The 144,179-nt window shown below is 40.1% G+C and overlaps 1 protein-coding gene across 1 annotated transcript; it reads right to left on the reverse strand.

Annotated features, from left to right (window-relative positions):
- Positions 1-1,247: 1,247 nt before the first annotated feature.
- ofcc1 (orofacial cleft 1 candidate 1) lies at positions 1,248-92,850 on the reverse strand. The gene is made up of 23 exons (XM_088283566.1): positions 92,796-92,850; positions 92,674-92,724; positions 86,858-87,001; positions 86,745-86,803; positions 78,488-78,554; positions 78,017-78,115; positions 75,375-75,479; positions 72,404-72,619; positions 71,912-72,009; positions 69,696-69,782; positions 63,237-63,479; positions 58,365-58,513; positions 57,752-57,866; positions 57,119-57,395; positions 51,981-52,072; positions 50,171-50,301; positions 36,400-36,657; positions 33,947-34,199; positions 31,639-31,802; positions 27,474-27,633; positions 10,806-11,006; positions 3,761-3,899; positions 1,248-3,559 (listed from the first exon to the last, which is right to left on the reverse strand). The coding sequence occupies exons 1-23, from the start codon at positions 92,848-92,850 to the stop codon at positions 3,510-3,512; spliced, it is 3,213 nt and encodes a 1,070-aa protein (XP_088139692.1). The 3' UTR covers positions 1,248-3,509.
- Between the last annotated feature and the right edge of the window lie 51,329 nt (positions 92,851-144,179).

The raw sequence follows: 144,179 nt of genomic DNA on the forward strand, positions 1-144,179 counted from the left end.
CTTGACTTCCACTTGAATCATGCTCACTTTTCAGGGTATTCAAGATTTTGTTGTGGAAGGTCAAGTAAGCATATTTCAATTCGCACACTTGTTAGAGTGATGTCCCAACTTCCTATAAAAAATAAATAAAGTTTCAGAGTACAAAAGTGCAGCAATGGGTCACATATTTTCAATCATGGAAGTCCTGAAATTACAAAAACAAAAACACACACACAAAGCAGCCGAAGTGTGAATTTGAATTTCTTTCATTTATTTTGGTGGGTTTAATTCAAATCGGGCTTTGCCCAAAGTGTTGCCAATCTCAACGAGAAGCATAATGAGCTCGACAGCACTTTTGAATGCAAACTACCTCAAGCTCAGGGCTACATACAAAGTTTTTTTTTTTTTATTTTTTTTATTTTTTCACCCCCCATGTCCTTCCCATGTCACTCGGGCAACATCCCCAGGTTGACTCGGTTCGGAGCAGAGCAGATGCAGACACACATGCATGCGCACACACAAATCACAACTTCTTCAACTTCAAAAAGTCAAAGTTCCCTCATAAAAGCGCTGCAAAAAGGTTTTTTGCTTTTAACATAAATCAGCAGATGTGTGGTGCTGAGACCTAGCGGCATGTCTTTCTTCCCCCCAGTAATGTTTTTTTCTCCCAGGGACCAATTTGAAATTTAGATGGTGTGGAAATAATGTTTGTCCTCAGCAATCAAATATTTGAAACAGTGCAATACCTTCAGCCACTCTGCTGCTACGCCCTTCAGCATCACTTGCAAAAGGCTTTGTTGGTCGGATGAAAAAGGCGAGGATACACTAAAAGAAGCCTTTTATCAAAATGATCAATAGAAAGGAACACATAGAGACAGATAAGCAGCAAAGTTTATGTTCTTTATTGATAATTAAAAAAAAAAAAAAAAGAAAAAATCTACCAGTGAACTATTTTCAAACTCACACTGCATTCTGGATAAAATCAATAACATCAAAAGCTCATGAAATTTGCTCAAACATTGCTCATGAAAGCTATTGCCAATGCTTCACTCACAATAATGAGAATATTTTGCTTATATTATAATGTGAATTTCACCACTTAATATAAATGTATATATATATATATATATATATATATATATATATATATATATATATATATATATATATATACATATATATATATATATATATACATATATATATATATATATATATATATATATATATATATATATATATATATATATATATATTTCACTTTGAATTCAGCACGGGAGAGTCGGATGCTATACATGGCAGAAGACTCGCTGGAGTGCATTTAAAGAAACTGCAAGAAAATCTTCTCTCTTGGATGATAATTGGACATTGGCTTCGACCCCGATCGTGAGTCTGAATGTGACAACCCGCCCCGGCAAAACAAGACTCGCCCCAGCGGGATATATGCACCAGTGTTTGCCGAGCGCACATGCACCTTTCTATGGAAATTGGACCATAATCCTACTATGAACTGTTGTCTGGAAACCCTACTTTCGAGAACTAACCATACTTTGAAGCCATATTTAGAAAGCCTAACCCTTCTTTAAAAACCTAACCTCATTTGTAAATCCTGCTTTTAAACCTTACTTTGGAAACCCTAGCGCGATTTTGAAACCCTAACCCTACTTGGAAACCCCACTTTAAAATGCTAACCCTACTTTGAAACGCTACTTTGATAAAACCCTCTTTCTGAAACCCAACCCTATGAAATTAAATACATGTAATGTGTTAAACAAAATTAAACTTTCTCCCTTCTTGTTTTGACAAACAACTCCTGTCTTGTATAATTGAATAATGCCATGCTAGGGCATTTCTTTAATCATAAAAATACATCAAAGATAGCTGGATAGAGGGTGAGATGGATATTTGTAAAAGGGCGCAGAATACAGTCACAAAAGGTAAGTGAGGAAATGTCGGCGGTGTTAATAAAAAAAAAACAAACATAGCAAATAGTTGGGTGAAATGATATTTGAGGAGTGAGGAAGGTAAAGGCCACAAGGAGACAGGCAAGAGCATCTTGTTATCTATTCTGTACAAGGCAGCATCCCTGCTTAGGGTTGGGTATGGGACAGATTGAATTGGGGGAGAGGGTGTAACATCAGCCTTTTAATTTATTTACTCTAGGTTGTGACAACACAGATAGACTTATCACTAATATAACGATGTTACTCCAGTTTGTCCATTGCTCAAAATATATACATTGAATAAATTCCAACTTTATGCATTTACTCAAACTGATTTTCTATACATTTTGTTTTCCTGCAAAGAAAAGGAAACTGTGAGCTCACCCGCCCCCAAATCAATTTCACATGGAGCCACTTTTGGGCACCATTTAAGCCAGCAGAAGAAGTTTGACATTGTTGAGTGTAATATTAGTGTAATATTAATCTTTGACTATCAGCATTCACACAACACAACAAGGTACAACCTGAATCCTGAAAAATGTTGTTTGTGGAATGAAATTCCGAGTAAAGTTAAGAATTGAGGCTTATAACATAATAATAAGTACATAATAAGTTTAAAACATCACAGCAAATTAAAGCAACCCCACCATACAATCAATATGATTTTGATGATTCTGCTGTTGAAACAGTTTGTGTTCATGTGACATGCATCATTTTTAAGGCAGAAGAAGTGTGTTCACACAAACATAACCATAACGGCCCTGATGTGTCGTGGCTCTGCATAAGGGAAAATCTTCATTAATAGAACTGTCAGGTTATTATACCCTGATTTTAGTTTAGCACGACAGATTAGCTTTCTATAAAATCTTTAAAGTCTGTCCCTCTATGACATCTGCATCATCGCTTTACTCCGCGGCTGGGACACATGCTAATAACCTCACAACCTTTAATTAAGCAATATGTGTAAGTAGGCGGCCATTATGGCCTGATTTGTGAACCAATTCATTACACTAAGCGCCGACTAGCAGACATATTCAATGCACATCAAGATGGCTGGGAAGCCAATGTTGATATTTTATCGCTGAATTAAAGATTAGAAACTTTTACTTCAGCAACCTCAGAGTTGAATTATTTACATATCAATTTTACACCCTTAAATTCTAATCGCCCTCACCTCCCCCCTAAGATTAAATTACCTAATTGTAGTACTTGATTGAAATGTTCCCATGTAAAACACATCATTCTTGTTAATGAGAAAGTCCCCAAACTTTCCTAAAACATAAAAGGCTCATTGAAGACTGTAAATAGTGGGTGTGAATATTTTTTTTTTTTTTTTTTAAAGTATGCCCATAGATAGCTACGATAGGCTTCAGGTCACCCACAATCCCATTCATGAAAAGTGCTACAGAAAATGAATTTAAATCTTTAAGATTTAAATCATCTTTAAGTCTGATATGCTAAATGGGTAAAGACTGACGAAGTTCAGACGCTGAGTCAAAATGACAGTTGTTAAAATGACATGACAACAGTTTGGCGTCCAAACCCTTTCTCCCCATTGCTTCGCTCTCATTGGTTGAAGTCTTGTTCTCAACCCGAGTCACACCTGCTTCCTCCTACTGGCTCAACGCGAGAACACCCTGAGGGAAAAGAGCCGCCAAAAAAAACCGAGTAAATTTAGTTAAACAAAGAGCGGGAAGAAAATGTTTACGCAGGTAACAGGCTTGTATGTTTGACATGAGTCAGTGGCATCTCCTCGAATGTGTACTTGTCATTATGTGATCATTTTGTGAAAAAAAAAAAAAAAGAACACCCAGACCAAATTCTGTTACAGCACTTACGTCCAAAAAGCTTATTTCTTTTCCTTAGCTGGCGGGTGACGCCTGAGACTTCCTGATCCATCGTCCAAGGCTCTGATCGCTGGCCTGCAAAGGGAGCCATTCTGGTTGCATTGTCTGAACCCTCGAGGTCACCAATCACCTTTAGGAAACCGCACATGTGCAATAAGCGAGCCTTTTTCAGGCAACAAATGTGCAGTTCAGCAAAGCCTACAGTCATAACAGTGACAAATTTCAAAGCTTTTAATAATATTTCAATCAATTTCTCACTGTTGAAAAATGTGATAGCAAGAGAAACAAAATAATAAAAGATGAACATCATTGTTGGTTTGTTGTTGTGTCTGTAATTACGGTACGACACAGATAATGATACATCACCACGGAATATCGGATTTGTGATGGAAATGGTAAATGGCACATAGTGCTTTATCTACATCAGGCGTGTCCAAACTTGGTCCTCACGGGCAACTCATCTTTCTGTTTTCCATTTTTCCCGGCTGCAACATACCTGATTCAAATGATCAGGATTGTTATCATTCGTCTTCAGAGCTTGGTGGGGAGCTGATCATTTGAATTAGGTATGTTGTAGCAGGTAGAGATGGGAAACAAACAGGTCATGTGACACATTGAGGATCAGAACTGGACATGTCTGATGTACATCATACGGTGTCCCAAGGATACAAATGCTCATATTCTCTGGAGTAAAAACCTATCGGAGTGAATAACAGCGTAAAAACCCATGGAAAGATTTTTCTTTGTTATATTAAAATGCTGTACCGTTCAACTATTTTTTTTTTTTTTTTAATTATTTCACTTCTGGATCGCAATCCGTATTGTGTGGTAATCTCTTCGTCCTAGTTAGTGCTGAGATAGCAGGTGAGTTTGTCTCTCAGGTCCACAGAATCTGAGGGATACCGTATGACCGTAATACCACCCAACCCTAATTGAGATTTGAGAGTCGCGATTCAATTATTTCTCTATGACAATATGCCATGATGTGTTCTGATTTTAATCAGAATGCCTTTTATTGTCATTGTACTCAGTGCGCAACAAGATTGGAGAGGTCCCCACTTCAGTGCAATTCAACAATAATTTAATTGAATACATAAATTAGATGAATTAAAATTTAAAGAATTAAATGGAAAATAAATACAAAATTGGATAAATAAAACACATTATGTTGCAGTTCAACAAGGTAAGGGTCGTTGTGAGCTTGTCTGAGGCAGCCAAAAATCCTCTGCACTCTTTTGACTGTTCTCTGGAGCCTCACTCCGTCTGCCTCAGTGCAGCTGTCGTACCAGGTAGAGACGCAGTAAGTCAGAAGGCTCTCGATGGACGAGTGGTAGAAGGCCAGCAGCAGCTTCCTGTCCAGGTTGAATTTCCTGAGGACTCTCAGGAAGTGCAGACGCTGGTGGACCTTCTTTATCACTGCTGTGGTGTTGTGTGTCCAGGAGAGGTCATCATATATATAGGTAATAATCTGTCATTTTTGGACAACATATCATTCACTTACGTTCCATGTGGAAAAATGTCACAAGGCATTTTTTTTTACAGTTGCAAATTGCAGAGATAGAGCAGCCAAGTTGAAAAAGGTACCGCAGAGTGTCTTTATCTAAAACTTGTACTAACTTGCCAGATAATTGCATGCGGTGTACTTCGTACTTCCTCTTGCTAAGCAGATATGACTGCCAGGGAGGCATTAATCTCCTCATGCTACATACAGTACATAGCCAAGGACATTCTCCTCTGTCTTGTAGCCTGACACACACACAAGCCCCCACACAACATGCAGAGCAGACTTGCTTTATGAATCAGATTCATACTTTATTTCTGAGAGCTGACGATGACCTCATAGCAAATGAAGCGAGGGTCCTCCAGCACCAAAGCGGCAATCAAATGTGGGATGGAGTAATTACAAAAGAAAAGCAAGGTGTGGGGAGAATTGATGTGCTTTGTCAATTATTGTTGCTGCAAGGTATTTTGCAAAAGGTTAACCTCTTCATATTCTCTGCATGTTAAATTAGGTCAATATTGATATAGCGAAGACCCAATTGTATCGCCACTAGAAAGTGGTGAAAAATGAAAGATTGTTCATGGCATATTTCCTGGGTTGTCAGTTATTGATTAGTCCTTGCGCTTCTTACTCATTATCAATTTTATGTGATGTTTGTGTCATAATATTGTTTGGATATGTCTCTGCTTCATAATTTGTGAGAACAGTTAGAGCAGGCATCATCACTTCTGAGATCTATACCGAAAGATCAAACAACAGCTCCATTAACAAATAGAGAAGATCTGCACACCAAAAGATATCCAGGACTGTAACTACAAAAAAAATCGGGGGGGGGGTCAGGTCAGACTGTGAAAATCTCCATAGAATATCGCTCCCGTCAACCGTTGAAAAAATGTTGGCCTCCCTCACAAACAGAAATCTGAAGCAACTTGCTGAAGGTGACTTATCCGAGACACCATGGATAATGGGGCTATTTTGGGGGACAACAGACATGACCTTCATCCTTCGACAAGTGCCTTTAGAAATAGTAAAAACACCATCTTTCGCTCCTCCTTGCCTTCATCGAACTCACCAAAGAATGTGACAATGCGTGCCATGCACTGCTGTGAAATATTCTGAAAACGACCGACTAGATCAAGAGGTTTGTCAACATTGTCCTATTTTTTTCACAATTCAACTGTCTTAGTTCTCATAAATGCCGACAAAACAGAAGCGTTTAAAGTTGAGTCTGGCCGATAACAGTGTGGCCTGTTGTGGCCATATCACAAATCCTGTTCCGGCCAATACAACCTGGAGTTGAACACGCTCAAGACTATAAAGACGATGTCAGACTTCAGGAAACATCCCTCACCACATGTGCCCCTCATGCTGTCCAACAGCACACGGTCAATACTGGAGACCTTCAAGTTCCTTGCAACTACAGTCTCTCAAGACCAACATCAACACCATCCTGAAAAAGTCCCAGCAAGGATTTACTTTCTGCAGCTTCTGAGTGAACACAGCCTGCCACAGGAGTTCTTGGAGCAGCATGGCTCTCAATTGGTGGAGTGGTCATCTCCCAACCCCAAGGTTGTGGATTCGATCCTCAGCACTTGGGACAATGTCAAGGTGTCCTTGAGGTGTCCTGATGCTGCGTCATCAGTAGGTGAATTAAGAAACAGCGTTGAAGTGATTTGAGTAGTACCTTGAAGGCAGAAAAGCCCATTCTCTGCAGTATTCATTGAATCAGTCCTTTGTTCAGCCATCAAAGTCTGGTTAGGTGCTGCTACAAGAGACTTTATCATCAGTACCACAGTCCCACTCTTTTGGAATTGCATGCTCAAAGAACTAAGTCACAGGCGGGAAAAATTCTCATGGACACTCCATCTTCCAGCTCCTTCCCTCAGATAGATTATCAAACTATCCATCACGTCAAGTTTCCCTCTTGCCGTTAACTAAACAGTTGACACACAATCCCATAGAGGCATTTGTCAATTTTGCACATCCCAGTTGTAATTCTGCATTCATTATTGTAGCTTCGGCCCCTTCCGTATTTATTTAAATGTTATTGCCTGCCAGTTCTGGGCATGCACCACCAGGACGCCCCTGGGAAAGCTGTGGCCCAGAGAGGCGAGACCATGTCTTTTGGCTGGACTGGGGTTGCCTCAAGGTACCCCCAGAAGAGCTGGAGCAGCCCCTGCGACCCGTCCCCAGAAAAGTGGAAGAAGATGGATGGATGGTGGATGGTAAGCACCAAGTGTCCCAGTGGACTTGAATGCATCATTTATTGGGCAAGTGTACCGATATTTTTGTCGATTGTCTTTTTTTGAAAAACCTACAAATTCAGACTGAAGCACAATGCATAATGCAACAAAGCAATTTCAGTATAAAACAGGTGTACAGTGTGTATAAACTGCATTGCCTCTCCAAAAGTGTTCACCCAGATAAAAAAAATAAAAAACAGTAAAAGCGCTGCTGAAATTGTAAGTGAAAAGTGTTTTTTTTATTTATCTTCGTCAGTGGAGATACTCCTCTTCAGCATTTTTTTTTTTTTCTTTTTGGCGCCATAAATAATTTGCAGGGAGAGGTAATAGTCAAGCTGGCGGAGCCTTAGTTGTGCATCTTTAATGGAAGTTTTACAGAAGCAGAGCCAGTTTTTGCATATGCTGCTGCCTTCCATATGGAGCGAGGAGACAAAAACGAGAGCACAGTTGTCCGTCGACACTTAAGTGCTAGCCCGCGAGGAAAAGAGCGACGCGGGGGGACATAAACACACTGTGGTTTTAGGAGGGAAGATAATGACTTTGCCTGCATTAATTTCTTCATCAGCCATCTTGTTTCTGCAGACAGAGCGCTTATGAGGCCTTCACTGACGGTCCTCCGTTATATGGAAGCAGTTCCCTGCGTCATTTCGGCCCTAACTGTTGTTGTCAGCAGTGCTTTTTGCGAGATGGCATCTGTGGAACATCTGTTTTATAGGTAATGACTGTTTGCAAAGCGACACCTCACTTTACCTTCAATGTCTTTTCTTTTTGTTTATTTATTTATTTTGCATGTAAGCACATGGACGGCAATGTTTTGTATTGTTGTGATTCCACTCCACACTTCCACCAACATGGTCAATATCACAGACACGCGCCCAGGGCCATATGCAGAGTGAGACCATATGAGGGATCATTAATATTAACTTTCTTTGAGTAGAAGTCAATAAAGACCTCATTATTGTGACATTTTACTGCACGTTTGCACCATTTCATTCACACTAAATATGAATCTTTCAACACAGGGAGAGAACACTTCAAACAACATATAGTAGCAGGTTGAATAATAGCTGTTTAAACAATAGAAACATTTAATTTTGCGCGTCTGCTTCTCATTTTCTCACATTTCAGCAAACAGGACACACCTGACTGTTGGGTGCCTTCCAAACAGTGTCGAACAATGTCTATAGCTCAGGGCCATTCTTCCGGGACTTTAATTGTGAAGGCGTTCGTTTAGACAAATTTAGGCTGTAAATGTGTGAGTAATATGCAAAGCCGCTGGCCCCCGGAGCTGTGGTCATGTTAGTCTAAGGGAGGAGCGACTCCTCCGGGGCATTGGCGTCCAGGACACTGCCTATGAAAACAGAGCACTTTAAAGGAAATGAGCCATCCGTCAATATTGCCTCAGTAAATGGAAGCAGCCTTCTTAAGGAGCACAATTACCCTTGGTAACTAACTGGGAAGAGAGTGCAGTTACCGTATTACATATTTAAATCAGGTTAAATATTTGTATCACTGTCGATCTCGGAGGGCAGGTTTGACCAAAGATTTTTTACAACTGAAAAAAATAAATGTTGGACTAAAAAAAAAGTGTTTTAACATGGAGCTAAAGTACGGTAATTTAAAATCATATGCACCATTTAAATTTAGGAAGCCGTAGCTGTAATTACATTTATTATTCATGATCAAACCTTAATAAAGTTTTCCATTGGGCCATTGAAAATTTTTACTTGGTAACCGATTACGTCATCAGTCATAAAGGAGATTACCACGACATTTTGTAGAAAATTTGGCTGTTGTCTTCTCTATGATACATTTTTACATACATTTGTGTTGCTCTCGAGACGTAACCAACTCTCAATTTTGCTTTTGGAACCATTGCTATATTCCCATAATGAAGCCGTTTTCTCTTTTGTTTTCCATTGTCTTATATATTTTAGTTTTATTGCAATTTATCTGGAGGCAAATTTGTACACACCGCCCTGTTACATGCATCTTAATGCCAGAATATAAACCGCCAATAAAAATCAGCGCAAGTGTGCTTCTGAGTGATCGGAATGCCCTTTGGTGATTTCTGGATGCTCGCATATACATAAAACCAGTCCATATAGTCTGGGGAGGATTATTTTGAAATATGCAGAAGAGGTCGGAGCTGCAAGGCACAGTGGGGATGGAGTCGCACTCTCGAGCCGACGCCATTCTTTTGATGCTGTGGGTCCCTTCTACCAGCGGGTGAAATGCCATCAGCGTCTCTTGTGGTGAGGTTGTAAAGAACAGACACAAGCACCCAAGGGACGCATACATCCTTCACTTAACGTGGCCTTCAGGAAACTCTTCTCCATCACAAGAACACAAGTTATTAGGTGATGTATTTGTGACAAAGTGCTTTGCGTGAGTATTTCGCCAGGACGTCTGATCGATGTCTGCGGGCATACATAACACACACAAACAAGAGAGAGAACCATGTTGCATGTTTACACTGCCTATCATTCAAATAATGACAGAGGACTATTACATGAGAGACCCTCAGAGCTAATTGTTAGCGTCTTTTTATATACGCCGCCTCCTTCTTTCTCCCCTCACTTCTCCGACAGTAAAACTTGCAAATATTAATCTAGTGAAGATGATGCAGGTTGCACTCAGGGGGACTGACAGGAATGATTGAAGAAAGGAATAAATGCAGCACTTGTCACGCAGCACTAATGAAGCAATGTTTCACACCGCAACGACTTGTCAAAAGTCGGATGAAAGAGTTGGCAATGTAAATAAATTCCCCAACTGCTTCTTTCTGTTGATTCAGCAAGACCGACATTGTTGTCAAGCCATCGTCTCAATGCAGTGCTATTAGACAATCGCTATTTGGTAAGCAGTGACTACAACAGAACTTGAATGAAGTTATGATTTGTTTCTGGGGGCAAATCCTTTCGCTTCTATTTGAGAAGGAAACATCATTTTACATTTGTTTTTGCCCAAGGAAAACCTTTGGATTCTTGTTCTTCAGGTTAGCGGTGTTGCTATTCGCCCTCTTGCACCACACAGCTGTACTGTTGTCTGTGGATTTGACTCGATATTGAAGCCGCGAGTAATCGTGCTCCCTCCGCACAGAGAGAGAGGATAGAGCGAGGATGAAAAGGAGTGGCAGTGAATCTGCATCCCACCCAGTTTTCCACTCTCTTGTACCTTTCTCTTGCATTAACAAACAGCACTCAGGCACATTATAAGCAAAGCATTTGTATTGTTATTTTTGACACACGCTGTATCCACTGAATCAAAGTGTGACCCCTAAATGCCGTACCTCAATGATGGCCCCATCTGGTTGTCGGAGGAAATGTCTGTATCTTTGCTTGAGCCCGCTTACGTAGAGCGTATAGATGGCCACGTGGGTGCTGGTCTCTCCATGTGGTAGGGGAGAGGGTTCCTTATGTGGGTCATCTATGGGGGTTGCAGAACCAGCCAACGGGTTTTCTGCCGTCCACATATAGTCGTAGACTGCCACCTAGTCACACATACAATGACGTTTATCGCAAATATTCTCCGATTACCATCTGTTATGACACAATATAACACAGATACAAATGAGATATTTGGTTCAACAAACAAATGCAAACATGGTGAGAAAATATGCAAAAATATGAAAGGAGCGAGACGACAACAAAATTATCCATGCAATATTGTTATCCATCTCAGTATGTTCGATACAACCACAGTAAAATAATAAGAAAAGTTGTACACATTGATAGTGTCAATGCAAAGAATTATGACAGGTTCGAAGTTTGGATTCAACGCATTTAAACATAAAATTATTACAATTTTATTATATAATAACAATAACAAAATAAATCACTGCTGGAGCTCACTAGATGATGCTAATTGTTACTAGTAGATAAATCCTATGGGGCCCAATCAGTGGCAGGTAGCCGAAGTGATCATGCATACATATGCTTTACACTGATGGCAGACCTGCAGACTGTGTGTGCGTGTGCGTGTGTGTGTATATATGTATATATTTCGGGCTTACACACCTGTAATGCTCTGCCCTTCTCTATTAGGGTGAGACATAGGCAGGAAGCAGAGCGTGTAACATGTTATATAGGTCATGTAACTCGAAGTCATTCATGTGTGAAGATCATGGAAGCTCTCTCTGAAAGTGCGCGCTGGTAAAGGCTCCAATGTGTCCTGAGTGCACAATTTTGGTGGATTTTACACACGGTGTCAGCTGCTAAGAGAACGTAAACAACACACACGCACACACACAAACAGGTATTTCTTTTGTATCACCTCTCTGATGAATCCAAAGCATTCAAATCAACTTGCTCATTAGAATGCGAAGTAAACCGGTTGAAATTGCCAAAGGACACACAAAAACAAGTGAAGTCACATTGAGAAAGTTTTTCAATTGTAAAATTCAAGGTGACCCCATAATTGGTGGCGTAATTACAACTGGTCTGAAAACACCGAAACTGTCGGAGGAAAAATAACTGCTCGTTCCACTGGCCGTGAGTGTCAGGGTCAAACTGAAGGAGAGGTTTAATTTAGTGGCGTATCGATGTCAGCCGGCACCTCTAAACACTTAAGCAAATACAACTCAAGGCACTTTACAGAGAAAACAGTGAGGCCTATTACCTCACTTGTAATTAGAGCCACTGCATATAAGCTGCAAAGCAGGCAGTCTCGCTATTAGAAAGGATGTCATTGTCAAAATGTGTGTCTGCGTGTCTGTGCTCTTGTCTTTCTATCATTGTACGGCTTGACCCCTGATTCCGAAATGTAACGAATGCATATTTCTTTTTGCATAGGAATTGTGGCGAGTTCCTACAAGTGAAATGCCAGGATGAGCTCATTTGACTCTGTGTGCAGGTGCGCGTGCATGTGCATACACCCAAGTTGTGTGTGCCTATTTTTCCTCAGTCTATTTTGTTAATATTTATCCTAATTTGGTGTTATTCCCCTCTCCAAATAGGTTATGTTTTCAATGGCATGTGTCTTTTTGTTTAACTTGTATTCAATTGTATGCAGCTACATTGTATTTTGGATAGACCCCAGTCCCATGAATTTAAATATTTGTGTCTTCATAGCAATAATTTAGGGAGGTTTTCACAACTATTCTCTGGTTCAAATTAATGAATAGATTCCAACCCTTTTTTAGGTTCCTTTAAATAAAAAAGTCTATTGAACCATGTGATATTGCTCGCTTGTCTTATTGGCCTCAAGTAAATCGACAGGAAGAACGTTTGATATGCAGATGAATGAGTGAAACAGTGCCCAAGAAGAAGCAAAATTGGCTTTTGTTGATAATGTTGCCTGAGAGCACTTCAATGATTGGGTCCACATCAAACAAAACAGAACAAAACTGAGTGGAAAACAACCTGCACGTCATTCTTAACATTTTAGATTAAACTATCAAAATTAAAAAGTGCCTTTTTATACATGTATATATATATATATATGTCTATTTATATATATATATATATATATGTCATTATCCACCTCGCTCATCCTGTACAGGGTTGCGGGAGGGTGCTGGAGCCTATCCTAGCTGACTACGGGCGAAAGGCGCACTACACCCAGAACTGGTCACTAGCCAGTCACAGGGCAGACATAGACACCGTCACTGAGTGGGAACTGAACCCACGCGGCCCTGCACATAACTCAGGCGAGTGTGCCACTACACCATCAGTGAAGCCTATATACATATATATATATATATATATATATTCAGTTGTCTTTCAACCATTGTGTTATGATACACTAGGAACTCATCAGTCACCGTTTTTCAATTTCCTATTTTCTGCTGAGAGTCAAGTTGCTAGTCAAGAACTGCAAAACCTAATGGAAGTAGAATATTTGTGGTTGCGGGGAGCTGGCATTGCTTTGGTTAAACACACCTGTTAGGATGTTTCCTTGTGCTATTCATAAGTGAGATGTACTCTAGACATGTTTTTTTTTCCTGTTCGCCATGCTACGGTCTTATGTGAATTAGCATGTGAAATCCAGTTGACAAGGCTTAACAAAAGCTTTAAAAGGTGTTTGTGTGTCGGGTTTGGGTGACGCCATTTCATGCAATGCACCGTGGCTCTCACGGTTGCGACAAAACAACTGGAAAGAGCATTAGAAGCTCCGTGCTACTTCTGTTCTGGTTTTGTTCCACCATGGTGCTAGCCTGGCTTCTTGCTTCCTAACAAGAGTTTGAGTGCTCTTTCCACTCTGCCATTGTTCCATTTGATAGCACTAAGTGACTGATTTAGGTTCAATGCCTGCATGGAGCAGACAGGCCAGCTGTGGTTTAAGCAGATAGCATTCAAGTGAGCTAACCCAATTCAAAGCCAATCAAGCCGGGATTTATTGTCAGGGTCTGTATTTAGAAATCTGATAGAGTCTGCATCAGTCCCTTGACTGGCATCATGAGAGACAGACCTTCTGTATTTTGGCTGAGGATTATAAATGGCAAACCATGTTTTCCAGCAGGGACATAAATTTCTGAATTTGTAGACATTATAGCAAATGGAGGACGGGCAAAGGGGGACAGGGGCACAGGAAGTGTGGATGGCACAGCTGCAGACGTGGATCACAAAGACAGTCAGCCTGTCTTTCTTGGGGTAAATGTGATTATCTGCTCAACAAATGATAGCAGAGCTCATCTGAATACATACAAAAATCACTTTTCCTCCCCAGTCAATTGTCTTTATTTGTGTCTTGTAACATAAAGCTTAAAAAGAGGAGGAGGGGGTGAGCTGTAAAAACTGTAGCCCCAACTGAAATCTACTTGTTATACAGTCTGAATTAAGTCAATCTGCAGCTAAAAGACAGTACGTAAATCCTTTGGGTGACAAACTAGTCCTTGGGATTGGGCCAAGTCCCTAGATACACTGGACCACATTTACTAACGGTTTACGTGTGCATAAATGGGTGCAAGATGAGCTGGTAGAACCAATTGGCATGCACTCACAATGCCACAATGCTCCATGGTGAAAACAATCATTTAAATACGCCCGGTCTGTATCATTTACACCTGTCGGCAGCAGTCTGTGCAATCTGTTAGAGTGAGTGAACATCCAATTTAGCTTTCGTCATTTGGGATTTTAGTAAAATCGCAATCCGAGTAGATTTTGCGCAACATGAACACCACAATCGCATGTCAGAAACGATGAACGATTTAGTGTGGGGTCTTCGTCAAGCAGGCCCATTGTATTTGAAATATTAGTAACAGCACAGTTCTAGAGTATGGCAACATGCAACCACAATAGTTACATTAAAAACTCTCTAGAAATGTCATTTAAAATTTAAAACTATTTTTTTATGTTGTCATGACAGAGAATGTTGCGATGAATTAGAATGAGCACAAACTGTTTTGACTGTCACAACGATCACTCTGTGACATTTTCCTAATGCGTGGAAATACAGTTTCTAGACTCACTTATTTGAAAAGGAAAAAAATAATAAAATAATACAAAATCACCTCATCACGTTTGTGACCTTGGTGGAAATTGTCCACTGATAAAAACAGCTTCACAATCAGACCTCATCGTTGTTGTTGAACCACTGTAAAAGAACCGTACAAGAAGTATAATGCAAATTTATTCAAACAATTCACATAGGAATGAAAAGTCAAATTACAACTTTGTCACGGAAGGCAGCACATTTTAGTACATTGTCGTGAAAGAAAATATCACAATTATGATAAAAACAAAAGCTGGAACTCACACGGCCTTTTTCATGGTGTCTGTCAAGGATACCTGCTTCATATTTGTGCTCATTTTGGAGCGTAATCTGGTCGGTGTTCATCAAATTACGAGCCTAAAACAGCTGTTTCAAATCAAAATGGACAACCTTCTGTTCAACTTTGAGGATGGTTTTTTTGAGACTTGTTAAACGATAAACGTTTCCACGGTTCAGTAAAACTGATTATTTTATTTTTTTTACTTAGTTTTGAAGGGTCATGCTCAGGACCCAAAAAATACATACAGTACATTTTCATACGCACACTAGGCAAAATTGGCTTTGCCCTAAATAATAATAAAAGCTAAAATAGTTTCTTGAAGTTCTCCAACATGACTTAGAAGCCGCCACACTTCATTCTGACTGTCTCAGACGTTTTTTTGGGGGGGCTTTTTCCCAACATTTCTACTTGGAAGGGAGACCTGCTCCTGCATCCAGACCGTGATACCCTTTGGTTTGTACTTCTGCCCCGCTTGGCTTTAATTTAAAGTGAGAGAAATAATTAGAATCTCACTTTTGCGACGAGTGGAGTAAAAATGTAAACAATGCCTCCCTGCGGGCGGGTGCTTCATCACTTTGACAGGTGCATTTGAATTTGCCTGGGTGGTGGACAGACTTGGTTATTTATGTATCACTTGCGCATGGAAGGCAAGGCTGAGGATGGAACTATAGTGTTGTGATGGAAGCCAATGTGAAGATTGGAGCTCTGTTGAAGTGGAGGTATTGGTGTGGAAAAAAACTGGCAAAATGTAAATCTCGTTGAATCGTTGAACAAGTAGCACCCAACTGTGTCATCTATTTGATCACGTACACTACACGCCACCCTCAAACGCGCCAGTATCACATCATCTGAAATGTTTGCAATCGGTGAAAAGCATATACTTGTTTGAATCCGAAAAATAAGATGAGTTCCGACTTCACACAGGAGACTTTATACTTCCGCTATGTTGAAACTCTAGTGCACGACAAGCATACCAGATCAAAATGGAATGAGAGGATTTGCTTTGATTGACTGTGATTGAAGTTGGATGTGACCACTACCATGGCAGCGCAGCCCTCCATCTCCGATCCGCCAGACTGCAGTCATCTGCAAAATTTCTAACGCCCAGTCTAACACACCTCTGTGCACTTATGCTGCACGTCATGCAGGAGTTATGAAGTACATCTCTTGTGTCACAAGTCCTGAAAGTTTTTTCATGACAAACCTAGTTTAGATACATTACATATGTGTGAGATTTTTTAATTTGGCTACAGCTGACCGCTTGTTAACGAGATCCTGATCGTTTGCTGAAGACAATGTTCTTTGTTTTCAGCCATCAGGAAGTATTAAGTGATGCTTTGATGCCTTGATGAAAGTAAGCTTCACAGCTAACTCAGTTTAGCTTATCTTGCTATCGCTAAGCAGGGATTGCGTCTAGGTATAAAGTGACATGATTATTGTGTAAAATGTGTACTAAAAATAAGGAGCATGCAAGAATGACAGTCATGGCTGTATTTATTTTTTATTTTTTTATCAAGATCTTGCTTTTATAAAAGTGTTAAAACTATCACAACAACTGTGCTGAAAAGTCGAAAGAACTCCAGCTTGATAAATCACATGATGCTCACATCGATCACTGATCTGATTAATGATGAGCGGTATGCAAACTGCAGATCGGACTAGATTACGTCACGTGTAAAGAATTAACCAGATATTTTAACTGGCAAAGATTTCAATCAGAATGACAAAAAAAGCCTCCACGTAAATCCGGCTAGTGTCACGTATTGGTGAAGAGATGGACATGGTTGTTTCATTTGTACACAGACACATACACGCACACGCACCCCCCACGCACACATGCACCCCCCCACACATCCACACACACACACACGCACACACATATACTCGCTCATGAACAAAGCCTCATACGGTGAGCATGCGCATGTCTCCAGTGCCTGCAGGCCATGGGGGCCAGGCAGCATGGATGAGGGGGAGGAAGAGCTTGTGGAGAAATGGGGAGAAGGGTAAGGAAGGGTTAGAGGAGTATGCACCACACAGAGGCTATCTAAGCTATAAAGGGTCAACACCCTCCTCTCCTGCCATCCCCCAATACTGCTGCTGCCTTGGAACAGACCTCGGGTTCAAAGCCTGCATGCTGCAGCACTGCCTGTACACACTGACTGTGTGGAAGTACACGAGGGCACATGCCAACACAGATGAATTGGGCTCATTCACAATTTTGACATAGCAAGTGCACACTGTGGATTGTAACGCATATAAACAAGACTCATATGTCAAGGTTCATACTGCACAAATGCCCATCCACAAATAAACTAATGAATGCACATACACACAGAAACACAAGCACAGACTAGAGTGCGTCCTGAAATACACACATGCAAGACCACAAAGTGCTCCAACACACAATAAGTGGCTGGGAACATGTGTAAGCGCACAGCATAAAAGCACAATCGACATACATGCATGGATAAGCCAAGCAATGTCAGCCATTAGAATGGAAATAGATATGCTATTATTCTAAATCTGGCCAATATGTGGATGGTTGGCAGATATAATTGGAGCATCTTGAAAACGGCATGGATGCACACTGTACGATTTGGCCGAAGCAAAGGTCTATGTCTTGTTAAACGCACCACTGGACAAGACAGGCCACCCATTCACATTTGCATGCAGGAAGCACACAAACACACACACAATGACAAAACTGCAAACCCACAACAGTGGTTTCCATGGGCTCTAGCTAGCGCTCATTACTGTGCCTATTCAGCAAAACGACTGCCTATAAACATCTGAAGTGGAATAATCACAGCTAAAGCAGTGCGACAAAGCGGCATCCAAAACTAGCACAAATTGGACTTTGAGAAAAGAAAAACAAGCCACAGTGGCTATTAAGATCCAGAATAAACTGACTTTTGAAAGATTATCCAAAGAGATAATATAGTTGAGTGTCTGCGATAAACCAGAAAATAAGATATGCATAATTTACTGTTACTAATCTCCTTTGCGGGGAATAATGCCTCTTTCTCCAGCCTATAGTAAACAGCTCACATCACAGACCATCTCTTACTTTGACACCATCTCTGACTCATTCTCTACCCTAAGGACACCACTTTCCCATTTATGTACTACTGTACTTAAGTTTACCTGGCACTAGCAGATGATAAGGGCAAATCCTCATCGTATCTGAACCCTAAAATGCACAATAAATTCACTTCTAACACACAAAACTGGTGCATCTCAATAACTAGTATCAATTGTAAATCAATTCAAGAGGTAAAATGTTTCTTATATTAATTCATTAACTACATGAAAAATAATTTAATGACCGCTGTTGAATATGTCAAGTTCCACTTTCGAATAAGTTTCACAAACATGAAAAACAGCAACATTTTGGCACATGAAAGATTTGTCCCATGATTAAGTGTTTTCAACAAATATATAATGATACTAATCAATATATTATATATTACTTATTAAAAGTTGTTATATTTGGCCTTTGGGAAAATGATGAACCTGAAATGCACTAAAATACTCAACAGGTGCTAAAATTCACAAAAGCACGAGCTAAATTCCATGTTCACACACTCAAACAAATTAGGATTGTTGTTGGCAACAGGTGTAAAAGTGGTTGAAACAGTCACAAAACCTTAATTAATAATAATTCATTAAAAAATGTTTTTATAATTTAATAATTAATAATTCATTTTAGTTAATTCATAATAATTAATCATTCATCAAACATGACTCACCACACTACTGTTTTTCAAACTTCTGTTTTTCTGTACCAGCTGGCATATGCCACATTGTGCTAGTGGCAGTACTGTCGTCTTTCTTAATTTATCATTTTTATGTAACCGGAGTAGAAGAACAGTAAAAGCGTTAGCCACTTATTCCCTCTTCGGTGAGGCACAGGACTGACGGGCTCACATCATGCTTTTGTTTAATCTTTGGTTTCATGCATTCAGCTCTGGTATGATGCGGATTAGGTTCAGAACATACATATAACTTCTAAAAAGCCAATGGTAGCTCTGATGTTGATGAGTGTAAAAAAAATAAAAAAATAAACAATATTTAAAAATCAATTGTTGGCTAACTTTCTATTCACATCCACTTACCATAATTTTCAGTTTACAAAACATACCTGATTAAAAGCCACAATTTAGTCAGAAAAATGAATTTGTACATTAATTATCCGCTTTATTAAATGGGGTATTCTCTATGTTCTAAACACCGGTAGATGCTTTTTTCCTCCAAACGATGCCGAATGCAGCAATCGTTACACAGATTACTTTTCTCATTCTCTTGTTGTCACATGAGGCAAATTAACAGATGACCTCGAATCGGGGTAGCACTTGAGAGATGGAAGTATTTATTGCACTTCATCTCCTTGCTCAAATAAAACGCAATTTAAGATACTTATTGTGACTCTCAATTGCTTCTTCACTTCATACCAGCGTGCGTACCGCTTTTGTGTTTTTGCCAACTTTGAGTCTCGCGCTCTCTTAATCTCTCTCTCTCTCTCTCTCGCTTGCTTTCTCTCTCTCAGTTGAACTCTCAGTTAAAGGGCCAGGGGCCAATACAGGCAACAGAATCACAAGATTTCAGTCTGCTCCGGGTGTAAATATTTAAATTCTATAGTCACTGTACTTGAGTACAGGGACGATTAACTGGACAGACGGAAAAACTCACGTCCATCCTTGCTTACTTCGTCCTTTTTAAAAACTTCCGTCACCACAATGGATGGACAGTATGCCCATCTCTGTTCAAAGCTTTGCCACAAATTCTGAACTAATACCATGTGAGTATATTGTCAATGTGCCTGGTTGGAGAACATTTCAACAGTTCAAGGGGTCACCTGTGCATTAAGATGCAGCAAAGAGCAGCCAAAATAGGGTATTGCCTTTGATATTAAAAAACAAAACAAAAAAAAAAACAATTTGAGAGCTGGGGATAAGGGATGAAATGTATTCACAGTCTACACGCACTGAAAGTATATGTACCACTGCCTCTGTAAGGTTCCGAGCCAAACGCTTATGGGAAAAACAAACAGTCAATCTCTCCTTGAGATGTTATGTGGTGCTGTAAAGACACGACACCTGTCACCATCACCAAACCTTCCTCATCCCCTCAGGGATGACGGAAGCCGCCAAGGTCAAAGTCTTTAAAGGAAATGGAATAGGGAGTGAAGACACCAAGTGACTAACGATAAAGCGTCACATACAATCACATCTGTATAACCTGAGAAGTTTGTCTGTCCATCTTTGATGCTGTATTTGTTCCTTAAAATATACTGCAGACACTCTCAACAGACACTGTATCAGGTACACATTACATTTATTCATATACGTTACAAATATTACATAAACAACAGTCTGCTTAATGTTCCTCGTTTTGCCATGTTTAATATATGTCGCATTCTTTAATTTCATAACCTTTCTCTGCTTCAGTGTCATCCTTGTTTAGACACTCCCACAAAATCTTGGTCAGGCCCAGGCTTTGGCAGATAATGACATTCTCATCCCGGATTAATTGTGAGGGACACATTAAGCAATGGCGCTGACACTCCCTGTAATTAAATGGTTCACACCGACAAGTTCATACTAGAAAACTTTCTTCTTGCTTTGTCTGCCGAGTGAGGAAACCGTTGGCCTGTCTGGAAACAGAATGAAACATTGTACCAGAGCGGTGCTTTTGAAAGAACGGTATAAAATGGAAAAAAAAGAACTTGGTACTTTTTCAGGTTACACGTATACATTTATTTCGCTATACTTCCTCATGATTATTAAAACAAAAAAAAAATCCTCTGATTTATTGAAAGACCATACAAATGTGACCTAATTTAGGCTGCATTTAAGAACAATGGGTTATAGAAAATAATGCACTTCAATTGACTGTTTCCAGGTGAAACTTTAACAAACAAAACCACAAAAAAAAAACATGGCTGATAACATCAATTTACATGCCATTTTGCAATCGGGGCACATTTCTGTCATTATGCTAAAATTTAGTCAGTATACCAAAATATTATTTTGTGACATTGATATATACAGTGAAACCCCGGTTATCGCAGTTAATGGGGACCGAGACCACCCGCGAAAACTGAAAATCCGCGAAGTAGCGGCGCCCCTTCAAAAATATTTAAAAAAACCTATACAGGTATACAGTATACCCCCTTGTATACAGTACACCATATAGAATACGGGTAGAGAGAGAGAGAGTGAGTGAAATTCATGTTATAACAAAAAAAAAAAAAATATTATTAAAACTTATTATTTTTTTATTCCCCAGCCATTATTTTTGTATTTATTCAATTACTTCTTTTTGTATTTATTCAATTACTTCTTTTTGTATTGATTTAATTACTTCGACTTTTACCTGCTGGTACGCCGTCCGGTGTGCCCTGTGAAATGAAAGGTGGCATTCTTCATTTATTTATTTATTCATTGATAACTGACAGCCTCGCGCTCCGCTCGTGCCCGGGCGGAAGAGGTGCTCCTCTTCGGCTTAATTGTCACGCACGCCGGACCTGCTCCCCCGAAGCGTGTCTCCGTTCGGTTGAACTCGGTTTCATTTCGCCCCGCTTGTGCCCGGGGCGGAAGGTGCTCCTCTTCGGCGTAATTGCCACGCACGCCGGTCGGCCTCCTCCGGAGCTCTCGTACGGTCCCGAACGGAGCGTAATGTCGCCCCGCTCGTGCCCGGGCGGAAGGTGCTCCTCTTCGGCTTAACTGCCACGCACGCCGGCCGGAGCTCTGGTACGGTCCGAACCGCGCGAAACGTCGCCCCCGATCGTGCCCGGGGGAACGTGCTCTTCTTCGTCCACTCTCCTCTTCGCCCACGCTCTTCTTCGGCGCACGCCGGCCGTCTAACCGCTATAGCGCCCCGTCGTGCCGCTCGGCGAAACTACAATGCCCCCGCGGAGCGGAGCGAATGGAGAGCCCCGATCGTGCCCGGGCAAAAAAGTTTTTAATTTTTGAATATTTTTTAGACCCGCGAAGCACTGAACCGAAAGGTGAACCGCGAAGTAGCGGGGTTTCACTGTATATATATATATATATATATATATATATATATATATATATATTTTTTTTTACAGTTTACCAGTTAACATCATACAAGGAGCATATACAGTTGTAACAAATGAAATGGATGCGCCAAATAAAGATTGCTAGTTTACATAATAAATACATATGAATGCATGTGGTGTAATTTATTTATTTAATTATTTATTTTACATTCAGAGTGGGCGTCGCTATTATGTGAGGTCAGAAGTCTGGAATAAAATAATGAATATTTGTCTTGGAAGTGCCTTTAAAACTATTATTATCAACAACACTATAATGAGTGTGAAACTAGCAAATGCCAGTCCATAAAGATTGCTTCGCGCCAACTTCACAAGGAGTAACACAGGATTATGACATGATCAGAGGTTGCAAATCCCTCCGTCTTCTGGAAATCAGAAATATAATAAATCATTCCCATTTTGGATATACAGTATTTTAATAAAGTTGGACTTAACCAAAAATTCACTTTTAATTCTTTTGGTTTGCTCTCATAATAATTATGTAGCGCTTTTCCCATTACCTCCTTTATAGACGACACATTTTTAACAATTCTATCATTTGCTTAAATGGTTAGAAATTAGCCCTTTTGTGCTTTGCACTTTGTCCATAAAATATTATGTGGGACTTGTAGAAGAATGTGTGTGCATGTATACACGTGTGTTTCATCTTTATCTTTGCGCTTTACTTTGAGTTGACCACTGTTTTTACACATTAGTGCTCATCAAAATCTGTGACCTTTTCAGGAACGTGGCCATGTAGCATTTGCAGTCATTTCTCATATTGAGCTCTCTCATACACAGACTGTGTGGATGCTGTGCTTCCTGCCCTTGCCTGCCTGCTATTGCCTCAAGCCATCGGGGCCCAAAGCGTTGTCCACTCTTAAAAAAAATATATATAAAAAACAGAAAACAGCCATCCTCTGCATTAGAAGAAGCCACTTTAATGTGACATGCACATGCATGCGTGCAAAACGTGTATGACTGTACTTTGACAAATACTATATGATTCAGATGAACCCTGAATTGGATTTCTACTCATGCAGTCAAGCATATGAACAATCACATTGACCAATGAGAGCTGTTGCAATCACACCAACGCCCACTCATTGCTCACGATGACCAAAAGGTCCCCTCCGGTTTGACCTACACCATCTTAGCACTCAGCATGTTCTCGGCGGCCCAGTCCTCCTTTGCTTCTGTTATGGGTTCCTGTTTCAGGAGCTATGGGTTCTATTGTTAAGTGACAGCGTTTCCTGTGTATTCCGTCACGGCCAGCCGCACTATCTGTCCGCCTGACTTCCTCCTTTGTTACTTTTGCATCTCAGGTGGCTTGGAATTCTATTCAGTGTACGATGACCTCGGCCAAGGCTAATATAATGTCTCATTTTAATAGCGTATTAAAATCATCTTTATCTTGCATGAAAGTCTTGTCTCTCAGTTATTCAGGTGAGCCTGCTTAAGTATCCGCTCTCGGTAGAGATTTGTCAAAAGTAGTTTGTTGGATAAACAGAATGAAGCTTCATGAATGACATAACCCATTCAAGATACCATAACAGGAACATTTGACTCTCAGCAGGTTTTTTTCCTACCAACCACGGCACTGCTGCAAAGCACCTTGGGTGTTCCCAAAATTGCCTGCCAGTAATCTGTTACCTCGACACACGAAGACAAACGGCATGAAGGAGCGAGAGCGTTGATGCAATCAGGTTGCGAAAACATCTCCGGGGCCACCCCACAACCCGCCTCTCAGCCTTTTCTGCTTTCTATTTAATCTGTCCTCTCCTTCAATTATCCCAATGTCACCACCACTGGGAAACTTTGCTTTTGGATGAATTAGCAGCAAACGAGGTTTGCAGCGGATAAGCCGCTGCCGCACTCTGTCACTGCCATCGCAATGGCTAAGACAAAACAGTTTTTATACCTGTTTAAGTATTTTGGAGTTGAACACCTTCCTTCTATGAACAATGATCTGGAGGGGGTGACAGGCGACAATTAATAATGTTGATGTGGATCACTCCCTGTACATAATTAATGGGGCTCATTACTGAAACAGAAGTCGTTCGCTAGAACCCTCTATAACTCAGAACATGATGGTATTAGTAACCGGGATGATTTGGATTCAAGGGTATGGAACTCGGGCGGCACGGTGGTCGACTGGTTGGCATGATGGCCTCATAGTGCAGAGGTCGTGGGTTTGATTCCGGCTCGGGCCTTCCTGTGTGGCGTTTGCATGTTCTCCCCGTGCCTGGGTGGGTTTCCTCTGGGTACTCCGGTTTCCTCCCACATTCCTACAACATGCATGGCAGGTTGATTGGACACTCTAAATTGCCCCTAGGTATGAGTGTGAGCGCACATGGTTGTTCGTCTTTGTATGCCCTGCGATTGGCTGGCAACCAGTTCAGGGTGTCCCCCGCCTACTGCCCGAAGATAGCTGGGATAGGCTCCAGCACCACCCCGGGACCCTTTGAGGAGAAGCAGTATGGAAAATGGATGGATGGATAGAAGGTTTGGAACTCATTTCCAATTGACAAAAACATTTTCTCTTAGCTCATGTCCACCAGAACAGCTTCCCTTTTCTTACCAACCTCATGTTGTGTTGTTGAATGCACCTGGATTGGCATGTCAAATCAACTACCAACAACCCAGATGTCTTTCACAATATATTTGCTGTAGTTGATGTCATTTAAATGGTGTTCACCCAGTCCATGTGGAGCCGGCGTCTTCATTAACCTGGACGCCACACTGAGCAGAAGCAACCCAAGCGTGGCAATTTTGCACCAGGTCACAGGTCAGACATTTCATTTTCCAGCGAAGGAGGCCGACAACTTCTGGGTGAATAATATATTCTAAGTTACTCATGAGCATGGTTGCCCATGTCTGATCATCCCTGTGTGACAGAATGCAGGAGGTGGTGAGGCGGTCATATGACGATCAATTGGCTTAAGTTTACCAGATAAATCCCCAATGGTCCATCTTTCACCTCTGCTGAATCCTCCACCAGGGCAACTGCACAATGGCTTGAGTTGTCAACACTGCGCTGCTCGAGGTGGCAAGTTGTTTCTTTAAAAGGAACCTTGATATCCCGGTGACCTGGCAGTCTGACTTCTGACAGGCATCTTATGTCCTCCCCTTGCAATGGAGGGCTTTCATGGTGAAAGCCTGGGAACTAACGTGTCTTGGGGTGCCGATTTGCTAACACGCAAGCACAACGCTCAGCGAAGATACCGTAGCTAGGGGCGAGTTTTTTATTGTGTGAAAAGATGATTTGCGGGTATATGATAACAGGAGGGTCTCCAGTCCTTCTCTGACTCTGTTGAGTTCACCCGCAGCTTGGGTCACTGATTACTCTGGTGAACCAACTGATATTAATGTACATTATGATACATATCATTGGACTTTTTCAAGACGATAAAAGTTGAGCAACTATAACAACTTGACTAAGCATCCAAACGGATTGCTCTTATGCATCATTCTGATGCCGGTATCCATTTATATGGTATCTCATGATTGCAATGACAAACTGCCTACTGGACATATGGATTTATATGAAAGAAAATGTTCGTTATCATGCAGAATTTACTTTGGTACAGCTAATAGTAAATTGCCTCAAACTAAATGCTCAGCAGAAATATTGTAACAATTCTGAAATTTCCGAAGCTTGGCGAGGCAAATGTGTGAACCTAAATCGGCAGATTTGATTTGTCAATAATATATCATTTTTAGGATACATTGTTACATGCATTTCTTAATTTGGCCTGGTATATTAAAAAAAAAAAAGTACACATTGACTCCCTTGTTTTCCCTTTCCCTCATCCCTCCTTTCTCCGAGCCAGCTAAAGAAGGCCTTGTGGCCTACTCTTATTAAAATTTTGCCGTTGCCTCTGATATTAATTGGGTTCGTAATAAGAAATGCGCCAGATTCATTATTTAATTGCAGGGGCACATTTGGAATACAGTTTCTGAAATGTATTTTTAATGAAAAACACTACATCCTGACCTAATCATATCAACCTTATTCTATCTAATTAGGGATGCAAAAAATCATTAGAGTTGCAAAATATTAGTTTCAGCTCTTGTCGGGCTGCTCCCTTGCTTGCCTTCATGAATTTTCCCGTTTATATTTTTTCCTTTATGTGATAAATAGTTAATGAGGGAAAATGACACGAGAAATTGCACATGGGCAAATTAGTCTTGAGTTAGGAAAGTGACCCTCTATAGAGACTTGCTATCACTAATTATAAAATAATGACACACCAGCATGTCTTATTTTGATGAAAAATAACACTAGAGTGCAAAGTGTAATGACCATTAATTAAATGGTATGTGCCCTACCTGTTAAAGCAAACTAGTAGTTGAAGGTTTTTCTTTGTTTGTTTGGGTTTTTTTTGTATTATTGTACATGACTAGTGGATAATGAAAATAGTGACATTGTTAAGGTTAGGCAATATAGATAAACTATAATGCATTTAAATAAAAACATGGAGCTAATAATTACATTTTTTCCCGCACAAGTCAAAAATATGCAAAAGAAGAAAAAGAAATCCCTTCACTGTATTAATATTTTGCTAGGCATATAAGTTTAGCAAGCAAAGAGCAAAGCGAGTTAATGAAAACGGCAAACACGGAGCGATGTATGCCACTACAAATCCAACACACTAAATTAAAGAGAGACCTGCAGTTTGATGGCCATGTTCTATTTCCTTATCTCAACAAGTCACATTTTCAATCACTATGCAAAAGATTTGACATCTGGTGTCGGCTTGGTGCTAATAGACTTCTTGCTGCCGTGGCGTTGCCATGGACCTACGCCGCGCTGTCAAACATGCGGCAGCTTCACTCTGCCGATGCTAATTTCATGGGGAGCGACATTTATGTAAAGTGGAATCCTGCACTCGTGACATCGACTTGTCCACTGCACCTTAAGATAATACCAAATGTAGCAAATGTACACGCATAACAAATACATGTTGATTTAGCAGTCTATTTCAGGAAAATGTTTTTGTAATATTCTATTCAGGCAGCTTCCTAGCTGGATTTCTGTTTTGGTAATTATCCTGTTCTAATTAGAATGAAGCTAAATACCTCAGAGATCGGTGCTCAGCTTTCTGAAATGTAACTAAAAACTCAGTTCTATACATTGTTCAAGACTTCCGTTTATTTTTTTGCTCTTGCCTGGATGTACATACCTTGCGCCTCTCGCCATTAAAGCCCCTCCATTGCTCTGCCTTCTTGACGATGTAGCTAAGCTCCTGATTGGACAGCTCCAAGTCCTGAGGTAGGAAGTAAGTCCCCTCCTTGGCTGTGAGCCTCTGGAAAATGTCCAGCATGCGGCCATTGTTGTGAAATCTAGAGGGTGTGGAGTCAGAAAACAGTTAAAAATGTGGGAGTGGAAGCAGGAGCAATGCCAGTCTGAATCATTGTCTTCTCTCTTTTAAGATCATGTGGGGTCAAATACCTATGCAAGACAGAATCAGCAAAGCTGTGAGTACACTACAATCAAGCCCAAGGTTTGTCTGTCACAATGGCTCTCTCTTTTTTTTTTAAATCAATGCAAAAAAAGAAAAATGTATGAAGACAAATATGGATCACAAGATGGCTCAAAATAAAAAGTGCAAATGGAATCAAATATGTTGCCCTTGGAGTTGGAAGCACTTTTGTTCTCCCACTGACTCCAGCAATGTCAATGTCTATCTGTGCGTGTTTGTTTGTGTGTATGATGCGGTTGGTAATGTGTGGGAGTCCAATCCTGACGTGTAGATGAGTTTGGAGAGCCCAGCCTGAGTCACAAGCAAAGACAGATAGCATATTGATCCATAGATGCTTATCACAAACGTGTTAAGATTTCTTTGAGCCATATATGGATGCAGGCATCCAGCCTTGAAAAGGAATCACCATGTGTGTCAAAGAAAAACATTGCATTGGCTGACCATCAAAACAAGCCGACCTTGCGCCCTTCCATAGAGATTGTAGTCTGTCAGAGGGTAATCAGCTCTCAAATAAAACCAACATGAAGGAGGCAAGGATTTATGCATGGAAGTGTTACAAAGCTTTGAACCCAGCATCATCCCCTGTTCCTCTTGGGATTCAGATGTTTGTAGTATCCTGACCTCACACAACAACAATAGCGTGCATCTATTTTCATTCCACACTTGAATTGTGCTTTTCATTCATTTATGCAATCTCGCGCAAAGAAGTGGTCCATATCTTTTCATCATCTCTTCAAACCACATTGACTTCTTTGGTGTTGGAAAGATTCTGACTTTGTGCGCGTGTTATTTGGATGGGAGATAATATGTGATCTAGAATGAGAAAGCATCTACCAAATCCTCTTCAGCATTAATGGTGGACATGAACACATGTGTTTATGTTTGGAATATCCAGATTACAGAACATAATCCTCGTCCGTCCAATAGAATGGTGCTGTACAGAATATATTCCAAATACAATAAATTGTATTCCGTGAAAATCTATGATTCATCCATCCAAATATAAAACCATGAAGGCATAAGAACATAGAATGAGGAAATGGGAAACCAACTCATCACCCGTGTAATGACCTGGTTGTAACATCACTGTCAATGTCACATGACCCGGCCTCTGTGCTGTTTGTTTGCTGTTCAAAAGGGATTGAGATGGACAACCTTCAGAGAAATGCATTTCTGCAGCCAGTGAATAAAGGTTGCCTAAAATGTAATTAAAAGTGGCTAAACGAGCAATTCAGTCTATCTATACATACAGCCCGAGGCCTTCCTTTTCCGAAATGGGTCACGCACCGTGTCAGAGCCCTTTCAGCCAATACGAAAGTGTAACCCATAAAATTATCAGCCTTGCTTCAGCCTTGTGGCCTACATTCAATACAAATCCGCATGCCGCTTGAGTGGCAGAAGTCATTATTCCTGGCTGCAGTTTTAATATTGTCCGTTTAGCAAGAGTCCGATAACCTGCTCGCTTACTGAAATTAGATGGCGCCCTCTCCTTGGCTGCTAATCTCCAACCCATTCATTCAATGAGGGTTTTCTTACATTTGGGAAATTAATTGGATCTGGTCTGATACAAGGTTGCGAGAACACACCTTGAATGAACAATGGATTACGTTACTCAGTTATGTTTAAGCCACCTGCTCTACTTGTATGGTCTGATATACGATATTTCCTTTTTTTTTCATTTTTAAGTGAATTTTTTTATGGGATTTTAGAGTCGACACACAAGTCTGAATATACAGTTGCCCGCCTGCGTACCGTGTTGTACCGCAACATGCTAGGTAATAAGGATTCCCAATCACATTTTATGCACCCAAGTCTGAGTTACCTGATTCTGAGGGTCTGCTGATACTGAGTCCCGATCCGATAACACGCCATGTATTAAGGAGGAAAAAAATTTATAAAAAAGGCTGTTGTTTTTTTGGCAATATCTTCATACCTCTGGGTTATTTTTTTTGCATTGCAGCCCTTAAAAAAAGAAAAATGATGTTATTGGGCCCATATTCTGATCACATGATTGAGATCCGGACGTCCCTACTCCACTGACGTCAGCTGGAAGAGATGGAGTGCAATTAATAGCAAGAAGAAGGGGCAGAGAAGGTCCCCAACTAGTCTCCAACAGTAGAAGTGATTGTTCCCACAGAGCAGAGAGAAAACATGCTTGTGAGAACTTTTGTATGCCCTGTTTGTGTATCTGTGCCATGTGTATTAAAATACAGTAGCAGGAATATTCTTAATTACTGTAACATGTGCATTTCCAAAACCACGTGGCTTGTTTGAACAATATGACATGTTAAATCTTCTTTAATTGTATGTTATGTTTGTATGTGTTGTTGCTCTGTGTGAGTTAAATTAGTGGTTGTTTGAAGGTATTTATATATTATTGCAACATCATTAGCAACAACATTAGCCCATCTACAGTGTGAAGCATTCGAAATACGTATAAATCGAGAGTGACTGGATACCTAGTACCCTGTGATTTGTATCAGAAAACTCATACGTAATTACCAAACTTTGACGAAAAAAAATTGAAAATTAATTCTGAATCTTTAATATGAGCAAATGTGATATTAAATGAGTACATGTCATACTTATACGTACCACTATCAACATCCCTTCTTACATCTACAGTCATCTCATGTCTTAAAAACCTAAAAATGGTCATCCCAGTAAACCAAGTTAATCTTTTGATTTCTCAAAGCAGAGAAATTCCCCTTTCATTTTATGAAATGGAAGAAAGAAAATAACATAAGATGCTGTATTTTGTTCTATTAAACTTGTTTTAATCCCTTAAAGTATGATGCAAGAGTTTTTTTTCTTTTTTATCAAAGACGATTGTGACAAACACAATGATTCAGCACGGGTGACCTCAATCTCTAAGACGTGACTGGAACACACAGATGCTGTCAGATGAGTCGTCGTCATATACATTATACCGTACATCAGGTCCATTTCAATATGCATGAAGGCTTGAGTGATACCAGCCGTGCAAAGCATTCAGCCTAATAGGATCATGGAAGAGGGTTATATGTTCACGCTATATCAAAACACATTTGAACTTTTGGATTAGAAATGCTTTCAATGTTCCTACCGATACCACGGTATGGCGGGTATGAAAAGGCAGCTGTGTAGTGCATGTGTGTATCTGCCGTTATGTTGATATAAACTCAAAGTGCTGATGTGTGAGGTCCACGCAAACCTGCATAAGTAATTTCATTCGACTGTGAAATCAAAATGCATCAGATCAACATTTGTTCCATTTTGTGTTTTGTTTTTTTTTTCAAGGGTTGATGGTTTAGCAGTTAGGAGCAGCGCACATGGCTGCGGAGGTGGAAGAGAGAGTTATTTCTGAATGGATGTTTAAGTATAGTCCTCTGGTGAGAGCAAGGCCAGAGTGTAGCAAGGAAGGTATTCATCTTCATTGTCAGATTGTCCCTACAGGTTGCTTCAGTTTAGAAATAGCCGTGACTTTCATTGCTCTCACAACTTGAGCTGTCATGCTTCAAAGGCCACTGGGGAGGTATAAAATGGAGCTCAAAGATGGAATTTTACAGATAGCATTTTAAAGAAGAATTGGAATGCATGCCAATTGCATTTTTTTTCCATCTAGTAGCTTCAGTATAAAGCCTTTTAATAAAACGATTCACAGTATGTTGCATAAAGGGCAACTTTTGTGGCAATTAACAGCAATAGCAACTGTATGGCAAGAGTACAAATCCCTGTTGACACATAAATATTCACCACTTACAAACAACTTGAAAGTAGGAAAGTCGTGGTCTGAAGAAAGGAAATATGAAATGTGTCATTTTTGCCATTTCGATCCTACATATAGTCAAGCATAGGGATATTAATTCAGACCTGTGAGCCTCACCTGAGCAGATAAACGCAAAAGATGGTGACGGACAGAAGCAAGATAACTGCATAAAGGAAGACAGTGATGGCCACCCCGGCTGCGCCCGATTGGTCGACTCTGTGGAAGTGCCAGAAAAGCTTGGCGGCATCCCCCACTGGTCTGTCTGGGTTGTAGGATAGACGCTGTGACGATAAAAATCGAGTTAGGGGTGTCAGCGTTAGATTTAACTAGCGCACCATCGAAGAGTTTACCACAGAGACTACTTCAACAAGAAATGTGTATGATCAGCCTGGATGTGACCAACGTAGCCATATTTGCCAACAGGTGATGAGTTGAAGCAGTTTTCAATCTGCATATAAACACATTTATAGTTGGGCCTGACTTCACTTCCAATGACAACATATTCCATTTGAGTGTAGTAGTATAACAGCTAAATGCCGCTTCACCATGTTTGCTTGGGCTCTACTAATTGACCTAAGTTCTGCCTTATCAAATGTGGTGAATAATCTTTTGTAACAAGTGACAATCACTGTAGAACAAAGGTGTCAAACACAAGGCCCGGGGCCCAGATCCAGCCTGCCACATAATTGTACATGGCCCGCAAAGGCAAATCATGCACGACTTCATGTTTCTTGCTAAAATACCAAAATTGCAAACTGTCGTCAATTTTAAAAACGTTAAAGTTAAGTATTTTTTTCTTTTTACCAATCACACTTTTTAATTGAATTGAATGGCAGTTAAACAACATTTTCCTGGATTTTGATTTTATAAACTAGTTATCCATCAATTAGTTGTGTAAATAATAATAATTAATATGGGTTCACCGTCATAATAGCCCACCGAGCGAAACCAAAACGATGACGTGGCCCGCGAGAAAAATGTGTTTGACACCCCAGCTGTACAAGATATTTGAAGGCAATGGTTTCAACCCAATACTTTTTCAAATCTACTTTGTCATTATTGAAAAGGTGCCAAAATTCCCAGAGAATTGAAAAATTGTCATTAAGGTTCACTGAGTGGATAATTTTCAGCAGTGAGCACCAATAAATCGGCTGAAGCGATCTTCTTCTCTGCATAATGTTGGCAGAGGTCTAAACACCTGACAATTGAGAGACTGCTCTCGCACACTCCAAAAAGAACAACAAACACATCTCAGCCTGCTTCTTCAAAACATGCAACACTGCTGTATGCATAATTATCGGCTTGGCACTTTGGTGATCACGAGCGATGTTTTCTAATTTATTTTAGAGATATCAGACACCATTATTTTGCTAAAACACCAAACCTTGGTGCTCTACCTGCAACAAAAGCGTTTCACAGCCGAAATAACCTTGTCGCCTTGTTTGGGGTTCAGTTGCATTTGTTGATGCTCATACTTTTCCTCTCAGCAAATTCCAGTGAGGTCTGATCGGATATGTATTGCCGCTTCTTTCAACTACCTAGCTGTCTGTTTGCATGAGTCCACTGTTCTGAGACGTTAGTAACATCGATTTACTTTAAAAAACAGGTGCATTTTTGTCTGTAGCACGTCCATCTTCCGGAGTTAGCGGAATTCATCAGTGGAGACTGCAGCTAGACTTGCTTCTAGCCTTGTTGCTAATTGCTGTCTTGTGCTAATTAGCAGGCTGTGCTAATGTTCTGGTGAGATGGTCACGAAAAATGTAGAAAAAAAATCACAGCCAACTGAATATAAAATAAAACAATAACAGCACAGTCCCTCGCATATAAAAGTATCCAAGAGAATCCAGCCCAAAAAAAACAATCTTATCAGCAAAAAGAATCCAAGCAAAGGCAATATGAGGCAGCAGGTGTCTACACTCTATGTGAGTAAAGCATGAACCAGCAGCGTGTGACCAGCTTGGGGAAAGGTGTGTATTGTTCTTCCACATGCTACTGTGGCTCCTGGGCATTTGTTAATGTTAGTCTATATTATATTATATTTTATATATCATATGATAGATAGATAGATAGATAGATAGATTGATCAAGAAATTTGCCAAGTGATTCAAACATTATCAACATGGCAAAGATTCTTTAGCCCATACGGAATAAATGAGGATATTGGCTGAAGGATTATTTTTAACGATAAAAAAGTACATTATTTGTTGTGTGGTTTGAACTTGACACAGTTAATTTGTAATTATTATAATTTGAACATGCTCCCTGTGATTTAAAAAAAAAAAAACAGACACGCAGATAACTTTCCACTTTTTCTCTCATCCTCTCCTCTCCCTATTTTTTTCTGTAATCTAAAGTCACTTTGCCAAGATAAAGTGAACTCCTATTTAAAGTGCACAAGTGTCCAAGTTATTTTTAAGTGACTTACCCCGAGGACAGCGTCCACTGCAAGGACTGCCAGGGGGTGCAGGACTGTCCACACTCCCTGAGCCATGATAAACTTTGACGTGAAGGAAGGGAGTGAGCCAAATATCTGTTGACAGCCCCATCTGATCAGAACCAGCAGGAACGTTACTGCGTTCAAGGTCAGTGGACCCACCACCACCATGGCCAGCTCCTCGCGGGTGTGGAGCAAAGAACTCTGGTACACGAGGTCCACCGTGTATGCGTGGAATCGGAATCTGGTGAGAGGCAGGCGGGGAGAAGCGGGTGCATTATGTGCATGTGTCAATATGCATGTGGCAGATTTGTGTTTCGAATGTTGTGCCACTTTAGGGCACTTATTTCAAGCTTGTCACACAATATCCTATTATTTGTGAATGATGCAATCATTTTGAATTTTAATTGATGACCATCATCATTTAGATCATCTGCTGTACTGCTTTGAGTACTGTGTCGAATTAAGCTAACATTAAGAATGGAAAATAACAAAAGATTGGGTGAGGAAAAAGCATCACCCGCTACAACACAAAAATACTTTCGCACCTGCAACAGAGTACGCAAGACCGACTCGCCATTTACAAGCAAGCCTCATGAGCTCCTTAATCTTCCCATCAGTCAGAAGACGGCAAAGCAGTGGTAACACAGGACAGGTCCGCTTTATGCTCATTAAGTCCCATCTGATTCTGCCTATTCCAGATTCTGTTCATTAATCTCGCTGAAGAGGTCCATTGGAGTTTCATGTGAAACAAAACTTCAAACATACCAATGCAGATTATGGCTTTGTTCCAGTAACATTCGTAAGACGTTCTGGTCCGCCCTTTTAAAATTGAAATGTTTGCTTTGCCGAGGAGTCACATTGAAAGCAACGCTTTTCTCATTCTAATTTGCCTAAACTTTAGAAATTAAATCTTAGAATGATGGAATGCAGTTATACAAAATTGTATTCTCCCACCAGAATAATGAGAGTAGGGACTGTAACCGAGCGTTATATTTTTAGGTCAAAATTCTAGATGCAGCTGTCTGATTACATCTACCTCACCAATAATTGAATACTGTTCATATTACTTTCACTAATTTTGTATAGAATATTCATTGATGAATCTGGCTTTGTTCTGTGCACTTTGGAAGCCTTTTCGAGATGAATGCTTTTGGTTATATTTTATATTTGTGGACATTTTAAGACTCATGGTGCTGGATGTGTATACAATCTGTAATACAAGTAATAATTGGCGATTCCAACTACTTATAAAAAATCTACACTATCGCAAACATTAATTTGAACAAATTAGTGACATTTTCATCACGGAACATAACATTTACAATACAATTACAATCTTTAAATATTGATAGTGGAGCAGCAAATTTTTTAAGATTGTTTATTGACTGATTTATTTTTTTCATTCCTCCTTGTGAGTTTTTTACTTAATCCTTTAGCAAATTTTGGACAAACGTCTTTAATTCATGAAGTGTCCTCTAATGTTCTTCGTACTTTAATGTTTTTCAATCCCCATGTTGACATTTGAATATGTGATGATTTCACTCACCGTTCGAGTTATTAAAACTGCTGCTTTTGCATGTGGACAGCTGGAGTGTTTTATTGAGACGAATTCAATCAGTGCCATATGCCAATTAGATGTTATTTTACAGGGATTTTTGCTGTTTAGTTGTTATGTTGCTGAAAAGATAATATACGCTACAAATAAACAACACTAAATTCCTTCCAAATAATGTGGTTTATTAGGATTTTGTAGGTGAGGCGGAATCAACATAATGCCTCAGTGAGGGCTTGTTAATAAATCAGAGCAAAATATTTTCCTCATTCAATGAATGGATTTAATAACAATAATACAATACAATTCAATTAAATACAATATGTTTTAGTGTACACAAGAAATGCTTTAAAATAATGTCTGAGGCCGCAGGAAAACGTTAAAAAACTGTAGAATATATGTCGCTATCACGCTGCCAAATCAGGGCAGCATAATCTGAAACTAAGAACCCACCGTGTTGTAAACATACTCACAAGCAAATAAGAAAGGAGATATTAGTGAGGACTGATGATGAGCTCGAAGTTCTACTTGGGAACAAAAGCCCAGATCACGGCAAGGTAAAGAACACCTAACGTGTAATTGTCTATTATTGCTCACAAAATGCCGGTTTTGTGTCGATGAAATGAAAAAATAGTTGCAGATACACTGAGACTCGTTTCTATGTGCATGGGGCCGTGGTACTAAACTCTCATGTTAGTGTTACTGTATGTACAAAGGTGCAATATTTCTTCTTCCGTGATATTTATAAATGTTGGTTCAGCAGGATACAAAAGAATGTGGTACAAAAGCAGCTATACATTTTTGTTTTCGGCACGTGCATGCATATCACTCTTAGCCCCTCCCATCCTTATAGTTATGTATGTGAGCGTATCAAAGGAACTGAACTCACTTGTTGACAGGAACTGCGATGGCCTGGAGGTAGAGCCACTGGCTGCAGTAATGCAGGTAGAGCCTCACAAACCACATCAAAGCCAGCAGCAGCATAATGAGGCTGAGCTGCAAAACAGAGACCCGCCAGCTACCACATGGTTGTTGTTGTTGCTGGCGTTGCCGCAGCAACGGCAGGCCTAGCTCGGATGGCAGCATGCAAAGGACCAAGTGGGCTGGGTTGGACAGCTGAGGAGAACTCGGTCCATTCGGTGGAGGGCTGTTTTAAGACATCGTACGATAAAATTACCAGTAAATTCCTGTTACAAGCTTCACAAAAAAAAATGGTAGTTGAAAAACTAATTTTATAAATTACTTAATTTTTAATTACTAGTTATTCGCAATTGATTACGGATTTTTGGTGATTAATTAATTTTACAAATGTAATCGGTTGACAGCACTAATTTTCTCTCTCTCTCTCGTATTTCTGGACGCACCTGGATATAAGCCGCAATAACTCTTGTTGAAAAAAAACAAACATATCCAAGCAACACGAGGCTATAAGCTGCAGTTTTCTATGTTGAAAAAATGTGTTGTTTACTGCATGTACAGAAAGATTTTGTACTGCAAATGCGCATAAAGGTATATAAACAGATTGCTAAAACACTGCCTTCAAACATGGCAAAAACTTTGCGAGTTAAAACAGAACAGACCCAAGAGAAAAAAAAAATTGAGATTTATTTAGCATATATTCTGAACTATAGAGCGCCCTACCGGTGGAAGCAAAATCCACAGAAAAGCCGCATCGCCATATTAGCCGCACGGGAAAATTCTGTATATATATATATATATATACATATATATATATATATATATATATATATATATATATATATATATATATATATATATATATATATAGTTTTCATGTAAACGAACCAAATGTGACACAATTTATAATTATTTTTTGTTAAAAACAGTCTTGCATAAACGGCTGCTCAAGGTGCAGCTCACGTGTGCTATATTTGTGCGCCACAGTGTACTGTCACACAAAGCAGATAGCGATCCCTTCCAGCGGTGCTCAGCTTCCCTCGGCACCTCTGCCTCCTCTGCGCTGCCCTTTGTTGGTCTGATCAACTATTCCCTTTCATATAGAGGGCACAGATGGAGAAGCCGCAGACACAAGCTCGGAATAGGTCAGAGCAGACGAGTACATTTGTTTTGTATGACGAACTTGAACTGAGGCGTGCCACTTACAGTAAAACAGAATATAGGAGTATAATGTGTTTGCAGCGTAGGAGCAATGGTTGACTCGCATCATGGTTCACATTAATTAAACTATAGGCTCAAAGTAGCCAAACTAAGGTTAGCATCAGAGTGAGACTTTAGGCTTTTGCCCGTGGATATCCCAGTGTCTCGCCGCGGTGTTCCAGAGCACGGCTGGAATTCACTTTGTAGTGTCTATCTAGGGAAAATGGTACAGTGCCTAAGGACAGAAAACAGAATCAATTGTTGCCCAACTCCTCCACCCAATAAATTAGACCAGAGTTGCATCTCGCATTTAATGCAGAGATTCCCAACCAGGGTGCTATGGCACACTATACTGCCGTGAGAGATGATCAGGCCTGCCGCCGGAAATTATCCAAATGCACTTCATATGTCTGAAATAAGACTGTCTATTTTTGTTCATCTACTGTATCCATGCAAGCAACAGGGCAAATGGGCAGAACATTAAATGCTTTTTCATTAGCAGGAGAAGGTAAAGCACACCTGCATCCACCTGTCGTCATTCATACAACAGAAGACGTAACGACGTCCTGCAAGTATATCGAGCTTTGTGCTTCAATAAAAGGTCCGATTTTACACTGAGGATGTGACAAGATGGTCATTAATTTAATATTCAGACATTTTATGATTTTCTTTTAATGTAAATGTGCCTTGGCTCAATAATGTCTGGGAAACAGTGATTTATTACTCCACGAAACGCCTTGGCATTTTTTCCCAGTTTGTATCATTGCTTAAATCTAAAAAGTTGCTCACGTACAACAAAACGTTTTGTTTTTTTTTCTGTTTTTTTTGTGAGGCTGGCATTTTCTCTGAGGTGTTGAATTGTTTCAAGTTCTCAAGCTCCTCGGTGGATGCACACATGGGCAGAGGAATTCATTGAGAAAACACTTAGCCAGCAATTTTGGCCTGATAAATATTAATAGGTTTCCTGAAACAATAACAAGCAAACATCTGTCATAAAAGTTGGCCACTGGTGAGATGAGATGAAGTGCAGCATGTGAAAACTGACTGGAGCTGTACAATGCATGAGAGGTGATTGATCTAAGCATAATATATACACTGTGTATTTAAACGAATCCATCATCCATCCATTTTCTTTACCGCTCATCCTGTTGAGCTAGCATGCTTCGTACGCATTTCGCTAGCTTGTCTGTTTAATATTAGCGCAATTCGACCGAGACAATTAGCGAGTTAGTCTTTTTTTTTTAATCATCTGTGCAGCCAAAATTGCTTGCGGCCCGGTACTAGATGTGGTCCGGTTGCTAGATGTGTTCGGTTCGGGGTCCTTTGGTGGCCTGTAAGTTTCTTGGAAATTTGCAGTGTAGTCTTGATCTAAGTTTGTTCACTACAAAAGAGACAAGGCAATGAAAATATACAGTAATCTCCGTCGCAAAAATCAAATCACATGATATAAATACGTATGTAAATATGTTATCTGTGCTCTCGCCACAATGATTAGAGCTTTTATTCTATTCCAAGCGTTTTGGTGAATCGGCCAAATGTGGGGTTTTCTATGCGTATTTAAAGTGGGATTGCAACGTGGACCGAAAAAAATAAAAAAATAGGAAGAGAAATTGGTGTGCAACACACAGGCAAGATGCTCCCCTGTCAAGTGACATTAAATGAAAACTGCAAACTCGACCTGACGCCCATCCGTCATATAATGAAGATATTGATGATGCATGAAAGAGGAATATTTTTAGACACTTGAGTGGCATCCTTGTGCCTCTTCCAAAGCAAACACCATGTGAAATCTGTTCTCATCCGCTGAATTGGTTTCATTGAGGCCCTTCCAATGACAAAACTATAATAGATTAAAAAAAAAAAAAAGGGGAGAAAGTCATGGTGGGATATTTTTTTATTTTTTTACAGCATACCCCTTGAACGACTGCATATGGCTCAGGCCCAAAGTTGAAATGAACCATTTCACCAGCCATGCATTGGCACACATTGCTACATTTTAATTGCACTTAAAAGGATTGTGTGAAATCTGGGTCAGAAGCTGTTCCCTAATTATCTTGCTTTGGATACATTTGTGTTCCTATTTTGCTCAAAACTGACTCATCATTTTCCCTTAAACCTTGCCAGACTGTGCAAGGTATACAAATAACGTGTCAACCATCTGCAACAGGACAGTCTTGGACTGGTTTGCTCTTAAAAAATAGAAACAGAAAAGCCAGTACAACAAGCATGACTTTTTTTTTTTTTTTTAAAGATGCTTAGGTAATGAGAATGGGCAGCGTGAGGTGGTTTAGAAGGCGGATTACAGTGGGGTGTTTCATTTTAAAAATCAGATTAACGGTAAAAAGTCTGTAGGGCTGAACCACAAAAGGTAACCCTCGGAATCCTTCTGCACGGCACTGCAGGCTTAAACCCTCCAGTCGAGGACCACTTAAAAGTATCGGACTTATCCTTTCATTTTGAGGATTAAGTTATTTCCTGTCACTTTCATATTTGGGCCACTGGCATTGTTTATAAATGCACTAAAACCTCCCATCTTTTCACACATAGCTGAGGAATGCCTTGCTGTCGGGGGGAAATCGAGAAGGCAAAAATTGAGAGTGTGAAAATAGACTTAAAAGATTGACAGATAATGTGATTGTTCTCTTCGTGGCCTACATGCATGACTGCCATACTGATTATGGAAGTGTGATTATCTGAGGTGTCAAAGAAAGAGATGGGACTGCTGATACCTTATCTTTGTTTACATCTCATTCCCTTGATTATGAATTTCTTTGGGAATTTGATGGCATTTGTCTTCTGTATCTTTTTGCTGACTCCACCAGCCTTTTATGCAATGTTGTTTTTTTTTTTTTCATCATGAAGGACTCGGAAGGTCAAACCATCTTTGAGCACGCTTGACAACTTAAGTCAGAATTTGCTTATGAGTGCTTTTCTAACAGTGTGGTAGTACTCGAGATAGGTCGAGACCAGACTCAAGCTTTGAATTGATTCAACAACTGCGTCTTGTTTCAGACACAGATGCGCGGGACTGCGAAATTTTAAAGGCCAGTTAACATGGAAAAACTTTACCTGTGCATTATATGGTGTGTGAATTCATGCGTTACTTGTCGCTGAGCTTGAATCTTTAAAGAATAGTTGGTTCATCGGTTCATCTGATCAGATAGAACACATCATGATTGTTTAGTCGTACTGTACTAGTAGGGCTTAAGGTAAGCCATTTTAAACAAAAAAGAAAAACTGATGTGGTTATTAAGCGTACGTTTCGTCGTCCTCATATGTTTTGGGAGGCAGAGTGCACTCCACTCACATTCATTTCTTGAAGCAGCCTGTAATCAGGAGCTTGTTCTTCAACCGTTTATTTTTCTTGTACCGCCTGACGCACTGGGCTCCAGCACTCCATCTTTTGGGGCACTCTGATTAACCGAATAGTAATTTTTGAACAGTGTTCTGAGTTCTCGAATGATCTGAGTGAAGCATTGGGCTCAGGGAATATTTCCAAACGCACATACAATGAGTGAATGGGATTTTTAGGGACGACAAGTTCGAATGTTCTTGGTTATTGTTTTTGTAAAGGAAATTTACAGTCCAAAAAAAATTAATATATTTTTGTATTTTTATTTAATTAAATTTATTTTTTTATAATCAAGAAATATTTTTTTAAATATTTTTTTTTCTTTACTGGTCTGACTTGAAAAAAAAATTTAAAATAAACCTGCAAAACAGACTTTCTTTTGTGAGTTTCTCCAGTCGTTATCATGTGTCCTAAATTTAATTAAAGAATAGAAAAAAATGTAAGTTGCATCACTGCAAAAGAAAAAAAATATCCCTGTTTCACAAACGGTTGGCATTTAAGGGCAATGCTGGGGCTCATACAGTATACCACGGGGAGCGTTACACGAGCGCGGAAAGTACAAAAGTGCCATAATTGCAAATTAGTGGTTGTTGTTTATGCTCAAGTGCTTGTTTAAACAAGTCCAACAGAATAACAGCCATCTTGATATTGTCGAAAAATAAATGGCAGATGTTCCATATATTCCTCTCTCCTCCTCCTCATTTACTTTTATTTTATTTACGCCTCCAACAATGACCACGTGGGAGCTTTATAGGCTTTGTTTCTTAGCAAGGCCCTCGGAAGGCATGCATATACATAAATGAGTTTCCTTGACAAAATGGTAGCTCAGTGGCAGGTATTTGGGATGCTGTTAAAGGAGAATTATGGAATTGCGACTCTGCTGTTGTATATCAGTGTGTAATTAAAATAATAGAACTATATATTGGTGAATTATCACAATTACTTGTAACCTACAGGGAGAGGAGGAGCGCATAATCAGAAGCAATGAAAAAAATATGTTTCACTTAATTAGAAATCCTTGTTTGACTTATCGTTCGGCTGCTTATTTTTACAACGTGAGCGCGGTTCTCATGTGCAGGCGAGCGTGAGGAGTCAATGCAAAATGTCACAAGTGGAGTCAGCAAAATGCAACATAATTACAAGCTGAAGCTAAATGATACTTTGTAATTAATGATCTGCCTCAGAAAATGAATGCAAAGAAAAGCACAAATAAAATTAGACCGTGTTTTGTTTTAAATATTTACGTAATATGTGATAATTATTTTGCAAATTGAGATGAAACATTCAAACAGAAAATCACATTGGCGCCTTTAGCTCGTTTTCTGAAGAGGAGTAAACACTGATAAATTGGATGAATTTGACTATCCAGCCCGTCTCCACCCTTCCAATCAAGGTCAGCAAATGTCTTTAAAACATTATCCTGAGTCATAATCCTATTGAGAGAGGTGTCCTGAAATTTTTATTTTTTTCCTATCCGAACTGCCCACAAAACAGACAATCGTAAATCTTTCACGTTCAATACGATTTTAAATAGGATTCCCAAGTGTGTGGCCAAGTCTCACACTCCCGGATTGTAACGTGAAATGGAAGAACAGCACAAGCTCAAACTATTGTCGGCCACAAATAGAGGAATTTGGTTGTGTTCAGGTTTTTCTAAAATGTGGCTCCCAAGTCATTTACAACAATCAAAATGAAATGGAAAAGAATTTGCAATCACAATGTAGCTACAAATTAAGCGAACAGTCAGCTGTGAATGGATTTTATTTTGTTTGTACAGTTTGGGTAATCGTGATGCAATTTCTCAATTTGCAAGTGGCGCTCACTGCTGAAGTATTAAATCCTCCAGACGACTGCACAAGAATTTAACTGCTTTCTGACCTAGTCTCCCAACTATAGCACATGGTTACTAGAGAGATCGGAGTAGAAAATTGAGCAGCCAAAGAAAGTCGCAGCGAAAAGTTGTCTGTGATAGGCTACAATGCTGTATATGGTCTATAATGGTGGAAAAAGAAATGACTGATTTCTTTTTTTTAAATATTATTGCTGCGTACTTTATATATATTTTTTCCTGCATGGATTTTTTTTTTATATTTATTTCATTTTAGTTTTTATTATTTTAATGTAAAAATACTGTAGGTGCTGCCCTTGTTAACTTTACTTATGTACGTATGTTGTTTATTATAGTCCATCAGAACTCTGTTGGTCCGTTTCTCATACACTTATTTGTCAGTCAATTGAACTGGTAGCTTCCTGCAGTTGGATTCCCTTATATATAATAATATATATATATATATATATATATATATATATATATATAATATTAACTCAGTTAAATCTTTTACAGTTTGATTTACTTCAAAAATAATTGGCATACTTTACAAATGTTGCGCCATATTAGCTGAACATCTTTAGCACGCCTCAGAACAAAACATTGTGTTCAAGTTACCACTGGGCCTTGCAAACCAACACTGCTGGAGTGTGGCGCTTGTGAGAAATGTTTCGAAGAAAAATGGCTGAAAATATGTCTCCATTTCGATCGTATTCAAGAATCCAAGAAAGCTATTAGAACAGTCTTTGAGTTAAATATACTTCATATTGGGTGATTTTGCATCAATTCCAAAATATTATTCAAGTAAATATCTGTTACAAACGTTGCAAAAAAATTGTAGTTGAAAAATGTGATTAATCGTGATTAATCATGGAATTTTTTGTGATTAATTAGTTAAAAAATTAATCACTTGAGAGCACTAATATATATATTTATACCCCTGTTACAGTATCTCATCTGTGCCCCCGATTAGTGATATACAGCATCCTTATACTCTGGCATCATATGTGACAGCATCAAACTAATTGCCTGTCAGAGCAGTTTTTGTAAAAGCACACATTTATTTGCTCAATAGATTAGTCCATGTGTATCTGTATTGCAAAAAGCAGTAACAATCCAAATTGAAACTCTTGCTAAAACACTTGTCTGTTGACTTGAATTATTATGATTTCATATTATTATTTGCTCAAGATGTTTGTCAGAGTAGGAAATGAGTGACTGCAGATTGTGCGTTTTACCGGGGGAAAGCAGAGCGAAGTGTCAGCTTTGGACGAACCACACGTACAAAGAACATACATGAGCAAATCACATGCAATCACTCGTACGCTCACGTATATCGCTCTTGTCACTTGCCCTCTTGTATGAAACTCCCTCCCCTCGCCTCTCTATCTGTGGCAAGCACATTCATGTGACCCAGAGCACCAATGGGATCACACTCAGCACTGACTGACAGCCACATCACAGTAGATTAACCAATCATTTGGCAAATTTAGCCTGTCGAGAACCTGACAGCTCCCATTTCCGTAAACAAGGAAGAAGGAGGATTGTGTGAATATATGTATGTGGGTGACTGTAAGATATGAAGTGCTTTGCTTCTAAGCTGACAGCACCAGAGCACGTCTGGACGCAGAAATCCCTGACATGTGTGCCCGGCCAGTGCTAGCCATGGGGGCCTCCTCTGTCTTTCTCTCATGCACACAAATATTCCTGCCCCTTCGGCACAGGAAAGCGCCCCAGAGGTGACCAGCATTGCCATCCGCCCACTTCTCCGAGCAACATTACATCAGAATTGATTGACCTTTGCACTGCCTTGTGATTTAAAGTTGCAGCGTGCACAGGACTGATAGGCTGCGACTCGCCGTTGTTTAATTTTAGTTGTGACCCCATCGAGTTTCTTTGAGATGCATTTTTACACACCAGATGGATTCCTGATGTGACGACATTACCCCTTTTCTACTAAACTTACATATGAGCACGAAAACAGACGGCGAGGAAGAGAACAGCAGAGACGGAGCCCTATAACTGGCTCGGTGGGGGGAAACGTGTGAAGAGGAACGTTGGTCCCCAACGAGCCGAGCTAACTTGGGGAAATTAGGTCAATGTGTTCTCTTTGACTCCACAAAAAGAACATGCTGTGTATGTGTGTGCATGCGGCTGTTGCACCAACACCATCAGAATGTGTTGCAATACCGCCAAAGTCTGAGTTTGCATGTTTGTGTGACTAAATGGTTTTGGGTTCGACCAAATATTTCAGAGAAAAAAAAAATGTCGGGTTAAAGGCATCATCATGCAAGACTTTGGTTTTGATCATCTAAATGACACAACAAGTGTGCCTTGTTTTTTCATTGGCTTTGTGTGTGTGTGTGTGGGATACAATCAGGGTAACAATGGCCAAAAGACAAAAACGTGACAATAACCCTAGAACTAAAATAAACCTTAATGAAACACAGCAGCTGGTTACGCAACAAGCAATGCAGTACAGGATTTGCAAACAATATCAATAAATCGGCACTCGTGATAGAGTCATCACTTATGCAAGGGTCAAAATAAAATAAAAGATTATGCATTGAAATACGCAAATTCGTATCTTGCGCCACACCAAAACATGATGAATAACAACACTGACTTCAATGACTTTCAATCACAGATTCTGAAGTTTTTCCAACCAATGAACCACTGAGACAATCCAAAAAAGCGTCACTGGGCTGGACATGCTAACGTCACAAATGCTCGAGTTGTTGAGGCAACAAGCTTTGGCTGGCTAGCTGGTGCCGCTCGACATGTTGCAGAGTCGCTATTAAGTCAATAATCATCGCCTCCATGGTGGCCAAGGAAATACAGTTGTGACAAGTATCGCCCTCATGAAAGCATCATGAAGGTTGGGGTCATGCCAATAGATGAGTGTTTAACACCACAATTAAGTCCTTGTGTGATGAAGTATACTTTTCCAAGGATTTTGACTGGAACTAGAGCTGCCCGATTATGAAAAAAAAAAACAATTAATCATGATTATTTTAGTAATGATTTATCACAATTATTTTTTGGGGGCGAACGTATATATATAATATAATAATATATAATATATATAATACATACAAGAAAAATCTAATTATTTGAAGTATTATAATATTAGTTCCTTTTGGATTGGATTGCTTATAAAACTAACTTAGTAAAGGTGCAAATGTGTAAATTTGAGTATGGCTTCCTTGTATAAGCATTGGAGTTTATGTGCGATACACTTGTAAATTGCCAATTATAATGGTAACATTTAAATAACCAATTTTAATAAAACACTCAAATTTTGAAAAGTATACTAACTGTAGTATTGTAGTATTCAACATTCTTTAAATGGGTCCTATTTGAAAAATTATATAAAACTGTAGATAATAATTGTTTTTTACGATGATGCCAATTGTGTAATTGGTGAGTCTAATAATCATAATAATAATTAAATTTTGATGAATTAACAAGCTGGAACTGTCTCAAAGAGGTGCATATCCAACTCTGAACAGCTAAATCGCAACGCAAATTTATAAGTGTCTGGACTCAGGAGACAAAATCAAACATACGCGCTAAACACAACCGGAAACCAGAAATACACTTTTGGAATTCAACATTTGCGGAGAAAAACTTAAATTTTACTTTATGACTCTGTGACAATGCACTCTTTCTTTCACACCCTCTCTCTCTCTCTCTCGTTCTCTCTCTCTCTCCCAATGCCCCCCAATCAGGGTAAGACATACATATACTGTAATTGATATGAGAATTAGGGGCAATATTTCAATGTAATTAGAATCTTCATAATTGAACTAATTAGATCTAATTGCTTGTGTGAGAATTACTTTGATTAAAACAGGATTCTCACCTACAACCAGTCTTAGTAGGTATGGCAGGAGCAGTAGTATTAGTAGTGGTGCAAGGAATATTTCATCAAGATGTGAATGTTAATTTCCAGTGGTTGTGAATAGTTGACTTAAACAACAGATTACTTTTACTTTGATTATATCAAGTTCATTTTATTTCCTGGAATTCTTTTACTTGTTTCAGCCAATTTTTGTCTTATGTTGTTTCATGGAAATATATGGATTGAATTTTGAATGTGAAATTCCTTCTTTAGCAGCTAAGCGATGTTATCAATCCATTAGCTCCTTAACTGCCCCATTGGGATAATGTTTTCTGAATTTGAATTAAGAAGTGGATGGAGGGGAAAAAAGGATGAAGATCATTAAAATGACTTCTAATCGCCCTGATACAGTTTTGATACAAAAGAGAGTCCAGCATTGCAACATCTGCACATAGGAGGATTAACAAAGTTAAGTGCTACAAGGTCACCAAATTAGTTTGCATGCATGTTCAAGCACATAGCAGGAATGTCGGATCGTCCACGCACAAGAAAGGAGAAATTATTATGGCTCCTCTTTGCTCCATTTATTTCTTCAGAAATAACCTGTAATTACCAATACAAGTTTCTAATTGTGCATTATTGAGCCTCCTGGAGGGCCTTCATCGAGTCCAAATACCTGAGGAAGAGGAGGAGTTGATTTAATTTCAATGCAACTGACATCACTGCAACGATTAATTCCTGCAACCTGTCACTTGTCATACGCTTGACAGACAGTCCGTGTATTCCCCCCTCAAGTTGTTACGGACGTTGACGTTGCACCTGCAGCCTAAAATATTACAACTATGTGCTGGGCGTTTGTTTTAGTTTAGAGCATACTGTAACACTGAGCGTCTTCAGACAAAGCCATGTCTCTCCTGTTTGTTTTTTGCTTCAAAGTGCAATCAGATTCCGTTTTAGTGACCGCACCGTGTGATTCATCTCAATATCCCGAATCAATTCCAAAGTTTGGAAATGTCGGCTTAATAATGCATGAATATTTGGACACCCTATAAAAATCTTAATGAGCTCCCTCTCGAGTGGCTCAATAGATGGCAGTAATATCCCTCAATCACTCGAAGCGTGATTCTCACACGACATGGCATGTGCACGCGTGCTGTACATGCACAGGTTTACAGACAATCCTCATGCAAGCAGATGCAGCAGAAGAAAAGAAAATATGGATGTTGCATCATGTTATTATTATGCAAGAAAGATAAAAAAAATAAAATAAAAGAATCATAAATAAACAGTCCCTCCCTCCCCGCATCTCTTCGAGTCCTCAGGTAATGTGGAGAAGCCTTGGCAAAGTCAAACATCACAGCGGGAGGGATGCGTGAGGCAATGACTTTGAGCTTGCGGTGTCTTTTATATCCCTGCGAATGGCAACAGCAGCACTGTGTCTTTCTAATGTTCTGATTAGGTGAGGTCATAAAACAGCCTTTAGCTCAAAGATGGTGTAATTCGTTCTCCTGTGAAGATGAAATCAATAGCAACACTCGGAGCCAGGCCTCCATCCCGGTGCAATCCTCCTCAAGAACCGAATGAAAGAAATGTCTTTTGCACAACTCTGCAACTGCTCAGAGCTCTTAAAAAAATAAAAGCAACAACAGCTATATGAATAATTGTGAAAAGCGTTTCATTGTATTTCTTTGTGTGTGCAAGCCGTGCCCATATGCGCGTTTATTGTGTGAGTTTATGGATATCCGTTCCCTCGCCAGACTGTGTCGTCATTTGTTGGCAGGACACGCTTTTAATCATTTGAATTCCTTCAGTATGTTCACAAGATGTCAGCGAGTAGTCTCTGATCTTGTTTAATATGTGACCAGCAGCTACAAATTACTAACTCGCACAAATGAGGAAACGAGGATACGACTTTGAATTCTCCAGGGTTGGCGTCGTCACGTAACTCCCACTCGCCCTACAGTAGTGTAGCGCCTCCCCTTAATTTAGTTGCCGTTCAAAGAAAATAATAAAAAAAATACCTGTGTACTGTACTTTGTTGTTAAAATAGGACATTTTGCTTTTAGCTTCTTTTGATGCACCGTACAGTTTCTAAGTCTGAAGTCTTTGTTTGTTTTTCACGCATTCCCTTTTTCTCATTAAAATCAAACGCCGAGAGCTATGATGAAAAGGAAAACCTCAGTCACTTAATTTTGACGTTAAAATGGGCCCGGCAAACATCGATCGTAGCCCAAAATTTAAGATGAGAGCAGCTAGGATTGGTAATACGAGAATGTCTGAGGCTAAACTAATATGGAGTCTACATTCATTTATATGCAAAACGACTGAAATGTTTTGAAGGAAAAGGGGGCACTGTTACCTTTGGTTTGAAAGAGTAACACAAACCTAAACAGAGTTATGATGAGTATGGCGAGGCAAAATGGATGGTTTTGTTTGACAGACATTTTTGTAACTGCACAAAAATATGGACAAAAATATTAAGACACCTGGTAAGCTAATAGAGATTATAGCAGGTATATTTTTTTTTGCAGAAAAACTTGAATTTAGTGTCTGTGCCCAGTCATCGGTGAGAGAGAGAAACAAGTACCACCTAGAAAAAATACTAAGCATTCCAAGTAGCAACATTAAATAGAATAGAATAGAATAGAAATCCCTTTATTGTCATTGTACTCAAGTGTGCAACGAGATTAGTAGCGTAGAACGTCTAAATATTCCTCAAAACATTTTTGCAAGCTGCTTTAACTTCTACTAATTGGTAAAAAAAATGCTTGCAATTTCTCAGTGTTTTTAAAAGCGCAGACATTGATGAAATCAATGCACAGAATTTGTGTTTGGTGGGCCTCATAAAATGATAAGGTGGGCTGGCCTTGGCCCTCGGTGCTTGAGTTCGACACCTGTGCACTATTGGTGAGCACGAGTGCTACTAGTGATACGAGTAGCACGCTTTTTCACGATTCTAGTTCATCGAAAGGTGTTTGATGGGATTGAGTTAAGGGTAAGGTTGTTGATTAGTCTATCTATTATGCCATCGATTAATCGAATAATCGGATACAAATACACAATGGGCAAAACAATGTTTTTCCAAAGTAACAGCAGAGGTTTGGAAAAGTGTTATTTTGATTAAACATAAATTATATATTAAGCCGGCTTTCATGAAGTACTACTGAAATGTATGAATATTTAATTTTGAGAAGTTCAATTCTGAGAATTTTGATGATTTTCATTGAAACGTCTCAGCGATTAATCGACTCTCAAAATAGTTGTTGATTAATTTGATGATTGAATAATCTCGATTTAGGTCTCAAAACCAAACCCAGAATTAATAACTTTTTGACTTTGTTTTTTGCATTGTGGCACACCAAAAAAAGTTCTTGTCCAAACAAGTCCACAACGGTTGATGCATACAATTCGAATGTCCTCATAAAATGAAGATTTAAAATTCAACGCCACCCCTTGATCAATCGTATTTCAATGATTTTGTCCATAAGGTGTTTTTGATATTTTACAATGAGACTTACAAGAGGGAGAATGTGTACTCCTCCATCTCCTCCATGGAGAGGTTCTGCACCGAAGGCTGCATCTTGTGCTTGCCTGCGCTGCCGCCGCTCACGCTGGGGCCGCGGCTATTTGTCTTCTTGATTGGCTTCTTCTGTGAGGAGCAGCAATTGGGGAGAACACATGCAGACGTCATTTGTAAGCAAAGCAGGAAGCAGGCCTCTGAATTTATCTCGGGGGACGCACGCGGTGACAGTGACAGCGTGCGTGACGCTTTTGGAGCATCTCAAACGCTGTGCGATTGACACGAGACGAGAGCGATGGCGAAATCGCATATGGCACGCCATCATTCAAGTGGAGTTTGTTTGGGAAATGTGTGCACAGTGACGGCGGTGTTAAATATATGATATCTAAGAACCGACACTTCCTCTCTCCCACCCCCCCTCATACAAGTCGTTTACTGTCATCATCATAAACACAGTCAAATGGAGTTAGGAAGTGGGGCTTTAAATATTTCACCAAGGTACTTGGGAGCAGATATTATTTGTTAAGCCGCCAACATGTTAACGGCTTGCTTTCCCGGCCCTGTCAGCCCTGCGTTGCCCTTGGGTGGGCTTAGTGCCTTTCTGCTTGAAGTTGTGAAATACTCATACTGATGTATGCTAATGAGCTCCACGGTTGCAACCTCTCTCTGTTTCCTTCTTTTCAACCTGCTCCTCTCCTCCATCTCCCTCGTTCGCCGTCTCTCCAGAGACAAACCAAGGCCCAGGAAGTAGTAAATGATCAGGGCCCAATAAAAGCTCCATTCGTTTTCATAGGGCAATCTTTGCCAAGAAAGCTTGGATTCCAGAGTGATGATCACAATAAAAAGGTGGAAAGAAGTGGGAAAGAAAGCGGAGAGTAAGAGAGAGGGAAAAAAATGCAGTGGGTATATGAAGCACAATGTTCTCTGGCGTCTGCCCGCAATAAATTTAATGCAATACCTTAAAAGCAGATCTCGTATAGAGCTGGATTCCTGCCCTGTGGGCAAAGTGGTCGCCTGGAGAAAATTCATTTTAATTAGGCCTGCACTGCAGGTTGAATGGTTGAAATTTGATCCCTAGTGCTTCCAGGCTGGGGCAGGTTGGAGATCACTCCACTTAATCATTAGACAACTGGGTTCCACACCACAACATTTGACAGAGTTAGCAAGGTTTTAAAGACCAGGAGGGAGGGGGCGGGTGGGGGGGGCACAGTCTATTGAGGCTACGGGAAACTAAAACCTCATAACAACAAATTCATTTATTGAACAGGATACCACAGATTAATGCCAGACTGTGAGGCCATGTTTAGCTGAGCAGAGGGTGGATAAAGACTTGCAGGGATGTTTCGGGAGTGTTGCTCATCGGTTTCTAACAGCTTTAATGGAAATGTCATCAAACGGCCGCACCAAAAGCAAGCCATTGCGCAACACAAAGTGCGGTGGTTAACATGCAGACTTTGATTCATTTCGCTTAAGACCTCCGTAGCACAAAGCAAAAGCGCTTTGAGAGTTTTCTAGCGGCTACGAGAGAAAAGGGAGAGGTCTCCCTGGCTTTGCCGATTTCACTGAATTGAGCTCGTCATGCAGAGCAAAAATGGCTTTGAAGACTCCGGAATACCTGTTAGCGTGAAATGCTTTTTGACAAATCACAGATAATAGGCTGGGGACGACCGTGTGTATATGTACACGTGTGTGTGCCTGTGTTTGGGTCTGCCGGGTGAAGCAAGAGGTGGGAAGGGCACAGCAGGGAAAAGCGGAGAAGGATGCTCATTTGAAGGGTAGAAGCACTTTGCTTTAAAAATCACTCTTACCTTGAAGTGGAGCCCACCTTCTTCCTTCTCCCTGGGAGGATGACTCTTTGCTACCACATTGCCTGAAATGTCTCCTGGACAAGGATCCTTACCTGAAATCCCCCCCAAAAAAACAATGTTACTGTCAAACCAAATTCAATGTCTACTTTCAAGATTGACAGCATATACTAACAAAGTCCGACGAACTATTACGAGTGCCGTTGTTAAAATTCTTAAATAATTCAGCAAAGTTATACATTCCAGATAATCGGAGATTAACAATATTTTCATAATGGCCTCACATTAAAATGACCGTTTGATGGTTACGTTTAGTCAGGGTATTTAAAGTGCCACAGGAGTAAAAATGTTGCGGTAAACATTTTAGGCAGTCAAAATGTGAGGCTGCATAGAATTTGAAATATGACCACTTTTTAATATATGTAATACCAAATTATAAGTCATAATAAAAAAGGAATTAAAAAATGTTTTCTACTTGTCTTTCCTTTGGAAAATTACTTTTTGAAGTGTCCCCCCCCATCTATTTTTTCTGTAATTTGAATGGTAAGCCACCAGATGTGTGTCTCATGCTTGAAGAGTCAGAGATCTGCATTATTTAGCATATTAACATTCACGGAATTTTAAAACGGGGTTCCTGCATTGCCTGAAGGTTGTAATTAAGTAAACCTTAGCTTTCTACAGGCAAATTCTCGCGATGTAAAAGTTAGCATCGACTTGAACATGGCCACTTTTCTTTCTGCAGAATTAAACATATCAGTGCAAAAATAAAAAAACAAAAGTATGGCAACAAAAGTCAATTCCTTAGGTCAAATGGCAGGAAGGCTTCATGTGATGATTTTAAGGAGTCTGAAATCTCATTTCATCCCAACACACACACACACACACCTCCACAATGCCCCACAAGATGGTGCTGTTTTTTTTTTTTTCGGGTGTGTAAGGTTTCTAATTAACACAGAGCAGTGATTCGTATTACCTTAAAGGTCATACTGCTGATTTTAAAATGATTTCCTGACTTCCTGTTCCCAATAGCTTTCTGTTTAGATGCACACTGTTTGATTGACAAAAGTCAAAGAAAAGTCTCGGAAAAATGCAGTATTCCAGAAATCGAATTAGTTGTCACCCCCCCTCCCCCATTTTCATATAATTAATTCAGATGGACATTAAGCATAATGAGAGAATGTTTTTCTGCTCGACAGCTACTGTTTAGCCCACCGTGAATTTTGATGCACTTGCGCACAGTAATTCTGTGAAGCCTCGCCGGCTAACACGCACGACTCAAGCGGAGGCAGCGTGGACAGCTGAGGGCTATGTCCGTGAACTCGGAGCACTAGAGCAGCCACAACGCCAGCCTCTCCAGGCACTCAAGGCCGGCAACAAATCCCCTATGCCACCAGACCTGCGTATACATCCACACACGCACACACATACTGACGATCATTAATATTATTCGACGCGGACTTTCAGCACTTTCCAGAGTGGAAATACGAATGAGTGTACCTCGCTCCCAAACACGCCAAGGAGACAGAAAAAGGCCCGAGGTCCGTTCCACTGTTGAGACCCCCTCAGTATGTCAGCGCTGACCGGCGAAATGGTCGTTTGCTGCTCACCTGGGCCCCTAATTGGCTGATGACTGGTCCAAAGTTCCAGAGGGAATGTAGGATCAGGTACATACCCTTGAGCCTGTGTCGGGTTGTTATTGTGATTCTACGAGGACTCTGACCCTACGGCTAAATCTGAGAATTTCAAGAATAAAAAGTGACCATTGTAAGTTACATTTCTCATAGAACGGTGACTGACTCGGCTGCTTTTGCACTTGCGCTTTGTGCCCACTACTATTTTAATACATCACTGCAAGACACAATGATGTAAAAAATACGAATGAATCTAATGCAGATTTGGAGAGTGAATGAAAAAAAAAATGGAATTTTCTTTGTTCGTCCGTCCATATTTCTGGACACCTGCTGGTCTAAGGAGGATTATGCAAAACAATGGTAAATTCTGAAAATAAAATCATTTTGCTGGAGTCTGACTTGGGCAATGAAAGATGTTAGTATTTGTATCCTGTGAAATAGTTTCATTGTGAGGCAGCACAGGAGTCTTCTTCACACTTCTGAGGTTCATTTAAATATCGGTTCTTGCCTTCTATGTTATCCCAGAGCTTGTTGTTGTTTTTTTTTTTATTTTTGGCTTCCTCCCACTTTCCAAAAATATTCATCTTAGGTTAAAATAGGATTTTCCATTGTCTGAAGATTTGAATGTGAATGGTTGTTCGTCGAACCATGCCATGTATTTGACTTTCAACTCATCTAATGTGGACCTCACTTGAAAATAAATCCACGTGCCACACCTCCACAAAGTTTTATGCAAATTTATTTATGAATGAACAAATATTTGGAAGTGAACATACATACATCTTTGTAACTGAATTCAGTGCAGTGTCTGGGTTCACCTAATGAAATAGTGGTTATGCGTAACTCTAGAATGTTTATGAAAGACAAGCTGATGAACTTCATTGATGACTTCATCAACAAGATGCAGCATTCAGTTGATTGCGAGAGTATGTGGTGTTTTAAATCGATGACGCCTGGGACCTTGACATGCTTTGACTGCTCAAGGGGATGTTTATTTATTTTTTAATGGTGGTCAGTGTGGCAGTGAGAATGGGGGCTGGGGTCCGGGGTGGGGGTTGTAGTTGTCTGTGCGGAAAAAACAAGAAGAAGCTGCAAATTGCGTCAGAATCATCTGCATGCTCATAGTGATCCACTAATGGCGATCACGAAACAAGATGCTAATCTAATTAGTCATTTCGGTTCAAACAAACCCGATGTAACTGGATCATTCATTTAATGGGAAAGGTCACTTAACCCAAAGTGCCCGCAGCTAATCTTCAAGTTAAAAAAGCCAAATACTCTCATCATGCTTGGATGAGTCAACTGAGACATTTAATGCAAAAAAAAAAAAAAAAAGATATCATTACACAATAACATTTAATCATCTCCAGAATTTGAAGGGGGTTGAAACATGTCAGTTATTCTTTTAGATTGGGATGTCAGGTTTTGTTCTGAGACAGAGACACCACACACTTTTTTGTTCCAAGGGGATTAATTCAATTTCAGCCTCAGGAACCCAAACTTCCAGTTGTACTGTCATACTCAGCTTTGTAACATTCCATGACAGAAGGTCTCTATATACTTCAGTCGAGTCGGAGACAAATGGGTAATGAGAAAAATCCCCCCGTCAAACGTTAGAAACAAAGAGGGGGTAAAAGTGGGAAGAAAATGTCTCAAACCCTCCGACTTGACAAAAAGCTGCAAGACTGCGGGTGAATAATTTGTTCCTCTTTTCCTTGTTGAGTTGGATTAGCATTTTCGAGATCGGTTAAAGCTGTCCGACCAATGGCTTCCTTCAATGCTGATGTAATCTCCCCATATAAACACCTGAATTTCCTCCAGTCCTAATGCAACGTGAAGAGATCTGCATGCAAATCAGGAGAAAACGTCACTTTGGCTTAGCTAGCAGCGGGAATGAGGAACTTTGTCGGACACCTTTTGATCCGTTATTTCACTTACGGATCAGGTTCACTTCCCAAGCAACCTTCTCACCTACCGACAAGAATGTTTGTATGTGCTGACATGCACATCTGCGTCAGTGCTCGTGTGGTTTGTGGAGACCTGGTACCTCTCGCTCAGTGTTGGCAGAACATAAATCTCATTGCGAGTGCCTCCCTCCTTCACGCTCTCTCGCACACTCTCTAGAAAGCCACTCAGTTCGTTGGGGACATATCCCTTGTGGGTGTTAGGATCTCTGTGGGGGGGTCACAGGTCAGTTGGCGGAGGAAGCGACAAGCTGTGAAATGTAAAAGACCAATTTCTTCCACATGTTTCAATGCTGGGAGAACACTGCCGAGCTGTCAGTCGGCATCACTTTTAAAATGGGCCAGGGTGCTACCCAGCAGACCTGTCACAACTCATTTGTAATTAAAAAGCCCGTGTGATGTTTAAAGCAGAACATGCCAGAAACTTTTGAGGACTGTTAAATAAAGATGAGCGATGCTTTCACAAAAAGGGCAGGATGTATTAATAACAACGAGGCTAGCCAGTCTTCGTTGCTGACGATCAATACCAAATGAGCCTGTATAGCAGGGGTGTGCGAACTACGGCCCAGGGGCCACATGCGGCCCATTAAATGTTTTAATCCGGCCCGCCGAACTTGAAAAAAATGAAATGAATAAACCTTGTTAATGTTTTATTTTCTAAATACTGTGTTTTTTCAAAGACATATATATTGTTGTAATGCTTTTGTAAACTTTTATTTTAAAAAAATGTAATTTTTTTTATCTGATGAGGGGAGGTTACCAAAAAACTCCATCCATCTGCTCCTGGTCCCGGCCCCTTTGTCAAATTTTAGAACCCATTGTGGCCCGCCAATCAATAAGGTTTGCCCACCCCTGCTGTATAGGGTGGCTGGAAACGTGGGTGAGTATCAAGAACAATATGCTTTCAATAATTATTTCCGCACTGCTAACCTGAAACGCCACATGGCTGTTTCACAAATCCATCTGAGTTGATAGAAACTGTTCATAAAAACTTGGAAAGCCATTGGATTAGGGGCTAATCGCGTCAATGGTGACAGAAGCAAACGACAAGCTGCTTGAAAATCAGACACTGCCTTCAGAGCTGCTCTTTGCTCTTCTTTTCATGTGGACTTTTTAAAAAAAAAAAAAAAAAAAAACAAATGCTCCTTGCATCTCCTCAAAGAACACAGGTTGCCTGGTCACATAATGGTTAAATTAGCCACCTTTGTTACACTTTTTAACCCAGCACGTTTTCTATTTTCGGGGTGGGGTGTAATGCAGAAATTCTGTGTGTGTTAAGTTAGGTTCTATCACCTGTAATAGTAACTGTTCAAATATTTGCTTGGATTATTTTTTTTTTTTTTGCATGCTCCTGTGAATCTCCAGTTTTTCTGGCATGGTGTCTGAGCAAGCGTTGCCGACTTTGTCTACCCAACCCTGCCCTCCAGCACTTGTACACCACTGAGTGAAAACTGCCATTCTTCCAATGCCACTTCTCGTGACATTAGGGTGACATTTTCTTCCCACTGTGGCATAGTCAGGGGAGAAGTGAACATTAAACCCCTACCTGGCAGAGATGATGAAGAGCAAGCAGAATCCGCTGACAGGTGGAGGGGAGAGCCCTCGGGTGAACGCATCATGGCGGGTTCTCCTGGGCCAGCATGGAGCAGGTTCAACTGGGGATGGACTGGCGGTGGATCGGCTTTGGACCCCGAAGGAGCCTGGCCTGGAAGTCGGCAGTGCTGGACAGCAGGCTGGAGCATGACAGGGGTGGTTAAAGGGGGGATCTGTAGGGGGATGCAACACTCGGGTGCCCTAGCTGTTCCTGGTGGGAGTTTCCTTATCTGAAACAATGAACAAGTGGATGTTTGTTTGAACTACATCTACAAAAGTGAGACAAAATACTCGCTCGCGTTGTCATCTGCAGCTGCTTCGTCATTATTTGCCACAAGAGCAGCGTGTGTGTGTATAATTACAGTACAGGTATGAGTGATCAAACTGCCTTAATTAGAATTTGTCACAGCATGAAATGGTGACAGTTTAATTCAAGATACATCATCAGAGTTCTTTTTTTTTGTCTTGTGTGCAAATCTAGAGACTATTGGTGCAGTAACCTTCTGTAGAAATAAAATTTGGGCAACTACTCAACGAGATAATAATACAAAAGGTAAACTGATCTCATAAACACACGAATGCCCACCTGAAAGTACATATTGCACAGCCAGTTATCTAGATCAGAGGAGATGAGCGCTTCGATTTTCTGAAACTGGTCCACTTGTGTGCTGGGCTCTCCTCTAAGCAGTGGCGTTTTGTATCTGGTTTGGGAAAAAGTAAGGATAGTTACCTGAAACAGGAGATCTTTGTTTTGGATGCGGAAAAATGGATGGCTAAATGATTTGCATTTGCCTCGTAGTTCTCAGGTGTGGGTTTCAAATATCTGCGCATTTCTTCCAGTGTGGAATTTTTTTATGGATACTCCTACGTCCTCCCAAATTCCCAGAACAACTGGGTTTATTAACTCATTCACTACCAGCCAAGTAAAAAAAAATAAATACATCTTTGACGTATTTAGCCGTCATTGGTAGTGAATGAGTTAAAGATTATGAATTGTTCAAAAGTGTTAACGTGTATCTTTGGTTTGTACTATACTTGTATGTACACTGCGATTGACTGGAGATCAGCCCACCTCGAGCTAGTCAGACGGGTTAGACTCTAGTTTACCCGCGAAGCTTGATACAAATCGGATGGCTGAACCGCGGCAGGATGTGGAAAATGTCCAAATGCCACATTTCATTTAACTTCCACTCACATACCTGCCTTGAACCAGGCCAAGGCTCGGCCCGCAAATGGGAAACGCCCCCCAAGCCACAACCGACTTTGTGTAGCTACTTTGTCCTGGTGATGCAGTCAGTTGGAATATTAGGACCATGGAAGGGAGAATCCCACAGGCAGGGGGTAAGAGCTGCAGACAGAAAGCAGGGCAAACAAACTGATAATTTTATGCAGATGAATACACATGCCTGCAGGTGCATCCAGCAACGTAAGCACACATATGCACACAGTGCGTTTGCTAATGCAGTACTAATGAAGTAAACATGCACAGACTTGCTCTCACCCACAAAGCCAATGACAGACAGAAGGTAACAACAGGAAAAGCAGCCCTCAGGGGTCCACTTAATCTACATCCTCGTCTTGAATCCTCCTTTAACTTATTTCCATGCTTTTTTTTTTTTTGCAAGCCTCCTTAACTGTCAGTCTAACTCGCTCCAAAATGGAGATGTTGGCATGATAAAGACCATCAGCGTCAAACACAAAACGGAGGATATGTGACTATTGCCGATGTAGTCTACGAGCTGCCAGAGACTGAATTTGCGCCGTATGAAGGCGACCATCAATCGCGCTTGATGATATTAAGGCTATCTTGCATGAAGCTAATATTGTTAGCGGTTATCACACTCCATGCCAAACACTTGCATTCTTATTCACCCAGAGAATGGAGCTTACGTAAAAAAATGAACTGACAGCGAGTTGCGTGTCACTTCATCCATCACCAGATGAAAATATTTAATATTTTTATTAGTTGGTTATGTTTTGATACATAAATCTCATTTCCTCTCCCACCTTCTTTGCTTTTAGTGTGCACTTGGCAAAATGACAAAAATTGATGACTTCATATCATACAGGTTATTTTATATCATTCATATATTGTAAGAAATATTACCTACATAAATACCCATTTGTGTGACATGGGCCAGTCTCAACAAGGTGCGTTAAGAAAAGGAGGACATACACTGGGACGAATCAGAGTTTTATTTAAAACGGTAAGACTCCAGTGTGTTGTCAAGTGTTTTTTTGTTTTATTTTACATGTTAATATTAACACATCAGTTTGCTGGTCTTTGACTGTAAATGAATTTGAACAAGCTAGTGTAGTAAAACGTTTTATGATGTTGACTGCTTTGACTGTGGAACACATTATTTCCAATGGATATCAATCAATATATTTGCATGAAAAAATTTTTTAATAATCTTGAACAGAATTAAAATGCTTCATGTACGCGCCGCATTCGGAATATTCTGACCCGATCAAGCCCTTAACGATCAACATCATTTTATTCCAAATGAGAGCACTGGTTTCTGAAAACACTTATTCTGAAATTTTGGAACAAACTGCCTTTACTGCACGTTTGTGTTGTCAGTATACGTGTTTGTTATTTTCTGATATAAGCTAGTTGAAATAAAAGACACGAACTGAAAATTGCGATCTAGAAGATACATTGCAGCTTCATTAGGAAGTATTAACTCAACGTTACAGCGCAAACAGGAAAAATATGCAAAATAACAGTAAAGTTTCCAATAGAAATGGCTTATTCTTCTTCTACTACTATTTCCCGTATATTTATATTCAATCTGCGCATGTCAAAATAAATCTATGCTATCTAGCTATCCATGACCATGAATAGAATTAGCAGTACAGAAAATGAATGGATGGATTATTTCCAAAAGGGGAAAAAAATTTGATCATGTTTCAATTGGAATAGCCAAGCATCCAAAATGTTATACAATACAATTTTATTTATATATGATGGGTATAAATGAATTGAAGCTGTGTTACAGCTTGTAAAAAGTCATTAAAACTAAAAATGGACTGTAAAACTGCTAACTTGTTTGTCACTATGTTCTTGTTTGTGAGAGATTGAAACGTGGCCTTAACGAGTCGGAAGGTAGAACATGATTTGTATGAAGACATTATAGAAGTCCAAATGTGTGTTGAATACTTTCTTAGTGACCATAAAAGCAGATTGTAGGAGGGCTGGGAAATAAACATTGGGGATCCCAAAATTCAAATCCTCTTAACCTTAAAACTTTTGTATAGCTTCCCATATGCTTAAAAAAAAATAAAAAAAGAACAAAGACAGCAGGCCTGACTGTTTTGCTCCCACTCGCCAGATGAAGTGACTCTGCGCGTCAGGGTTTGCATTTAGACAGAAACAAAGTGAAGAGTGCATGAAAAAGAGATGGGGGGGGGGGGAAGAAAAATAAGCTCCTGGCTTCCTCCTACTATCGCTAATTCCTCATTTCCTCTTAGAAAGCTCTGCGAGCCCTCGGAAAGATCGCACGCTATAGTGTGGGCTGATAGGAGAATGAAAACATCCAAGAAAGCCCTGATAGTCCCACAAATCTGATCAGTGGTTTCACTGCCATCAATGAGGACAACAACAACAGCATTTTCAATTGCTTTAGAGAAGCGGGGTGAGTGTCATGAGCCGTTTACCGTGCTGTACTTAAACCTTTTTTTTTTTTAACTTCTGAATCAGATCCCAGGTCTGTATTCACTTCATGCCAGTTTTTACCCCGTTCTTTATGTTTGATGGGAGTAGGAGACAATCTAATCTGGATGCTCTAGCTCTGTGAATACGCCCACAAGTATACTGACAGTGTCCACATTTGCTGAATGCTCCAGAATGCTGAGGCCTTTCGAGTGAATATCATAATATGAAGAGAAACCCTTCAACTTCTGTTTCAAGGTTTGTATAGTCGTCACTGAATAAACAAAACAAAGACGTTTGATCCAGCTGTTACTGACCGTCAAAACCGATTCCTTAAAGCTTTGGCAACCTATACTGTGGATGGTTTTCATCATATAAAGCAGAATTCAAATTCAGATGTTATAGATATTTTCTTCATTTTTTCAATCGCTTTACCAAAAAGCAAATAAAAAAAAAAAATAAGTGGAATTGCCATCAGTCACCAAGCAACAATGCTCAGATATGCGCTCATGATTAATTTCTACATCAACAAATGTCAGACACGTGCACACATTGACCCCAAGTGGTGCTCAAGCACCTGACCCTTTTGGCCTGGTCGAAAAGAAACAGTTACCTTTTTGCTGTAATCCTTTTTGTTCCTAACATTTATGCAGTCACAAAAACAAAACAAAAAAAAGACCCTCTCAGTCATCACTTAATCCCAAAGCGTTTTGATATTTCAGGAGCATTTGAGTCCTGGGTAGAGATGTACATATACTCCTACCTAAATTTATTTGGGGTTGATTAAAAGCACTTAAAATAGTGACAGGTGTGTGACTGCCATTTAATATGCGTTTTAATGTGATTGCTGAATTCTAAACATAGCCTCTTCCCAAAAATGTCCGTGCATGTTCCTGCCTCTTAACTATCGCATTGTTTCTGCACTTATCGTATTGCGCTAAATCGTATCAAACTGCTACACCCTTAAAGTTATCGTTTTTTTAATCGAATCTCAATCCCTCTGTATAGATTTCTATCAAATCAGCCTCTTTGATTCCCAACGCTAGAATTTACACAGTCCTTGGCCAGCATGTACCAGTTCTGCAAAACTTTTCTGTAATTCCTTTCAACCCATATCCAAATTCAGCATGTTCCCAATGCACACAGACAGAGGAGACGCTTGCATTTTTTAATGCATTTCGACTTCATTTTCATTCCAATAAAACATGACTTCCTTATTTGAATGAATAATTGATATCGGTTTTGATTTACATGCACGGGTTAAATGTCATGTTGAAAAGTTGTTCTTTTATTCATGGCAAAACCCCAGAGAAAAACCTGCAGGCTGTGCATGGCATATTTTCATATACTTTTGCAGTGATAGAACTTCTCATGAGCGTTTCACATTGAGAAAACCACTCTGTCTTCACTGCAAATGATGAAACTGCAAGAAATGGGACGATTAGTTTCGATATAGTGTGCGGTGCCGTGTGGCTAGGCTACATTAGCACAAATTGGTTGGTTGTTGTCAGGACTAAATCTTCTGAAGTTTCCCCGGATTTCCCATCAATGGAATCGTTCACGTTTCCCATGCAGTGTCAGCGTTGCAGAGGCAGCACATGTTTTGCATTTATGCCTCCTTTTCATCATGCAGACATCTGAGAGTAAGACGCTTTCAAGGCAACCTCGCCGAGCATAATGTAAATAAAGGCGTCTTAGAATGAACCACCCGATTCTGACTTTTCCCTGCTTGAATAAAAACATATTAGTGTCAACAGAGGAAATGGAGGCAACATGTCACTGTAACCTGCCAGAGAAGATCTCTCAGTTCTCATTGAGCCGTGCAAGTCTTATCTGAGAATCGCAATGCTTACTGCAAACCAAACAGTTGTGCTAACGTGCCAGTATTTACACAAAGCTAAAAAAAAAAAAAAAAAAGCATGGCAGTTATGAATCATTCATTTATATCTCCCATTAATCATCTCAGATTAGTCGTCTCGTTTATCATTATTGTCATTATTATTTGTTCTTTTTTTTTTACAATCTCACTGTTGTAAATTCCTCATTACTGCTCTGCTATCCAGGTATTGGTTTGCTGTTTAATTTGCATATTTAACAATAGGCATGTTTTCGGGCAGCTAATGGGTCCTTGTATTTACGTTAATTTGTGTCAGGCATATTGTTGGACAGCGGTCCTAAGAGACGTGTTGAGTTCTTCAGCCATTGGCAACGGTTGCTACACTTTTCGTCGTCGTGTATGCGCCCGAATGAAAGTGAGTTATTGAGCTCTGTTGTATTGATTGGAGTGCTATTAAAGCTACGTTGTTCTCTATCCCTGTGTCCGGTCGCACTCTTTGATTCGAGTGACTGTTTGGATGAGTCGCTCCGGTGAATCCCCCTAAATTCCCATACAGTCCCAGCTTTCTGCAACACTCACCATGAAGAGATTCTGGTTCATGTGCAAGTTTATGTTGTAGAAGAAGCCCGGGTGTTCAATGGGGTCAGTGCATGCCATCCACTCCTGCTGCCCTGTGTCATTGCTCCAGGCAAGAGATGGACCCCCAAGATGGCTGTGAAGTGCCACACTGACACTGTAGAGGCCCCTGGGAAGCTTGTCTCTGGTGGCCCTGAGACAACGCACACAAACCTCCACAGGCTGTGGAGTTGGACTTGGGTGCGTCTGGAACAACAAAACACAAGTACTTTTGCTTTGTGTTCTTTTCATTCAATTCCGGTTTGGGACAAGACAATGAAAAATCCTTACATGTCCAGTTTATTCCTTTTGGTAATAATGATCGGTTGGTATCACAATGTAAACAGTTAATGGTGTACTATTTTCGACAATAAAAAAAGAAAAACTGCAAAATGTTTAGATCTAAGCATAACTGCACAGCATGGTGGAAAAAACTAAACAGTAAAACTAATTTTGGAACCAATATTGACTTTGAAGAAGTATTAAAAATGAATACAGTGGTGTAGAAATGAATGAATGGACAGATTGATTGGTAGTATCTATCCTTTCTATTTTAATAAAAATTGCGCTTTCCTTCACGCTGCATTTACAAGACCTTCCCAAACTAACCATTACAGCCGTACATGGACTTAGTAACTCCTCCTCCAACGCATCGAGCAGCAATTTCGAGAAGGGCTTTAACATGTGCGCCTCTTCCTACATCCATGGATGTGAGCAAAGTCAATATTTTTTCCCAACTTTGCGGTTATGTTATAAATAGATTATCAATATGATAAACAATCCGGTAGAGTGAAGGATTTTGTGTGCATGGTAATGTATGAATATTTTCCAATGATATAAGAAGAAAATTCACCATTGTGTTGCATGTGTTTTGGAATTTTCTTTTGCATTAGATTAGATCAGTCAAACTTTTGCAAAATCCAATTATTTGTTTATTTCTTATTTTCAATTCTATGTATGACATTGTAAGGCAGGGGTGTCAAACTCATTTTTGTGGATGGGCCACATCACAGTTATGGTTTCCCTCAAAGGGCCGTTATGACTCTGAACGTCCTAGCGTTATCAGATAAACTCAACAAATTGATGGAAAGCCAGTTTTGAAATCAGAAACCAGTAAGTAATTGTTGAACAATTTTTCAATTTATTTTAAAAGGGGAGGAGGATTGGTGACAAATAAATGTCAGTATCTCATATCTCAATGTTGTTAAAAGTGAAGAAAATGTTCTAGAAACAGGAAGTTGACGCACTTCACGGGCCACATAAAAAGAGGTCGCGGACCAGATCTACCCCCCGGGCCTTGAGTTTGACACTAGTGTTGTAAGGGATTTGTTTTTGTTTTTCTTACAGTGATATACATATTTCACACATTTCATGTATTGACTCACCTGAAATAAGTTTTGAGTGCATCTTCCTATTCAATTAATGTAACATTAGTTAGGCTAATCATATCTATGCAGATTTAGTAATTTATTGATTCTGTAGACTGTAGTGTGTGGTCATTGATTAAGGCACAGGTTCAAAGTTCAACACCTCAAAAATGCTCCACCCATGGCAGGCAGAGCACTCATTGGTTTGTCAAAACATGCAAGTGGTGAGCTGAGCCTCGCAGTACTGCTCCCCAATTTTCTCTCTCTTTTGCATACTAAAAACAACAACAACAAAAACAATTTGGGCCGAAGTGAAATTAGTATAATTGGTGGCAAAGTGGTTTAGCCCACACAATTCACATTTGGGAGGAGTAGACAGAGGCCTTCAAACCCCCTCACCTACAAAAGAGTGCAAAAGAGGAGGGGGGGGGAATAAAGAAGCAAAGGAATGACAATAAAACGACATCACACTTCAATTTGCACATGCATGTCTTGAGGAGCTATTGTTATTATCTGGCCCACGTGTTTGCACATGGGGAAGACGACAAGGTGATGGCAAAAGGTGAAGTGGGCCAATTTTTCTATATCAGACGTGGTTTGTTTGCCGCCAGCCTGAGCAGTGCCTAAAGTGCCGTAACATTACAGCACTCCTACAGATGAGATCAAAGGCTCCACAGAGGGATCCTCCATGCTTTGGCTGGCAAGCCGCCGTCCTGTCGCTGACATATCTTCTCGAGGCTTTGCACACATTGACTGATCACACAAAATGCACTCTTAATAGAGACAGGAAACGCCACATACAAAAACTTCCTTTCTTTCGAAGTGTGGGCTAATATTCAGAGCTTAAGCTTTCTCGTTAATTATTTTCATTTTAATTAGTAAATCTTAATTAACAATGAGCATTTACCCTAAAAAAAAATTGGGCTTTGGAATGAAGGAGGGGGGTGAAGAAAGGAGAGAATAAATATGACAATCTTTTTGGGACCTCCGGGCAGGATTACTGATGCAGGCTGCCATAGTTATTAAACACGTTCTAAATTAAATGCCTCCATGAATTTTGCACAGAAATACATTTTCATAGTTTTGCATGCCAAATGTGGCATTTCATATTTCAGATTCATCTCACCGCAGTAATTTTAGGGAAATGTCATCTAAACAAAGATTTTGTCATTTACCAAAGGAAATTACTATGCGTAGCAGGTTTGGCCATTGCTTTCTCTCGCTCTTTCTCTCTTCCCCTCTCCCTCTTCTGCGCCCTATTCTGCCTGTGCCGGTTGTTTCAAGTCAGCAAGCCATAAAAAATCTTTATCTCAGTGAAACACAGCAATTTGGGAGATAATCGAATGGTGACTGGGGGGCACAAACGCCAGTCTGAGGAATTATACCACAATCTCCCCTGCATTTACAACCTTCCTCAAAGCCAGTTGTCACCCTGGAAGGAAAGCCCCCGACTGAAGATTCATTACATCTTTAAGCCAGCATGGTGGCACGGCAGCCTCATCCCCACATGCAACACAACAGCACACTCCTCCCACAGCTGCTGATGATCCTGCCCAAGCTCCACATTCTTCTCTTTCTCCCTCTTCTCTCCTACTTTTCCCCCTTTACATCTGCGAACACTCCCGTTTCCATCTTTTGATATCCGAAAACCCTAAACATGCCATAGGAAGCTGTTGGATGCTTGGCAGAGGGGCGATCAGTTGATTTGCTCAATGTCGTGCCGTGGTCCCCAACCACCGGGTCGCGGTCCGCCGCACAGATGGGAAAAAAAATAAATAAATAAAAGATGCTAACTATCTCGGGAGCATGATGCTAATTTTAAACACACAAGCTAGCGAAATGAGCAGCGATAGCACGTATGGAGCCCGCTCGTCACCTGCAGTTTTACATCCCCTGTCTTCTTTCAAATGATTTCTTGTGATTGCATCATCTGAGTATTTGAAATAAATAATCCCTGCTGTTTCGTCTTAACAATTCACAATCAATATATTCTTCTTAGTGATTACACGTTCCGTCTTTGTTGTTGCTTCTGTTTCCACCAAGCAGTGCAATTTAGTCCACTTTGATGTGGTCTATATCATTTTCACGTTCTGACGTCCCTTCGTGGGGTTACTCTGACAGAGATGAGGTACACACGATTAGAAAAAAAAGGAAAATCAATCCACATTGATGTGGAAATAGACCTTACCTGACATTGGGAGACTGAAGGGGAGGATTCCGGGATTTCAGTCATCTGTCCATATTTGGACATTGCTTCCTGGCCTTCTCCAACATCTCGGTGGGACAGGCTTTCGGGGGTATTGCTGCTGCTACATGCACACCACACGCGCAAAAAAACAACAACAAGCTAACCCTGCATTTTGGACTCTGTTGTTTGACTCTGTAGCCAACAGCAGCGCAATCTAATAAGAACACAACAAAACACTTCTTCTTTCCTCCTCTTGCTCCCTTTCTCAGCCTTTCAATCTTATCAGCGGTAATGTAATAAGCGGCCGCTTCGCTCTGTCTCCTCGCTACGTCTCTTAATTCCTCAAAATAAAGCAATATCACAGCGGCCCTGCCCTGCCTGTGACTGGGGATAAGATGTGAGTAAAAAGAAGGATAATTCGACAAAGAAATGCTCCGCATCAAAGGCAGGCGCTGGCTCTTTCTTTTCTATCCTTCCCCGCCGTCTCTGTTTGCCTATCAAAAGTATTACATGTGCTTTCATCAGTTCACAACAAGGCACAATGTGCCTTCTAATGCAATTACTCAACCTCCATTAAATCAGAATCAGTGGCGACGAATGAATTACACATTTGTTACAAAAAAAAAAAAAACACAAGTCAGCTCCATGTCTCCCCTCTAATTTTTTTTCCCTTTCATGGGCATGGCGAGAGAAATAGTGAAATCATTTCTCATTCAATTCCAGGCAGATGTAGCCCTAGGTGATGCGTAGAAAGTCTCCCGTGTCTAATAGCCACCCACCATTGATATCGGAAGGAATTTACTGGGTTCAAAGCTGTCGAGAGGAGGTCACCGCGCTAAACTCCGAACTACATTCATCTGACAGGGCTGGTGTCCAACTACCACCCACCCATAAAACAGCTAAACACAAGAGAAGATCCTGATGCGCACAGTAGTTTCTTGATTCTATTATGTCAGCCGCCATGCTAGGCCATAATTACTTAAAAACAAAAACACGCTAAGCTGATTGCCTGCAGGGCGCTCGCGACGAGATGTGACGTGTGATCTCTGACTTCAAGTGGACGCGCAAAGAATTGATGCGCCTGCAAGCCCAACGACATGGACACAATTCTGCGGCTCGGAGCCATCCTCTAACCACAATGCAATGCGCATGCAAGACTTATAAGATTACATGCTTTCTCAAACGTCGGTGATGACAAATGCTTTTCACGCGAGTAATGATGATGTGACATCGGTTGTACAAATGAAGAGAAATATGAAAATGAAATGGACTCACCAGTGGGCGATTGCGTTTAGTCTGGATTGTGTGTGCACAGCCTCCTCACAGTGGCTATTTGGATGGGCGACCTTTTAAAATATTAAGTCATCTGCATTAATTATTAAATAAAATGAATTCATTCAAGTACAGTACTGTTTATGTTGCAAGCTAATAATAACAAATTACCAGGATCAGAAACTTTTCTTACATCTGACTTATAACGTTTTCATTACTGTATAAGAATGTACTGTTCCGGTTTGAGACGGCATAAATCATCCTTCCATTTTAGTGAAGACGTTGCCATTGACTATTTTATTTGACGATTTGTTTATTATTGTAGTTTTCATCTGCAGCGGTATGAAATGGCATAAAAGCTTTTGAAGTAGTCAAACATTCAAAACTCTAAATAATAGTAACCAGTGTTGGGCAAGTTATTTTAAAAATGTAATATATTCCATCTTACTAATTACTTGCATGGTGCAGTAATACCCTTCTTTACAATTTAACTTTCTTTGTATTGATTTAATCAAGTTTATGTTCAAATTACTTTTTTTTAATCGGCGATTAATGTTTTAATAATTATTTTGACTCTTTAAAAGGGAAATGCTATATTTGCTACTATGGTAAAATTAATTTATAATGGACATTGTGTTATTATAATGTTATGTTTTGATTCTATGGTGGGAGATCAATATTTGTGTCAGTCAGATTTATTTTTTTACGATAAATATTGGAATTTATATTTTGTCCAGTATATAAATAACCCCAGACTGTAAAGCATAAATTAAATTATCAACATACTCAAATTAATTTACAAAGAAACAACAGTGATTGATGATATAATTGATAATTGGTCAACAACACATAGAACGGTAGCTAGCAATTTAGCAAGCTATTTAGCTAGCTAGCTAGCTAGCCAGATAGATAGATAGATTTATTTTTTTTATTAAATAATTCAAGTTCAGTTAGTTGTAATTCTCTGCACTATGGGGAAACAAATGTTCAAGGTGAATATAACATAAAAAAGAAAAGGAAATAATAAACAAGCACACTTTAATTTAGTGGGTCATGTTGTAGTTTGTCGGTCATCGTCCAACGGACGTCTTCGGCTTTGAGACAGACGATTTGCATTTTGATTGCTAACAGCCAATCACAATGAACACTGTTTTACATACTGCAATTGATGGCACAAAAGTCATTAAAATCATATCTAAAGCACAATGATTCTTATTTCTTTTAATTAAATCGACGCTTTTTACTTGGGGTTGTTCCTGCTTGTGTTTTGAGTATCGGTTTTGCATTTTATTTTATGAAACCATGACAGTGAATGGTGTCTCAAAAAATAACTTCCCCGACAATTGTCTTTACCGTTTTGAAGAGAGACACAGCATACAAACTATCCAATTTTGTTACAATAGATTTCCAATGAGTCAAGAAATTCTGATTGTGCTCATTGGACTAAAAAATAGCAAAATTTGAGTGAGGTTAAAAACAGTTTTCCTGTCTGAATTTCATCATCAACTGTAAAAATATTCCAAACATAACTCGTTATATTACTTTGTTACTGCCTAAATGTAATATATTAACGTGTTCTATTAAGATAATCCTTACTTTCCCACTCCCATTGAAGACATCCATCAGCCTTCTCTTGATTTTTGCCCATTCGCTCATCTTCAACGGTGCCTTCTGAGCAGCGTGCTGTGTATTATTGACATGCACACAATGGGAGAGTTGAGCAAAAAAAAATGAACTCTCCTGCAATCTGCAGTGAATCGATACTGGGCTAGACCCTGAAGACATGTTACGTTTCATGAGTGCAAGTTTACATCCAGTCAGCACATTCACCCGAGCCATATAGACACATTGATGCTGTTAAGTGACGGCATCCTTCTGCTTTTAGAGCCTTTCTATGGAAGAATGGCCTAGGAAGAAAAACACAATTATTTTCTTTTGAATAGATGTAAAATCTCTGGTGGATAATGCAGTTTGAATATAGAAGTGGGTGTGGAAACAGTAGTGGAGTGCATAAATATCACGGGAGAATAAGATAACACTGATCCCAACACTGATAGAACCCACTGCTTATCCAGTAAGGGAGGATGAGTCAACTTCTTTGACTTCTAAGTGACGGCAAGATATTGTTCGACCATTTTTTAACCAATTACACTTTACATTCCTACATGACAATACTCCTACTCATGTTTCAAATGCGATTATGACTAAATATACATTGGATAGAAGTTGTGCAATCTGTTTATGTGCGCATGTAAATGCCGGGGCGTCTTTGCAATCTACATTTCTGTACACAATACCAACGATGTTCTTGTATTCACTCCATTTCCGCTGTGGCTGATGGTACGCGACAGAATGTTTGGCTAGCTCAGGATCTTCACGCTTGTTCATCCTTGCACAAAAGCGTAGTTGGAGAATAAGAAGCAGTCATGCTCTAGTTTGCTTGAGTAGGAAAATAAACAGCATAGAAATGGAGTGTCAATGAAGCAAATGCGAGTGACAATGCAACAGGAAGTTTCAAAACAAGCACATTGTGAGTCTACGAGAATGAATATGTTGTGGAAAAGCTATCATTACTTTTAGCGTTAAATTATCCTTTTCACAGCAGTAAATCAGCTACAATTTTACACAAATAAAATACTCAATGAAACTTTGTTGAGTTGTGGCGTATTTGTTGAGTTACAACTTTTCACATTTTGGTAATAAAATTATAGATTACATTTTTTTCTTTTTAAACACCACAATATAGCGGTTACCATGTTTGCCTCGCAGTTCAATGCTGTGGCCTTCGGAGTTGCGCAGCGAGAACTGGTGGAATTTTCACCAGGCGTACATACATTGTCCCCTCACTACATTGCGGATTCACTCCCACCTCGCAGATTTTTATTTGTGATCATGAATTCATCTATTTCAGAGAGGCGCTGTAGAAGCCTTTCTGAGCCCCATTCAGTATGGTCGCCACATAGATATGCTAGGCAGACTTGATCAGGCTCGGGGAGAACTTGCAAACTCCACGCAGGAAGGCCGGAGCTGGAACTGATCCCACGACCTCTGCACTGTGAGGCAATCGTGATAACCGGTCGGGCCACCGCATTTTCATCATTTAATTTTTGTGACTTTTCAACGTGACTCAGCTGAGCAGGAGGTACTATAGGGTGATACTTCAGTTTCCTCCAACAGCCACAAAACAGGTTTACTGAAGAGTCTATTGTCCTTACGTGCACCTGCAATTGAATGATCAGTCCAAGGTGTATCCCCAAAAGACATCTAGGATAGGCTCCTATTCAACTGAGACCAGAGGACAAGTTCAAAAGAAAATGTATGGAAGGATATTCGTCACAATGGCCTCAACTGAACCATCCAGCTGCCATAATGATAATGGCATGACCCTTCTGTCATCCTCCATGAACCAGGAATCAAAACCACCCGGTGGACAAAGAAACACATTTGGTCACTGACATTTTTTTGCACAGTATATTTTGAACCTATTCAACCTATTTTGGTACCTCGGATGCATGGTGTAGTAAGTGCTTTTTACTTGAGTGCATCCAGGAGACTTTCAGCCTGATGCTGAGAATGAGATGGAGCAAATTTGAAATAGTTGCAGTTGAAGAAAAAGTGGGGCAAAGAAGTAAGTAAGTGGGCGAAGAAAAAGGACAGAAACTTCCACACTGACAGCAACAGATAAATGTACATGCACATGTTCTTTGTCCATTAGCTAAAGCCACCCATACGCAGCATAATGGACGTGGCTGACGTGCTGGTGAATATGGGATGATGACACAGATATTCCTCTTTGTAGCTTTGTAGCTGACCTGCTGCAGTGAAAGGCTGCCAAGCGTAATCATGTCAGGTCGCGCGCGCTCCCTCGGCAGCCGAGCATGGCGAGCGACCACCTCCTCGGACGTCTTTACTGCAAAAGGAAAGCATTAAAGATCCTCACACAACACGTAGCGGAGCATTAGTGCAAATTATATACAGTCTGAATATTTTTTGACAGTGGACATGTCATCAACATATTTTTAGACTGTTCACACCGGTCACCTATCAACCTGAAATGCGCCATAACATTTCCACATCCTCTTATTTCACATTTTTTTGCATGTTGTTGATTATAAATATTGTAGTTCTATTATCTCTCTACAGTTTTCTTCATTGTTCTAAAATCGTGTTTCAACAGGCTTTCCTATTCCTCATTTGACTTTGTTTTCATGTATATTAGGTTTACACAAATCATGTTTTTAGCTAATATTCTCATTTCAACTTTGAAAAAAAAAAGATAGAGTTGAATTAAATCATAGCATTACTTTCTACAGTGCTCTCTCTGCCCATAATGGTCCTTGCTGCTTGTACTCCAACTGCTCGTGAGTGCCCAGCACCGGGCCCAGCTTGGGTTTTGGCAATGGTACGGGCCTGGGAGGGCTCAGAGCCTGAGGCAGCACCGTCACAACCACCATGGTGCAGCAGTGGATTACCCGCCTTCACCTCGAACACCTCCTCATCCCTGGAGGCTACCACTGTACCTGGAGAGATACGCATCAGTGGGCATGCACACACCCTCGCACACACATGAATCAGCACACATAAACAGTGTCACATGCATACATTCATAAATGGGTTTGCATACTGACAAGAATATTAAGTAATAAGACACAAATTTTAAACAATCCAAACAACGAATGAAAAACAGGGGAAACGGGTTTGTTGCCACACGGGTTAAATTGTCATATTGTAATTATCTTCTCCACTAGTGGGCGTAGCTAAAAAAGTGTAATAGCCTACATATATACATTGTACTGCTTTACTTGCTTGAAACAGGAGCCCGTCTCAGTTTTGGATAAAAGACCAATCACAAGACAATCGTGATTCATCGTCACCGGAAATCACGATTTATCATCTAAAATATCGGGTAAAATAACGCCCTAAGTGATGTAAACTCATATAACCGAATCTTTAGTTGTCCTGGAAATACTTATCGCCATCACTCCACAATATGTGATTTGTTTTTATTTAGTACCAACCAGGAACTAATAAAAAAAAATAAATAAAAGCTCTTTGTGTGTCTTAACAAATTCCCTACACGCGCCCCCTCATTGCTTGAAAGCTGATATTCTTTGAGACTTTGTGTGTGTAGTCCCATATGTGCAGCTGCCAAAGCTGTTATCACCGTTTAGCCCTTTGACAAGCTGCTATCAACGCATACAGCCTTACAGAGAAGTAGCATATACTCTATATTGTAGAATGATAGTTCTGTGCTTTTTCATTTCCTAGTCACTGCAATAGAATTAGTCTCGCTCAAATATTTTTTGAAGGCAGGATTGGTCCTGGAATTTCTTCCCGGTAAAATATGTCTCCAAAAACCTCCACTGTCCCTTTCATTAATACTTTTTTTGTGCTCGTTCTTCAGGGCATTGTCTCAGCCTGCAAAAGCTGAGACAAAAGCCAGGGAAGCTGAAAGGGAGAGTGTGAGAAAATGTCAGGATCAACGCCGACACACGCTGATCCACGTGTGCAACTGCGTTGAAGACGTGCGGCCTAGACTGGTGGGAGGCATACAGCTGGGTAAGGTGATTGTCTGGAAGTCCAGTAAGGAAGCTCTCTGCCTTTGCCTGCTTTTCTGCCTATATTGCATGGAGGAACTGTTAATCCAAGATCCTCTTTACTTTTTTTCTGCGGGATTTCATGAACATTTCAAAACAATGGGGATGGGGCTGCTAATCTCTGTGGTACAGCTAAATCCGAGACAAAGGCAAATAATAAGAGCCGACAAAATTCTACCGTGTTGAAGCAGCCCTAAACCTATCACTTGTGTACGGGAATTACAAGGAAGGCGCGCGTCATGTCAACAATATCTGGTGCGAGTGTCTTCAGCCAAAACAATGCTAAGCTTAAACCGCCTCGACATGGCCCTGGTCTGCCACACATTTAAAAGAACATGCGCTAATGAGCATGGGCACGTCTGCCTTCACACAAAAGCTGTGCTTGGAAAGCACTCACTGCCACTGAGCTCTGGCCATGTGCTTTGTGTGCAGTGCACTTGTCATATTTAAGATGGAAACGCTAAGGTGTTATATTGTCGGAGGTGTAAAAAGTGCGAAACAATCGGCACGTAATAAGCACTGGTACCTACGTCACCAGACTCATTTTTTACTGTTGCCTTTGTTCATTTGAATAGTTTGGAATAGATTTGACAAACTCTGTTCCATAAAAATGACTGGAAAAAATCCTGCAAAACGTGTGGCAGGTTAGACCTGATGTTGGTAATTTTTTAGATGAGCACAGGGAGGTGGCTCTGCGTGAGGGTAGGCTGTGCCACAGTGGGAGTGGTCACAGCGCTCTTTAATCATGGCCAATCTAAATGCCTTATACGATAATTCACAATAACAATTGATACAAACAATTACACATTCTTAAAATTAATGAAATGTATTTCGATGTTGAGTAATATATTTTCACTGGTCAGTGGATTTGTTGTATTCTTTTATTATGAATTTCAAATCGACTCTGGTAGTGTAATCATTTTTGAAGATACTTTCAAGATATTTTATTGTTATAGGGCACATTGTGATGTTATGGCAATCAAAGCACAATTCTTTCGGAAAACATACCAGGGATGTCAATAAAGGTGTCATCTTCAGCGAGCGACCCAGCCATTCTTTGCCTTTTTATTGTTGCTGAAAAAATTATTAAGAAACAAAAAATGAGACTATCTACAAAGCATGCTTTAAAATCCCTTCTAACATATCAGGCACGTCAATCCAAACCTCATATTAACACACAAACTATTGATATTAGGCGGGGTGAGGATGGCTGAAAATGGAGCACACGCAGTCAAGTAATGAAGTGGGAGCATTAACATGCCTGTTAGCCGGCCTGTCATCACATGATGAGATTTGCTTTAGTGAATCCTTTGATATTACACGGCAGTGATATCCAAAAGATACAGGTGAAATGGCTTCTCCATTAATAGCCATGTTTCATTATAACATGCATATTACTTGGCTCCCAGGAGCTCGTTTTTAATAGGCCTACTTTAGGAGGGGGGGCTGCAAACTATTGAGTTGCATGTGACTTTGGACGCGGGGGGAATAGAAGTGGAATGTGCACAACTGACCAATGATACGTGACCTTCATCAATGACCGTGAAGTTGGGGAGCCAATCTTGCGACACCATCATTTGGTGTATTTACATAGACCGGGCCCATCATCTCCAATGTTGATCTCGCTCACCTCACTTTAATGAACCGAGGAGAACTATTATGACGGCGGATGGCGTACTTAATTCAAGCTCATCTTCGCCGCAGACCCCGGCCTTGCTGCTATGCCTTGAGTCCGTCTGCTCCGCCGACATCGGGTCAAAGTAATTTCGGGCATATTCATTTCCTGTGAAAAGTGCAAGAGGCAAGAGAATGAAAGGTTTGCTGGTGGTGGGCTAAGGGGGGGGATAGTGAGGCTGTACAGGTTCAGGTTAGTAGTTATTAGGAGCACGGGAAGCGAAATGTTAAGTTTGAAATGCGCACTGTCGAAGGGCAGGGCCAAGGGCTGCTTGCAGATAAGGCAGAGCTGAGAGAGAGCGAGAGAGAGTGTGCAGGTTTTCTGTGTGCGCCCCTGCATGGCCTGCAGTGCTCTGGGGCCTAATTAGCATGCTGCAAAAGGTCACGGCAGGCAATCTCTTAAATACGACTGCCATATGTTTGCCGTGTTCAAAAGGGACTAATGAGAAAGTCGACAAGCTCAAAAGTACCTGGAATTTCAAAGACAATACCGTCCTAATACTGGGGGGTCAGCGGCCTAGAGGACTGGTGCAAGTGTGGAGAAGGAGATCCGAAAGGAAAATAACCTGGGCCCATGTCTCATTGACTTCTTATTAGCAATCACTGACCTATCAAGTCTGCTGCACAGAGTTTATGGGAATCCGACTGCTTTGGGGCAGTCTCTATTAAAGGTGCGCCCCACCGAGCAGCTTTCTTAACCCCAAATCATTCTCATTACAGCCTTTGAATATTTCACTCCCATCTAAATAGTTTTGCATGTATTTCTCAGTTTGCAGGGCGAGAAAAGGTATCACCTTTTTAGAAGTCTGGCGCTCTCGCAAGGAGTACTGCAGCAGCATGAAGTTATCACACCAGAATGAAATGTAAACAATAAGCATGCATGCGACTCTCGAATGAACACATGTAAGAATTATTCAAGGTTTACTTGGAAATAAAACATTTAGGGAACCCTTCTTTCTCATTTGCAACTGAACGTTTTAAAACTGTATAACATTTTGCAGTAAATCACTTCCGTGGGAAATAAAACCATGTGACCCATTGAATAGTAAGTAATTAGCAGTCCAAATGTGTTGTTAGTCTTTCACACTGGTTCATCACATGACCTCATGACATCTTGATGTCACACTGCTATATTTCCACCTCTGCCGACATGATGCACGCATTGCATTGATTTTTTTGACACTCACTGTCCACGATATTAGGTACACCTGCACTTGTCTGAGATATACAACAGCTCCATCGAAATTGCTGTCTTTGCAATGATGACGTTTGCCGTGGTGTAACAATGTATTACATTATACGATAAGGTGTTTCAAATATTGTCTCCCTCTTCTATCCACTAAACACTCTAATTGATAACACAATTTACTTTCTAATGCAGATCTTGTTCTAGGTGTATCTAGAGCAGGGGTGGGCAAACATTTTGATTGGTGGGCCACAATGGGTTCTAAAATTTGACAGAGGGGTCGGACCCGGAGCAGATGGATGGAGTGTTTTGGTAACCTCACCTCATCGGAGAAAAAAAATAAAAAATAAATGAAAGTGAACAAAAGCATGACAACAATATACATGTCTTTGAAAAACCACAGTATTTAGAAAATAAAACATTAATAAGGTTTATTCATTTAATTTTTTTCAAGTTCGTGCCGCATGTGGCCCCCGGCCCGTAGTTTTCCCACACCTGATCTAGCGGGTGATTGTTTTAGATGTTAATAACCCCAAATAATAGAATGAGATGTAAAAAAAAAAAAAAGAAAGTATCTGCAAAGTTATTCGATAAATAATTCAACCCAAAAAAAGTATTATGAATTTTTCATCATTTATATATTAATGCACAAGATTTATTCCGATTCTCTATATTATGTATGTTTAGCATCTGACTTTTTCATCAGAAAGATATAAAAAAAAAAGCTCCACATGCTGGACCTTTTGACATAATATTTTTAAAAAATGCTATCTCGTGTTTTTACATTCAGACATGATCGCAATACATTGATAATAATTACATTCTACGCACTGCGAAAAGCAAACTAAAGCACACAAATCAACAAACTGACATGTGACTCATCCCTGAGAAAACTGGCACACTCACAACCATAGACGCATCCTAATTTACCATCCCATTCCTCAAGAGTTCTCCCTGACATACTGAATTATAAGGGGGCATATTTGTATGCCTGATTGGCCACAAGCCGTGTTTCGGGGGCGTTGGCAGTACAGCGCCACAGACAACGCATGGGCTCAGTATCATAGTAGTGTATGTAAATGCACTCTCCTATGACTCCAGCCCACCACAAGGCATGGAGCTGAGAGTGGGAGTCAAGGCTGATTGTGTCGAGGGTGCTTCCAGATAGAGATAGAACACCCACTAGTGTAGCGTTCTCCAGTGGAAGAAGAAGTGATAGGAGGGGCTTTTGCTTGTTAGGACATGCTCGCTTTGGAATGCAAGGACCAAGGGGGCCCATGAATGGATCGAAAGAGAGTTAGAAAGAAAGCAGGAGTAAAGGTTAGATCAGGAACACATCTACTGCCAACAAATTTGAGGCTAATGAAAAATGAAGCTTCACCTCTTTCTTTGGCTGGGGCTTGCAGCTCCATTTTCTTTTTTTTTTGGGTGAGCTGCAAGGGCGCTATCTGGCCTGTCACCTTGAATTTCTCTCGGCAGCCAAACGGGAAGAAGGGAAAGCTCAGTGCGTCCTCCTCCGTCGAAGGCTGGATTTTCTATGCCCACCACATCTCTTCTTGCTGACAAAATAAGCGGAAATATTAATAAAAATACACAGAGAGACATGAAGGGGAGATGTAAGTGTTCGGTCAAACGGGCCCATTGTAAAATAAAGCATATTTAGAGGCAAAATATTGTGATTGGTGAGTTGTCTGCCCCCAGAATGTTCTCACGCATCCTCCTCGGATGACACTAAAACACAATTAGGTTAAAATTAAATCAGAATCTTGCAGGAAGAGGGGGGGGGGAAAGGGAGAAGAAGAAATGATTAAAATAATTACAAATTGCGCCCTGACAAGCAAGAGCAAAATTTAGCCCAAAGCCATTTGTCTGTAATTAGTTAATTAATCCTTACACAAATTATGAGCAATAACTCATCAAGCAGGACTCACCCATCAGAAATTCAGCCGACTTGGATTTCTTCTGCTTAGGTTGCTGCAGAGCCTTCTGCTGTAACTTCTGGAGGGAAATTGTTAAATGAATAAATTAGCTGCAGAATGAAGATCATCATTTATGATCCGCAACTAACGCAGTATTTTAAATATGGGACGACACTGAAATGTCATTTAATTTACATCGCCGCTAAAGGGGTCAAGCGCTAATTGAACAACAGGAGTGGAAAAAAAAAATCATCATAAATAGATAAGAAAAGTTGACATGAATGAGTAATGAAGGTCACATTAAAATATGTCCTCCTTGTTCCCTGTTTTTTTTTTTTTTTAATGAACAGGCAACAACATTCCCTCCTGGAAAATTATGTGCATCTGCATAAGTGGCACAAGAGTGCATACTTTTGTTAGAAGCATAGAGATGGAGCGTAGTGATCTGTTGCTTTTGAAAATGCTTTGGAGAAAGAATACTCACAAGCAACAACATTTGGTTCAGATCTAAAATCAATCGAGATCCAAACCCACAATTAGCATAATGAATTCTGCCTTTAAAAAGATCCTCTCGTTAGAACACAGACCTCTGCCAAACCCAAGCTTGGATCAGCACCAAATCGTTCACACTAATACAGCCACACTACATTTATACAGTTGTACTCTGCAAAGTATTGAGAAATAAACAAAAAAAAAACAACCCAAAAAAAAAAAAAACTGCATTTTCCACACCGAGCACCTACAAAAATGTGTAGCCTACACGTACGATCGGCGTACAAAACATGGTGGATGTGCAAAAGTTGTTATGAACACCAGTGTTTTCCTCAGCTGTACACACACACACACACACACACACACATCATATATATATATATATATATATATATATATATATATATATATATATATATATATATATATATATATATATATATATATATATATATATATATATATTATTGGTAATTTAATGGTTTTGTTATGTCTGCAATACATGGTTTACGTTGCATATTTTTTCCATAATGCAGAATACCACGTGTGTGCGAGTCAATACAAAAATGCCGAATGTAAACCATGCACTGCAGACATAATAAAACGGGAAAATTACGAATAAACAACCTAGTTATACAGGTCAAGCAGAAACTACCTAACCTTCAGTCATTTTAAAGAAGATAGAATCATGAGGTACTTTTAAATACGAATTGAACAATGCATTTTTTTTTTAATTATTTCAGCGTTTTTCAACGATAAAGTTCTTTACAAGGGCTTGAATAGGAACCCATTAGATGGTGCAGGTGTATCGAATGTGAACAACATATCCCACCAAATTACACAAGATGAATAATGCCTATTTTCTCAAGGTACAAAAAAACATTTCCATGCTGCTTAACACTTGCCAATTGAGAAGTTAAACCTGCATAAATCCTATGCCGTATAATCCAACCACCCTGCATTCAGGCGAGTGGAATAGGCAGCTCTCGCGGGAATGTAGGTGGTCTACTGTACACTCGCATGACATGGAAACACGAAGGAATGTTTCAAGCAAGGTCCCTTTGAAATCAGCAGTATGTGGAACAAACTCAGCAGTCCCACATTTCTCTCATTTCTGCGGCGCCGAGAACAATACGAGTGCTGAGGTAAATCCCATAAATTGTTGTTTTGGTTATGGATATGTTTACATAAGGATGCGCCATATATAAAAAGCGCTCTTTTGCTCAAAGCGTTTGAGGCTTTTTAAGCATCATTTTATGCAGATTTTGTTGATGATTTGTTCTCATACCCATGAACGGCATGTATTTGTATACAATATTTAATTTCAAAGGAGAAAATCAAGGGGTAAAGTGGATAAGGAGGGGGGTTAATGACAGAGTAATTAAAATAGAGGGGGGACTCCTGCCAGACCAATCTGGTAAGAGGAGTTTTGGTAAATCTGTTTTTACATTCAACAAGCCCTACAGCGAGACATTCATTCATACCACTGAGATTAATGCTTATCTAATTGTAACTTATTTAAAAACCATTTTCTTTTTGACTGGGCACCAATCAGTTTTCTGAATTACAAAGACTGGAGTAGTGGAAGACAGGCAAATGTGGCGTCGGGGGTTCATGTGTTTCTGATTACATTCTCATTTTCATTACACATGCATCTGTACTGTGAAGAGTAATGGTGTTTGGGTGCACGTTCAAAGTCGGACGCAACTATTATGAGAAAGTTAATCAGGTAATTTTGCAAATTAAAAACAATGGCACTGCATCATCAAGCGCTCATAGAAAAAGAATCCAACAATATTATAGTGCAAATTAAAGTGGTCATTTAAAACAGTTAAATGCACGGGTTTCAAATTCCAAACGTTATTCGAACATGGATGCAGAATCTATAAATGTTTTAGCTGGTTCAGTGTGAACTGGGCATTTGGAAATGTAAGGTATATTTTTGCTTTTAATCAATAATTACTTTTGAAAAAATATTTTGGAATACAATCAACTTTAATCTCTTAAATCATTATTTTACCCTAGGGGGTAAAAGAACCTCTCTTGCAAATAAAAATAAATAAGTGACTGAAATCCAACTGCAGTTCAGTTTACGGGTTGGGACATTTTACTCACTTTTATTTAGTTTTTTTTTAATCAATATTCCTGAGTGTTCACTGGTTTTGCATTTGCCTCATTTCGAACAACGTTTTGGTTCTCACTGTGAGAAGTAAATGAACTCTCTGTCCTGCAAAAAGTCAGCTGACAACAGATTCATGTATTTTCGTCATAAGTTTGGTGAATTTCAAAGAAAAAGAAAGAAGCCTCCTAAAAACAAATGTGAAAATCCACAACAGGAGTACAGTGCATACTGTATCCTCCAGGCAGAATGCTTTGGGTCATTGTCAGTAAAAATCTAATCCACGCGACACCACGTGAGCCTCTCTGCGTCTCGAGAGCAAAGCAAAATGCCTGCTTCTCTTCTGCCTTCCTTTATCCCACTGACATTGACAGCATGCTCCTTACAGTACAAGGCCTGTTGTTTAATGTGCCATAACTGGATGGAACATGCAGATGTTGCATTTCCAAAACGATAAACAACAATTTAATCCTCGGGGACACACACACACACTCACACAAAAAGAGAAAATACTGATATCTGCAGCGTCAACAATGCAGTGCGCATGCTCAAATATGTGACAGCTTTCCTGGTATTCAAAAGGCATAAATATGTAAAATGTGCGGTGCTGCACTCGAAGCCCATGCCAAGACATTTGGGTCTATTGAGGAGAATATTCATCACCCTCTTGTCGGCTGCTACCTCTTTGCACATTTCTTTTTGTGGCAATCACATTGCTTCTTTTACAGTGAACACGTGAGGAAAAAGTCATTTGTAACTGGTGGCATAACCAACTTTCCCCCCCATTTCTTCCTTGGTAAATGTGATTGTTGTCAAAAGGAATTGAGCACAACAATGCCTTGTTCAGTTCTTGTTGCATTCAAAGGCATAGCTAGAAGGGTTTGGGGAAGACCGCTTGCTGCTGGGGGGCTGGTGGGCACAGACCAGCTAGAAAGTGAATTTTGCATACTGTACGGATCATCGCCCAGTTCAGCGCAGTCACATTGAATCCGCCGTCAAGAAATTGTGCTTCATGAAACCGTCAACCCTCATTTACGTCTGCCTGTTTTCTTCCCCACGCAGCTGTAAACAAGGCCCCGGCTTTGAGCTGTCTTCCTCAGTCCCAGTGTGCGCGAGTGCCAGGAGAGCGTGGACAACAAAAAAATCATCTTCACGGAGCTAAAGCTACCATTTGCAGACGGGCACCACGTGCAGTAGGCAATGGAGTCAAGGACATGGGTGCTTCTAAAAATGACAAGTCTTATGTTTGATATTCACATAGAAATGCAATATCATATGTCATGTTTGTGTTTGTGTCCTGTATGCAAGATTTATATGCCTCTGTGACGATATGAAACACAAATTGAGGGCACATTGTTTTTTTTAAGCACATTTACATCCCTTCTCATTTTAAATAACCAAAATGCCATACGCAAATGATAAAAGCATTTTAATCCAAGGCATCTCCCCAATTCCACCCTCAAAGTGTGATCTTTTTGATGTGTGCACAGTAATTGTGACCCACCCAACAGTTTCTTATTAACACAACAAGCGCGTCAGTTGGTGTAGACAGAAAACATAATTAGTATGCAGGCTTAATTAATCTACGCTGGCCCCCTTAAAGTGAATTGGGCAATTATTTATGCATGTGTGCGCCTCTGATGCGAACAGATTATGTATGTTGCTGAAAGAGAGGGGAAGGAAAACCTTGAAAAAATGACTTTGAAAACTTTCTACTTTAAAAATGTCACAACAAGCTTGACTTGGAAATGGTGATGAATGGATGATGGTGTAATATAATCACCAGCAACTCATACAAATTCTCAAGTCAAATCAGCGTGCACATCGATCGAGGAAAAACACTGCAATTAAGTGAAGGCAATTCAGACCAAAAGATCAAATGTGTGGAATAGAAATCGTAACACACGTTGGATCAAGGTATTTTCTGGGATTATGGGAACTCCTTGAGATTTCCAAGAGCCTTTTTGTTTTTTCTCTTGAGAACCAGGCACTGGCCTCTGCACTCCTCAATCCCCAATTGAGGAACAAGCGGCAGCACGGAGGAATGCCAAATGTCAGTGGTCACACTGGACCAGCACCTTTTCTCTCTCTCTCTCTCTCTCTCTCTCTCTCTCTCGCTCGCGCTCCCCCACTGACACACACACACACACACACACACACAAATAGATGGAGGTCCTGCCCTGTGTCTGTTCAGCTATGAAGGTTAGCGGTGAAGCTGTATTCACACTCCCAAAGGTGTCCATCACTGCTTGGCAAAGCCAGCAAAAATAATAATAACACAAGCCTTTGTGAAATCTGCTTGTCATTTAAATATAACGAAATCAAATCTTTGAATGAATTGAGGTTAATATGGCTTCATGTTGCTATTTCATATTTATTCCCGATTCCTCTCTTGCTTGTGTAATATATCCTGGAGAGTAAGTACAGGACAATGGACGGCATTTATTATTAGAGATAAAAAATGTTTTGCATTGATTGTTCAACTAGATTATTCATATACACTAACAAGAATCCAATTGATATTTTTGCAATTTTTTTTTTTTTATAGTAATTCACATAGCTTGCACAGGTTGCTGCTGAAAAGCAAAACAAACCCCGGGCAAACCATGAAAGATTATCCCATAGCAAGCGAGCTAGACCTTTTTTTTTTTTTACTGAACACTGCTGCTCCGCTGGGGTGTGATTGAAAAACATGTAAAGCTATTGAATCTGTGGTTTGTATATGTGAGGCAAAATGAGTGTTGTAACAAGTGGGCCAGTGTTTTTGTAATTGTTTCAAATTACACGTGGCGTATTAAGTCTATGAAAGCGGAGCCTGTGTGCGGTTGACGTTAACGAGGCAGAGTCCATAGCCATGCACCTTATCATGGCCCACAGAAATAGAAGATGAAAAAAACACACTTAAACAAATTAGGGGGGGAGGGGACTCTGACATACTTTATTATTGATTGTCTAACCAGTGACATGCCACACACAATACTGGATTTGAAAAAAAAATAAAGCGAACAGAATCATGTGTGGAAAGTCCAAAAAGTTACAATGTACTGTAAGAATATGGGACAGGAAAACTAAATGATTCATATATATATATATATAAGGGCTGTCAAAATTAAAGCCGTTAAAGCTCCGTTAAATATTTTAACTCAGTTTGATTTACTTATAATTTGCATACTTTGCAAATATCGTGCCATATTAGCTGTCTTTAACATGTCTCAGAACAAAACACTGTGTTTAAGTTACCACTGGGCCTTGCAAACCAACACTGCTGGAGTGTGGCGCTTGTGGGCAGTTTTGAGAAATGTTTCGAAAATAAATGTCTGCAAAGATGTCTCCATTTAGATCGTATTCAAGAATCCAAGAAAGCTATTAGAACAGTTTGAATTAAATATACTTCATATTTGGTGATTTTGCATCAATTCCAAGATATTATTCAAGTAAATATCTGTTATATGCTTCGCAAAAAAATAGTAGGTGAAAAATGTGATCAATCACAATTAATCATGAATTTTTTTGTGATTAATTAGTTAAAAAATTAATCACTTGACAGCACTAATATACATATATATATATATATATATATATATATATATATATAAATGGATTGATGTCTGTCTACTTGTTGTATTCAATTGAAAGTAACTGCTAATTTTCTTTTCTTTTATCTTTATTTATTTTATTTTTTTTTACAAATATTTACTCATTCTGAATTTCGTTCCTAAAAAGCTGGGACAGGGGCAGATTTGTGACTGTTACCTCATCTTTCCTTTTAACAACACTTAATAAGCGTTGACAAATTGAGGACACTTATTGTTGAAGCTTTTTAGAGGAAATTCTTTCCCATTCTGTACTCCACAATGCAGCACACATTTTCAATGGGAGACAGGTCTGGACTGCAGGCAGGCCAGGCAAGTGCCTGCACTCTTTTAATGTGGAGCCATACTATTGCAACATATGCTCAACATGTGTCGCGAGGACTTATATTGCTGAAATAAGCAAGGAAAAAAATGTTGCTTCAATGGCAGTGTTGTATCTAGCTTTAAGCATAAATAGTTCTTTCACAGATGTCCAAGTTACTGTGGGCATTAATATACCCCCATACCAGCACCGATGCTGGCATTTGAACTTTGCTCTTATAACATTCTGGATGGTCCTTTTACTATTTTGCCTGGAGAACCACGTTCAGGATTTCCAAAAACAATTTGAAACGTGGACTCATCAGACGACAGCAGACTTTCCCACTTAGTGTCAGTTCATTTCAGACGAGCTTGGGTCCAGAGAACCCGTCTCCTTGTATTAGGCCGTTCAAATGCTGTATTACGTTTGGAATTGACAGATGTTGTGGCTAATACGAAGGCCACATTTAGCATGGTAGGCTTGCTGGTGTATAACACGGAAACAGATATACCATTTCATGAGTTACTGATAAAGAAGTTAACACGTATTCCTTAAAAGCAAAGTCAACTCCAAAATGTTCTTTTCAAGAAACTCTTCTATGCAAGCCGATGAGTTGAAACTCTGTTTAATATTGCGTTTGTGGAATATGAGTTAAGCAGTAAAACCCTCCAGTTTTTGTACATGTCGGAGGCGGCCATTTTGCCACTTGCTGACGACTGAAAACGACAACACAGTTTTGCAGTGCTCAGCTCGCGACCAATCATGGCTCAGCTTCAGAAAACAGGTGAGCCACGACAAACTGGCTGCCCTCTGAGACAGCTAAAAATTGGAGCATTTTGCTGTTTAACTTATTCCACAAACACAACATTAACCAGATGTTAGATTTAGATGAGTGAAGATGTATAGAACATATTATCGACGAATAATAAATATATATATATGTTTTTTTGGGAGTTGATTTTCCCTTTTACACAAAAAAGCTACTATGATAAAATAAAATGATAATTAAATTTGACTTTAGAGATCTGTGCCTCAAGTGGGGGATCATCTTGTTGGACACCCCCCCCCTCCCTATGGTCCACCCCAGCGTCGAGTGAGCAGGTGTAATGAAAAACGAAGTTACCCGGTGAAAACACAAAATATGCAGAATATCAAGGATGTACAAAGAATGCTTCTTCATTTCGCCATCATTCTACCAGAAGGACATGATACATTTGTTGACCTTCAACAGTCTCCCTCTATTTTCCTGAGAGTGACCATCTCCTCTGTCATCCAGTCTGCTAAACCCAATCAGGCCTTAATCCAGAGTGACACTGAGCTCTGTGTTGCACAACACAAGCCATTTCCCCTTTTCTACGACACAGTGAAACATAAAATCTTTGCTTGGCGTTCTTTTTCTTTTTCCGCGAAACATGGATAAGGCGTGTAATTCAATAGTCACCAAGGGACAGGGCACCGTGCACTAAAGAATATTGTATTTGTTCTCAGTGTTTGAAAACAGCCAGCCTACCTCAAGACACAAATCACAGTAAAAGGGGGCACACACTTTCTCCTGCCCTGGTTAACCAAGATGCTCTGCGTGCGAAATGCGTCACTCTGTGCATTTTCAAAGTGCAAGCAACAAATAAACAGTATATTGAAAGACTGCGTAACGGAAAACACGCTTTTTGCCATTTACTTCTAACAACATTGGCAAAAACCGACATACATTTTAAGCACAGAGCTCATTAAAAGCATTTTCAAGTAAATGTTAACAAACGTTACCTTTGAGGGCCCAAATAGTGTGTCCTCATGGTCAGCTCCAAAGTAGTTGCCATGGCGTTGTCAACACACACAGGTGCGTCTCATATTCCCTCCTCATGTTCGCTTTCGCTTACTGCAACAAGAAGCACAAATAGACGGGGCTATGGTTGACTCTTTTGATGTAAGAGCGACATAACCAAAAAGAAACAAGCCCTTGAAAACCATTTCCTTCAAGACGTATGTGGCTGTCGACAGCATGCCCTTTTTAAAACTGTCACCTGCCAAAGACAAAGTTGCATCTTTATGACGGTCTCAACAAGCAGATGGCATCACTGTTTGTTGTCTTTTCAGTGTATTTTATTATTAATGAGCGTGAAATGTTGCTCCACTCAAAAATCCATGCACCCCTTATCGTTTCAATGGGACTCAAAGGGAGACATTACTGACAAAGATAGCCACTCTATCACCTTTCCGTAGCGACAACGAACTCCGCCAAACTGAAGGTAAAGTACTCACTCTGCTTTGTAAACATGCATTATGTAGCATATGACAATTGCATTATACATTATTGAGAGGGAGCTCCAGAAAAATGCATTTCTCAAGCGGGAAGCCGGCAAGTTAACCAGCTGCTCGAAGAAGAAGATTCACAACGACACTGAGATTAGTTCATGTTTGAAAATGGATGACAAATTATTTTAGCGTGCCATGTAGTGCAGTATATGTCCAACACCTGAGGCAGTACAGTTCGGAATTCAACCAAGAGCACCACACAAAGTGAAACTTCCTATTATGAGAAATATTTGCTTTAAAATTAAAACAACCAGACGTCAATCAGTAACATATTTTTGATCTGCCATCATAACTACGTTGCGATATCTGATTCATTTAAGACATCTATGTGGCAATTAATTGCTTTTGTCTTTGAAAATTTTCCGTCTTCGTTAAAATGCATGAATGAGATATGCTCTAATTCAGACCGCCAAAATCTTAGCTAAACTGTCATTGATCGTTTATGCGATTAATATAGACTTAAATCGCCATCTCGTCCAATTTATTCTTAGTGCAGGCATGAGCGTGGCTAATTATGTTATCTTACCTAATTAACCTGTATAGGGCTTCGACTGCAGGACATGGGATTGTTCATCCCTCATCCAAGTGTTCATTATTATCTTTACAATCATTATCATAAAGTGGCTAACTTGATGTTGGCCATTCCAATGCCATTAATCTAGATTGAGTCCTCCCTTCCATTTCCGTGGAGGGGAGGGTCCTTTGGGGTCATTTTTAATTATCACGGAAAGGATGGGAATTCTGGCACATTCAAAGAAGATCAGTTGTGGTCACAGTAATCACTGGCATCCCATGAGGCCACATTACATCAATGCAGTTTGACTACATTTGTGATTTTGTAGTTTAGCCCCCCCCCACCATCACAACCCCCGCCTCCTGCACGCTAGCCTCTTCACTTTGTGTCAGCTTTCACTCTGAATGTCGGCTACAACCTATTAACACAGCAAACTAGGAGCCGATCAATAGCCCTCATTGGGCCGTGTGTCATTAGTTAATCGGCTATTGATGAGGTATTGGCATGCACCTAATTAATCTCACACCCAGTGCCGGCTTTCATATGTTTCCTTAATTATGCTCTTCATCTTAGTCTGGACTCATCAGCACGCTGCCTTTTTGTCGTTAGGTCGACAGTGACTGACAGCGAATACAAGTTAGCTGTAGAGTGGGACTAATCACTTGTTTGTATGGAGCTTAGATTTCTTGTAGTTTTTTTTTTCAAATATTTTTTTTTTTCCCATAGCAGCAGTGTAGCAATTTTAGATTAAAATTTGCAGCTACAAAACAGAACAAATGCCACACAGGCCAGAATGTATAAACGTCTACAGCTCATTCATAGGTGATCTGACATGAGCAGGAAATTGTAAGTAAGTAATACTTATTCCAATAGTATTTCGACTAGCCCGTTCGCCACACATGCCCAGTAACCTCTGGCAACAAAAACGAGAATACTCCTGAGAGAAAATGTCAGTATTTTATGTGACCACCATTATTTTTCAGCACTGCAAACTATCTTGATCTCGGATTTCACCCGCTCTTCACAGGTTGACACTGAAATCCTGTGCTTCTTCGCCATCTGTTTGAGGATGTTCATTAGGGTTTAGGTCTGAAGAGATATTTGGCCAGTGTATAATATCGTCATCATATCGTCTTGGTCTGTTGATTTGCAGGGAATGAGCCAATGTTTTATTTCGTCTCCTTCCTGTGAAAAAACATTATTCAGATTTGTCTATTTTTATGTAAATAGAGTTTCTGCATTATAGACATTCCAATAATGTAAAAAAATAAATAAATACATAATTGGACATACATGTTTTTCACAGTGTAGCAACGATTAGTAATAACTGATTTGATTTTAATCTCTGATTTTGCTCTGATCGCTGTAAAATTGACGACCACCGCCGAAACAATCTCTCATTAGAACTTTTTTTATCCACATATTCAGAAATTCCCTCGCCATGATGTGCCATATTGAATTTCCAGTGACAAGAAAGAGAGCGTGAAAGTGATAACACCATCTATTATACAACTCGCCATTTACACCTGAGACCTTTTCGAAATCAGATAATCTGAAGACAGTTATCTTTAAGGGTCATTTCAGATTAATTTGAAATGATATTAAACGGATTTGATGTCATCATTTGTGTTACATTTATGGCTATTACTATGGGCAATTCTTAACATCTTATGACATTTGTTAATTATAGCAGTTTTTCACAATTCACAACAGGGTTTGGTTTCTCTTCTGTCCAAAGATTCATAAACTAATCAACAAAAAAAAAAATATTCAATTTTATCAGTGATTTTTTTTCTGGTGAGTTCAGTGCAACATTCAATTTATGGGCGAAAACTGCTCTTTTGTTTGGTGAAAAAAAACATCATTTTTTTGGACTCCATTGTCTTTTAACATTCACATTTTTTTTACTCCTCATCAAAGCATTCAGCAAGCGCAGTCGTACTCCGAAGAGGTTGCTCCACTCTTTGTGTTTCCACATATTGCTGATCAATAGCGCTATGCAATAGCTCGCTGGTGTATATGCAAGAGCACCTGAAGGTGACCCATCACCACGGGGCTCCAATCAGCTGCTCTTAAACCGCTTCTCTGCGAGAGCAAAGCTCCAACTTTTAGCCTGCCGCTGTTGGTTTGATTATTGTTTATAGATACAGCCGAGAATTAAAGTATGGCCTGCAGGCAGCATAATTATTTACAGCTGAAAACTCATATCATTACCAGCATGCTCCTAATTGCCAGAAGTAATATCAATGTTAGTTGATTAAGTGTTTTTTTCCCCCCATCTTCAGACTCTGTAATGTGAAGAGATTGTTTTCTCTTAGCATATGGGGATGATACTCAATCTCAATACAGCTGTTCATAAGGCTGCATTTCTGTTTTTTTTGTTTGTTTTTTTTTGTCGTTTTTTTTTTTTTGATCCACCCTCATTCCAAAATACAATACTGCGGTCCCTTCAGAGGCTTGCCATTGATTCCTCTACATTTTTCACAAGGTCAAATAAAAAACATTTGTCCTTCATTTATTTATTTTTTTTATCTTTATAAATGTTTTTTTTAATAAATAGATGAAGACGTGACATAGAGAGATGCCAGATATTCTGAATCAAGGCGAGTCAGACATGAGTGATTGATCACATCTGTGACAAACTCACAAGCAAATTAGCCACTAAAACCAGTGTTTCACATCAAATTGAAAGGTAAAGGTTTCGATATCACATCTTCAATTTCAATAGTCATTTGTTTTCAGGAGGTTCTTGGTCCAGTAATGAAAATAAAGTATCAAACTCAATCAAATCTACAATTTGTCGGCGTGGACTGAACATTAAATTTACAAGGAGTCAAAATTTGAGACATTTTGCGTAGAAAGTCAACAAAGGCCCGATTCTCCAAAAAAAGATTATTTAGCCATTGTTTTTTTGGTGCAGTGTGTGTTCAAAATGATTTTCCTCCCATATCTGCCCTGAAACGGTCAACGCACAATCTATGAAACAAGTAACAGTCTGAAAAATCAGTCTGAGCTACTGTCACTCAGTAGGCCACGCCCCCCCAAAAAACACATAATTGATTCAATATATTCCATTATCTTAAATATATTTCAATTCAGTGTTAGTGTCATTTGTTTTAAATATGTAACCCAAAAATGTGATGTTTTTTTTAGGGATTGTAAAGAATTAACAGCAATTCATTTCAAAGGGGGAAACAGATATGATGAGTAAATATGAGTAAACTAGGTTACGAGCTTGGTCAAGGAACAAATTAAAACCTGGAAATCAAGTTGCAGCTGTGATTGTGTTATTTTGATTCCATTTGGTGACTTGGTTTCCTTGCAAAGAAAACGCGTCAGACTTTTTAGGGGCTAATGTTATTTAAATCTTTTTTCTTATTTGTAGTCTGACCACAGAGGCAATGTATCTTTGTTCTGTCTGTGTAAAACCGAGTTGCATTTGGTAAAAAAAAATGAGGGCAGCTAAAAATGAGGACAAAAGTTTCGGTATTAAGGTTGTCTTGCATGATGGAACGTAATTATTGTAGGGGAAAGCCATTAAAGCAAATACAAATTAGAATAAAAATGTTCTTGGGAATAAAAAAAAAATGATGTGGCCCTAAAAGATCGTTTCTGAAGGGCAGTTAAGTCATGAATCTGGAATTAAACCTGTGCAGGCAAGTGGAATGATATTTTAAAGGGGCAAGGCAAATGGTGATTAAAAGTGGGCCTAGGGTCATCATTAGGGCATGATCTCAGAGAAGTTGAGAGCGAAGGGAAGCGAGGGGGGGTCTTATAAGAATCTTGGTGACCGTCAGGAGGCCTCTCACGTCACTGACTACTCAATAACATGTCCTATTATATGGTCAAATGCGAGCTAATTGACAGAATAGGAAATGATATGCTCGCATTGCCAAAAAGTACAGAAAACTTTCTTTGTCGTCATCCTAATAATGCTCGCAGTTTACTGGATACTGGATAAGAATTTATATTACATGTTAGGCTATGATGCAATATATATATATATATATATTTATATATATATATATTTACGATTTATTACTGTATATATATACAGTAATAAATCGTAAACAATTTCCATAATTAATTGTGATTAATCACGTTTCAACGACTAGTTTTTGTGAAGCTTGTAACAGATTTTTACTTAAATAATATCTTGGAATTAATGTAAGATCATCAAATATGAAGGATATTTAATTCAAAGACTGTTCTAATAGCATTCTTTGATTCTTGAATACAATCCACACTCCAGAAGTGTTGGTTTGTGAGGCCCAGTGGTAACTTCAGCATGGTGTTTTGGTTTGAGATGGTGTGCTAAAGATATACTGCTAATATGGTACAATATTTGCAAAGTATGCATATTATTTTTATGTAAATCAAACAGGGATAACTAAGTTAAAATATTTTAGATTAATCTCCAGAGTTAACATGTTAATTTGGACACACACACACACACCACACGCACCCCCCCACACATATATATATATATACATATATATATATATATATATATAAATATAGGTCAACTCATATCTCTCGAAAAAAAAACATACACAAGCTCAAGATTCTGTCCACAGTGCAAGTCATGGCACAAATATGCACACGTAACGCTGCACTTAATTATTAAAGGGACACTTGAATGTGCTGAACATTGGCACTTATAAAATTGGTCTGTAGGTGAAAACTACAACTCCCTGAAATGATCTGTAATGATTTAATTTTTACGTGCTAAATTTTAGCACATGTTGGTACACTGCCAAATCAGGAGAAGACTACTCAATTGACACATTCATCCAGAGTAGATAAGTGTTAGATAGATAGATAAGTATATTGTTTCCTGACTATGTTTGACATATTTGTTGTCACCTATGGTCTGACTACGGTGACCAATCGCCACTAAGAGTTTCTGAACTCGCCCTGAGCAGTAAGTGCATTGACGGAAGTCCCTAGTGACTCTGACACACAAGACTGTTTTCCCTTTCCCTCACCCCTTCCTGTGGTTGCCACTGGTTTCTGTTCCAGCGATGCACGACCTGCGACCATCACTCGTTCCTGCTCCAGCAGCTGTGGCGGCCACGATTCCTGCAACACTAACACTTAGATGTGGCCACATATCATTTTGATTTCGCCACAGTAATAATACTCATAATCAGACAACATTTCCCTTGATAACTGGAGTCGGATCTTGTATCTAAATATCAATTGATTTTTCTTATGTAATACTGAACTTTGTCCACACCATATGAAGTTGTGATTGTATGTATTTTGAGAAAGGTGCTTCTTTCATATTAAAAATGTTTTCAGGGCAACAGATTGAAGCTGCTAGGCTGACGAATGATGCTGTTGGAAATAATATCTTATTACACACCCAAGGTCAGGTTCAGCAAATAAGTTTTGGTATAACGACAGCTGTCGAATGGACTACACTGATTTTCTGAGCAAAACAAAAGACCCAAGGTGAGTCATTTTAGAGATGGCTGATTCTGACTGTTATTTAGAATTTCAACATTAAGAGAAGTGTTTCCTGCAGATATGTGTAAATCTACAGACTGCTACATGTCATTGACTGTCGCTTACATATAAGTCAGAATCGCTTGCTTCTTACGCGATCATTTCAGATTGTAGGCCAAGTCCATGTACCCTTTAGCACGTCTTCACCCTATGCGTTTGTAATGTGAGATTTATATCTGTCAGTAAATTCCAGTCATTATTGTACTATAATATTCAGATTTTTGTGTGTTTATTGTCATCTGGTGTTTAAACACTAACTTGAAGCTCCACTGTGCACAGCATGAACAGTTATTGAACAAGTTAAGGTTTTAGTTGTGAGCTGCCATCGCAGAATTTTGTGCCTAGTATCGTTTCACCAAGTTTCAAGCACCTGACAGTAGAAATAGGGGTCTAAATTTGCCTAGAGATCCCAAAATCGACAATTGTATCCCTTGTCACCCTCCAGGGGAAACCTTTTATACTTAAGGGTATTACTATCAGGAAAATACAATAACCAGGTGAAACCTCCCTTTACCTACACCCAAATCCTCTTTCTAGTCACATTTTGCTTCATGGCTGACGGCCTAGGACGGTGCTCGCTCGTGAGCTCATTGAACTATTCATAGACTGTGTCCACTGCCTCTTTTGCCTTTTAAGTTTTTTAAAGGGTATAGTGTTCACTCTGTGAGTTTAACCTAGATCTCTTTTGAACTTTTAATGATCTATTTCCTACAGTTAATGATTCAACACGGAGTTTACTACTGTGTGTGCACTGACATATTAAAACACGAGCAATGATGCGGAAGGTAACCAAGGCTACGCTGTGAGTTCCCTCTCTGCCTCATTCTTGAACTTATGTTCAAGACATTTCCTTCAGCATTTACACTGGTGTCATCTAATTCAGTTTGCACAACACATCTATATGCAAACGTCATTAATGTTAATGCTAGCTATAATCGAGAGCATGTAGTTCCAATATTGCAAAGGTTTTTGCTATTTATTATTTAAATATTATTATTTAATATTAAACATTATTTATTTAATATTATTATGATTATGTCATGTCATTATCCACACCGCTTATCCTGTACAGTGTCACGGGAGGGTGCTGGAGCCTATCCCAGCTGACTACGGGCGAAAGGCGCACTACGCCCTGAACTGGTCGCCAGCCAGTCACAGGGCAGATATAGACACCATCACTGAGCAACTGAACCCACGCTGCCCGCACACAACTCGGGCGAGTGTACCACTACACCATCAGTGACCATCATGATTAGACATTTATTTAAATTTACAAATAGATACTGTCATCACTCAGTTAAGTACAACATAATGAAGCATGACTAAATTGAAATCTATATGTGTTGAGTTTTTTTTTTGAATAAAGTAAATTAATTTCATACATATAACTAAATCAGATGTCTCTCGAAATAGCAAGTTTTACTAGAATAGACTCACAAAATTGTAACACACTTTTCTACTCAGAAATAAAACAAAGTATAGTTTTGCATGCAGATTTGTCAACTTAACATTAAAGTATTCTGAGATAGATCTTACTGGAGCTCGTCAAAATCCATCCATCCATTCATCCATCCATTTTCCATACCGCTTCTCCGCACTAGGGTCGCGGTGGAGTTTGCATGTTCTCCCCATGCCTACGTGGCTTTTCTCCGGGTGCTCTGGTTTCCTCCCACATTCCAAAGACATGCGTGGTAGATTAATTAGGCCTTCTAAATTGTCCCTAGGTGCAATTGTGAGCGCAGATGGTTGTCTGTCTTTGTGTGCCCCGCGATTGGCTGGCAACCAGTTAAGGGTGTACCCCGCCTACTGGGATCGGCTCCAGCATGCCCACGACCCTCATGAGGATGGATGGATGGAATCAAAATAAATAAAGGTAATACGGATCATGAAATCATGATAAATGGGGGAAAAAAGTCAATATTAACTTTGGGATTATAAAGTATTTCACTGAATGCCTAGAGATATTTTTGTCATCTATCAACTGCAGACAATAGTCAGCACGTGTTGACTCATATAATGTATGTATTTTAATACTTCTCTTCCCTGAATGGCACATTGTATATCTCATTGTGGAGTGACTTAGAGCGACATCTAACTCAACAGTTTCCCTTGGCTGTGTTTAGTCATCTTTCCCGTCTTTGGTGAGTTAAAACCCGCAGCCAAAAAGAACACCGTTGGAGCCGAAGGCAATCTCAGCACCTTTTTCATGTCCGGGCCCACATTGGGAAAGTCTAAGAACTCACTATAAAGTTATATGGAAGACAGAAGCGACATATCCCCTGTTGTATAAAAGTCACACCTCCCTCGCAGGCATCAAGAAAACAAAAGACGTTGAGTCATGAACGTGTATTATGAAACAAGATTGGAGAGTGGCAAATTGGTAATTATCCGACGAGGTTGCAAATGAACATTATAGTCTTGCTCATGACTTTGCTCTGCAGTCCCAAATGCCTCTTCTGTTAATTTAGCTCAAAGGGGTCGTCCGTAAACAGACTGAATAAGCTGTTAGCCTAAATTACGAGTGAAAATAAAGGAGTAGCTGCAAATGCTGATGGAAACGACGACTAAAACGAAATACTAAATACGTTTTTTGAGATGGATTTACCCAACATGGTTCAAGTGACAGAATAGTGATAGTTTGTTCCCACGTGGCCTAATTCACACATGGAGTCGGAAACCCATCCATTCATTTTCTCCCGTTTATCCGTGATCAGGTTGCAGGGGCAGCAACTTAAGCAGGCTTCTTGAGGTGTTCCCAGGCCAAACAGGTGACATCAGAGTCACCTGGATTGTTTCATCAGGGAAGTGTTCAAGGGCCCTTCTCTGTTGTGGCATGGCATGGAATGAAGCAGCTATGTTTACAGTATCTCGCGATCAAACTCCTGTGAGAAACGCAAAGCGAAGCGCTATTTCATCTTTGGTGTGAACGTGGCATTAGATTTAAAACTGTAAATCCAGCCTAATATGCTAATTACTGCTTACTCTAGCGATATGATAAAGTCAAAATATTAGAAAAACTGTTGTAAACTATGTCTATCACAAAGATATTCTCAAATGTCATATTCCCACTGTCAGTCTAAACTGAACTCATCTTTCTGCAGGCATTTTTTAAATGCACCTTGATACAAAGCAGATTGCGCAAGTGTACCAAAAATACATTGAGAAAATATTTGTCAAAATCTACAGATTCATGTTCTGTTAATTACATCAAACAGAACATCTAACCGCATTGATTAAATGTGTTCCAATTCATTCTTACAATTAATAAGGTGCATGTAATGTTACCATGTTGTAAAATCTGAAATTTTACCTCATGAAATAAGATATGCAGCAGACATGACCGAGGGGCAATCAACTCGACACGATCCAGCTTGACGCAATATGCTGGTCTGGCATCGTTTGTCACATATCATGTTCTCCCTCTCGTGCAGCTTTAATGGAAATGGACTGAACTCTTGCGATTCTGTCTCACGTGTTCATGGGATCACTTTCCAGCTTCCATTTAGCCCTCTGGTTATCTTACGAGAGAAGAGCTGCCCATTACTACCCTAATGGAATGTGAGTAAGACAGAAAGTTCCTAATGAATTTACAGTACAACACACCTTACAGGTGAGTGACTGGAGAGCCATAAATGACTGAAATTTAGAAAATGCCCACAGCGTACAAGGATAACGAATGGCACAATATAATGTCAGCGTGGGGGAGAAAAAAGTCAAAACTATTCACATTGATCAGGGTGTTGGGGCTTCTTTAAAATGGGCAAAGTCTCGCAGTTCCAACCCACAGACACTGGCGGCCCCGTGCTTGCCCTCCCCCGAGCATGGTGCGCTTATTCAAATGAGGCAGCCATTAGCTGTAAGTGGTCTTCGCCCCCCAAATTCAGCCATTTTTGCAAATTAGCCAATTTTCATTGCAAGATGTTAGCCAGTGGCGAGGGTCAAAAAGTAACACTGCAGTAAATATGAGAAGCACATTTGCTGTTAACAGGATTAATAAGAGGTCATTTGAAAGTACTTCAATCGAGACGTCAAGCACGTTTTCTTCTGCAAGGGGAGGGGGGGTGGCATTCCATTCTCCAATGTAACAGCCAAGTTTCATATGCTGGGTGAGATTCAACTCCAACGCCAGGGCGGTGATGTTGCTCCTTTCAGCTCATTTGGTGACGAAACAAAGAAGTAGCAAGCTGCTGGTAATCAGTAAAGTAATCATTTAGCCAAACTTTCAGGAATGTCTTAAAGACATCAAGAGTTTGATGACTGATGATTTCTTACTATTGAACTCCGATAAAACCAAAGTAATCGACCTTGGCTCCCACGATTAGAGATAACGTCTGAAGTGACCTAATTGCTCTAGATTGCTTCGTACTCGCCTCAAGGCAGACGGTATGAACATCGGTATCACCTTTGACCAGGATTTACTTTGCTGCTCTTACATACCAACATTGTCAAGGACAGCCTTCTTTCACATGCATACCATTAATAGAAAGCGAGTTTCTCTTGACTGGCAAGTGGTTAAAGACTCTCCAGATGGTCAAAAATGCAGCCCAAGTATTAACTCAATCCAGAACAAGAGATCATATCTCCACAGGTTCCCTCGGAAATTTTGAATTGATTTGTTTTCAAAGCCTTCTTGGCGGCACAGTGGCCAACAGGTTAGCATGATGACCTCACAGTGCAGAGATCGAGGGTTTGATCCCGGCGTTGTGGATTTAACAGTTCTGACAGTGTCTGTGTGGGTTTGTACTCCGGTTTCCTTCCGCATTCCAAAAATATGCATGGTAGGTCGAAATTCTCTAAATTGCCCCTAGGTGTGGAGTGTGAGCGCGGACGGTTGTACGTCTTCATGTGCCCTGCGATCGGGTGGCAAACATTTTACAGATTTGGTCCAGAAGGCCAACACTCTCACACTGTCGAACTTTTAATTAATTATTAGTCTTCAGTAAATTGAAGAGTCAGGGATTATTTATTCCCACTTCCTGGTTGTGGGACGTTGAATGGACAGCTGTGACATCTCCTCATTCTTCGTCTGTCTTATTGCTTTCTGTGTGTCGGACATTGATTGATGCAAGAGTTTGCATTAAATTGAGCACCGTATCCAAGTGTTGGATGTTGATTGATGTGGTGTCCCACAATAAATGGAGCATCATATCTGAGTGCCGTTCGCTGAATGGAGAGCTATTTCATTTTGGTTAATTTGGTTTTACCTCTGTGACCTACTGTTTCAATTTTTTTGTGCATCATCACTCACTGTGGCTGTTTCGTATTCGTATGCATTCTCTTTTGCTGGTTGTTGGTTCTTCTGCGCTGATGTTGCTTGTTGAACTGCTCAATCGCTTGACTTTGATGCTATTGTCTCCCAGTTCCGATTTAAATGACTTTGATGATACCTTGCTAAATTCAGTCTTCCTCTCTCTGTAACAGTAAATGCCCGTGTTTCCAGCCAAATAGGGCAAATCTTCTTTTAGCACGATAACACCACTGGTGCTGGTGGTGTCGTGACGCTGCTTCTCTTGTCCCAACTGAAGTTTCTTATTGCCTTCTCTCACCCTCCATTCCTCCTTGTCCCTTTGCCAAATCTGAGCCCAAACAGATGACCGCCCAACATTGAGACTGGGGTCAGCTTGAGGGTATTCTCTCTGAGGGAGTTTTTCACTTGCCTGTGTCACCTAGTGCCTGCTCGTGTGGGGTGCATTTGGGTGCAGCTGATCACTTAAAGTGTGAGGGTTCTAGACCTGATGCGTGTTGAAAGAGCCCTGAGACAACTTTGGTGTGCTTTATATGAATAAAATTGATTAAAATGAATCAAGTAAAATTGAAGATTGCCATCATGGCAGCACCGTGGAATTGGGGTGGAGTTTTATTCTCCACATACTTGGTGGGTTTTATCTGGTTACTCTGGTTTCCTCAACATCTCAAGAAATTACTGAATGACGAAAGTGTGAAAATGCAGATTATTGTATGTGTAAATAGTCTGACTGGTATCCAGCCCAGGGTGTACACCGACCTGAAGTAAGCTGGGATAGGCCCTTAGTTACCTGTGACATTTTCAATTTTAATTATGATTTATTTGCCTTGTGTAAAAAGTAAACGGACGCTGGACAACGAAAGTTGCCTTGCTTTGCCTAAATTATCAGAGTTTCTACCACATTTTAAACATGTGGGTATTCCTTCATCAGCTGTTACCTTTTTTCAGCCCAGTTTCCTGTTTTAATTCCACAGTAGGGTTACCTTGTTTTATGAGTTTAATTTGTTTGGTGACCAACTTGTAAATTGCTCATATACCAAATTAATTATCTCTATTGAATAAACTGAAATTAGATCCGTGATAAGATCATGATCCATGTGAGTGCTTTCATTTTGTACTTATGTGTTTGGATGCTTGTCCTGTGTAGTTCTAAACTGAAAGTCATCAATCAGTGACTGCATTTATCTCAAAAACTTGCCAATAACATGCAAACATCCTCGGCGACGGATTCATTCAGAATTTTTTTTCAAAGTTTGCGACTGTTTCAACTGTTCACGGGCGTCTTCGCACTCATTTGCAACCTTGAACAAACCCTGACGAAAACCCAACATTTGCTACGTGCGATCGCAAACCTTCGCCACTCAGTGAGCTACGGTCTTAAATGATTGTGTCCCTTTTTCGTGGCGCTAATAGTTAAAAATGAAGCAAATGGAAAGCATCTCATTTACAAAGCAAGCGCAGATGGTGAAACGCTTCAGTAACTGCGATGCCAAACAGAATGCATCTCGACGATTGTATTTGCGCGTATTTAAATGAGGTAATATGCATATATTTGGCAGAGAAATTGCCCACCTCTATGCAAATGAGCGTCACTGATAAGATTAAGAGCCACATGCAGTTTAAGCGAACCAAATAACATTTTGAGCAAGCTTGTATAAACTTTGTGCTCCTTTGTAGAAGGCAGAGCCTGCCCTCCGTTCACGCATATCACGCATTGTCCATAGGGCCCGATTTTCCGCAAGCTTGTTTAATGTAAACAAGCACAACGTTGGTTAATGTCAACTAAGAGAATTCACGTGCACAACTCTACGTATGCCCACGTCAATATCTGAAAAAAGCAACATGATCGCACTAATTTGGGGAATTTTATGGACATTGAACGAACGATATATCATTGGCTTCTTCCCCATAGACAGCATCATGTCGCTTTATAAGGAAAACACTTATGCCCATCAACTTCAAAATATTGAGCCGATCGTTTTGATATTTTCACAAATTGGGGCATTAGTAAAGAAAAATGTGCACGTCAATTTTCGTGACAATTGATAAAATTTTTCTACCAGCCACGTCTGCAACTCCTCAGTCAGGACCCCCAGCTTGCTTTCTGAAAATATCATCTTTCTCTTTACTGCCATTGTTCTGCCATGGATGTTCTTGGTGCAAAGCCAGAATTTGCATACCTTGCCATGAGTGGTTTATTGCAACCAGGGGGAAATCTGAAGCAAACTGCTCGCATCTGTCAAACTTGGTGGGCATCTTTGTGCTAGTCAAATAGTCAATGTGAAGTATCCTGGGTGAATACGATGTTAAGAAGGAGCAAACTGTCAGTGCAAATGAAGTGCAATGGAAGGTGCAAGCAGAGGCCGCAGTTCAATCTTTGTGAATTTGGCCCTGAGAGTGTGACGTCTACGGTCCACTTTTGGCTTGAAAGCTCTCTCTACTTTGTCCTAAATGTCCACTGCGTGGTTTAATCCAATTGGCAAAAGAGCAATAAGCATTTGCTGTGCACCAGAGAATCATACAGAAGCATGAAAACCCAACTAGAAATAGCGAGAGAGAGAGAGAGAGAGGAAGAAGAGAGCACTCTCGCATCCACGTCCTTCCACTCCATCAAGCATGCACCAGGGCAGACGGACATATGGGTGACGCTACATTCTTTAAAGAGGCAAATTCCTGACCCCTCAGTTGCCACCGCACCCCCCCCCCCTTCCCTGCATCCCTTTCTCCTGGCTTGTCACTCACAAATTGCCCGTTCGGATGTCAGCCCTCCTCTTTATCAAACAAGTCCATTGTCTGCCAATTGGCGGGGCGCTGACAAGGAGAGGCGAGCGAACCGCGGAACCTCTCATCTGCGAATGAGCGCGTGTTAAATATCGCTGCTCGCTGCCATGTTTGCTGCTGTCAAACTTTTTCAACGCGTTGCACGCGGTCAGACATGCAGCCAAAAAAATCAATACAGCTTTGCATGGGTCTGACCCACATACAAGGAGGCCAGTGGATCTCCAGTCGAGCCGGTTTTCATTATTTTGAAAGCAAGAGTGTGCGTTCTCAAATGCGCGCATGTGTCTATTGTCATGCCTCACGTGTACGCTTGTGAATTTAATATACATTTGTGTGCACACGTGAAAGACTTTGTATTAGCTCATGGGTGCGACTTTCTGTGTTTGCACGCGTGGGGGTGGGTGTGTGTGTGTGTGTGTGTGTGTGTGCTGGGCCCGAGTGGGTGTTGACTGCACACAAGCCCTTCCTGCTGCCTGACTTCACTGTCACTGATTGCAAGCGACGCGGCGCTAAGAAAAGAGCAAAGCTGACTGTCAGCAGCGATTAGGCCGACTCCGCAGACAAGACAAAGAGAGAGGAGAGCACATGAACATTAGCAATGGTCGTTAAACAACTTGAGTCCACGAGATTTGCGGACCAACCTGGTTTATTAAAACGGAGGCATCAAAAGCACTCCAAAAAATTTTCAACTCACATATTGCATAGGAGGAGACAGAGAGAACCAATCACCAGACTAATTCAGATAGGTGCAAATAATATTTAATTTTGATCTATGCCATAAGTGTGACCATAAAATCACGCTCTAAAAATGTAACTTATTCAGAACACACATCAGTTCATTCTATTAGCTCTTCCATCGCTCACTCTAATCAAATAAAAAAGTCAAAAAGACGTCTAGTCCAATTGTGCTGCTGTGACAGCTTGGGCTTTTCTATTTTTAGATATAAAGTACAGCCTTTTTTTTTATACAAGTAAAAGCAACCGATATTTCAAGAATTAATTTGAATAATTTATATAGGAGAAATCTCAGTGCAATCTGAGGTATGACATGATATGAACTGTTAAAGCTTTCTTTTACGCCCTTCAGGCAGTGGAGCCCAAATATAATGAAAGGAACTTTTTACTATTATTATTATTCTGCCATTCTGTCATTTATACATTCATATACAATCCTAAAATTTCTTTTTCCCTTTGATTAAAAATTAACTAGCAGAATGAGAAACTCCTGCATAAATCCCTTTGTTACACAAAAACTGAAAGGAGAATGAGTTCACACCCCCACCCCGAAAAAAAGGAGATGCAAACTTTTACTTTTCTTCTCTGACTTTCCCCTCATGTGCCAAAGCTCACTCTTTATTAATCTTTTTTTCCCGCGCTTACACAAAAGTCATAAAACCAAATATGCATTCATGCATAGGCATGCACAAGCACGCTATATAACAAACAGAAGCCCACATAAAACGGGAAAACGCACATGCAATGTAGGCTCCGAAAGGCACTCCTCCCAAAACACAACACATGCAGCATGAGTCAGAAGCCCAGACGTGCACACCCCCACACACCCTCACACCCCCCCCCCACACACGCAGAAACGGAAAGATTGTTTTCCTGCTCAAGGTAGAAATGGCTGCCAAGACGCTGGGGTATCCCACAAGCCCTGTAGCCAAGAGACCAAGGCTGATAACCAGATTGAAACTTTCTGTCAGTGGGTGAAAGCAGCGTGCGGATCTTTATAGTCCTTGTGTACGTCGGCGTGGAGGTACTGTTGCTCATCAGAGCCTTCACTTTATTGTTGCCGCTGCTTCTATTTCTTCACATTGTCTTCTCTCTGAATGTGACCCAAACTCGCGTGAGGTTCTTCCCTGGATGCTTGTTTGTTTTCAAGCATCTCACAAAAAAAAAAAACACCTGCGGAGTATTTTTTAATAAAGCTGGGTCATTATTTAATCATTATCAATTTTATCATGACCAATCTACTTTATGACTTAAAGCGAGCTGTGTTTGTTTGCGTTATCACCATGGCAACATGGTCACATGTCCCATAACGTGACCGTTAAGACATACTTTTTTTGTGTGTGTGCTTTAACATACCCAAAAATGGCATTCTTTAGTTCAATCTAATGCAAGTGTGGAGCCCTCCAAACTTATTTGATTAGGGCTTTTGTGCATTTTTTTATAACATGAAAAAAAAGGCTTCAATTTAGCATTATTCAAGAAGCAACTCAATTGTTTGCCAAGAAAAAGGAAGGGAAAGTGAGCCAAGGAAGAATTGCTGCTAATCTAAATAAGTGTTCGCATATTCCTTAATTTGTGTCATCATATGCAGCCGGTGAGATATTTCAAAATAAAAAGGCAGCACTCTTAGGTATTCGTACAATTTTAGTTCGCATGACGACCAAGCAAAGTTTCCAATGTGCCTACTTGGACCGACTGACTGTTTTTTATCAACAGCATTATATAATTAAAAACGATCATGAGTGTGAATCAAAGCAAAAAAATCCATGCATCATATCTGAGTTAAAGACAACAGCGCTGCTCGTTCAACAAATATAATTGTCATTTGTTCTCAGAATGTGTTCCCTTTCCCCCAATAAAAACGTATTTTTATATGCCTAGCATACGACGGCAATGACAATGCCGCGTCAGGGGAACGACGTAGCCTGCGACCCGGCAAACAAATACGCGTATGCTATTTTCTGCTCTTCCAAGATCAGCTATTTGGGGCAAGGTGTTGCTAGTTTCCTTGTGGGTCTCTCAGGGGATTCATGTTTGTGCTTCGTCTTCGGTCGGAGATAAATGAAAAACCTTTTGACTTCCCCTCCAAGGAGAGCAGCGTGAGGCGGGAAAAACTGTGAGCTATGCTGGGATGCCTCAAACTGAGAAAATGAGCGAGGGGAATGGGGGCAGGGAAGCATTAATAAAACTATTGCGCTATCATTTAGATGCTGTTTGGAGTTCTATTTTTATTTTTAGTGAACAAAACTGCCTGTTGAAATTGTTCCAATTCTTGTAATAATTTCTGTTGCTGATATATTTGTGCTCCTTACTTAAGACCAGTTGTTGGCTACATTGGACAGATAAGCAGGTTGCCCATCAAAATGAACTCCAAAAGAAGAAGGAAAACGGCCATTTTATGTGAGAGTGAGGGGGCGGATGGCTACTGTGATTGGCTTGTGTGGAAAGAGGCGGGTCTTAGAGTTTTCTCATTCTTCTACAGGTTTTACAGCTTTCTTGTAAACAATGAGCAAGGGTGAAGAGAATGATCCGGACAAATGAATGATCCCCAAATAAACCAAGTGTCCCAGAGGGGACAAATCCTTATAATGAGTACAGGTCGTTTTGTTATGGTTGTGGCAAAAAAGAAATTCTGTTTTCGGGATGACGGATGTTTTTTTTTTTGTTTGTTTTTTTTACATGAAATGTTAAGTTTAAATTTATATTCCGAACTTCCCCACTAAAAGTGTTTCTAGACAATAAAATACACAAAGATTATTTGATAATTTTTTGGATACATGAATATCTAAATATTCAGTAGTTCAACGCACCATTAGATTGTTCTATTTTTCTTTTTTAATAAAACCGTTGTTTCATTTCCCGGTGGGTTAAACAGGAAAAGAAATGCTCCTTGGAATGAATAATTTGTTCATTAAATTAAGTCCTTGATTAGCAAAAAAAAGAAAAAAAAATCAGCAAATCATGTGTGTATATATATATATATATATGTTGCAAAAATTATCACCAGTGATTTCCTATGAATTATGTATAAGTCATAATTTAAAAATACAAACATGGAAAAGAAATCACAATTAATTAATCAATTTTATATTTACCCCTAAAAGTTTGAATTCCTAGTAAAATAAAAATGGTATCGTCACGTTCACTCTAAAAAGTCATCCTTGTGAATTGCAAAGCAGAATATTTGCTCTAGGCATGTGATGGATGATAAGACGGCACCTTTGTAATACTTTGACATTCTGAATACAAGCCAGTTGCTCAGCAGACATCCATAACTGCGGTGTAAGAGGGAGAATTTATTGTGCTTGTGTATCGCGATGAAGAAAACTAACTGAATGTGACTACAGAGAGACAAAATGAAAATGTTTTTGCCTTTACATCATCCCACTTTTTCATGGTGCCACGTTCTACACTACACTCATGGGCCACACCATTAGGTGCGCCGGTGCAATCTTATGAGATCCAATCCAGGAGCAGTGCTTTTACAAAGACGAATGCTCCGATTGGATTGACAGGGAGATATTACTTGTTTTTATTGTAGAAATAGTTTACAGTGATGAAGGACGGCACTGTGTCATACTGAGAGGTCTCTCCACGAATATTTTGGAGCTATACAGTATAAACAGAAGATGCAATGCGACAAATGTCTTAATAGGATACATGCTAAATTTTGTAAGATATTTTTGGTACTACATGCTGTATCATAAAACTTTATAGAGACATACGTATATATGGCTGTTGATGACCATTTTTTTTATTAGATTTCATTTCTTTATTATTTTATGAAAAAGTTGTTTGTTTGTCCAAAAACTTACCCAAAAACTCTAGTGCACCATAAAAAATAATATAATCAAATATATAAATTAAATTGATTGAAGATTAGCAAGTTAAATAAAAATAAATATGAAATTAAATAAATAAAACACATTATGTTGCAGTTCTACAGGGCAAATGTTGTTGTGTGCGAGAGTTCAGCGTGGAGATGGCTCTCGGGATCATGTGATACTTTAGAAAATAGTTCCAACAAGGAAATATTTTAACCTATTGTATTTTTGTGCATTTTAAACAAAAGACATCTAGCATATGCATAAAATAATCATGACAATTATTTTAACGAAATGATAAAAAATGCAAATATAACATGTCAACATTGTATAACAAATGGAACACACTGCAAAAAACTGACCAATCCTTAACTGCCTCCAACATTTCATTTCATTTGAGGTTTCAGGTGTTCCATATTGAAAACACATCCCAATAGAAATGATTGTACACTGATTGACACACGCTGAGTATTATCTGGAAGTGAATCTCAAACGAGGCCGCTTGCATGTGTGTGCAGATGAGAGGTGCAGATCAAAGGGGGAAAGTATGACAGTGTGGGCTGATTAAGCTTGTCGCCACCTGCCAGAATTATACTTGGATAGTATTGTGCCATATCTGTGCGGGTGTGTGTGTGTGCATGTGTGTGTGTCTGCTGACAGTGGGAGATTCATTCAGTAATCAGTCGGTCAGTTTGACATCATGACTTGACTCTCTTGAACACACACATTCCGAAAAACGTAAGAACTCCATGTCTGATTTTTACTTTCTATCCCATTTTGATTTTGCTCAACCATGATTTGTAAAAATTCATTTGACCACATGCTTTTATACTCTTTATTATGTTAAAGACACATTCACACACGACACGAAGTTAGGGGAATCTTAAAACACAGGTTATAAGTGTTGAACAGTAAAAAAAAATGCTTCCTTTAATGAAAGATACCACCATAGCAATTCCACTGCAGTACCTCAAACCACATGTTGACGAAAGAAATGTCTTAAAGTTACACAAGCAGAGGTGTATGTTCATCTAAAGATGAGAACGGCATTCATAAGAGGAACAAAAAAAAATAAAAAAACATCAATGTGCCTTCAGTAATCCAATCGCATCACACCAGTCCCTAAATCTTTGTCAAGAAAATGCAATTGTTATAATGCATTTATTGAAACTTGGGCAAGGTTTTTATTTAATCACAGCATGCTCTAACATCACTGGCGGTTGATGGGGGGGAGGAGGGGAGGGGGGCAATCTTTCATCATACTATCATCCTTGGGAAATTCAATTTGTCGCTCGTTTCTCTCAGCCCGGCATGCACGTGAGTGAATTGCTTCACGGGACAGCGTGAACATGCTCGTGTCGGTGTGAGATTTTCCGCTGCGCAATAGATGTTTAACTTTTCTCCCGATTATCACATTAATTGGGTGTTCTGTGAGTGCATCAAATGCATACATGTGGTTGCGTGCATGCGGCGAAAGAAATGACGTGCACATGTAATCTGTTCTGAATACCACTCATGAATTTAGTATTATATGATACAGATCTCTTCTAAATACACTGCAAAATATCATTTTTTTTATGTCATAGGAGAAGAGATATATGGCACTTTTTCATAAACAATTAGAGCGTGCTCGTTGCCTTAAGATGTGGTTTGCTCCCGCCACGTATTTCTAGTTTACCAAAAGTTTGGAGATGCTGACAGTTCCTAAGTCTTGTGCCCCTGGGGAATATATCTTTCTAAACATGTCTTACAACATGGATTTGTGTAGGCTGGTGGCAAAGCCACGGTATATTTATATGTGGTCGAGGAGAGAAGCCTTTAAATGAGAGCTGGTTAACTTTGTGGCTCGTAAAATGGCACAGAGCAACAAACTGTCTGGCATGGGAATCCACAGCACCCGGCGGTGGAAAGTTGAAGTCGCATGTACACAGTATTTGTTATACGAGCTATGTTGACTGCTTGTAACTCATCCACCTGCCAACCTGGCATGATTTTCTCCCTCTTTTCTTTTTCTCATAAAATCTGCCAGATGTTCCAGATTAGTCAGCGTTTCACTTGGGTTCTAGTCTCGAGTCAAATGCCATCAACCCTCAAGCAACCCTTTCGTAACCATAAAGACTTGAGGTTAACCAAATGGTGGAGGGCAACAAAACATACTTGGGCATTGTTTGTAAATGAGAACTCTTATTGGTTGTAAAGCACAAAAAACGCTAACACAGCTGCATTTAAAGCCATTACTTGAATCTCGCCTGAGAGAAAAGGAATTTCACTCCAACTTTTCAGCCACAAGCGTCGTGATATCCGACAATATGTTGAAGGCAAACAGTGACATCTGGCATTTCTGTTCATCAGAGGATTTCTTCCCGTAGCAACAGAATGACGTCTGTAATGACTGTAAGAAAATAAATAAATAAAAATACATATAACATTTAAAAAAAAAAAAACAAGCGCTTCTATTTTTTTAAGCCATTGTTTGAAACGGCAATCAGTCACAATCCATTGTGAATTTTTTTATTTATTGTGTTGAAAGTGCTCTTCAGGCTTCTCATTGTTGAGCATTTCTAATTGTTATGCAAGTGTAAAAAGAAGTTAGCAACATTTTGATTACACGTGACAGCACATATCAGAGAGATATCACTCTTAAAGGGGCATTTTGCTTTAAATAAAATTTTTTTAAAAAACTGCAAGCAAGTTTGAACGCAGCCTCACTTCACAGATTTTGACCAAAGCCACAGACAGAGATGGGCACTTGACCCTTTTTTGCCGGTCAGTCCCCCGCCCTCCGGCCCCTATCTTGTTACCGTTCCGGCCTCGACCCTACGGCCTTATTCATAAAAGTTGTGGGCCTCCTCTGCTGATCCTGTCCCCCCCCCCAAAAAAAAATAGAGCGTCCATGCATGACACCGTCACGGGAGGGACGCTAACGGGAGAGGTTAATTTAAAGGTCATTGTTTGTGAGACAACAGTGTGTGTTCAAGTGTGCCTTATTCTGACAACACGTAACCCGCGCCTCCCACCTGCTACTGGGGCATTACAAGAGCAATTTTTTCATCATTTGCCCGTTTTCCCCGAGTAGGTTAATCACCCGTCCGAGGTCCCATTCAAGGGCCGGATTAAAATTGTTAATTGAACCCTTTATTCATAATTTCTCAAACTCTCACCAGGCCGGAGGGTCAGACCATTCCGCCCCCGGGATGGACTGGCCACACCCATCACTGTTCTGCAGAAGTCTGATTCCAAAACATGACCATGCCATTACGGTGAGTTGTTGTGATTGATAGTCACAACGAACATCATCTTCAGCAGTTGAACAAAATAGTAGCGCTCGCAATGCCAGGCAAGCATTAGCACTGTAAACTAGCAGATGTTAGCCACGACTGCTACGTTGGAAGCAAGACTTATTGTAATTGGCTGAAACTATATCACTAAGACATCTATTTTTGTCGTTGGCAAATGCTGGTGTGTCCTGATTGATGTACCTTAGCTGAGTGCTGTGCGCTTAGCTGGGCGTTCCGGCGCAGTGAGGGTGTGTCCTTGAAGACATGTCTGCCAGAATGGCATTTTGGTTGTAGAAAGTCAAACTTACTCCTGCTTGGACTTCCTCTAGATACTGGCGCAGGTAGTCTACCGCTACTTACATGAATTTGATCGGAGTATGAGCTGACGGGTTCTGTGCTTTGAGATCAAGTGTGTGGATGCCATTCATAAATGTCACAACAAATACCGCAAAGTCAAACTAATATGACCAAAAGTGGGTGTGTGCGCTTTTTTGAACTTTCCTAACTTCAAGAGTGTATTCTCGCATTTTTCTTTGTGACTTCAACCAAGAAAATGTTTTGTACTCCAATTTCTTTTCTTCCAAAATACAAATATTATCCCTTCACATGTCGGAATACAGTGCATTAATGCTAATCAGTCTGCAACACAGACAGCATGTAAACACTAAACACATTACCAAAGAGAATCAAGCCCAAAAAAAGTGCTATGTGTGAGTGTGTGTGTGTGTGTGTGCATGTTCAGCGATAAGGTGTTATGGAAGCTTGAGCCCTCTGGCTTGCACCAGCTGGAGTTCTCCAAATTAGCGCAGTGGCTGCTGCATTATGTTGCTCCAATCTCTTCCTCTCTTCCTCATTCCTGGTTATCACCTTCAAATGTCTCCTGACACATGCGAACACCTCACTCCATCGCCACTTTGTGCATATGCCTGAGTTTTACCATTAGGTTTCATGTATTATTTACAGAGAAATTAAGTAATATGTGGAAAAAAAATCTTGTAACGTTAATGAAAGTGTACAAAATCTTATATTGTGCTTCTTGGCAATATTTAACAAGTTTCACCTTTGCCTTTGTTGTGAATATCAATAGTATTCATGGGTACCTAATGAAGTGTCCTGTCAGTCAAACACATTTTTGTCACGGGCCATTGTGGTTTTCCGCAGAAAATGACTATGACTGTAAAACCATAAATAGTTTTTTTCTGAAACCTTCGTACAAAAAGTGGATTCCAAAAACGTAATAAAGTCTGATTTAACAAAAATTCACGAAGCTGACAAAGTTCAACAAATGGCACTGGTCACAATGAGCCAGGAAAGAACAAATACGCATGCAAAAGGCTAAAACAACAATTTTGTGTCATAAAAGGGCAAGGGAATCCAAAACACGTCGAAACACAAACCAAAACTATTGCTATGAAAAATGAAAAGCAACTTACATGAACGAGGCAAAAGTACATGAAACAAGAATACCGAATACAAACATGAACGTCTAGAAATTCGAACACTTGGGAGACAAATTTATGAGCCAGGCAAATAATCCGACAATGAGCTGTCGGTTTGGCAGTCCTTAAATAGGCTGGTGATTGCGATGTGCAACAGGTGTGCCGCTGAAGGCAAGGCCGCCACTCCAGCTGAGAATTGAAAACATAAACAAACAGAACTATGACAATATTATTACGTATGCACAACAAATTGATGTATAATTTAAGTCAAAGTCAAGGATAATTCTTGTGTAAAAAAAAAAACATTGTGGCAAGAACATACACACATAAAACAATTTAAAGGTTTGGCTCTGATTTTTGCAAACATCATGGATGTTGCTTTTACAGGCCACATAAAGTCTTGTGACGGGCCGTATCTGGCCCCTGAGCCTTGAGTTTATGGTCTAGACAAACTGGGATATTTAAAATTAAGTCAAATCAAAGTCATTGCACAGCATGTTGAGAAACATGTTCAACGACATCACGCTGGTCCTGATGTTGCACGTGTCCTCTCTATTGTAATTGTAGCAAAGTTGTCATCAGTGCGTGTGTGTGTGCATTTGTAAAACATGGTAGGAAGGGGGATGTGTGCATCTGGAGAAAAGTGACTTCATATACAATTGACAAATCCACTCTCAACTCGCTCCCGTGCACACACACACACACAAACGGCCACAGACACACACTCATTGCACGACAGTGGTACTGTTCGCAGGTGTGTTTCGTTTATTATTATTAGCCCTGTTAGCCGAGCCTATCAAGACCAGCCCCACTAATGAGTCAGGGATAGTCTTCATTGAGTACCGAAGGGGACGGGCGTGGTTCCACATGCACGCATTCATACACAAACACAAAGATGGGGACCTGAGGGAGTCCCAGGAACTGAGCCACCAGCCGAGGGAGCTGGACCAATTACACCGTTACCATAAATGTAGCACCAGCTATGCATGGATTGTGGTACTTAAAAAACAGTGCAAAAAAGACCAAACCTCCCTTCCCTCCTCTTCCTTCCTATTCGATTTTAAATGAAGGGGACTTTAAAAGAGATTTATGGGTCAGTTAAATATAGTAGGCAAAACTGATTCCCTAACCAACCACCCCTCCTCTAACTCCCTCCATGCCTCCCTTGTATTACCACCACCCCCCGCCCCCCACTTTCTCCTCTCCTTTTCCTTCCCTTTGGTCTTTTATAAAATGATATATCTCTTAAAAAGGATGGAACAGTTTCCCCAGTGGGATGCTCAAACTCAAATTGACAATCCAGGCCTTGTGATTTAATAGGCAGCCTGCATGTCCCCCACTTCCACCCTCTCCTTTCTTACAATCGCCTCCTGCCGCTGATGTCGTTCCCGTCAGTTTTTCCTGACTAACAAGGACTTATTAAATGAAGCCTTAACTAACGTATTATTCTAACACCTACGATGTGATTATTGTAATTAATGAGCCATGGCGTCGCTACCTTTGCACCAGGTTCCTTAAGTGAACATTTTGTTGTCTTTTTGACACAGATTTAAAGCTTCCCTTTCGACTACCGAACCCAAATGCATTGTGGGAATGGAAATCTGGGTCTCAAATTAATTTCTCTTAAGAGAAAATACCCATGAGTATTTATGATGGGCTTTTATGCAATTGACAGTATTACTGTGTAATATGATAGGACTGTTTGATGTCAAGCTTGTTTTTCTCTTGTTGTTGCTTCTCTTTAGACGTCTCAGGCGGAGGTTTCACTACAAATGTGTTTACCTCACCATCCCGAGAGTTGTAAATGCAACGGTTAGCAGGTTTTCAGCAGCGTGCATGGAGGTGCAAAACTCCCTCCTCACCACACGCCAGCCTCCAGCCAATTCACAGACACGCACATGTACTTTTTTTTTTTTTTTTTTTTTACACGCACACACACATGAACACACGCACATATGCGCACACATTGGCAGGCTGCTGCGTTCTGCTAATCCACAGCTCCAGCACAATCCACTTTCAGGGCTGCAAGTGCGCCAAACAGGCCACAAGTTTGGTTCCCTTTCCAAGACACACAGTTCCGAGCCATGTTTGAGATTGGGTTTCAGTAGCAAACACACAAGCAAGAACTGTTCAAAGTTCTACTTGTGAAGAAAGCACATCATTCCACAGAAAGAAGGGAAGAAAGCTTACTGGTGTAAGCGCAAGTTCCTAAACCTTGGCCAAGCCTTTCATCCTGAAGCCAATGTATATGGGGCAAATATTTTGTGGGCTTTGCTTCCGTACCTCTTAAGAAGATTCTGTCGTATTTAATCCAGTTGCTCAGCTGAATTTCCCTCCGAGCTGGTAATTATGCTTGAATGTAGTGCATGTTGGAAATATTGCTGTTGTTACAGATCTCACGTTGGTTTTTTTTTTGCTCCCTTTTGGTTGACCTGAAGGTACTCTGATGAAGTCGACACAAACAACCAACCTGTTTACCAAATGAGGTCAGACTTAATGTGTTCATTTTTTAACTTAAATTCCCATGAATGGTGTCAACTAATTACGAAAGACCCTGAAAAAAATAAAATGATCCTTTATAACACTATCCTTTAAAAAGGATCAGATATTTATATAAAATAATAAAATAAAAATCAGTAATTGAAGAAATTTAAGATTATGAGCACACACTGCATGTCAATTTTCAATGTACTGAGGCAGTAACGTGTTTTTTTTTTTTCCTTGCAGTGCACCCTCTCCAAGGTATCCTCTTTTGTGTAAAGATGTGAGGGGTACAAAGTTGACCTATGCAGAACCTCTGCTGGTCGGTGCACTCTGTGCCTGCAGCTCATGGCAGCCCGGCGTTGATGAGAATCCCTATAATTGGCCCAAACCAGCACACATGGCCTGAAGCTCCTCCATCACGTTGCCAATTGAGAGATTGGAGGATATATATGGAGAGCGTGAAACAGTGAAAAGCGAGCCGACCCGGCTCAAAGTGTTGCTACTTAATGGTTGCTCTAAAAAGATTGAGTGTGGGTTCAACAAATTCGACTTGTGATGATTGGAGATGAAGCAGCTTACCCCCCTTGAAGAATGTTATTTTAACAGGCACGTTATTCTAAGGCTTGTTTATTTTCTCCACTGTTTGCCCTGCAGTGGTTATATTTTTTCTTATGTGAGTATGCATCGAGGGCAGGATTAGGATTGTGCAAAAATTTGACGGTCAGTTACCAACAAACTCGGAATGAGCCATGTTGCACTCCTCTATTTTAAACACACAGTTATCGGGGGCTTTACATCCAATGGCGAATGTGTAATTTACCTTTAAATGTCGAAGAGGTAGGCCACAAAAGCAATGGAGTAGAGCAGGGGTCGACAATGGCCGGCACGCGGGCCAAAATTGGGCCGCCACCAACTATACTTTGCCCACCAGATGACGTAGATGAAAAAAAACTGATAATTAGTGATGACTCTATAGTCACGGCATTAAATGTTTCTTGCTATCGTCGCAGTCTTTTTTTTGCTGCAAAATAATGAGCCATTTGGCTTATAATGTAATTTTCTTCTGCAATGTCGCTTTGAAGCGCTTCACTTCCCTGTTCGTGTTACACAGCCAATCAGGTGCCTGTATTCACAAGACAGGCACCCAACTGGCTGCGCAACCCACGTGACAAGAAAAGCACTTTATTGGCTGAATGCCGCACGTGAGAATTCGTAAACACAAAACACAGCCGTGTACGCAAGGAGCAACATTAATCTAAATAAAAAAATTAAAGGGACTAATGGGAACTGAAGGACATGTTTGGCATGGTTCACAGCCATTCATCATCTTTTACTGTCGCATTCTTGACCGAGCACTGCTTGCACAAACCAACACACCAAACACACACCACCAAAAAAATACAGAATGATTCGCTCTTCATTTGTCTTCTTTCCTTTACTGTGCTCCATAAATTGCTCAGTGTTCTTGTGTGGATGAATGACTGTGTATATAGTGTTGCAAAGTCTGCTATCTCCTAGCCACACTTCTGGGCCTGGCAGTAGGATACAACATCCCCGGGGCACTAACTTCCCTCCATGTTCGCCAAGCCCACTCTCCTTTCTCTCGCCCCCTTGTCTGTTAGCCATCCAAAAAAGTGCCATTCATGTACCGGACAATTTGCATGCTGCCCCATCCTGCCATCCTCTGCCTCTTCCTTCATTCACTTTTCCTAAAGCTTTCCATGCTTTTTTACTTTTTCCTCTCTTCCGCTGACATCATTACACTGCATACTTTTGTCCTAAATTTCCGCACCACGCGTGCAGGTTTCCTCTCGCCGGCCTTTGGCAGTCACCCGCCGCATCGTGGTTTCAGCCTGTCGTTCGATACAAAATGTGTGCTGACGCCCTGTTGACACGTTGGCACACTTCTTGGCAGATTGCTTTGGACCCAATAGGGAAGGGAGACACTGGCACATATGTGTATTCAGGTCGAAAAGAGACTCGTCTCAAACTATTGTCATACAAAAATGAGTTCTTTAATATTGCTTAAACTCCAGACAGTGTGTCGTTTTAACCAATCAAAATATTAAAACAGTCCTTTCAGGAAATGGCCTGGTAAAAACAAGAAGCAACTGAGGAAAACATGAAGTCACGTCAGACGGACTCTTAAACACCAAACGTGGATGTGGTGTAGAAACTGTTCACAAGAAAATAACTCTAAAAAGAAATACTTTAGTCCAGGGGTGGGCAAACTTTTTGATTGGTGGGCCACAATCGGTTCTAAAATTTGACAGTGGGGCCGGAACAGGAGCAGATGGATGGAGTTTTTTTTTTGGTAACCTCACCTCATCGGAGAAAAAAAAAAACATTTAATTTTAAATGAAAGTGAACAAAAGCATTAAAACAATATATATGTCTTTGAAAAAACACAGTATTTAGAAAATAAAACATTAACAATGTTTATTCATTTAATTTTTTTCAAATTTGTCGGGCCGGATTAAAACATTTAACGGGCTGCGTGTGGCCCCCGGGACGTAGTTTGCCCACACCTGCCTTAGTCAAATGAAATGAATGTGAAATTAAGGAGAGGTGAATATCAAACTTATAAGTTAACAATACATTTTTAATGGTTAACAGAGTGAAAATAATACCAGTATACATTTGAAAAATGCTCTTAAAAAAATGTATCATGTGAGTGTTACAGGTACAACCCATCGAGAATTATCACCTGACTCGGATGTTCCCCTCAGCTTTACGGAGTTTTAAGGAAGTCTGAGCTCATTGTTTTTGACTCAAGCTGTGACTGTACTGCTTAATGACTCCTTAATCGTTTCGAGGTCTCAGCAGGCAGCGGTTTACAGGTAACAACGCCACCGTTCCCGATCTGCTCAGCACCAAGCTATGTTGGAGATCAGAATTTGTGAAAATCAGAACGGTGTCAAGCATTGAAAATATGCAACGTTTCTGAGTGCGTAATGGTGGTAAAGAAAAAAAATGATTCTCTGAAAACATCCTGCGATTAGTGTCATATTTAAAGAAGTCATTCCACAATAACAATCAAAGAAACATGTGGCAAACATGATTCAAATCGCTTTTATTCAACGAGCAATTCCTAGTTTCTCGACCTACAACAAGCTTCTATTTAGGCTTGGATCTTGAACTTTTTTTTAAATTTTTTTTTTTAACCAATGCATTTTCAATCTCAACTTTATCCATCAAGATGATTCTGGTTTTGTATTCAGGTCATGTTTCAGTCCACTATCTTCTGCATGCAAAGTTGAGGCTTTTCGAAGTGGGGGAATTGAAAGAGCAGACAGACTGACGTGCGAGTGGTCTGTCCTTATTGAGTGTAATTGATTGGCTGTGTAATTCCATTGTATGAGGATTGACAGCGTGCGCCGTATCTGCATGGTAACAAATCGGGAGGAAAAACAACAGCTACAGTAGCGGGACCTCCTTGGAAAGTACTGATTAATGCAAGCTCCTGCAGGCGAAGGAAGGAGGGATGGATGGATGCTAAAGAGGAAAGCCTGGCAGCTAGCTCCTAATGCTACGGGGAGAGTGGCAAGAGAGGGAGGGAGGAGAAGGATAGAGGATAACCGGGGGCAGGCGTGCAGGAGCAAAATACAAACACACTGCACACACGTGGGGAGGATTTTGACTCTTTAATCTTGCCCTGTGTTGCTTTGATAAGGAGCAAAATCCTCCCCTTCCAATGACGATAGAGCTGTTCTCCTTTTGTCTTAAAAGTTACGGGCATATTTATGCATGAGCTGTTTATTTGTGTCAGGCTTACAAATTAATTTAGCCGAGAAAAAGTGCACGGCTAAATTGTGTCTGACTTTGCAGAGTTTTGAGACCAAGCAGGCCAGTGCTCGTGTTAATGGATCAATTTAATTTGGATGCAAATTACAACCTCGGCCTCAACTGTGAGCAAAGCTATAATCTGTGCATCCGACAATTAAGAATTTTTGCAAAAGTGCATGCCTGTTAGGTCATCAGATGAACAATTTCCATCATTTTGTCAATTACAGTATGCCAACAAATGCAAACCTTGGCTTACTAACAAAAAAATAACGTTTTTTATGCACGTGAGATTCTTGCCTTCATCATAAAGTGTCAGTTCTTCTTTTTTTTTTGTAAGGACCTCCTTTAACGCCACAATTCAAAATCTCACCTTGACATAATCACAAGACACACAGGTACTCACGCTCAGGTTTACATTTCCACAAACCTTATAAAGCTGTCAGAGGTGCGGAACTGCATTTCTGAAAGTGCTTCCAGGCTTTGAAGTCTGTGACCTTTTGGTCTCGCTCGTCACATGCCGACGTAGAACCAGACTGTCAAGTTGCCATTGCCTTGTGCCACATTCCACCGTGACTGCACACACAATGTTATTTCTTACAATCACTTCTGTTTCACTGGATTAGGAAGTCCTTTCAACATGCACTATGGATCATGCAAGTGAGTGAAGAGCAGCTCAATATTGTGCATCATCATAAGGCTGCGAGTAACTTTAAAGGGGAAGTCAACACCAAAATTGTCTTTACCAGAATGTGTTCTATGCAGGCCTACTGGTCGAAACATGGCGTGTGATTAATAATGTTCCAGTGAAATATGAGTTAAGCAGTAAAATCCACCCGTTTTTTGCCATCTCCGGGGCGGCCATTTTGCAACTTCTGTCAACTGAAAATGACATCACAGTTGCTCGGGGCTCAAATGACAACCAATCATGGCTCAGCCTCAGAAAACAGGTGAGCCGTGATTTGTCATTACCTGAATCTTAAGTAACTGTCATTTTCTGTCGACAGAAGTGACAAAAAAGGAGATGGCTAAAAATGGGTGAATTTCACAGCTTAACTCATATTTCACATACACAATTTTAATCATAATACTACGATTATACGAGTGAAGACGCATAGAAAATTTTATTGCAAAAATTTTTGGAGGGGGTTGACTTCCCCTTTAAGATTTACTTTTTTGGCTTACAGCACTGCAAAAGCTAAAAAATGCAAAAAAAGACATATAATAATAATAATAATAATAATAATAATAACGTCTTGGGCCCGCCTTTTGGTTTAATGACCTTTTTCTTTGCAATCATTTTTCAGCCCCCATTAGCTGTTGCAAAAAAAAATAAATCAATTATTTTTTTTAGAATATGTATTGGCGAATGGTCCAAAGTTAAAAAAAAAAAAAAAGACCATACAGCCTTGACAGGCTCTCTACTCTTTAAGATATACGTCAAACAACACTCTTGCACCGTGTACTGTACGTTAAGTAAAATCAATATCATGATTATACGCTGATGGTTTAATGTTTCACTGTCCTCAAACAAAGAACTGTTGAAGACAACCATGACATAAAATCTCCAGTTGCGTTTTGAATTTTCTCATCAATTCTAATGCGCACATAGATGACATTACGAAATGATTTGAAAGAATAAGTCCTATTTATTGAAAACTTGGAGGAAAAATACGTACCAAAAACTAACATTTGAAAAGTTGATCTTGACTTTCAAGTATTGTTCCAAATACACAAATTGTGACCATTCATGTTACAAATAAACTCTACGCAACAAAATTGTGAAACACTGTGGGAGAAAAACAACCACATGTATCGCATCGAGCTTCAATATAATTCGATAGATGCAACTTTGTCCCTGTACAAAGATCAACAAAGTCTACATTGGGAGGACGAATGAACGGTTGTGAGCGTAAAAGAAACATGCGACTTTGTTGTGGGATCCTCCTGATAAATCCCCATTTCCAGCCATTAGTCATGTTTTTGGAGACTTTGTAGTTGACACGTCGCCTACCCCCACCCCACCATATGCAACCTCAAATTTCTTTACAAACCACAAGAAAACAATGACAAAATATTTTTTTATGCCCAAACGAAAATCAAGAGGAGTTGTGCTTGAACCTCCCCAATGACGGTGGATTCATGCTGATCTTTTACTATGTGAGCAATAGTTTCATGAAGACAGAATGGCTGCAGGTGAGTGTATCATACCTTTACAGTAACAACAATCCGACTATTGGTGCTTCAAGTGCACACTAAGCCAAAGATGGATTTGTTTTAGATACACTGACACCATCTAATAAAATCCAATGCAATACAAAATAATAAATATTCTGAAATAAATTTGAGCGCACAATTTCTGATACAGCTCATTAGATTGTGATATGTGAGTCTAAACTAGACCAGGGGTGTCATACTCATTTTAGCTCAGGGGCCACATGGAGGAAAATCTATTACCGAGTGGGCTGGACCAGTAAAAGCATGATCTATAACATGAAATAATCAGTGTCAATATTACGCAGATTATCCCTATTTGCATTCTGTCCTGGTGTTACCAGTAGCGGAGTGTGTTTATTTATTTTAGTTACGTCATACTATGTTTTTTCCCCAATAAAACCATAACTTAAGGTTGTGTTTTAACTTGTGACATCCAAGCTAATTCCGTTCTCAACCTGCTCTACTCATCTGAGCGTTGCTTGTAAATATCAAGAACACTTAGAACGAAAAGGTTTACGGATTGTGTGCCAGAATGAAGTCTTCTATTTATATTAAAAGATCTAAATTTATGGTAAAAGTCCATTATATTAGGTTTACAGATGTATCCTACTTGTGTGCAACCAACATCGGCCCTTCTGTGAATTACAGGGCGGATGTTTGTTCAGTGGGGCCATACTTATTTTTGCATTTTACCAAATCTTCTCGTGAGCTGGATTAAACCCACTTGTGGGCCTGACGTGGCCCGCGGGCCGTATGTTTGACACCCCTGTACTAGACGAAGCATTATTTATCTGGTCATGTGTGTGCTTGATTACTTGAGTACTTTTTTTTTTTTTGCATTCCCTCTTCTAGACAGTTACTCATTGTTATCATTTATGGCTCACCTGAACTGTGCGCGTGTGTGTGCCTATGTGTGTGTTGATGCTTGGCCCAAGCTGTGTGGCCAGTCTTCACAGTGGCGCTGTGGATGAAAGAATGCTACTCCTGCTGACTCACCTGATCATTATGCTCTTACCTTGTGATCAACATAGTAGGCCGATCCCGCACGCACACACATCCACGTACGCACACATGCAATATAAAGGTGGTGATTAATAGAATGGGAGCTTTTCATTTCACGGGTAGAACATGTACTGTAAGATACAAATTTCATGTTATTAGCCGAGCTTGAAGTTGATGTTTCAAAAAAGCTTCAGGTACTTATTAGAAAAAATGTCAGCAAATTGTTGATCCCACAGAGTGAGACATGCAACGTAGGCACATTATATATATATATATATATATATATATATATATATATATATATATATATATATATAGTATAATAATAATAATAATAATAGAAATAATAAAAAGACCCCATTCACACTTTGATTTGTTTGTCCATTTTGCTCTCCGATCTGTGTCACGCTTTGAGTAATGCTTGTTGGCCAGCCAGAGTATGCCAGAATCATCTGGAGTTCAATGAAAAAATGTGTCAGAAGATCAGATTTATTTTTTTAAGTCCACGCCAAAGTGGTAGTCCAGCCAACATCAACTAATCAATTTGTCTAGAGGATGAAGGGTTCAATGAAACCTTAGCTGGTTGCATTATTTTGGGACCGTCATCATCACCATAACACATCCATTTTTAAAGAGGTTGTTCATCAACCAAAAGTTAACCTCCAGTATATTCGGTGAATTTGATTTAGGCTGTTAATCATCTCACAGATGTGCATATCACTTATGCTTATGTTATACTTGAGGATCGACTTGGATTTTTTGGACTTGGGCATTGACCACCTGCTGCTTTCTGTAAGGCATCCATATTGTTGATGCCAAAACAAGTGATTGGTGGTTAATAGACTTCAAATTAGAGTTCAATGATGCAACATCACAATGACAGAGTAACTATAAGAGCCAGGTGTGTAACGGTCAGGGGGAACCGTAATGGTGAGAGAAAAGAAACCCATTAGCAACTGGGATATGAGAATGGGTTTATTTCTGGGGAAGCGAGTGAAGCCAGCGGGTCCGGAGTTCAGCAGGCCAGGCGATGGAGTGGTAGACGCGGTCCGGTCTTCTAGGGCAGGCGGTGGTGACACAGGCTTGGGCGCACAGGCAGAAGGCTTGAGGAAGCACACAAGAGCACGGGATTAATACGAGGACAGCGGTAGCAATGCAAATCTGCTTTTCCCAAATACGGGCCAAAGTACCACGGGTGTCACGGGATAATCCGGCGCCTAACTCCTGGCTGCGCTGATCTTTTTTGCTGTTGCTGATAGTGCTGATGAGCTGCAGGTGCGCAGGGGCCGGCGCCACAAATTGCAGGGCGTGCCTGGGTGTGGAACGAGGAAGCCGCCCTAGCCCTGAAAGACAAATAATAGACTCCCCAAAACATTAAAAGCACAGGACACCACAAGGTGATTTTAGAAGGCCATAAGATGTTCACTTTAACCTTAGCTAAAAATGGGTAAGGTTTATGTGTTGGAATTTTCAATTAAAACATTTTTTATTCGTGGGGAAGAAGAATTCCTACTGCCATGAGTTCAGATTCAGGCAAGATAGGGTTTGGACTTTGTTGAAAAACGGTGACGATGGCACAATGGCAAGCTACTGTAATTATCGGTAATTTGTAAGTTGAATGGCCATTCTGAATTCTGTTTGTAACTTCTTATAAAGATATACTCATGACTTAAATTAAATAGTATTTTACGTTTCTTAAAATAAAGTAGAATAGAATCCGAATCAGAATAGACTAAAACAGAACAATCAGAGTATAGAACTTAATTTTTACGCACAGCATGTATAATTTTGGAAGAAACATTGTTCAGCATAAAATTTCAAAATGCAATTGTTGCAAAATATCATATATCAACAAAAAAGTGATAAGAACATGACTTTATTTACTATACTGTACGATTTTAAAGCTTTACCGTTTGTCTGCCTGGGTTTGCTGTTGTGTCTGTTGGCCATCGGCAGAAGTCAACTCATATGTTTGTGATCAGCAGCAACACATGGAGCAAGCGTGAGATCCTGGGAGAAAAAAAAAGGAAAAAACGGCCATACGTTCTGGGCAAGAATGGATACAAAGGACGAAACCGATCCCATCTTTATGAGCTCGACTTTGGCAATAGGCTTATGTGCCTTTTTGGGGATCAGGTTTGTCTTACGAATCCAAAAGAAAATGATATGGTTGCCGTGCTGTCACAGACCACGTGCGACAATGTGGCACAAATGATTTCACCAACAGCTGTTAATGATTCCAGGTGAAATTTCCTCAACCATTCCCTGTATAAGATGAGAGACTCTCACTCAAAGTCATGTAAATGAGGTTTTTCAGTGCCTCCCTATAAAACATACCACCCATTCTTGGATGATGTTGTATCATTTTAAATTACATTCATGTTCCCACTCTGTTGGGTGATAAAGTATTAATAGGTGTACACATTTTTTTCCCCACATGATAATGCTTTTACAGGCTGTCAAGTACATTCCAAAGCAACAGATGGCACTATTAAATCTTAAACAATCAGATGCATAAAGAGTCATTTCAGGAGAAGGCACAATAAGTTCTATGGCAGGAGTTGAGGAATTGGCAACCTGAACAACTTAAAAGAGCCATTTGGACGACAAAAAAAATGGAGAAATTAAACAATTTTATTAACAACGCAAGACAGAAAAAACTACGTTAACAAAATGTTGATGAAGAAGACTTTGAAATGCCTTAAAAAAAAAGGTGGATGGATGAAACATGAGGGGAGGTAGACGCCGAAACTGACAAAACAATGGAAAACTTCAATGCAATAATTAGTAGAAAACAATGGATATAAAACACGATAAAAAAAAAGTACAAAATAGAGAAAGGGGAGAAAATAACAATGGAGCAAACAAAAAAATGGATTGCTAGTTACATAAGTTTAGAAATCCAATAAAAGGATATATCTGATGACAATAACACTGCATGTATCATTATCTGGTCTTTTTTTAATTTTTTTTTTTTAATTTTACATGTATCTAAGACAAACCATGTGTGACACATTTATGAAATGAGCCACCACAGAATGTACAAAAACTTTTTAAATTCTAAATAATGACCATTGGTACTTTCAAATGAAATATTCAATGTCTATTTGACTCCTCGTCTTTGACAGCCTCCTGCCTCTCCCTCATATGTCTTTTACCGTGTTGCCAACACACCTATGTTTAATTAATGTTATACAGCCATCATAAATGAAGTTGCCATTTGGGATAAAGACACTTTCAAGAACTTTGAAGTATGAACCATATTATGACGACAAATAGTAAAATGCATTGAAATTATATCCACTCTTTTTGGGTTTGATGTTAAACTTGATTGTCCTTGTGTATGTATTAATTGGTTATTTTTAAAAACATTATACAGAGTTATGTAAACTAAAAAGCACATTGGCAGCATATGTATGTGTTGCAAAATGGAGACAGCCTGAAATACAGTTCAGTTGCCGGAGCTTTAGGGAAGATGTAAAACCAAAACATTGCATCTGGCTGAGGCAAAGCTTTTACATGCCACTCAGTCTTCTCTCATGTAGTGAAAAATAGTACATTTGTCATCATTTGAGGATTTCTCTCGATGATGACAATGTCCAAAATGTGCTCAACGGAAGCCTGCATACTATTACATAACATATAAACTGTCATGCTAGGAAAAAAAATGTAATAAAAATAACACAAGCGCTAGTCTTCCACCGAGCTGTGACTCTCCCAGTCTGCACTCCAGCGCTGAAGGCTTTGTTGTCAAATCGGAGCCACAAAAAAAAAAAAAAAAAACCCTCCTTGCACCAGACTGCACATTGGCCACCAGTGCTCCCACAAACATGCGCTCTTTCATCAAATCAATGCCTTCCCCTCCCATTCACAGAGATCTCCTCCAGCATAGCAGAGCGCAGCAGCAAACCAGAAATGTCTGTTGGAGACTTCATGATGGTTCAGCAGGCAAACACACTTCCCTTAAGGCCCTTGGGATAAACAACACAGCAGCAAACAGAGAGACTCACAGAGTGCTTGCTTCTTTTTTCTTGGATGTATGTCTCTTTCATTGTGTGTGTATTTTACCGTACCTTCATGTTAAAAGATCCAAATAGGAAATATATTAGCCCGAAATCCCCACTGATTTCATTTATTATAAAATAATTGTGCTCATTGGATTTAGGCTTTTTGACATTGTCTATTAGAGTTATGTAATGTGCCGCAGACAAATAAACACAGACGCACATTCGCTCTTAGAACGAAGGCGTCACCCGAGGTTGACCGAGCGAGCAGACATTATCCTGAGGGAAGCCTTTTAGAGTCGAACATCCAAAGTTAAATGCTGAGATGCCCGTTCAACTCCTAGTTATTGTAATCCGAAAATGTTTTTCTATGGGAAATAATGTCTCTTTTATCAAAAGATCGGGTATCTTTTTTCATTCATACTGTCAAAGAAAGATGCAAATGCCACAAATCTCTAATCTCGTTGCACACTTGAGTACAATGACAATAAAGGGATTTCTGATTCTGATTCTGAAATAAGCAATACATGGAATTTGGAGGGCTTCAACTGTCAAGACTCTAACTAAAATATTGTAGCCCAAAAGAAAATAGACGATACTGAACAGATTAGATATATTTTTTAACTTGAAAAAAATGTGACTTAATTTTTATTCTAACTTTTTTCCCCCACTTTGCTGATTTGTCTTTTAAATTAACAACTCCTGTAGGGATCAATTATCTTTCCCGTAATTATATAACAGTGCAGCAACTACTACAGAGACAATGAAATGAAGCAAAGTTATCTTTGGGCAGCAGGGTAGTCTGACATATTTTTCTAATGAATCCAAAATAATTACGTTTAATCTGGTCATGTTTTGGCGTTTTATACGTCGATAAATTGATGAGCGAACCAGTGACTGGCGCGACTGTAAGGTCAATTCACCCCAGTTGTCAGCAAAAAGAGGTGCATGTGGTTTACCTTCCCCAAAATGGCAGCTTCCAAAGTGGAACCCCCCCGTCCACCCGTTCCCCGGGCACCAGATAAGAAACTCATCCATCATCCAGTGGGGCCGCATTAAATTTTAACTCTGGTTACCGAGTGTGGCCATTCAAACTTTTATCTCAAACCTTCTTTATCTTCTTTTCATTAAGTTCTCAAGCACTAATAGCCCTGCAAGTCTCCGCTGGGGTAAGGATGATGTTCTGAATAATGAAAGCTCATTATTTCTCCACAGAATGCTTGTTAATTCAAATGATGATATTAAAACTATAGTAGCCCTCAGCAGTTGGGTGATTTCTAGCATACTTTATCATGTATCAATATATACTCTGTTTGTCAAAACTGCCCCGAGCCTGGGCTGACATTCTCCTCCCGAGGAGTGGAGTGCTTCAGCGGGGTCTATAATACTCTAAGGTGACAACTGGCAGAGTTTGTGCCTTTAGGAAAGCGGGGGAAGGAGGTATGAAGACAGTGATGGAAAGAGGGATGAAACTCACGGAGCTCCCATGTCTAGTTGACATTTTTCCATCATGTACACATGAATCCCCAACACCGCCCCCCCCCTCCTCCTCCTCCTCCTCTTCTTCTTCCCATGCACGAATACACTCACATCTGTCATCCTCATCTGTCTGGCCTGATATGCACACATGTGAGCAGACATTTGTGCATCTTCACTTAAATACACACACACATAATGTCCAAGTGTATGTGTGCATGCTTATGAACATCCCTGGTTATTAACCTTTAAATATACCACTGTAGCATTTTTATCTTCAGGGCATGCCTTCTGCTCAAGGATGTTAGTGAAATGATTGTGAATTAACATTAATATCTCCCGATTTTCTGCTGATCTGATTGACTGCACCCACACAATTCAATAGTAGAGGTGTTGGGAATATTTGAGGGTTTAAACGTGAAAGTAATTGAATATTTTTCTGTTCGAATCCCGCTCTGTCTGACGAGCGTCCTTGAGCAAGGCACTTTGCCCACCTTGCCTCCGGTCTCACTGGTCAGATAGGGCTCTAGGTGCTTACTAGCAGCTAAGCTTCCATCAGAGTGCATGAAAAGCGTGATATAAAACTGTTCCATTATTATTATTATTATTCAAGATCGAACTGAATTAAATTAACAGCAAATTGTAATGCTTGGAAAAACGTCATCATCACGTATACGATCATAATGTCACAATTGTATTCTCCTGAGAGTTAAATTTTGTTTGTTTGTGTGGTCTTATTATATATATATTTTTTTTCATATAAACACGTTTTGAAGGAGATCAGTGTGTTGGGGAAGCCAAAACACTAATAACAAGTTCCCCATTCAGTGCAGTACATATACAAACACACATTCAAATGAGCCCATAAAAGAAAAGAAAAGCAGGGTTTAAGTGTTAAAATTCCAATGAGGAGCTTGCTGGTCTAAATATATCCTTCTTATTCCATTACCTGAAGCGCAACATTTATGTTTTGGCTTCTCCTAAAAAAAATGCCTGTGGTTCTTTGCTTGAATTGCATATCTGGGGGGTGTATGTAATGACAATATGTGTCAAATAGTGCGGAGGGCATATTTAGTCTGTGTTCCTTAAGACAACAAAACAAGTGAGAGAAAAAAAAAACAGCGAGGGCGTTCAAAAAGGCCTTGGGTGTTGCAGATGACATGCTTTCATAGGTGTGCTTTCTGGACACGCCTTGTTAACACTTGGCTGGATGCAAGCAAAAGCATATATCATCTGTAATGTCATCACATTTGTGCATTAACGTAATCATCTGCATGTGTGCATCTTCCTTTAGGCCACTGGTGGTCCTGTGGGCAAAGGATCACGACGAAATGAGAAAAAACACACACAGCACAACAAAACAAGAAGTCATACAGGCCTAACTGGTTTGCGATACACCCGTGGGCCGACCCAACCCGAGTATCTGTGAGCTTGCGCTCTGGGCATCAGGTTTCAAAAGGAAACGCCTCAAGCGTTGTGTCACACCGTCACAGGCCCTCAAGGCCTTGAGAGTATCTGTAATAAACGCACGTTACATGCCGCTGTGCAGTATAGAAAAATATTTCGCCAAATTCAAGTGTTCATATTTATACTTGGTTGGGGAGTGTTATGAGAGGCTGTGGGTATGGACTACAGGTCAAGGGTCAAGAGTCAGAGTTGAAAATCAGCTTGGGAATCATGCTTGACATTTGCAAGTTTGTAAAGTATAAACCCATGATTCCGTATCTTCATGTTGTTGCATGTTTGAGAAGACACTTCATTAACATGAACTCAATTACTACCATTGACGGATAAAGACGTCAAAGATCCTTTTTTCTTTACTCGGCTGGTTTAAGTAATTATGACGCGTCTAGAAATATTCCTCATCTCCTCAAATCAGTTTCAAAACAACGTGATACTTTTTGATCACCTCATGTACTGAGCCTTTTTTTTTTCTTTAAGTCTTTAAAAGAAGCGCGGAGAGTACGGAGATACAGCAGTAGGCATGCAGCCAAGCAGAGTGGACCTGCAGGCTAGACTGCATTAGCCCGGAATTAGACACACTCCAGCTTAGACTGGCACACTCGCCATTGCTACCACTACACAGAACTGGTCTTAAAGTGCGTGTGTGCATAGATCTGAGTTTGTCTGTGTGAAAGAGAGAGAAAGCTGAGACAGGAAGACAGAAATAAAACTGAGATATGATGTTGTATTGTATCATTTTTTAGGGTTTACTCATTTTACAAACAACTGAACTGTTTGAGTTCCTGTTCCTGAGCCACTATATTTCATTTTGCGAAGAAAATGCTGTGTTTCCTCAAAATAGAAAGGGAATTACGGTCAACTCGTTAGTGTCATAGGTAACAGTGGGAATAAAATTAGTCCATTCGAATGGTCCAAACCTGAAAGTCCACCGCAATTCTTTTCAGAAATTGTCCTAAATTCAAGAGAAAGAGAGAGACAACTGTGAAAACAAAATCTTTGTGATCTCCCTGGCCAACTTTCTATCATCCACCCATGGATGTCTTCTAGCAGTTCCTTCTAAATGTCCCTTGCATGGCTCGACCAGCTGCAGGACTCAAAGAAATTTGCGTCTTCTTCCGCCGTGTCAAAGATTATCATCTTGCCTCTCGCCCAGCATTTAATGGGAATGAGAGGAGTCGCTTGAATTGGCGGCAAAACAAGTTTGCTGTGTTTACGCCCACAACGGCGCAGAAGGTCCTTTTAAAATGCACCAAACTGCACAGATCTGTAAAAATTCCAAACTTAGTTTTACCTACACAGATGTACACCATACCTCGCGCCAGTCTTGGACTTGGCACAAAAATAGAGGCAGCCATGATGTACATATATCATATGTGAGCATGAGTGTTAGCAGTGTCACACAAGATCAATAATCTTATCTTTTGTAAAAATGTTAGTAGCGCTTTATGTTCACATGAGCTCATAATCTGGTTGAAGAACTCACAGGCCTCCGCCCCCATCATTCCTCATCCTTTTTCCCTCCCATGCAGTATACAGCGCGAGCGAAACAGTTTGGAAACTGTTGTCCTACCTGATAATGGATTTGGTGCCCCCCCTGCAGGCATACACCATTGGCAGTTCCTGAATGCTACTGCGAGATCAATGGGGGACAGAAAGAGAGAGCGTTAGGCAGCAAGAGGGTGGCGGGCGGTGGGGGGGGGGGGAGGATTGACAACGGAAGATGAAGAAGGGATGGGGCAGATAAAACCAAAAATCCCGTACGGTCTCCTGCTTGCGAGTGGGATAGCGTAAAGCCGCTGCCGTAATCTCTTGTCAAGACTCAAGGCTGCTGTAATGTCTTCCATCAGCAAGTGGATTATATGCAGGGGAATTGTAATTTACACCAGCTTCACTTTTATGTGTCGCACGGCTTAAAATTTAATAGCATTTAGCTCAACAATGGCCCGGCCTCGTGGAGCCCAGACTGCAGTGTAGCGCTCCACAAGTGAGCTTCCATTGAGGTGGAGTTGTCCCCAAGCCCAGACAATGGGATATTCCCACTGAGCTAATTAGCTGACGCTTGCCTATCTCCACACCACACATGTCCATTGTTGCTGTCACTGCACAAATCTCTGCCCCACTCTATCTGTACAAGCTATTGTTGGTGCAGGTTTCCTTCAATAATCCTATGTAACGCCTGCGTGTTTTGTCTTTGGCTTGCTGGATCTGAGACCTGAAGTGACATGACCAGACATGGCTTTAGAGAGAACAAGATGGTATTTAACTTCCTATAAATTCCTACATTGTCTTTTGTCTTAAAGGAATTATGGGCCTGAAGAAAGAAAGCCCCGTGTACACAACTTCACTAACTGCAAATACATTAAGAAAGAAAGAAAAAAATCACCTTCAAGGAAAAGGCGGATTTAAAACAAGGCTTCGATATGTCTTTAAGCTATTTCTGAAAGACTGTTTCTTCTCAAATCAAGCAGTGAAAAGCCTGTATGGATTCCCCAACTACACGTTTACTTATTCAACCCAAACATTATTCAATTTTCTTTTGTTAAATCCCACACACAGATTCACAGTTACGAGACTGCCGTCTTCAACGTGCATTCCAACATACAGACGGAACGACCGCACCACCTCCAGATGAGGTATAAAGAAAAAGAAAGTGCCGCTTTCCTCAGATAATTTTCCCAAACCGCATCGCCTTGGGGAATGCAGGTGTGATGGTCGGAGGTGTCCTGTGTTCTCTCAGTGAGCAGGTGAGAGAATAGTTGGAGGTAACATGGAGGGGAGGGTGTGGGGGGGTGTGGTGGTGATAGTTGAGATATGATGCGAGATAATTTGAGTTATGTATTTGAGAAAGTGTGTGAAAACCAACGTTAGCTCTTATATACACTTTCATCAATATTCTTTTTCCGTGATGAGACTTTATTTATTTTTTTATTTATTTTTCTTATAGTCACACTGACAATCAAGAGCCATCAATATCTGGCTTAGTGTATTTCAAGTCCAAAGAATAATCAGGAGTCAAAAATGTGACCTCCTTATTGCTAGACCATCTCAATGTCTTCAACCATGTTGAAAAATTACATATAATGAAAAGGCACTGAAAGTTTGTTAAAGGGCAAATCAACCCAATTTTTTTTTTTAAGATTTATATTTTCTGTGCTGTCCCACGAGTCAAAACACAGCATTCTGATTAATATTGCTTTTGTGCAATATGAGTTAAGCACTAAAATCTACCCATTTTTGTCCATCTAAGTGGGCGGCCATTTTGACACTTCTGTCGACTGAAAATGACATCACAGTTGCTCACGGCCAATCATGGCTCAGCTTCAGAAAACAGGTGAGCCGTGATTGGTTGTTACCTGAGCCTTGAGCAAATCTGATGTCATTTTCAGTTGACAGAAGGGACAAAATGTCCGCCCTCTGAGATGGCTAAAAATGTTGCTGCTTAACTTCTATTCCACAAACAATATCAATCAGAATGTTTAGACTAGTGAAGGTGCGTAGAAGTTTAATTGCAAATAATTTTTGGGGGTTGACTTCAACTTTAATCATGGTGAACTTTTTATATTTTAGTGATTGGGTTGTGTTGGATGTGACAGTCCAATTAAGTTTTGTTGAAAGTACTTGTTTTTTGTTTTTGTTTTTTTAAAACTCTTTCCAAAAAGAATTACGAAACATTCTTCTAACTGCACTCCCTGGAGTCCATTTTGCGTAATCCTTCACGGCAATCATAGTAATGTTTCTGAATGTTACAACACTGCACTGTTGCTAAATGTACACAAGACTGGTAGCGGCCTCCCTTATGCTCATGTACGCCTCCTGCCACACCCATGACCTAATATACTATAAAGGTATATGAGGCGAATAAGTGCAGTGTTGAATAAGTAAAACTCCATTTCAGCCCACTGCTCCATTATTAATACCGAGCAGGCTGAACTTTGATTAAACTACTCAAGTGTTCTTCCTGTGTGGGATTTTGATTAAGACTAGACTGTCTTGCAGTAGGAGAAGATGGCGTTCTCTCTCTCTCTCTCTCTCTCTCTCTCTCTCTCTCTCTCTCTCTCTCTCACTTTCTGTTTTATCTGAAAGTCTGTATGTTCTTCCGTGGGAATGTATTGCTCTCAACTCCTTTCCATTTCAAACTGATTGTCCAACAATCAAAATGGTCTTCTGTTTTCACTTCCCCCTCCGCTTCACCGCTGATGAAGCGAACGTAGATATATTTTGTATAAAAACCAGCGCATGCCATATATCGCATTGGAAACTCGGAGCTCTCGCAGGGTATTTTGGCAAGAGCCACTTAAACGTGGCCTCATTCATTCACACGCGCACCCCACAATCATTCAACCACCTTTGTGCGTGTCTGTCATCCTTCAAAGCCTTTGAAACAGTCTACTTTGACTGTCATTAATGAGGCCTGTCATACCTTTTCCACTTCATTTGTCAGCTCTTTTTGGAATGCACGCATTTAATTTTAAAGTGACAGGATCACGTAAATACTAAATAGTTTTGCTGAGTTGTACGGATGTCAATTTGTGAAAATTTCACATTTAAATGCCGGTACAAAATCTTTCTCTTGGACTGTGCCCCCACCACAAAACAAATAGCGGTTTATTTTTGTTAAACATATCAAGATGGTTCCCCAACAGGGCATGTTTAAACAATAAACTGACACTCTTAAGGCAAACACTTCGGTTTCCAATCAAGTTGACTGATGAAAGATAAGGGTATGACCAGAAGCCTTGTTGACTTTGGCTTCGTTACTATTACACCTGCAAAGATGGGCTCGCAAAAACGCGATTTCAATCAGAACTCTATTAGAGGACGAGAAACCTTTTAGTTGAGTAAAGTTGTCTTCATGGGCATGACAAAAGGCGGTTAGAATACACCTGGCTTGGCAGCTGCTAAAATCTTTTCCTCCTTAAGTGGAGTCACATACAAACATGAACAGGCTGTTACCTTCTGCCTGATGCAACTTGCACCCACACTCAAACCACAGACAGCAATATTAGTGAGCGAAAAAAAAAAAATATATCCTCACACTAGAGTAGAATAGAATTCATATGCTACATTTTATAAGTGCAAAGAAAAACAATATTTCTATTCACATATAAACTGAGAAAACCTGAGAACACTTCAAGTAAAATCTTCCCAAACTCTTGTTTGCCAAACTAATTAAATAACTAATGAAAAATGCCCCTAATTTATTTTGTTTTAAACATAATGTATCCCACTTTGATTTGGCAAATTACCATACTTGGTCACATGCCCAAAACTACAAAACTGCCACCATTTTACCTCCCAAGACGATGAAGAACCACATGATTCCGACCCAGCCAATCAGCAAGGATCGCTCTCGGTCTCAGGTGTCAAACTTCTGCCCTGGACAGCCACTATCCTGCATGTTTTAAATGTTTCCCTCCTCTAACACACCTAATCCGATGACCAGCTCCTGCAAAAAGCCCCGAAAGAGCAAAACAACAGCTGGATTTACCCCGACATTCACGATTAAACTTCTAATAATGCTGGTTAGATGGCAACTCTTACATATTTTATGGCAGAATAGTTGCAAGCGACTTCAACACTGTTCCTTGAGGTCCGCTGTCCTGATTGTTTTCCGTCTCTCCCTACTGCAACACACCATTCAAATGATCAGCATTGTTAGCCAACTTCTGCAGACCTTGCTGGTGAACTGATCATTTGAATCAGATGTGTTGCAACAGGCCGAGATGGAAAACAGGCAGTACGGCGGACCTTGAGGAACAGGATTGAAGACCCCGATGTGATGTCAGTGATTAGCTCCAACTCCACTGCAGGAACATTTGGAAAAACTTTTCAATTTATCATGATAAGATGTTCAGGGTGTTTTACATGACATTTAGTAGTGAGGTTTTAGCGATGGTGATTTCTAAGTAAGCCGCATAATAAATCAGGAAAATAAACACATGTCTTGCTTTTCTGTTTGCAAATTTACGGTAGATATAACTTATTGTTAAATGATTACTTCTCTGGCAGTGTCAATCAACATCAGCATTATGTTCGTAAAAAAAAGCACTATTTTTCCTCTTCTTCCTCCTCTTGAGATCAAACTATATTGAGACTCCAAAAGATTATATGTATGCATATCCCACATTTGTGCTTCGAAAGCAAGCAAGCATAACAGTTTCCCTACAAGCGTAATTTTTCTTCAGCTCTGTTGCCAAAGACTCTTGACATCCAATGTTGCATCTTTCGTTAATTTCAACGGCCTGTTTGTCGCGCTAAGCCACCAGATCAACCCCCCCCCCCTTATGTATTGCACAAGTGGGGCGAGATGTCAACTTGTTTTTTCTTCTTTCTTCCTTGAGGTGCTTTGAACCACAGCGTTGCCCTGCTCTTCCTCTATCCTCTCACACCCCGTTTTTCCATGATCGCTTTATGAACACCTCCTCACGCAAAGCATCCTTCTCCACTTGGGGCTACTTCTGTTCCATTATGCATGGTGGGAGGATTAAAACTGTAGACGCGATGGCTTCCCCCCTTTTGGTGTCACGTGCACTGTAGACACCAGGCGGCCAATGGCGTGCGAGCGTGGCATGCAACAGGGCACCCTGTTTGGCCACCCACACATATAGAGGAGCGGGGAGTATGTGTGAGGGGCACAGTATCAAACAAGGAACATCTGTGGCCACTGGGCTGTGAATACCGGGAACAATGGTGGCCCTGGGGCAGCCACAGAGTCCTGGCCCGTGCTGCAAAGGCTAGGAAGAGGCTAGGCAGCCAATCGTGTACAAACACACGCACACAATTGTGGGGTAACCAATGCATACACATTTCAGAAGGAAACAAATAGACTGGTTCAAATTTATGACTTAAACAAAAACATTTGAGATGGCAAGAAGAAAAAAAGTTGCAGGGTAATATTCTGAAAAGGAAAAAGAGGGATCCAAATGTGATCGCAATTAGTGGTAACATGGTGAGCATTCCAGGCAATGTAATTTTAGTTTCAGACATCTATTGGTAAAATAATCAGGTGATCTTACTGTCCAAGATCAACGTACACAAAATTGTTCAACTTTTTGAGGACCTTAACCGTTTAATGCTAGGGAGCCAAATTTGGGTCAAAAATGAACCCATCCACGACTTGGGTCAATTGGATAATTTTGTTCAAAAAAATTTAGCTGGCTTGTACAAAAAAACACAAGACGTTGGGGCAAATTGACCCAATTAGTGAATCGGTCCGCTTTTGACCGACAATTTATTTTTTAGAGTGTTGAAAAAATGCAGTTGGATTTCATATAAAGTAAGACAAACCAGAAGAGACCTCATCTTTGGTTCATTTAGTTGTGAAATGCTATGAGAATAATACTTGGTGCTTGGCATTTAGATCATAGTCAAGGATCAAAGAACGCTATTAGAACAGTCTTTGATTTAGAATACACTTCATATTTGGTGATTTGACATACTAATTACTAATTACAAGATATTCAAGTAGAGACCTGTTACAAGCTTCACGCAAAATAGTAGTAGAAAACGTGATTAATCACAATTAATTGCGGAATTTTTTGGCGATTAATTAGTTAAAACAAATGTAATCACTTCACATCACTAATATATATATATATATATATATATAAATATATATATATATATATATATATATATATATATATATATATATATATAAATAAACAGGACTACAGGTGGCAGTGTTAAGATGTTAAGATTCATCTGCCGTCATCATGTGTGTAATGAGGAAAAGTGAAAGAACAGCAGGTGATAGATTACTGTAGACTCTCAATGATGATTTTGTAAAATGGTCAGGAGGGACAAGATTTCACTTGGCTTACACTATTTACAGTGTGAGGCAGCAAGGTTATTATCATTACTTGAAGCGGCTTTCTGAGTTCATATAATGTGTTCTGTGGAGGGATCTTAAGTCACTCATTGCGACAATACAGTAAATGTAGAGAGGTAAGTGCTTGGCTTTAAACTCCCCACAGAGACATATCGATGCTATTTATTCCTGCAAACTGAGATGATATCACGAGCACACACAAGCCTAATAATGCTGTGACAAACACACACACACACACACATACACAACTGCACAGAGTCCCATACAATTTGAATAACATATTCCACAGCTGCTGCCGTTCTCAATGACCCTCCCGTGTGGCTGTTGTGTGTTGACACGTGTGAAAAAGTGCGGGCATGGAAATATACACGCATTCTGGCACCATAACAAACATGGCAGATCTCGTCATGCTATTACGTCACCCTGTAGATGCGTCCCACCCCGCTCTGTCATGTTGTGGTATACCATGTCCACAATGAAATGCCTACTGACATGAATTATGACATGGTAGGTGTGTGTCTGGTGTATGTGGTATGGACCCAGGTGTTAGCTCAGCCATTAGGGATCTGTAGGCAGGTGGTTGTCTGTCTCTCTCTGCAACTCCCAAGTGTCTAAACAAACACACCAGCACCAAATTGTGAGTCAGTGGCTCCAGCTAACAGACAACTCTCAGGAGAAGCGCTATAGAAAATGCATGAATGGCATAATGATCCCCTGAAAGAGAAATTCAATAAGCATTGGGAAAAAAAATCTTTTTGGATTTTAGAAAGGTACTTTTACGTCAGGTTGTTCATCTTCACGGGTTCCACAGTAATAAACAGTACATTACTATTTCTACGTACACAAATGTAGGAACGCCGTGTAAATGTTACACTTTGGTATTTATATTTGCTTTTTCTGGTAACGCCCAAATGCGTATTTCATCCAAATGCGATTCATGAAAGCGAACTCACTGCACTTTTGAGTAAAGAGAAATATGCAGCTTGTGATTATCTTAAAGCAAATCAATTGAAGACTTGATGTCCAGCACAAGAGTGAATGTTTTCCAATGATGTAATAAACTGCTCCTTGTGGAAATTTTCATCACAGTCGCACTGTTTGATTAACTCAAAATTGGCCCCTGTATTTCAAACGAGTGAATTCTCTCCCCACTCAGCGTCGTGTGTTATTATTAGCCGCACACCGCCGCATTTTGACAGGGTGATTCATTTCACTAGTAGACAGCGATCCTGGCAACAAGTCATTTATTTACACAAAGTTTTAGATTTCACACTTGTTCCTTGATCACGCACACACCCACACGCAGCATCGCAAAGTCATCCATATGTATTTTCTTTCCTGCAAAGTGATTCCTTCCTGTATCATCTGGCCACCAGTAAATCCTGATCAACCAGAGAATGGTGAGAACTACATAAAGATACAATGATTCTTTCATTTGCAAAAATGAAAACAATAATTGAATGACTCAAATCCTTAACTTGATATTCGACGGTTTGACAGTGCTCCATTTCACCGAGTCACAAACTTGATAATTCAATTGTGAAATTCATGCTGTTAATGTCTGTACAATGGAACGTCTACGATCAGACCCAATAAGTTTACGGGATGCTGATCGACCTTTGAAATGTTGAAATTATTTAAAATAATAATAATAAAAATTAAAGCGTTAACTCGGGTGATTAATCCAAAATTAATTAACTCAGTTAAGTATTTTAACTCAATTAACTCAGTTTGATTTACTTCTAGAATAATTTGCATACTGGGCAAATATTGCGCCAAATTAGCTGTTCATCTTTAGCAAGTCTCAGAACAAAACACCGTGTTCAAGTTACCACTGGGCCTTGCAAACTAACCTTGCTGGAGTGTGCCACTTGTGGGCAGTTTTGAGAAATGTTTCGAAGAAAAATGCCTGTTAAGATGGCTCTGTTTAGATCGTATTCAAGAATCAAAGAAAGCTATAAGAACGGTCTTTGAATTAAATATACTTCATATTTGGTGATTTTAGAATAGAATAGAATAGAAATCCCTTTATTGTCATTGTACTCAAGTGTGCAACGAGATTAGAGGGCTCCCCTCTCCAGTGCAATACAACAATAATACAGACAAATATATAAATTAGATAAATAAAGAAGACAGTGCAATGGAATTCAGTACTGAATAGGGCATATAGAAACACATCACAATGCTGTTTTGCAAGGTTAGGGTGGTCTCGTGTGTGTGTGAGAGTTCAGTATGGAGATGGCTCTCGGAAAGAAACTGTTTCTCATCGATTCCAAGATATTATTCAAGTAAATATCTGTTACAATTTTTTGTGATTAATTAGTTAAAAATAATTATCACTTGACAGCACTAATATATATATATATATATATATATATATATATATATATATATACATATATATATACATATATATATATACATATATATATATATATATATATACATATATATATACATATATATATATATACATATATATATACATATATATATACATATATATACATATACATATATATATATATATATATATACATATATATACATATACATATATATACATATATATATATATATATATATATATATATATATATATATATATATATATACATATATATATATAAATAAATCATTTGAGCATAAGAAAATTACCTAACAGAAATGTGCACAGGCAATATGCCACTATACAATTTTAATAGTAGTGTACTCACTGTAAAGGTCCACACATCCATCTTCCACTTATCCGGTGTCGGGTCGCAGGGGCAGCACATTTAACATACTTCCTACTCCCCAGCCACTTCATCCAGCTCTTTCGAGGAAATACTGAAGCATTCCCTGGCCAACAAACACGGTCCACAAGGGGAGATCTTGCAGTTCACCTGTAGAAAGTCACTTTGCCCACGCCATTGTTGTGCACTGACCGCAGCGAGTCTATTTCTACTTCTGCAATATCACGCCCTGTGTGCCCTTCGACTGGGGATGCTGCTATGATTGGTCGAGAATTCTATCCCACAACGCCTCAAACGCCGTTATAGTCAATTCTAACTGCAAAATCAAGGAAAATACCAAAAGAAAGGAAGTTTTGCTGGGCACAAAATGGTGTGTCCTGGATCATCCTTTGGGGCTCCTCCTGATGGGAGTACCCAGAACACCTCACTCGGGAGGCACCAGGAGACATCCTAACCAAATGCCCGAGCCACCTCATCTGGCTCCTGTCAGTGTGGAAGAGCAGCAGCTTTACTCTCAGCCCCTCTGATTTTCTCATCCTATCTCCAAGGGAAAGCTCAGACATCCTGTGGAGCCAGATCATTTTGGCCACTTGTTATCTAGTTCTTTCAGTCCTGACCTGCATTTTGTGACCACAGATGACAGTGGGAACATAGATCTGTAAATCAAGAGGTTTGCCTTTAGCCATGGCACCTTCACCACATCAAACCGATGCAGGAACCACATTCCAGAAGATGCTACACTAATCTGCTTGTTGATCTTTTCATTCTTCTCTCACTTGTGAACAAGACCCAAAGATACTTAAACTCCTCTACGTGGGGCAGGATCGCTACCTCAGATGGAAACAAGCACCCAACTCTTTTCTGACCAATAACCATGACGTCACATTCGGAGGTGCTGATCCACTTCACGCTCAGATGTGCAAGAGCTGAAGATCACAGCTTGATGAAGCTATCAAAATCACAAAATCAGTAAAAAGGAGAGATATAATACCACGCACCCTCCAGGAAAGATGTTCCACTGTTCCATGGCCAAGACGAAAACCAAACTGCTTCTTCTGAATCTGAGATTAGCCTTCCCGATGGACCCTCCCCTCCTGCACCCTTTAACAAACCTTAACAGGGAGGTTGAGGTGAGTTATCACCCCCTAGTTGGACAATGTTCTTGATTTTCTTCTCGGCTTCACCCGTGACCCTAATGAGAAAAAGCGGAAGGAGGTTAGTCAACCCTTCTTTTGACACCCCGTCTTAGGCTACTCCTTTATGAAAGTCTCCTAAAAACACACACACACAGCCCTCCAACAAATGTGTAAATCCATTTATACATATTTGGCAAACTGTCGGGGGAACTGTAGGACTTGAGGGACATCCAACTTGATGGTCCACTGTCTCTGACAAATATTTTGTTCCACTAGGCCCAAATCCACCCACACTGTGACTCCCATTTTGTACAAAATTAAATTTCTTTGCATAGTTCATTTGCGTTCACCATGAAACCGTGCGTTCAGTGAGGCCCTTGAAAAAAAAACTGTGAGTGGCTTCTATACAGTAAATAACACAACTAGCGTGGTTGATTTCATTCAAGCAAGGTCTAAAGCTGACTGACATTTGACCAATGTCGTGTCTCCTTTGCCTTCGCTCCACATTAATCCTACTTCCCTGGGCTAAATTCAATTCTGCCCAGTTCATTTATAGTTTTCATCCACGGAGCAGCGCCAATATTTCCTAGATTTGAAAAATAACAACAGAATGTCACTCAACTACTCATTCTTTGACATCTCATAATGCACGCCACACCTGGAGAGTGACAAAGCATGATGGATCGACTTACTGATGCGCGCACACACACACATACATACACTTTAGACAGACATGGAAAGAGGCTGAAAGAAATGCGAGAGGGAGTAAAATAAAACCCGAGTGATTTGAGTGACAGAGTTTTGATATTTCTGTGGTGGTATGCTTGTAAGCGCAGGCAGTTTCTTCCCTCCGAGGGACAGGGACTGTTAAGTAGCTCTCGTGTGCCTTTAGTGCAGCCAGTACAGGACTAATTTAATCAAAGGTTACAAAATATTGTGGCGATTGTAGGAGAGAAGGAATGTGGAGGGATGTGTCATTTCACCAGGCGAGGTGCAGGCGCGCTACTTTATCTCAACAGTGAAAACCAAGTCTCCCAACAGTCCTAAATGTCTGCTACGAACACACGTTTCCATTTTCGCTGGCGGGTCCGCGAGCGAGGCCGAGATTGTGTGACTGACTGGCTCGCAAGATGAGTGACAGCTTGCCGCGTCTCTAATACACTGATCTAATTAGATACAATTTAGATTGATATGTACTGATTTAACAATATGTTTATTATTGCGGTTGGAGTTTGCAGTCATTGGAGAAATACATGATACTAAGTTGTTACAATTATTTCTTATATTATAATGCCAAAGAGAATGGAGAAAATTGAGGCAGGTCTTGTATGAACAAAGTTCGATGCATCATTATGACTTTAGGGGTACACTGGATATGTTACCAGGACAAGTGCTGCATTTTTGTGTTTAATTATTGACTTTTACATTTTGTGTGACTGCAAAAGGTACAAACAGTAAATGCAATTATAATCCAATTGTCTATTGGCAAGCACCCGTTATTGACCCCTAAATAAATATAAAATAATTAACCTTCTTCTCCGGTATCTGCTCTGCTATTCTGCCAATCCTTTCTCCTCTGTTTGCATTTGCTTTGTCTCTGATATTTGTGGATTATCACGTGTTTGTGACTTGCATACCTTAAAGTTCCTTAATTTCACCATTGCATTTCAAAGTACAAAGCTCCCTAATTACTACCACTCTGACCAACATTCAAATATAAAATATTTATAAAAAATGTTAGGGGGTGTATTCCTAAAAGCTGTATTTAGTATTGTAAAGCACTTTAACGATACATTCACCGACTGGATAATCCTTTGAACCGAGATCATCCTAGTACAGTAATAAAATATGAATATATGCTGGCATAGGTACATACCTGGCAGTAAATATCCACACCATACAAATAAGACAATATCCTCAGTTCGATTACACCTCATTTACTAAACTGATTAATATTAATTCCTGATCGCATTTTTCCAAAAATGACAACAGAAAACTGGATTATTTCCATCCATATTCATATGGAAAGCCATCCGTTGCTCACCTAAGTGATGTTTGTGTCAACAGCCAATGTTGCATCCACAGGCCAAATGAATACAATTGCACTATTACAGGATTAGGCTTGACACATCAAGACATAAATACCTCCCATTTAAAAGCCAATGTGATTTGTCACTAATCATTCTTCATGTGGAATGGAATATTAGTTATATTTGGCCTGTGTTGCATCATTCCATCCATAATGTCTGTTTCCGGGCAACTGTGGTAAGAAAAGAAGGAGGTAAGAAGGATTATCTTGTGTAAGGAATAAAAGGAGTCTCAGCAAAAGGGTCTTAATAAACTGCTGTCGCCATGCCGAAATTCCGTCCAAATATTCATATAATTGACCAAAATAGCATTACTTTTGCACTACAGAATGCAACATAGACCTTGACGAATGGTCTCTTGCCCTGGCTTGACAGTGATGTTGGGCTTTGCATGGCGAGGAGGGGAAAAGTGGGAGCGTGAGTGGCGGTGGGTGTGTTTGGGGCTTACAGCCTATCAAAAAGGAATCAGCTCGCCGGCTCTCTGGGTGCAAAAAGGCGCATCTCGCCGGCTTTCACAGACCAAGATTGCTTTCACCTGCATTCCCCGGGGCAACGCGCAAAACACAGGCCTCAGCCAGCCTGCCAGTCACACACACACACACACACACACACACACCCACGTTGATATATTAGCACACACACATAGAGTATATCTCCTCTGACTGACTACTAGAGTCATTCTCTATGACTTCCCATACATAGAAAGATAAAAAAGAGGGTGTTGCATAAAATCCCAATGATGCAGGCATATCATTGGACAAACTTCCAAGTGGCATATATGGGCCTGTGTGTGTGTGCACGTTCGTATCTCGTCTGAGATAGTGTGGAAGCCGCATTTGGTTGATCTTCCAGGATGTGGAAAAATGATGTCAAAAAGGCAAATCTGTATTTACCGGCAGACAGGTATCCTTGACGTGACAGCTATACAGTCATTATCTGCCTGTCATGTGTCGCCCGGGGCCACCTTGTCTTCTACCAAAAGCCCACGGTTCCCATGCATGAGACGCAGCCCTATTAGCTTACCTGTTTCCAATTCAAAGGCCATCGCCAAGCGAAAAGACGCCAGAAGGACAAAACAAGGTGTCATATTTATGAATGTGTCAGCACGGGCCCTCCCGAAAGCCGCCGCACACTGTGAGCAATGAGACTGACAAGTCAACGGGGGCCTTTTCCCGTCATGACAAATGACACCTTAAGAAACCACGAGCAATGAGAAACTAGAACCTGCGTTGGCGCGGTGCTGCCATGGTTCGGCGGGGGTGCTCGTAAATCGCCCAGGTATTATTCAGCCCCAATTAGAGGAAACTCAACCTGAAACATTGAAAAGTCGAGAGTGAATATCAAATGCTGGATAATGACTGGATGAATTATCAAGGTGGAATAGAAGAAGAAGAGAAGGCGGGGGCGGGAGGGGCTGTGACAGTTGTTATTACCTCAGTGCTGACTCTTCAGGTGTGTTTTCAGGTGCGTGCAAGCCCTGAGAAGTTGACATCCTCAAGTCGTGAGCATAACCAGGTGCAGGATGTGCTCGACTGTTTCTGTCTCCACTGTGGCTGCATAATTGTTGACAGTCAACTTATCCAATTACAGATAACAGCGCTGCATGTTCTGCCAAGGAGCCATAATTAGATAAAGACTAAAGTGTAGCGTTTTAGCTGCTAAGAGTTTGCCATTAGTTGCCTATAGAAAATCGCCATTGAACAAATACTGACATGTGAATAGAGGGACAATTTTGTGACTACTCACACAAATATGACTGGACACTTTCTGTACAAAATGGTGTTTAGGTTACAAGCTAATATTATAATTAGGAATGCTAATCATGAACTAGTTCACAATAATTTGTTAAATTGTTGCCGGTAGATATTGCTTGGTTACTTCTCTCTGTATTATATATACCATCATCAACGTCATCTTTATTGAGGAGACTCAAGGTCCATACAAAAAGGCAGACTTTAGATAAATGTTATAAAAGACCAGCTGCACCAGTGCTTAACTTGGTGGATCTCTTCATACTAGCCGTTTGACAAACGCAGATTCACACGGTTTAAAAAAAAAGTGATATGTTTAACAAAAGGTGCAGCAACACATGTAGACAGCAGTACTTACAGTCATATTTATTTTATATTTCTTTATTTTCAGTGACTAGCTGTATAGATGTGCAGTATATTTCCTTCTGCCATATACAAATGGTTGATTAAAATTATAGATGAGAATAAATAATATTATTTTTATCCCTCATTTGCTAAAACTCTCTGCAGACTTTATCTGGCATCCCAAAAGCCAAGAGCACTGCAACCGGATCAATACAAACTAGCCGCTCAGAATTTATATCATCGGCCGTGGCATTGATCTTTATCAGCAGTTAAAAGTTTCTGGAGCAAAAATAGGGCAGCTGTCTCTTGTTTGCTTCTTCAATTTCTCTGAGCGCTGCGATCGATGCACAGACATTTAATGACCGAGTGGGAGCGAAATCTTGCTCCATCTCCATGCGTCTGCCGTTCTGTAAGAAACTGCTATTTGATCTTCCCACATGCTCATTTTATAAAGCAAAGACTATTTTGTTAACAAAGACACAAGTGGGTAGAATGCTTGTTTACTTATGTAGATGCAACCAAAAAAAAAAAAGATACTGTTGTATTAAAAAAAAAATAAAATCTCAAGATTCCAATCCAACCAAAATGTAGATCGTGACACATACCAAATGTTTGATTGTGTGACTAGATGCAAAACTCTTTCTCCCAGTCGTGGGAGAATGGCAGGTGTCCTGGTCCAGTTCTGCAGTCGAAAAACCAAAGCAGCTGGTAGGGACCTCAGGGTGTATGCGTGTAGGTGTGCGTGTGTGCGTGTGTTTGCGGGGGGGTGTGTGGGGGTGTGTGTGTGTGTGTGTACGTGTGAGTGCTCCTGTCTTTTAACCATTGACATCTGACCTTTACTGTTTGGACATTTTGGCTGGAACACAAAAAAAAAAGTCTCCTTTCACTTCACCCATGTGCACGCACACACACACCCCCACACACGCACACCCCCGCACACAGACACACACACGTGCGTGAATGCGTGTGCGCACACGTGCATGTTTGCGCGTGTGAGCAGTGTGGAAAAGATTATTTAATGTGTATTCTTAAACCGATGGGTGAAGGCCCCCTTCTTCTCAGTTGAGTCTATAAACATTTCCAATTAGACGATTTACTTGATACGAAAGAGTTTATTTGTTCTGATTGACATCCTTAAACTCATTTAATTCCAAAAATTTTCACGTGCGGAAACCCCCCAATTCCAGCGTTTTTGTGGGTTTTGACTGATTTTGCGAGGCCAACAGAATATTGTGTTCTAATGC

Source organism: Idiotropiscis lumnitzeri, chromosome 19 (assembly GCF_059441095.1).
Source record: "Idiotropiscis lumnitzeri isolate Australia: NSW breed Sydney's pygmy pipehorse chromosome 19, RoL_Ilum_1.0, whole genome shotgun sequence".
Classification (NCBI taxonomy): Eukaryota; Metazoa; Chordata; class Actinopteri; order Syngnathiformes; family Syngnathidae; genus Idiotropiscis; species Idiotropiscis lumnitzeri.

What these genes read in the sequence shown, in the direction of transcription:
- ofcc1 (XM_088283566.1), bottom strand. Translation starts at nt 92,850, where the DNA reads ATGGTCGCAGGTCGTGCATCGCTGGAACAGAAACCAGTGGCAACCACA. An exon ending in CGAAGATGAGCTTGAATTAA is followed by an intron (nt 72,620 to 75,374) that starts GTACGCCATCCG and finishes GTATCTCTCCAG; the next exon opens with GTACAGTGGTAGCCTCCAGG. An exon ending in TTAATGGCGAGAGGCGCAAG is followed by an intron (nt 11,007 to 27,473) that starts GTATGTACATCC and finishes ATGTGTGACTAG; the next exon opens with GTGGCAGTCTACGACTATAT.